This window comes from Cherax quadricarinatus, chromosome 54 (assembly GCF_038502225.1).
Source record: "Cherax quadricarinatus isolate ZL_2023a chromosome 54, ASM3850222v1, whole genome shotgun sequence".
NCBI classification, from domain to species: Eukaryota; Metazoa; Arthropoda; class Malacostraca; order Decapoda; family Parastacidae; genus Cherax; species Cherax quadricarinatus.
Genome location: NC_091345.1, coordinates 25,809,410 through 25,953,588, shown reverse-complemented (window position 1 = coordinate 25,953,588; position 144,179 = coordinate 25,809,410). Strand labels below are relative to the sequence as shown.

The following is a 144,179-nucleotide window of genomic DNA, read 5'->3' as shown; positions in this document are numbered from 1 at the left end:
GTTGCCCTTAGTGCTGCATCAAGTTCATAATTAGTGACAGGAATGTTGCAGTCATCTGCCTTGCTGAGCATAAAGCAAAAAAGTTTCTCCCTTGCATCATATTTGTCCATTAATTTTGCCTGTGTGGTACTGGGAAGATTGTCATAGCTACATGTAGCAGCCCAAGCACAGACTAACTCGTTCGCCCTATGTAAGGGATGAGGGTGCGCGATCTGCCCAGTTCTGTTACCCTTAATTAATTCTATTTATGTCCCTCCATGCCCGGCTAAGTGGAGTGTGAGCATTGAGACCATTGACAAATTGTTCCCAGTCTGTCTGCCGCAGCTCTGTCATACGCTCTCTGGCAGCAGCAAGAGCAGTTTGGAAGATGCTCAGCATTTCAGGGGTACGATGTTTTCTATAGGCTAGGCCAAGTCTGCGACCAGTACGTTTCAATGTTCGAAGTTTAGAATCATTGTAATAGGTATGGTTTTTATAAGACTTATAATTATTATGGAAGTCGGTTGGATTTAGAGTAGTAGGAGGCTTCAGAGGCGGCTCTAAGTAGTACTGAATACTGCTCACAAGGTCATTGTTAAAAGTCTCGACAGAGGTACACTCATAGGAATTATACCAGTCAATCACGTGCAACAAAGTCATCATGCTGATCAGGGGGAACATTAAAACTTTTCCGTTTGTATATCCCACCAGGAAGGATAGTATTACCAATATCTAGAGAGGTTAGCCTTGGGAAATGATCGGACGCTATATCTGTTACAATGGAAGACTCACAGCTGGCAGAAGTAATGTTGAAGCCAAGACACAGATCAAGGACACCTCCATAGATATGTGTGGATTCAAGGTCACCTACAATTTGCACATTATCATGACTGTTTAAGAGTGACAACAGTTTATTACCATTACGATTACCAAACTGAGAGTTTCCAATGCTTTTGTGTCTTGCATTATAATCACCAATAATAAGAGTAGGTTCAGACTGAGCACAAGTTGGGAGCTCCAAGTAATTAAACTTATCAGCAGGAGCGTACAAGTTAAATATGTTGAGAGCAGAGTTCCCAATATAAATCCTAACACCGTGATACTGTAGCCCCTCTGTTTTCTTATGTGCAAGAAGTTGATGGGGAAGTGATATTTTAATATATAGAACACAAGAATTAGTAGATTTGAGGTTATATGCAACAAATGATGGCAATTTAGGGGGTTGGGATTTTTCAAGGACTCTGCACTCTCGTAGACACACAATATCAATATATTCAGTAGTTACTTTATGGTGAAGGTCAGAAAATCTTTTTCTAAGTGATGCAATATTCCAACTTAAAATGGATAGTTTATACGAGTTTGGTTCCATTATAAAAGTCCAAGGATAGAATTCAATTTCTCAGCAAAATGAAAAAACTTATTAAATAGCAAACAAACATAATCAATATCAATATCAATATCATCAGTATTATCCTTATCCATGAGTCTCTTAAGTGCACTTCCATTATGGAAGTCTCGTGGGAGTCTTTGTTTACAGAGGTCACGGCGCTCTTTGTCTGTGAATGTATGGAAGGTGACACTATCCCTCGCACTCTCCTCTCCACTTTTATTACACTCATCACTATCATCACATGTACCACTTCCCTCATCATTATGATTAAAATTATGAACACCAGTGATACATACACCATTATCGACAACCGGGTCATCTCCACACTCAGTATCTATCAATACATTGCACTCATCATTTTGACTTTCGTGATGGTCTTCGCTGCCCTTATCATATTCACTGTGATTGTAAACATCACTATCAGATTTATCATTTTTGTAATTATTAACACCACTGCAATCATCAGTTTGTTCATCATCACCACACGCATTTTCATAATGGCTGACAATCTGTGGGTTACCTGGAGTTTACCTGGAGAGAGTTCCGGGGGTCAACGCCCCCGCGGCCCGGTCTGTGACCAGGCCTCCTTAGGTCAGTGTCCCAGGATGCGACCCACACCAGTCGACTAACACCCAGGTACCCATTTTACTGATGGGGAACATAGACAACAGGTTGAAAGAAACACGTCCAATGTTTCTACTCTGGCTGGGAATCGAACCCGGGCCCTCACCGTGTGAAGCGAGAGCGTTAACCACCAGGCCACCAGAGGTTGATGTACTCATTTGCACCCTCTGTAAGTTTTTCCTCGTGGTGCTCAAGTTGTTGTTTCAAACATCATTGTTGCTTCTCCAGTACTGTTATGCGCAGCTGCATGTTGTGTACCACCCGAGCAAGACTAGTTTCATCTGGAGGTATGAAGTCCCAGTCAGTTGAGCCAGCTGGCTGACTGACAGCTAACTCAGCCAGACAGGTGGTGTCAACACCAGCAGCATTACTAGTGTTGATAGCAGACGTGATCGTGCTATGTTGATGTACTCCCAGGGTGACTCGCTCAACCACATTGTCTGAAATCAGGCATGGGTCAGTATTCAGACATGAAGTATCTGGTAGGCCTACTGCCTCATCATGGGAGGGTGATGGGTAATGTGGAAAATTGCATTTATCTGTATGTAACTCATAATGTACATAACAGTAAATAACAATGATAATTATTATTTATCAATGTTAATAGACGAGTAGGAATTTGGGACACCTAGGTCGCAAAAAATGTCCCCCTTCGATACCTACCACTGTCATATCCACAAGTTTCTCTGGACCTATTAATTAAATAAATTATACATCAGGAATTCTGGTAAATATATAAATTTGTGGACTGTATATTAAAAATAATAAATGGTTATATATATATACACAATTACATAACAGAAGGAAAATATATCTTAATATCACTCACCAATTTCACTGGATATTAAGTTGTGTCATACTCAGAAAAACCTCACTAACTAAATTTATGAAAACACTGGCCAGAATTATACACAAATCTAGAGAGCTTATCTGAGGTTCCTGGAGCTGTCTTGTCCAGTCGTCTGATATCTCAAGTTATGCAGGAATGCATGTCCAACAATTTCGCCTCCTATTTGAGAGGTGTCAGCCCAATTTCAACCTCTAGAGCACGAAAATTCCTTCCAATCACACCAACATTGTATACAATTCAAAACCAAGATGGCGAGTCCCCTCTGCGCAGACACTGGCTTTCCGTTTTCTATGACAAATATTGTTAAATACAGTATGGCCACCTATTTACATATAAATACTGAATTTCTGGAAAATATATACAGTATTTTCCACACTGCGGCCGGCCGAAGTTCGTTGCTAAACGACTCAAATTACTTCTTCCTTTAGGAGACGATTCCAGCCAGTTATGGCTTGAGTGGCTCTTCTCCTAGTAGGTCTTACTACGATTTCATTTTCCGGCATCACTTGGTCAGCGTTATCTTCCATATCACTCGTGTCACTTTTCCTCAGATTTTCATTTACGTTTGATTGAACACCTAATTCCAAGGGAATCAATTTATTAATTGTGCGTAAACTTTCCTGGCCATGACACAACACTTTGACATTCCTGACAACACCTTGTGCATCTGGGTACAATGTCAATACTTTGCCCAGAGGCCACAATGTTCGATGTTATTCAGTGTCAATTAACACAATGTCACCTGGTTGAATGTTCTGTCGATTTACTGCCTCTGTCGCACCATAAAAGTGTTCATGTAGTGTAAGAAGATATTCCTTACGCCACACATTAGAACAATGATCAATTACTTTATATAACATTTTAAATTTATTACACAACACTGCTGCATCATTGTAATCTTCATCACTTTCTTCCGGATTATCTCTATAGACAGGGGCAGCTTCCAATTTCCTTCAACATATTAGGTGAGAAGGTGTTAATACATCTGCATCAGGTGTATCACTCATGTACGAGAGAGGCCGATTATTTATATGATTTTCTGCCTCCACTAACACTGCACGGAATTCTTCCAAATTAATTTTCTTCCAGTGTAGTACTTTACGGAGACACCTCTTCACTGTGCCTATAAGTCTTTCGTACAGCCCCCCCTGCCAAGGGGCTCTAGGAGTAATAAATTTCCAGGTACACCCTCGCTGGGTTAACAGAGATTGAACATCGTTACTATTATTTAACTCTATTAAATGTTGAGCACCTGCTACAAAATTTGTGGCATTATCTGAAATCATCAACCTCGGACAGGATCTCCTAGCTGCAAATTTTCGAAACAGCTGTATAAACTGTTCTGCAGACAAGTCCTGTTCCACTTCTAAATGAACTGCCCTAGTAGCAGTACAGGTGAACAAACAAACATACGCTTTCAGTGGAACACCATCTGAAGTACCTGTTAAAATTATTGGACCACTATAGTCTACACCTGTTACATCAAATGGTTTCGCTAATTGTACACGCTCCTTTGGCAATGGAGGAGGACCTGGGTACATATAGGATCTGGCATCCACACGGCGACATATTACACAAGATTTAATCACCCTTTTTACACTTTGCCTTCCTTGAGGAATCCAGAAAGTTTCCCTAATACAATTTAAGGTATCTTGTACCCCACCATGCATTACATTTTTATGGGTATTTAGAACAATTAAATTTGTTAGATGATGAGTTTTGGACAGTAAGATAGGGTGTTTAGCATAATCACCCAATTCAGCATTTTGTAACCTACCTCTGCACCTAATTACCTTGTTCTCTAAATACAGCCCCAATTTCTCTATTATGGAACCTTTCACAATTTTTCTTTCCATCATCAATTTAATCTCATTTCCGTAGATTTCTTCTTGTACCCTCTTTATCCAATATTCAAGAGGATGTGAAAACTTATATGAAATATTCATCTTGTTTAGAAACTTTAACACCAACTTAATTACATTGATTAGTTTGGGTAAAGAAGAATACCTATTTATATCAATGGCTAAGGAAGGACAAACTATTGGAGCGGAGGTCACAGTAATTTCAACAGGAGCAATATATGCCTTTTGTACAGGCCAATTAGCTTTATTTACCAACCAGCTCGGTTCTTTAAACCATGATACAGCATTTACAAATTTAGCATAAGGTAAACCTCGAGACAAGAAATCAGCTGGATTCTCCTCACCAGGTATATGATTAAATGTTAACATATGCTGACCCAAACTATTATACTTCTCTTGCATCTGATTAATTTCAGTGACTCTATTTTGTACGTACACAATTTTACTGTTTCCATTACGAATCCATTGTAAGGATACCTCATTATCAGACCAAATTACAGTGTCGCTAATATTTATCTCCTGCAACTTATTTCTTATATAATTAGCTAATTTGACACCTACATAAATGGCTGTTAATTCCAATTGAGGCAAGGTATGTGATTTAATTGGAGACGCTTTAGCCTTAGACATAACAAGAGAAATAACACTATTACATTGAATATAAGCAACTGCTCCATATGCCAATTTTGAGCATCACAAAAAATGTGGAGTACATTTTTCCTATTTGGATTGGCCACCTGGCATGGGAACTCCAACATTGGAATTTTCTCATAATCACCAATTAATTCATCCCACCTGTTAATGAATTCCTCAGGTAGAATTTCATCCCAAGCACATTTAAGTTTCCATGCTTCCTGAATTAATAATTTCCCTCTTATAGAAAGGGGTGACACTAGCCCTAGTGGATCAAAACATTTGGAAACTTCAGCAAGCAAGACTCTCTTAGTTAATTTATTGGGCATACTGTAATTATTAGGTTTTAACATTAACAAATCTCTCTCAGTATCCCAAGTTAATCCCAATACATTACTACATTTTGGTACTTCATCTCCAGGGTAATCTTTACTCATTTTGTCCTTTAATTTGGACGAATTACTATTCCATTCCCTCAGAGGCATATTTGCACTTTGCATTATTTTATTAGCCTCTCCATAAGTCACTAACAGTTCCTCTTCAGTTGACGTCACACCCAGGAAATTGTCCACATAAAATTGTTTGCTCATTACCTTACTCAATGGACTTTCCATATGTTTAAGGTGTGCATTTATCGTCGCTTGAAGTAGGAACAGACTGGATGTAGCACCAAATAATACGCTCCTAAAGCGAAAGGTTTTCAGAGGGCTAAGTGGGTCACTAGGATTCTCAGGCCATAAGAAGCGGGTACAATCCCGGTCAGCCTCTTGTAAACCCACTCTTAGGAAAGCTTTACTTGTCAGCCATAAAGGCATAATTCTTCACTCTGAAATTTAATAAGATATCTCCTAATTTTTCCGTCAACAACGGACCTGTCATCAAACGGTCAATTAAACTAGGTACATTTTTGTTACTCCTGGCACTACAATTAAACACAATCCTCAAAGGAGTGGTCTTAGAATCCTTCTTCACTCCGTGATGTGGCAAATAGTGACCATAAATTTTGGCTTGCTCAGGAGGTACCTCTTCTATAAATTTATTAATTAATTGTTCAGCAATTATATCATTATAGGCAGTTAACAATTCTGGTGTCTTACTCAGTTCGCGGAGTTGAGCCTTTAACTGTCCATATGCCATTCTGTAATTAGTGGGCAATTCTGGATGGTTCAGTCTCCACGGAAGTCGTACCCAGTATTGTCCAGATTCAAATTTTACATCTCTCAGGTATTGCTCCTGAGTATAAGAATCGTCTGGACTCTCTTCATTTACATTTATTCCAGTGCTATCTAATCCCACAATTTATGCACTGGCTCAACACCATCCTCTATGGAAGAATTATACTGGGGTACGATTTCATGAGTAAGACACACAGTTATGGTATTTGTAGTTTCCTCTAGTCATGAATTATTATTACGAGGAATCCTACCATACATTACATGGCCTCCTGCAGTCTTCAAAAGGGTGACACCACATTTCTTTACCATACCCTTTACAAATGAGGCATAATAGTCACTACCTATCAAAATATTTATTGGGCCTACAGAATCATCATTTACCCCAGAAGGTGCTAAATTTACATTATGTGAGAGTCTTTCTGTAGCTTTACTAAGCCCTACTGTAGATATTTTCTCTGGAAGTCTATCTACAATTACTGCATTAACACGTTTTTTCTCATTGCCCAACCTGACAGTTACATAAACAGTGTCATACAATTGAGACCTTTTATCCGAGAGAAAACCAGATAATTTTAAAGTTGTGGGATCTCCCATCTGTACTTTCATACCATCAAGACATTTACGTTTAATGAAAGTACGCTGGGATCCCTGGTCCAATAATGCATTTACATTTTTTTATTTATGCCTTTTATCATCAATTTTTACCTGTAACACAGGTAAGGCTACTTCAGCAAAACCATCATTATTAACATTAGCAGCAATTTTTACATTAGCCACTGTTGTGTCAGGACACCCGAATCTGCATGACAGTGTCTTCCATTGCAGACACTGCAAGGCTCCAGGCGGACATCAACCAAATCTTTCAGTGGGCTGCAGAAAACAATATGAAGTTCAACGATGAGAAATTTCAATTACTCAGATATGGTAAACACGAGGAAATTAAATCTTCATCAGAGTACAAAACAAATTCTGGCCACAAAATAGAGCGAAACACCAACGTCAAAGACCTGGGAGTGATCATGTCGGAGGATCTCACCTTCAAGGACCATAACATTGTATCGATCGCATCTGCTAGAAAAATGACAGGATGGATAATGAGAACCTTCAAAACGAGGGATGCCAAGCCCGTGATGACACTCTTCAGGTCACTTGTTCTATCTAGTCTGGAATATTGCTGCACACTAACAACACCTTTCAAGGCAGGTGAAATTGCTGACCTAGAAAATGTACAGAGAACCTTCATGGCATGCATAACGGAGATAAAACACCTCAATTACTGGGAGCGCTTGAGGTTCCTGAGCCTGTATTCCCTGGAACGCAGGCGGGAGAGATACATGATTATATACGCCTGGAAAATCCTAGAGGGACTAGTACCGAACTTGCACACGAAAATCACTCACTACGAAAGCAAAAGACTTGGCAGACGATGCAACATCCCCCCAATGAAAAGCAGGGGTGTCACTAGCACGTTAAGAGACCATACAATAAGTGTCAGGGGCTCGAGACTGTTCAACTGCCTCCCAGCATACATAAGGGGGATTACCAACAGCCCCCTGGCAGTCTTCAAGCTGGCACTGGACAAGCACCTAAAGTCGGTTCCTGATCAGCCGGGCTGTGGCTCGTACGTTGGTTTGCGTGCAGCCAGCAGTAACAGCCTGGTTGATCAGACTCTGATCCACCAGGAGGCCTGGTCACAGACCGGGCCGCGGGGGCGTTGACCCCCGGAACTCTCTCCAGGTAAACTCCAGGTATTATCATTATTATCAACATTGTCATATAGACCTTTACACATGACTATATGGTGTCTTCCTTTGTGACATTGATAACAGTTGTTTAATTTGTCATGACAATCTTTTACATTGTGATTACCTAAACACCTGATACATCTGTCAAGTTCCTCCAATCTTTCAACTTTATCATTCCATGAATTGTATGCATTGCAATTCTTAGAAAAATGAGTACCCTTGCAGAAAAGACAATCTCTCTTTTCTCTGACTGGTTTCTTATTAACTGGGCTACTCTTAGGAGGGTACTTATTCTTCTTACCTTGTGGAGAATCATTATTTCTGATCCTTGCTACTTGATATGCACCTATGCAACTATTTTTAGGAAATGAATTTTGATTATTACTATTGGGATAATTTTTCCCTTTATGAAACTTGACAGATACCTCAGAGTTATTATGTGTTGCATCTTTAAAATTAATTGGTTAGCTGGTCTGCAACTGCACAATTAATTCTTGTAGACCTAGTCTTATTTCCTCCAGACCAAAATAACCTTTGTGATATTTGTTTGAGAGTCATTCAAGTGTTTTACTGCTTAATTTATTCTATACTATGGCACTCAATAACCAGTCTGATTCCTTCAGATTATATTTATTACTTAAAGTTTTGAGAGTGCTCTCCAGTTTAACTCTAAACTGCTGTAAACCTTTGTAAGTGTGATCTGGAGATTTTAAATTAACGATGATATTCACTAGATCCAACCTACTTTGTTCTATATTACCATAAGTGACCTTCAACAAGTCAACTGCTTCCTTGTAAGAGTCATCTACATTGTGAAAGGCTTGTATGAGTATGTGAGCATCTCCTCTTACCTGTCCTTTGAGGTAAAATAATTTAGCTACACAGGCTAGGTCACTCCTGTCATGCACAGCTGCTTTAAAAATTTACCAAAATTCCTCCCAATTTTTAGCAGGATTAAATACAGGTAAACATAATTCTGGGAGTTTTGGCAAAGACATATTATTTGTTGGAGCAGACTGATTAACTGCCTGGTTTACACATTTTAATTTATTCAAGGCCTGACTTTTACAAGAAAGAATCTTTTCCTCTAATTCATAATACTGATTAATTATGAGATCTACTTCAGTCTCATCTACACAGTTTACTAATAAATCTCCTTCATATTTGTTGTAATATAATTTGTATGAATCATATCTATTACCTAAAGCATCTAAATACAATTTTAAATCATCAGTATTCACAGTTTTTTGATTCATTAATTCCAAACATTTATTGTATGCTTTTGTTACATGCCTCTTTCTAGCTTGCAGTGATGCTTTCTTTACTCTATATTCCATATGTTTGTCTTCTACATTAATTTCCTCATTTTCAGCCATGGTGCAATGTATTAAATTCAACTTAATAACACTGATTATGTACTAAATTATGCACTTTATAAAGGTAAATAGTACAACTTACCTTTAAATAAATTCTAGCTACTTGAGCTTAGCAATTACATGTAAAAAATTGTAATATAAATTTTAAATACACATTAATAATGTTAGCTACACTTGCGCTTAGCAATTACACATGTAAGAAATTTATATATAAATTTTAAATATAAATGCCGGAAAAAAAATCCCCCCCCAGTACCAACAATACCACCAGTCCGATAACATTCTTCTTTGCAAATATACAGGGTCTAAAGCCAGCAACAAACAACAAAATACCTTTCATCCGTGGACTGCTTGCAGAGGCAAAGGCAATGTTCGCGGCTTTCACTGAGACCCACATAAAGGATCACTTGGACAATGAAATATGGATCCCAGGTTACAACCTATACAGATGTGACAGAGTGAACAGGCAAAAGGGGGGGGTTGGCCTGTACATTGCAGAGTCACTTGTTTGCACAGAACTGCTTAATGCCTCAAATGACGTAGTGGAAGTTTTAGCAGTAAAGGTCGAGAACCAAAACCTAGTCATTGTGGTAGTCTACAAGCCTCCGGATGCAACATCCCAGCAATTCCAGGAACAGCTGTTAAAAATTGAGCACTGTCTGGAAAATCTTCCAGCTCCTGCACCCAACATCTTGTTCCTGGGGGATTTCAACTTAAGGCACCTAAAATGGAGGAATATAGCAAATAATATTGTTGCAGTAATAACACCAGGAGGCAGCTCTGATGAAAACTCACACTCACACGAGCTTTTAAATCTCTGCACAAAATTCAATTTAAACCAGCAAATAATAGAGCCTACTAGACTGGAGAATACACTAGACCTCATATTCACTAACAATGATGATCTGATAAGAAATGTCACCATATCAAAAACAATATACTCAGATCACAACATAATTGAGGTTCAGACATGTATGCGAGGAGCCCCAGACCGACAAAATGAGACTAGTCACGAGGGAGCATTCACCAAATTCAACTTCAATAACAAAAACATAAAGTGGGACCAAGTAAACCAAGTCCTAACCGATATAAGCTGGGAAGATATACTAAGCAACACAGACCCAAACTTATGCCTAGAACAGATTAACTCGGTGGCACTCGATGTATGCACAAGGCTTATTCCTCTAAGAAAAAGGAGGAGTAGATGTAAAATAGAAAGAGACAGGCGACGGAAAAGAATAACAGAGCGGCTAAAAGAGGTCAATATATCTGAAATGCGCAGGGAGACACTGGTCAGAGAAATAGCAAGCATCGAACTTAAGCTAAAAGAATCCTTTAGGAGTCAGGAATCGCGGGAAGAACTAAAAGCTATAAATGAAATCGAAAGAAACCCAAAGTATTTCTTCTCCTATGCCAAATCAAAATCGAGAACAACGCCCAGTATTGGGCCCCTACTTAAACAAGATGGGTCCTACACAGATGACAGCAAGGAAATGAGTGAGCTACTCAAGTCCCAATATGACTCAGTTTTTAGCAAGCCGCTAACCAGACTGAGAGTCGAAGATCAAAATGAATTTTTTATGAGAGAGCCACAAAATTTGATTAACACAAGCCTATCCGATGTTATCCTGACGCCAAATGACTTCGAACAGGCGATAAATGACATGCCCATGCACTCTGCCCCAGGGCCAGACTCATGGAACTCTGTGTTCATCAAGAACTGCAAGAAGCCCCTATCACGAGCCTTTTCCATCCTATGGAGAGGGAGCATGGACACGGGGGTCGTCCCTCAGTTACTAAAAACAACAGACATAGCCCCACTCCACAAAGGGGGCAGTAAAGCAACAGCAAAGAACTACAGACCAATAGCACTAACATCCCATATCATAAAAATCTTTGAAAGGGTCCTAAGAAGCAAGATCACCACCCATCTAGAAACCCATCAGTTACACAACCCAGGGCAACATGGGTTTAGAACAGGTCGCTCCTGTCTGTCTCAACTACTGGATCACTATGACAAGGTCCTAAATGCACTAGAAGACAAAAAGAATGCAGATGTAATATATACAGACTTTGCAAAAGCCTTCGACAAGTGTGACCATGGCGTAATAGCGCACAAAATGCGCGCTAAAGGAATAACAGGAAAAGTCGGTCGATGGATCTATAATTTCCTCACTAACAGAACACAGAGAGTAGTCGTCAACAGAGTAAAGTCCGAGGCAGCTACGGTGAAAAGCTCTGTTCCACAAGGCACAGTACTAGCTCCCATCTTGTTCCTCATCCTCATATCCGACATAGACAAGGATGTCAGCCACAGCACCGTGTCTTCCTTTGCAGATGACACCCGAATCTGCATGACAGTGTCTTCCATTGCAGACACTGCAAGGCTCCAGGCGGACATCAACCAAATCTTTCAGTGGGCTGCAGAAAACAATATGAAGTTCAACGATGAGAAATTTCAATTACTCAGATATGGTAAACATGAGGAAATTAAATCTTCATCAGAGTACAAAACAAATTCTGGCCACAAAATAGAGCGAAACACCAACGTCAAAGACCTGGGAGTGATTATGTCGGAGGATCTCACCTTCAAGGACCATAACATTGTATCAATCGCATCTGCTAGAAAAATGACAGGATGGATAATGAGAACCTTCAAAACTAGGGAGGCCAAGCCCATGATGACACTCTTCAGGTCACTTGTTCTATCTAGGCTGGAATATTGCTGCACTCTAACAGCACCTTTCAAGGCAGGTGAAATTGCCGACCTAGAAAATGTACAGAGAACTTTCACGGCACGCATAACGGAGATAAAACACCTCAATTACTGGGAGCGCTTGAGGTTTCTAAACCTGTATTCCCTGGAACGCAGGAGGGAGAGATACATGATTATATACACCTGGAAAATCCTAGAGGGACTAGTACCGAACTTGCACACGAAAATCACTCACTACGAAAGCAAAAGACTTGGCAGACGATGCACCATCCCCCCAATGAAAAGCAGGGGTGTCACTAGCACGTTAAGAGACCATACAATAAGTGTCAGGGGCCCGAGACTGTTCAACTGCCTCCCAGCACACATAAGGGGGATTACCAACAGACCCCTGGCAGTCTTCAAGCTGGCACTGGACAAGCACCTAAAGTCAGTTCCTGATCAGCCGGGCTGTGGCTCGTACGTTGGTTTGCGTGCAGCCAGCAGCAACAGCCTGGTTGATCAGGCGCTGATCCACCAGGAGGCCTGGTCACAGACCGGGCCGCGGGGGCATTGACCCCCGAAACTCTCTCCAGGTAAACTCCAGGTAATTAATACAAACCTTTAGCCAGCCTTCTCTTATCAGAATTATTATACAAATTAATATAAATCCTTGCCAGAATTTGGCATAGCAAAATTAATATTATACACATTAATATAATTAGCAACACTTGCCTTATCAATTACACATACATTGATATAAATCTTGGCCAGAATTGTCTTATCAAATTAATATTGTAATAATTATAATCCACTACACATTAAGTAAAATTAATATTATACACATTAATATAATTAACAACACCTGGCTTATCAATTACACATACACTGATATAAATCTTGGCCAGAATTGTCTTATCAAATTAATATTATACAAATTAATATAAACTTAGCCAGACTTGACTTATCAAAATTAATATTGTAATAATTATAATCCACTACACATTAAATAAATTTGTGAACTTAACATCCACCTCCTGTCATTTCACATATAATTATTAAGTAATTAACCAATTAATGACTTCACTAATTACCTCCGGTTCAAGAAGGACCAACGGGCACATTAAATGTGGAAAATTGCATTTATCTGTATGTAACTCCTTATGTACATAACAGTAAATAACAAAGATAATTATTAATTATCAATGTTAATAGACGAGTAGGAATTTGGGACACCTAGGTCGCAAAAAATGTCCCCCTTCGATGCCTACCACTGTCATATCCACAAGTTGCTCTGGATCTATTAATTAAATGAATTATACATCAGGAATTCTGGTAAATATATAAATTTGTGGACTGTATATTAAAAATAATAAATGGTTATATATATACATAATTACATAACAGAAGGAAAATATATCTTAATATCACTCACCAATTTGACTGGATATTAAGTTGTATCATACTCAGAAAAACCTCACTAACTAAATTTATGAAAACACTGGCCAGAATTATACACAAATCTAGAGAGCTTATCTGAGGTTCCTGGAGCTGTCTTGTCCAGTCATCTGATATCTCAAGTTATGCAGGAATGCATGTCCAACAATTTCGCCTCCTATTTGAGAGGTGTCAGCCCAATTTCAACCTCTAGAGCACGAAAATTCCTTCCCATCACACCAACGTTGTACACAATTCAAAACCAAGATGGCGAGTCCCCTCTGCGCAGACGCAGGCTTTCCGTTTTCTATGACAAATATTATTAAATACAGTATGGCCATCTATTTACATATAAATACTGAATTTCTGGAAAATATATACAGTATTTTCCACAGGTAAGGCGGGAGCCCTGCGGCTGGCGATGTGAGCAGCTTTCACTCTACAGTCAGCATGAGCAGCTGTGACTCCTGGAGTCTTACAATTGATACATTGTAATGCAACGGTCTGGTGTTTCTTGATCATATCATAGCACTGGTGAGAAGGATGGGCCTTGGCACACACTGCACACCAGTGTGACTTAGCTGGGCATTTCCAAGCAATGTGACCCCAGCGCTGACACTTGTAGCATCTACGGTGAGGTGGTTTGTACAAAGCTATTTTGTAACTCCTGTTAAGCGCTGCACGAGAGTAGATATATGATGGTGGAGTCCCTTGGCCAATCCCCTCAGCCAATATCAAATCATTTGGAAGTCGACGAGGGTTTGCAACTTGATCTGACAACAGGAATTTAGGATCCAAGTGCTTATTGACATTGTGGATAACAATAAGCACTTTAGGTGATCTTGGTGGGGCAGCTTGGAGTTGAATGTCAGCATATTTATGAGTAAGAAGTTTTTCTATAAATGCTGGGTCGTTAGTAACAAAAACGTAATTATCCTCGTCATGACGAAATCGAATCCGAAGGTTTTCTTCTGGGTTGTCTAGTGTAGCTTCGTAAAACCATCTAAACTTGACCTCAAACTCAGTGTTAGCAGGGAAATCAAGCCTAACCGTTCTGCGATGGTTGTTGTTGCTCTCGTTGTTTCTTGCAGCCTCCTTTGAAATCCTTTTTCTTTTTTCAAAGCTTCCTTACTTCTATAACGTTCGAATTCGCCTTCACCATCATTTACTTCGTTCACATCCATAGGTCACTTCTAGTTCAGCTGCTTGAGGTGGAAGAGTTAGTCTGTTACTCTTGGGTCAGCGAAACCGCCTTTATTCCATAAGAGAGAAGGGACAAGGAAGGGATATTCACCTCACTAGACACAGGCAATATGGGTGTAGTGGCCTGCGGGTCGCAGTGCCATTTTCAAGGTCATTCAATGGGCCCACAGTCGTCTCGAGAGTTACCAATACTGTATTACTCGTTAATTACTCCAAACCAGCAGCACTTAACACATCTAGAACACGTGTCTTGGAATGACAGACAAATTTTCACTCTGTGAACAAACAAATCAGCACAAACTTACTCTGTTTATACATGAACCTTTGGCAAGTTACAGTTAAAAAGCTGTTTCCGAAAGGAGTTACCAGGTACTGCAATGCTCGTTAAATTGTTCTTAACCACTCTTGTTTTGTTCCAACTATGAAGCATTCATTCCAGAAACACTCAGTGCATAGAAGAATTCATTCAGACACACCTGTCCTAATTCATTCAGACACCTGACCTAATTCATTCAGACATACCTGACCTAGTTCATTCAGACACACCTGACATAATTCATTCAGACACCTGACCTAATTCATTCAGACACAGTTGTCCTCATTCCATTTATTTCTGGCTGAGAATCTGACCTTCCTTCGACTTCATGGAATAGAAGAAATTGTTTCTTGGATAGAGTCGTGGTTGACAAACAGGCATCAGAGAGTTTATATAAACGGGGAGAAATCAGAGTGGGGATGCGTCACAAGTGGTGTTAATCGGGGGTCACTGCTGGGCCCTTTGTTGTTCACAGTTTACATAAATGACATTGTTGAGGGAATAAATTGCGACATAAGCTTGCCACCAGGCCTGTGACCTGGTAGCAAGAGCTCTCACTTCACACACTGAGTGTCCGGGTTTAATTCCCGGCAAGCGTATCAATTACACATACACTGATATAAATCTTGGCTAGAATTGTCTTATCAAATTAATATTATACAAATATAAATCCTTGCCAGAATTTGGCATAGCAAAATTAATATTATACACAATATAATCTTTAGCCACACTTGACTTGGCTTTTCCAAATTAATATTGTAATAATTATAATCCACTACACATTAAGTAAATTTGTGAACTTAACATCCACCTCCTTTTGTCATTTCACATATAATTATTAAGTAATTAACTAATTAATGACTTCACTAATTACCTCCGGTTCAAGAAGGACCAACGGGCAAATTAAATTTGGAAAATTACATTTATCTGAATGTATCATTATGTACATAACAATAAATGATAACAAAGATAATTATTTATCAGAGTTACATAGACAAGTAGGAATTTGGTACACCTAGGTCGCAAAAAATGTCCCCCTTCGATACCTACCAGGAATGCTGGTAAATATATAAATTTGTGGACTGTATATTAAAATTAAAAAAGGATTATATATATACACACATATACATAACAGAAGGAGAATATCTTAAATCACTCACCAATTTGACTGGAAATCAAGGTGTATCATACTCAGAAAATAACACTGGCCAGAGTTACATCACAGACTTATCTGAGGTTCCTGGAGTTGTCTTGTCCAGTCGCCTGATATCTCAAATTATGCAGGAGTTTACCTGGAGTTTACCTGGAGAGAGTTCCGGGGGTCAACGCCCCTGCGGCCCGGTCTGTGACCAGGCCTCCTGGTGGATCAGAGCCTGATCAACCAGGCTGTTGCTGCTGGCTGTACGCAAACCAACGTAGCCCGGCTGATCAGGAACTGACTTTAGGTGCTTGTCCAGTGCCAGCTTGAAGACTGCCAAGGGTCTGTTGGTAATCCCCCTTATGTGTGCTGGGAGGCAGTTGAACAGTCTCGGGCCCCTGACACTTATTGTATGGTCTCTTAACGTGCTAGTGACACCCCTGCTTTTCATTGGGGGGATGGTGCATCGTCTGCCAAGTCTTTTGCATTCGTAGTGAGTGATTTTCGTGTGCAAGTTCGGTACTAGTCCCTCTAGGATTTTCCTGGTGTATATAATCATGTATCTCTCCCTCCTGCGTTCCAGGGAATACAGGTTTAGGAACCTCAAGCGCTCCCAGTAATTGAGGTGTTTTATCTCCGTTATGCGCGCCGTGAAAGTTCTCTGTACATTCTCTAGGTCGGCAATTTCACCTGCCTTGAAAGGTGCTGTTAGTGTTCAGCAATACTCCAGCCTAGATAGAACAAGTGACCTGAAGAGTGTCATCATGGGCTTGGCCTCCCTAGTTTTGAAGGTTCTCATTATCCATTCTGTCATTTTTTTAGCAGATGCGATTGATACAATGTTATGGTCCTTGAAGGTGAGATCCTCCGACATGATCACTCCCAGGTCTTTGACGTTGGTGTTTCGCTCTATTTTGTGGCCAGAATTTGTTTTGTACTCTGATGAAGATTTAATTTCCTCATGTTTACCATATCTGAGTAATTGAAATTTCTCATCATTGAACTTCATATTGTTTTCTGCAGCCCACTGAAAGATTTGGTTGATGTCCGCCTTGAGCCTTGCAGTGTCTGCAATGGAAGACACTGTCATGCAGATTCGGGTGTCATCTGCAAAGGAAGACACGGTGCTGTGGCTGACATCCTTGTCTATGTCGGATATGAGAATGAGGAACAAGATGGGAGCGAGTACTGTGCCTTGTGGAACAGAGCTTTTCACCGTAGCTGCCTCGGACTTTACTCTGTTGACGACTACTCTCTGTGTTCTGTTAGTGAGGAAATTATAGATCCATCGACCGACTTTTCCTGTTATTCCTTTAGCACGCATTTTGTGCGCTATTACGCCATGGTCACACTTGTCGAAGGCTTTTGCAAAGTCTGTATATATTACATCTGCATTCTTTTTGTCTTCTAGTGCATTTAAGGCCTTGTCGTAGTGATCCAATAGTTGAGACAGACAGGAGCGACCTGTTCTAAACCCATGTTGCCCTGGGTTGTGTAACTGATAGGGGCTTCTTGCAGTTCTTGATGAACACGGAGTTCCATGAGTCTGGCCCTGGGGCAGAGTGCATGGGCATGTCATTTATCGCCTGTTCGAAGTCATTTGGCGTCAGGATAACATCGGATAGGCTTGTGTTAATCAAATTTTGTGGCTCTCTCATAAAAAATTCATTTTGATCTTCGACTCTCAGTCTGGTTAGCGGCTTGCTAGAAACTGAGTCATATTGGGACTTGAGTAGCTCACTCATTTCCTTGCTGTCATCTGTGTAGGACCCATCTTGTTTAAGTAGGGGCCCAATACTGGACGTTGTTCTCGATTTTGATTTGGCATAGGAGAAGAAATACTTTGGGTTTCTTTCGATTTCATTTATGGCTTTTAGTTCTTCCCACGATTCCTGACTCCTAAAGGATTCTTTTAGCTTAAGTTCGATGCTTGCTATTTCTCTGACCAGTGTCTCCCTACGCATTTCAGATATATTGACCTCTTTTAGCCGCTCTGTTATTCTTTTCCGTCGCCTGTAAAGGGAGCGCCTGTCTCTTTCTATTTTACATCTACTCCTCCTTTTTCTTAGAGGAATAAGCCTTGTGCATACATCGAGTGCCACCGAGTTAATCTGTTCTAGGCATAAGTTGGGGTCTGTGTTGCTTAGTATATCTTCCCAGCTTATATCGGTTAGGACTTGGTTTACTTGGTCCCACTTTATGTTTTTGTTATTGAAGTTGAATTTGGTGAATGCTCCCTCGTGACTAGTCTCATTATGTCTGAACCTCGATTATGTTGTGATCTGAGTATATTGTTTTTGATATGGTGACATTTCTTATCAGATCATCATTGTTAGTGAAGATGAGGTCTAGTGTATTCTCCAGTCTAGTAGGCTCTATTATTTGCTGGTTTAAATTGAATTTTGTGCAGAGATTTAAAAGCTCGTGTGAGTGTGAGTTTTCATCAGAGCTGCCTCCTGGTGTTATTACTGCAACAATATTATTTGCTATATTCCTCCATTTTAGGTGCCTTAAGTTGAAATCCCCCAGGAGCAAGATGTTGGGTGCAGGAGCTGGAAGATTTTCCAGACAGTGGTCAATTTTTAACAGCTGTTCCTGGAATTGCTGGGAATGCACATCCAACAATTTCGTCTCCTGTTTGAAAGGTGTCAGCCCAATTTTAACCTCTAGAGCACGAAAATTTCTTCCCATTACACTAACATTCTGTTCAATTCAAACAGCAACTGTCCTGCGCAGGCGCAGGTACAGAAAATTTCCCATTTTTTATGACATAAATATTATTAAATACAGTATGGCCATCTGCTACATATAACTACTGTATTTCTGGAAAATATATACAGTATTTTCCACAGGTTTGTTTGCAATCGTGTCATTACAAATTCGTGAGTCTTGAGGTATAGTAGCCTCTATGTCACTGTATTATTTATAACGCCTGCCAAACTACCCGAAATGCTTAGGCATGATGGGGCTTTCTTTGCACCAATCAAATTATAAAATGTAAACACACATTGTAACCTTAGCAAAGAAATAACGGCATGACAAAGCTCCTGGAGAGCGAAACGTTGCCACAGTAAAATATCACATTAGTTGCGCTTGTGTCTTTTTACCTAACATACTGTCGGTAATTCTACCAATATTAATACAGAAATAAAGATATTATTATCATGTTTCCGACGACACCATAACAGGCCGTCGAACAAATTCTGACAGTGACACTAGAGCGCTGCAGGACGATCTGAATTCACTCCCAGGTCTTTGACGTTAGTTTTTCGCTCTATTTTGTGGCTGGAATTTGTTTTATACTCCAATGAAATTTTAATTTCCTCACGTTTACCATATCGGAATAATTGAAATTTATCATCATTTGAACGTCATATTGCTTTCTGCAGACCATTTAAAGATTTGTTTGATGTCCGCCTGGAGCCTTGCAGTGTCTTCATTGAAGGACACTGTCGTGCAGATTCGGGTGTCATCTGCAAAAGAAGACACTGCACTGTGGCTTATATCCCTGTCTATGTCCGATATGAAGATGAGGAACAAGATGGGGGAGAGTACTGTGCCTTGCAGAACAGAACTTTTCACCGTAGCCGCCTCAGACTTTACTCTGTTGACTACTGCTCTTTGTGTTCTATTTGTAAGGAAATTATAGATCCAACTACCAGCTTTTCCTGTTATTCCTTTATCACGCATTTTGTGCGCTATTACACCATGGTCACACTTGTCGAAGGCTTTTGCAAAGTCTGTGTATACTACTGTGGAAAATTTTATAGGAGTGATTACTTGTACATACCTCAACATTACATGCATACGAGTAATCTCCTTGGGAGACAACAACGATATTGTTTACCATAGTCACCCATGTAGACATGTGAGAAAACTTAACCACCTCTGATCACTGCAGGTGGCCCCTCGACCCTCACAATCTTATCCATATCTATCCGAGACCAGTATAAATTGGGTAGCACCCTCAAGTACGGCGCTACTAATTAATTGTGGACTGTATAGATTATATTAGTGTAACTGAATGAAGGGGAGAGGGGTAGGCTACACATGGATATATCCATCAAGGAAAAACACTTGTACATAATCTCACCACTTACCAGATATTCTCTGGTGGTCATTTGATGTAGCTGGATCCGTGCCAGCGTGTCAGCGTGCCTCGTTGTGCTCCGGGTTTTCTCGTGTTTTCACGGTCGCTCTTACGTGCTAGAACTTTATTTTGTGTCATCAATCCTATACGATACATCCCTCTAGCGCCTGGAACCAATCTTGGGCGGAAAACATTATATACTGAGTCAAAAAAGGAGAATTAGTGTGCACTTCCTAGCAGAGTTTACTGCCAGAGGGGAATCAGGCCTGTGTCCCGTGTGAAAAAAAATAATAATAATTGAACTTTTCATGTCAGAGGAAAGAAAGTCTCCCTGATAACATTGAGTATACATAGTGTATACCCTGATAACATTGAGTATACATAGTGTATAGTGTATACTACAGTGGCTCCCTAGTATATTGATGATAAAGGCTAAAGTGTCATTTGAAAACAGGTGAATTTGTAAATGAAGTGATAAGCCTATAGAGGAAGGTGCCAGAAGTCGCCAGAAACTTACCACAGGTCAGCTGTTTTTAATAATCTTACTGGCCTGCTAGTGTACTCGCATATAATCTAGTGATACCAGTGAATAGCAGAATACAGTGTTGTAGTAGCAACTAACCAGTATTATAATGGTACTTAGTGGAGTGGAGTGACTTTCATTAGTTTCTTTTCTTGAAATACGAGACGTTACTGTGAATTTCATATAACCTGTAGTTACCAGCTGTCGCAATATACACAACGAGAAGCAATTATTACTACAGAAAAAGCGTCCTTCCTCCAAAATTTGCACCAGTCAACTATAGTGATAATATAGCATTTATTGTGGTGGAGACGGGAAAAAAAAAAAAAATAGAAAAGCCAGATACAGCGATTGATAAACAAGGAGGTGACCGTTCGTCATTGTAGGAGCTGCCAGATATCACCGGCTCTTCAACACGCAAGTTATACTTTTGTATCAGTCAAATCACATATTACTCGGGTAGATAATTTCCAGTAGATCCTTCATGTGTTAGCTCAAATCACCGACCAGTATGTTTTAAATAAGTGACCCACTGATCAGAGCAGATCGACTGGTCCGGACCCTTGACTGGTCCGAACCCTTGACTGGTCCGAACCCTGGACTGGTTTCAAACAGTTTCGTTGGACAATAAAGCAGACTGTAAACGGATGGGGTTGTAGGCGCCCTTATAAACACAAACATTAAAAATCAGGAACGTGACGGTAAGCTGTCCAATATACAAAAAGAGTTAGAAACAGAAATACAAATAGCTAGAGCTTCATTTAAGGTTATTAATATAATATTCAAGAGGTTGCTAGTAGAATTGCAGTAAATCAACCATTCAAATCATTATGAAGCTGTGTGTAGTCTGTGGTCAGTCAAACAAACGGGCTTCCACATGGATAAATTGTCATTTTTGTGGAAATTGGTGTCACGCCCCTTGTGCAGATATCCCAGAACTAGCTACAAGCAGTATTAAAACAGAGAAGTGTTTCTGGGTATGCCCAAATGAGGAAAATCTGTGGACTAAAATCACAAGGGTATTAAAAGAGGACAACATCAAAGCTGCTTTCATAGAAAACCTGGAAGCTTTCTACAACAGATGGGAACATAAAAAGTCTGGGCTGAATGGTACTGCCCTTGATACTGGCCATGTAGTCACAAACTGTAAGGCTGGAGATGATGTCCTGGTAGTCAGTAAATGTGGGGCTGATAGTGCTGTCCTGGGAGACAGTAATGGTGAAGCTGGAGGTGCTGTCCTGGGAGACAGAAATGGTGAAGCTGGAGATACTGTCCTGGGAGACAGTAATGGTGAAGCTGGAGATTTTGTCCAGGTAGTCGGGAATTATACGCAGGAAGGAATACATATAAATGACCTCATAGGGGACAGGAGCCATAGTAGGGAAACAAGTGTAGTCAAAGATAAGATAAAACCAATATTGCAAACTAGAAATACCGCAGGAAATAGCAAACAAGAGGACTCCAATAGCAATAGTGAGGATAAATTACCAAAAACAACTGGTGGGAGCTCCATTGTTGGTGCTAGGGAGGATAGAAGTAAGACAGGGAAACATGCACCAACAGGGAATACAGTCACAGAAACCCAAGGCAAGCGGAAACCAAGCCTGTGCACATACTATGCACTTGGTATCTGCTGGCATGGGAAATCTGGAAAAACAGATGGGACGTGCAACTATGACCACCCTAGAAAATGCCATGCCCATATGACAACAGGAAAATGCAAACTCCCTTCCTGTAAGCTTTTTCACCCTGAAATGTGTACCTCTTCAGTACAGGAAAGACTGTGCTATAACTTAAATTGCCAGGCATACCATCTAAAGGGGACAAAAAGATACAAAACATCCAGGCCATGGGAAAACCTGGGTAGCCACAGCCACTCAAGAGGGAGAGGTTTTTTAGTGCCAGGAAGGAAAAAAAACTGGCAGGAAATGGCAGAAATCGTACACCAAATCCAGTCATTCCTGGAGTGGAACCACAGTCGATGGCCTCCACTCCAAACCAACAGATACAGATACTAATGCCGGAAAAAAAATCCCCCCCCAGTACCAACAATACCACCAGTCCGATAACATTCTTCTTTGCAAATATACAGGGTCTAAAGCCAGCAACAAACAACAAAATACCTTTCATCCGTGGACTGCTTGCAGAGGCAAAGGCAATGTTCGCGGCTTTCACTGAGACCCACATAAAGGATCACTTGGACAATGAAATATGGATCCCAGGTTACAACCTATACAGATGTGACAGAGTGAACAGGCAAAAGGGGGGGGTTGGCCTGTACATTGCAGAGTCACTTGTTTGCACAGAACTGCTTAATGCCTCAAATGACGTAGTGGAAGTTTTAGCAGTAAAGGTCGAGAACCAAAACCTAGTCATTGTGGTAGTCTACAAGCCTCCGGATGCAACATCCCAGCAATTCCAGGAACAGCTGTTAAAAATTGACCACTGTCTGGAAAATCTTCCAGCTCCTGCACCCAACATCTTGCTCCTGGGGGATTTCAACTTAAGGCACCTAAAATGGAGGAATATAGCAAATAATATTGTTGCAGTAATAACACCAGGAGGCAGCTCTGATGAAAACTCACACTCACACGAGCTTTTAAATCTCTGCACAAAATTCAATTTAAACCAGCAAATAATAGAGCCTACTAGACTGGAGAATACACTAGACCTCATATTCACTAACAATGATGATCTGATAAGAAATGTCACCATATCAAAAACAATATACTCAGATCACAACATAATTGAGGTTCAGACATGTATGCGAGGAGCCCCAGACCGACAAAATGAGACTAGTCACGAGGGAGCATTCACCAAATTCAACTTCAATAACAAAAACATAAAGTGGGACCAAGTAAACCAAGTCCTAACCGATATAAGCTGGGAAGATATACTAAGCAACACAGACCCAAACTTATGCCTAGAACAGATTAACTCGGTGGCACTCGATGTATGCACAAGGCTTATTCCTCTAAGAAAAAGGAGGAGTAGATGTAAAATAGAAAGAGACAGGCGCTCCCTTTACAGGCGACGGAAAAGAATAACAGAGCGGCTAAAAGAGGTCAATATATCTGAAATGCGCAGGGAGACACTGGTCAGAGAAATTGCAAGCATCGAACTTAAGCTAAAAGAATCCTTTAGGAGTCAGGAATCGCGGGAAGAACTAAAACCTATAAATGAAATCGAAACAAACCGAAAGTATTTCTTCTCCTATGCCAAATCAAAATCGAGAACAACGCCCAGTATTGGGCCCCTACTTAAACAAGATGGGTCCTACACAGATGACAGCAAGGAAATGAGTGAGCTACTCAAGTCCCAATATGACTCAGTTTTTAGCAAGCCGCTAACCAGACTGAGAGTCGAAGATCAAAATGAATTTTTTATGAGAGAGCCACAAAATTTGATTAACACAAGCCTATCCGATGTTATCCTGACGCCAAATGACTTCGAACAGGCGATAAATGACATGCCCATGCACTCTGCCCCAGGGCCAGACTCATGGAACTCTGTGTTCATCAAGAACTGCAAGAAGGGGCCCCTATCACGAGCCTTTACCATCCTATGGAGAGGGAGCATGGACACGGGGGTCGTCCCTCAGTTACTAAAAACAACAGACATAGCCCCACTCCACAAAGGGGGCAGTAAAGCAACAGCAAAGAACTACAGACCAATAGCACTAACATCCCATATCATAAAAATCTTTGAAAGGGTCCTAAGAAGCAAGATCACCACCCATCTAGAAACCCATCAGTTACACAACCCAGGGCAACATGGGTTTAGAACAGGTCGCTCCTGTCTGTCTCAACTACTGGATCACTACGACAAGGTCCTAAATGCACTAGAAGACAAAAAGAATGCAGATGTAATATATACAGACTTTGCAAAAGCCTTCGACAAGTGTGACCATGGCGTAATAGCGCACAAAATGCGCGCTAAAGGAATAACAGGAAAAGTCGGTCGATGGATCTATAATTTCCTCACTAACAGAACACAGAGAGTAGTCGTCAACAGAGTAAAGTCCGAGGCAGCTACGGTGAAAAGCTCTGTTCCACAAGGCACAGTACTAGCTCCCATCTTGTTCCTCATCCTCATATCCGACATAGACAAGGATGTCAGCCACAGCACCGTGTCTTCCTTTGCAGATGACACCCGAATCTGCATGACAGTGTCTTCCATTGCAGACACTGCAAGGCTCCAGGCGGACATCAACCAAATCTTTCAGTGGGCTGCAGAAAACAATATGAAGTTCAACGATGAGAAATTTCAATTACTCAGATATGGTAAACATGAGGAAATTAAATCTTCATCAGAGTACAAAACAAATTCTGGCCACAAAATAGAGCGAAACACCAACGTCAAAGACCTGGGAGTGATTATGTCGGAGGATCTCACCTTCAAGGACCATAACATTGTATCAATCGCATCTGCTAGAAAAATGACAGGATGGATAATGAGAACCTTCAAAACTAGGGAGGCCAAGCCCATGATGACACTCTTCAGGTCACTTGTTCTATCTAGGCTGGAATATTGCTGCACTCTAACAGCACCTTTCAAGGCAGGTGAAATTGCCGACCTAGAAAATGTACAGAGAACTTTCACGGCGCGCATAACGGAGATAAAACACCTCAATTACTGGGAGCGCTTGAGGTTTCTAAACCTGTATTCCCTGGAACGCAGGAGGGAGAGATACATGATTATATACACCTGGAAAATCCTAGAGGGACTAGTACCGAACTTGCACACGAAAATCACTCACTACGAAAGCAAAAGACTTGGCAGACGATGCACCATCCCCCCAATGAAAAGCAGGGGTGTCACTAGCACGTTAAGAGACCATACAATAAGTGTCAGGGGCCCGAGACTGTTCAACTGCCTCCCAGCACACATAAGGGGGATTACCAACAGACCCCTGGCAGTCTTCAAGCTGGCACTGGACAAGCACCTAAAGTCAGTTCCTGATCAGCCGGGCTGTGGCTCGTACGTTGGTTTGCGTGCAGCCAGCAGCAACAGCCTGGTTGATCAGGCGCTGATCCACCAGGAGGCCTGGTCACAGACCGGGCCGCGGGGGCATTGACCCCCGAAACTCTCTCCAGGTAAACTCCAGGTAATTTGTTGGGCATACTGGAATTTTGAGACTTTAACAATAACAAGTCTCTCTCAGTATCCCAAGTCAACCCCAGCACATTACTGCATATAGGCACTTCAACTCCATGGCCATCCATATTTATTGATCCCTCAAAATGGACTAATTACTGTTCCATTCTCTCAGGGGCATAAGCCTATGCTCCCTGGGTTAATTTATTGGGCATACTGGAATTATGAGACGTTAACAATAACAAGTCTTTCTCAGTGTCCCAAGTCAGCATCAGCACCTTACTGCATTATTTCATTAACCCCTTCACATATCCTCATTAGTTCCTCTTCAGTTGACGTCACACCCGGAAATTGTCCACATAAGATTATTTACCCAATTACAACATAACTGAGGTTCAGTCATGTATGCGCGGAGCCCCAGACCGACATAAGGAGATTAGTCACGAGGGAGCATTCACCAAATTCAACTTCAATAACAAAAACATAAAGTGGGACCAAGTAAACCAAGTCCTAACCGATATAAGCTGGGAAGATATACTAAGCAACACAGACCCCAACTTATGCCTAGAACAGATTAACTCGGTAGCACTCGATGTATGCACAAGGCTTATTCCTCTAAGAAAAAGGAGGAGTAGATGTAAAACAGAAAGAGACAGGCGCTCCCTTTACAGGCGACGGAAAAGAATAACAGAGCGGCTAAAAGAGGTCAATATATCTGAAATGCGTAGGGAGACACTGGTCAGAGAAATAGCAAGCATCGAACTTAAGCTAAAAGAATCCTTTAGGAGTCAGGAATCGCGGGAAGAACTAAAAGCCATAAATGAAATCGAAAGAAACCCAAAGTATTTCTTCTCCTATGCCAAATCAAAATCGAGAACTACGTCCAGTATTGGGCCCCTACTTAAACAAGATGGGTCCTACACAGATGACAACAAGGAAATGAGTGAGCTACTCAAGTCCCAATATGACTCAGTTTTTAGCAAGCCGCTAACCAGACTGAGAGTCGAAGATCAAAATGAATTTTTTATGAGAGAGCCACAAAATTTGATTAACACAAGCCTATCCGATGTTATCCTGACGCCAAATGACTTCGAACAGGCGATAAATGACATGCCCATGCACTCTGCCCCAGGGCCAGACTCATGGAACTCTGTGTTCATCAAGAACTGCAAGAAGCCCCTATCACGAGCCTTTTCCATCCAATGGAGAGGGAGCATGGACACGGGGGTCGTCCCACAGTTACTAAAAACAACAGACATAGCCCCACTCCACAAAGGGGGCAGTAAAGCAACAGCAAAGAACTACAGACCAATAGCACTAACATCCCATATCATAAAAATCTTTGAAAGGGTCCTAAGAAGCAAGATCACCACGCATCTAGAAACCCATCAGTTACACAACCCAGGGCAACATGGGTTTAGAACAGGTCGCTCCTGTCTGTCTCAACTATTGGACCACTACGACAAGGTCCTAAATGCACTAGAAGACAAAAGGAATGCAGATGTAATATATACAGACTTTGCAAAAGCCTTCGACAAGTGTGACCATGGCGTAATAGCGCACAAAATGCGTGCTAAAGGAATAACAGGAAAAGTCGGTCGATGGATCTATAATTTCCTCACTAACAGAACACAGAGAGTAGTCGTCAACAGAGTAAAGTCCGAGGCAGCTACGGTGAAAAGCTCTGTTCCACAAGGCACAGTACTCGCTCCCATCTTGTTCCTCATCCTTATATCCGACATAGACAAGGATGTCAGCCACAGCACCGTGTCTTCCTTTGCAGATGACACCCGAATCTGCATGACAGTGTCTTCCATTGCAGACACTGCAAAGCTCCAGGCAGACATCAACCAAATCTTTCAGTGGGCTGCAGAAAACAATATCAAGTTCAACGATGAGAAATTTCAATTACTCAGATATGGTAAACATGAGGAAATTAAATCTTCATCAGAGTACAAAACAAATTCTGGCCACAAAATAGAGCGAAACACCAACGTCAAAGACCTGGAAGTGATCATGTCGGAGGATCTCACCTTCAAGGACCATAACATTGTATCAATCGCATCTGCTAGAAAAATGACAGGATGGATAATGAGAACCTTCAAAACTAGGGAGGCCAAGCCCATGATGACACTCTTCAGGTCACTTGTTCTATCTAGGCTGGAATATTGCTGCACACTAACAGCACCTTTCAAGGCAGGTGAAATTGCCGACCTAGAAAATGTACAGAGAACTTTCACGGCGCGCATAACAGAGATAAAACACCTCAATTATTGGGAGCGCTTGAGGTTCCTAAACCTGTATTCCCTGGAATGCAGGAGGGAGAGATACATGATTATATACACCTGGAAAATCCTAGAGGGACTAGTACCGAACTTGCACACGAAAATCACCCACTACGAAAGCAAAAGACTTGGCAGACGATGCACCATCCCCCCAATGAAAAGCAGGGGTGTCACTAGCACGTTAAGAGACCATACAATAAGTGTCAGGGGCCCGAGACTGTTCAACTGCCTCCCAGCACACATAAGGGGGATTACCAACAGACCCCTGGCAGTCTTCAAGCTGGCACTGGACAAGCACCTAAAGTCAGTTCCGGATCAGCCGGGCTGTGGCTCGTATGTTGGTTTGCGTGCAGCCAGCAGCAACAGCCTGGTTGATCAGGCTCTGATCCACCAGGAGGCCTGGTCTCAGACCGGGCCGCGGGGGCGTTGACCCCCGGAACTCTCTCCAGGTAAACTCCAGGTAAACTTCGCTCAGTGGACCACCTGTGCACTTAAGGTGTGCATTTATCGTCGCCTGAAGTAAGAACAATTTATTATTTAACTGTTTATTAATTATATCATTATAAGCAGTCAACAATTTTGGTGTCTTGCTCAGTTCGCAGAGCTGGGCCCTTTAACTGTCCATACGCCATCCTATAATTAGTAGGTAATTCTGGACGGTCGAGCTTCCACGGAAGTCGCACCCAGTAATGTCCAGATTCAAATTTAACATCCTTCAGGTATTGTTCCTGAGTAAAGGAATCATTTGGACTTTCCTCATTTATATTAATCCCTATGCTGTCCAGCTCCCACAAATTAGACTGGTTCAACATCATTCTCGATAGAGGAATACTTGTACTGGGTTGACCTTTTATGAGTAAGACACCGTGACTGTATTCACTACTTCTAGTCATTATTACTAGGCGGTAGTCTGCCATATATTACATGGCCCGTACCAGGGTTGAGGAGAGTGACGCCGCATGGTTTTGGATTTATGCCCTTTATCCTGAATTATTACATCCAACACCGGCAAGGCTACCTCAGCTAGGCCATCATTATTGCCATTAGCTGCAGCCTTTACATCAGTCACGGTAGTGTCAGGGTTATTAACATTATCATTATTGTCACCATTATTATAAGAATCACATACAACCCTGCAACCGGTGAAGAGGTGGGACCAGGAGCTAGGACTCGACCCCTGCAACCACAAATAGGTGAGTACATAACTGTATGGTGCCTTCTCTTGTTGCATTGATAGCAAATGTTCAATTTGGTATGACAATCCCTTACATTATGATTGTCTAGACATCTGATAAATCTGTCAAGTTCTTTCATCCTCTCCACTTTAATATCCCATGAATTATAGGCAGTACAATTTTTAGTGAAATGAGTACCCTGGCAGAAGAGGCAGTCTCTCTTTTCCTTGCCTGACCTCTTATTAACTGGGTTACCCTTACTGAGGTACTTATTCCTCTTACCTTGATGTTAGGAACCACTATTACTGATTCCTGACTTGATATGTGCCTATTTAACTCTTAACTATGATTATTACCACTGGGATTATTTTTCCCTTTTGAGACTTGACAGATACTTCAGAGTCATTATGTGTTATATCCTTAGAACTGTTTGGCTGATTGGTCTGCAATTGAACAATTAATTCCTGCCGACCTAGTCTGATTTCCTCCAGACCGTACTCTGGAGGTTTTGGCAAACCCACCCTTTGCATTAATAGGTTGACCAACTGCCTGGCTTACACCCTTTAATTTATTCAAAGCCTTACTTTTACAAGACAGTTTTTCTTCCAATTCGTAATGTTGATTAATTAAAACATTCATTTCCATTCCATCTGCACAATTCTCCAGCAGATCTCTTTCACAGTCTTTAAACCACAATTTGTACCAATCAAATCTACTCTCTAAAACATCTAAATATAACTTTAATTCATTAGGGTTCATGATTCTTTGATTCATTAAATCAAATGCCTTCGTCACATGGCCTTTAATAGCCTGTAATGATGCTTTCATTACTCTAAAATTCACGGACTTGTCAGCCACATTAACTCCATCAGATCCAGTCATGGTTAGAGAATTATTAATCACTGATTATACAACTTAAGTAGGCGCCTTATAAGAGTAATTCTTGCACTTTACTCTTGTATAAATCCTAGCCACACATGTGCTAGCAATTAATTGGGTTAATTATCATCCACCACACGATCGATTAAACTTGTGTACCCTACACCCACTTCCTTCAATCAGTCACTTAATTATTAAGTAATTAATTCAATTAATTTTTTCACTGATTGCATCCGGTTCAGGAAGGACCAGCGGTCAGATGTGGAAAATTTTATATGAGTGATTACTTGTACATACCTCAACATTACATGCATAAGAACATAAGAACATAAGAAAGGAGGAACACTGCAGGAGGCCCGCTGGCCCATACTAGGCAGGTCCTTTACAATTCATCCCACTAACAAAACATTTGCCCAACCCAGTTTTCAATGCCACCCAAGAAATAAGCTCTGATGTGAAAGTCCCACTCAAATCCAACCCCTCCCACTCATGTACTTATCCAACCTAGATTTGAAACTACCCAAAGTCCCAGCCTCAATAACCCAACTAGGTAGACTGTTCCACTCATCAACTACCCTATTTCCAAACCAATACTTTCCTATGTCCTTTCTAAATCTAAACTTATCTAATTTAAATCCATTACTGCGGGTTCTCTCTTGGAGAGACATCCTCAAGACCTTATTAATATCCCCTTTATTAATACCTATCTTCCACTTATACACTTCGATCAGGTCTCCCCTCATTCTTCGTCTAACAAGTGAATGTAACTTAAGAGTCTTCAATCTTTCTTCATAAGGAAGATTTCTAATGCTATGTATTAATTTAGTCATCCTACGCTGAATGTTTTCTAACGAATTTATGTCCATTTTGTAATACGGAGACCAGAAATGAGCTGCATAATCTAGGTGAGGCCTTACTAATGATGTATAAAGCTGCAGTATGACCTCTGGACCTCTGTTGCTTACACTTCTTGATATAAATCCCAGTAATCTATTTGCCTTATTACGTACGCTTAGGCATTGCTGTCTTGGTTTAAGGTTGCTGCTCACCATAACCCCCAAGTCCTTTTCGCAATCTGTATGGCTAAGTTCTACATCATTTAACTTATAAGTACTAGGGTTATGGGCACTTCCAAGCTTCAGAACCTTGCATTTATCTACATTGAACTGCATCTGCCACTTTTCTGACCAAGAATAGAGTTTGTTTAAATCCTCCTGAAGTTCCATAACATCTACGTTTGAATCAATTATCCTACCTATCTTTGTGTCATCGGCGAATTTGCTCATATCACTAGTAATTCCCTCATCAAGATCATTGATATATATTATAAACAACAACGGGCCCAAGACTGATCCCTGTGGAACGCCACTTGTTACAGATCCCCACTCGGATTTAACCCCATTTATGGACACTCTCTGCTTCCTGTCAGTGAGCCATGACTCGATCCACGAGAGCACTTTTCCCCCAATGCCATGAGCTGCCACTTTCTTTAACAGTCTATGGTGCAGAACTCTATCAAAAGCCTTACTAAAATCTAAGTAAATAATATCAAATTCTTTATTGTGGTCAACAGCCTCAAAAGCTTTACTGAAGAAAGTTAATAAATTAGTTAGACAAGACCGGCCTCTTGTGAATCCATGCTGAGTATCATTAATCAAGCTATGCTTATCGAGATGGCTTCTTATAATCTCAGCTATAATTGACTCAAGTAATTTGCCTACAATTGAGGTCAGGCTTATTGGGCGGTAATTTGACGGTAACGACTTGTCCCCTGTTTTAAAAATAGGAGTTACATTAGCCATCCGAGTAATCTCCTTGGAAGACAACAACGATATTGTTTACCATAGTCACCCATGTAGACATGTGAGAAAACTTAACCACCTCTGATCACTGCAGGTGGCCCCTTGTGAAAATTTGTGTGGACTGCCTCCAAGTGAGTCGCCTACCCTGGCAAACTCTGTTGACACCAAGCTCTGAGGTGGGTACCTCAGCCTCACAAGTGGCTTATAGAACAGATTTTCACAAATGATTGTTATTGCAAGAAACCTCGCCTGCATGCACATATAAAGGACTAACTTACTTGGTGTTGCAGCATATATCCTGATCTTCAACTTACTAAGCCTAGCTTTAGCCCCTTTGGACTTCCCCTTGGAAACCACGTGCAACCGGGAGCATTAATTCCTGCAATATTCAATCGTAATTAGTGTCCTGCCTGCACCTCAGAAATTCCTATATCCAAGAGGGTATGTTTCCCCTAGTATAACTATGCAGACTCAGACACTAGCTTCAGACGGCTCTGAGACACTGGTACTTACTGGGCATGCTCTCTCTGTAGCATGCCGAGCCCTCAGTTAACTCAACCCACAATCTCCTAAGACACTGGCCAGAACCTGCGGGAAAAGGTGAATATCTCATCTTACTGTATGGGCTGATGGAGGAGATCATCTACGGTACATCGAGGTGTCTCTACCAGATTTCCCCAGGTCTCAGATGTGAAGACACGTGGGGGCGCCATCTGCTGTTCACGGCACGTCTTGTCCAGTCGGTGTCTATCGTAAGAAGGACGCTATTCTGTCTTTGTGACCTGCGCCCCGCCATTCAAGCTAGGGCTGCCAGTTCTCCCTAGCTAACTTATCCTAGTGTTTGCCTATATTATCGGCCTATTACTACCTATGTTAAGGTCTTAGGTCTACTTTATCATTATCTACAGATGCCTTAGTAAATCTAATATTAGTGTACTACCAGTAAAACTACCTACTCCTTCCCTGAAGAGTAAATCTATAAATTAAATAAGCTTACCAACAACCGCCAACCAGAGAATGCCTTGTTTGGGAGGGTTTTAAGGGCCGCTCGGCTCAGCCGACCAGACGGCCATGCTGGATCTGAGCTGTGGAACTATTTGGACCAAATAAATTTCCACATCCTCCCGCCGGCGAAGGTAGGCGCTAAGTCTAGATCAAGTCTGCCTCCCGCAGGCCCCCCCAGTGGGCCCTGGACTTGAGCACCGTTCGACGGGTCGTCCGGCCGCTCAGCTCTCTCAACCTCTGGTCTGATTTCTCATGTCCCATTCCCACCGTGTGGACCTCGAGAGGCAAAAGCCTGTTGATGGGTCTTATAGTCTCGACACCGTTCATTCTCACTTTCACCATTCTCAACCGCCCAGCCTTGTCTGGGTGGGTTGACACTACCAGGCCAAGAGGCCAGTATGCCCTGGGCGCCTCGGATTCTACTAGCACCAGGTCCCCTTCACTTAGCATCATCTTATTTGCCTCGGGGTCGGCACCATAGAAATGTTCCCGCAAGGTTGTCAAGTAATCCCTGCGCCACACCTGGTTCCATTTGTCCAGGATGTTCACCAGTCTGTTGTGACTCCTGTGCAGTTCTTCATTGATGGGGGGACCATCTGGCCCATAATAATCCAGCTCCTTGGAAGACTGACTCAAAATTGCGGGGAAGGGCTCAATCCTTCTTCCAAACAGCATGTGATTGGGGGTGAGAGCTTCTTGCTCGTCAATCCCATTTTGTACGTAGGTCAGAGGCCTGTTATTAACTCTTGCCTCTATCTCAACTAACACTGTCCTCAGTTCATCAAAGCTCACCCTCCTGCCGTGCAAGACCTTCCGAATGCACCTTTTGACTGTGCCCACCATGCGTTCATAGAATCCCCCTTGCCAGGGCGCCCTGGGAGCTATGAACCTCCACTCGCACTCTATTCTCTTCAGGTGTTCTCGTACTTCTCCGTTGTCCCTAAGATTCCTGAAAACTTTATCGGCCGCCCTAAAGCTTGTGCCATTGTCCGAGATAATCAATCGCGGGCACGAGAATCTGGCAGTAAACCTCCTGAACAACTTCACGAAAGTCTCTGTTGTCATATCTTCTGCCAACTCCAAATGCACCGCTCGAGTAGTGGCACAAGTAAACAGGCAGACATATACTTTCTGAGGGCCCTCCTTATCGTCTCCTGGGTTCTTCAATGTGATAGCCCCAGTATAGTCTATTCCCACAGTCTCAAAGGGCCTGTCACTATGTACCCGCTCCTGAGGCAGCGGTGGTGGACCTGGGTATGGTAGGGTCCTCCCATCGTACCGCCGGCAGACCGTGCAACTCTTTAGCACCCTTTTGACGGCAGCTCGACCCTTCAATACCCAGTAATTCTGACGTAGGCAGGTGAGGGTATCTCCAAACCCCCCATGTAAGGTCCTCTGATGGGCATCTTGTATCAATAGCTCTGTCGCCCATCCCTCCTTTCCCAGTAGCACGGGATGTTTGGCCCCATAGCTGAGCTCAGAGTTTTGTATTCTTCCCCTGCATCTTATTAGCCCCGCATGATCTAGGAACAATCCCAATGAGTGAACCAATTTGCTGTTCCCTGAGTCGTCATCGTTGGACACGCGTCCTGACGCCATAACCTGCTGCCTGGTCGCAAGTACTTCCAGCACTCCTGGAAACCTCTCCCTTTGGTACTGCCTTATCCAATATTCTCTGGGACCCACGAGAGACAACTGTCGACCTTGGCTTACCTTGTCATGCAGCTTCCTCACAAATCGAAATACCATTTCCGTGACTCCTATAAGTTTTCTCCACGAGGAGTAGCGCCTGGGGTCAAATAATTCAGTGTCGTGTTCCCCCGCAAAGTGTACTATGCTGCTGGTTGTCTCCACGAATTTCTGCTCCGGCCAGCAATCCCTTGCCGGTAACCAGTCTGGGCCTTTGAACCAAATCTCGCTTTTACTCAGCTTTCTGTGTGTCACCCCTCGGCTTATCAGGTCGGCTGGGTTTTGATCTGTAGGCACATACAGAATTGTTGACGTTGACTGTAGTTCCCGTATCTCCTTTACCCGATTCCTGACATAGGGGAGCTTAGACCTGTCATTCTGGACCCACTGTAAGGCCACCTCCGAGTCTGTCCATACATAGGTGTGTGTCACCCTCAGATTACTCAACACCTCCTCTACGTACTTACCCAGTCTTGCTCCCAGCAACATCGCCGTGAGCTCTAGCTTTGGGATCGAGCAATCCTTCAGGGGTGTCACCCGCGCACGACTGGTGACCAGATTGACTTGGTCCCCGGCCACCAAATACGCTACTGCCCCATAGGCCCTGGAGGAGGCATCACAGAAGACGTGCAAGTCATAATCCCGCCCGGTGCACCCGATGGACCTGGGGAATGTGAACTCGTGCAATTCCGCTAGGTCTTTGCTAACCAGATCCCACTCCTGGCAGACTGTTTCTGGCAGTGGGTCGTCCCAACCTAGGTTCAGCTCCCAGGTCTGTTGCACTAGCATCCTCCCTCGAATGGTGATGGGTGTCAACAAACCCAAAGGATCGAAGGCAGTCTGCACTTTGCTCAGCAAAGACCTCCTGGTCAGCTTCCCTTCCCCATCAGGCTTCCTCTTTAGCCTAAGTCTGTCTTCCTTGATTTCCCACTCCAGTCCCAACACCGATGTTACCTCAGGCACTGAGTAGCCAGTATAGTCACGTTCCACCATGCCCCGCAACGTTGGATTGTTTGTCACCCATTCTCTCAATGGCATGTTAGCCGAGAGCATCTCCTGATTAGACTCTCGGTAAATGTCCATCAACAGCCTTTCATCTGAGGTGGTACCCTGCATGTTGTCTACATAAAATAGGGTCTTCAGTAATTCTTTAAGTGGGCTATTACAGTTCACAAGGTGGTAGTGTATGGTAGCTTGTAATAAGAATGGTGAACTAGTGGCACCAAACAACACTGCTCTGAATCTATAGATATCATACCCTTGCTTGGGCACCTCCCTGTTAGCCAACCACAAGAATCTTGTGTAGTCCCTGTCCTGTGGCTGCAACCCAATACGTAGGAAGGCTTTGCTAATGTCTGCCGCATAGGCGTACTGTTCCGTCCTGAATCTCAACAACACATCTGCTAATTTCTGCGTCAGGGAGGGCCCTGTGAGCAGACAGTCGTTCAACGATGGCTCTCGGGGACTCGCCTGCGAGCTGCAGTTGAAGACTACTCTGATGGGAGTGGTTACCGACTCCTTGGTGACTGCCATGTGTGGAAGATAATGGGTGTTTTCCCCAGGGCTGGCATTGGGCACTTTCTCGATGAACCCAAGGGCCAGCTGTTCCTTAATAATATCATCATATTTCCCCACCAGACCCTTCTTGGTCAGGCTGTTCACCAATGAATTCAACTGACCACGTGCCCTCTTGAAATTAGTGGGCAGCGTTGGGTGGCCCGGTTTCCATGGGAGTCGCACCCAATACTGTCCGTCCCTGAACTGCACATGGTTCAAGTAATCTCGATACGTCTCTTCGTGTTCGGGGGGCGGCTGGTCACCTTTAATCCCTACTACATCCAGGTCCCATAGTTTATGGACCGGCTCACTGTCGGATATGCCAACTTGCGCCTCTGACAGGCCTTCGTGCACACCAATCCGCATCACCAGTACAGCCTCAGTCGCTGTAATACCAGAGCCCTCCTTTCCCGGGGTCGCAGGGAAGTGAGCTGGTACTCTGCCTCCTACGATGTACCCCGCTGGAGTCCTGTACAGGCCCACACCCTCCTTGATAACCCTTCTCGTAGACACGAACTCGTCTAGGTAATCCCCTCCTACCAAGATGCCTACATTACTAACATTGTCTGTAGCAATGTCTGGTTCCGCTAGCTTCACACCCAACTCCCTCAAACGTTTGACTGCTGCAGCCAGTCCCCTAGTGGTAATGATATTGGGCAGCCTCTTCACCATCAAGGCTGAAATTTCCCGTCGATGCCCGGCTAACCTGACCGTCACATTGACTACTGGATAAGACCTGCGTGGGACTTCCCCACCAAACCCTTCCACCTTCATGTCAACTTTACCAACTGTCTCCAGCTTCAACCTAGTTGCTAGACTCTCCGCTATGAAGGATCTCTGTGCCCCACTGTCGAAGAACAAACGGGTTGTTTCAGACTTCTTCCCGTTCGCGACCACCGCCATTATGGTGGGCAAGGCCACCGAGCCTTGAAACTGCTCACCAGAACAAATTCTCGGTGCCGTACTCACCACACTCATCGCTACTTCTGACTTGTTCTTGCTCTCCGCCCTTTCTTGCGGTTTGCTCTCCTTAACTTGTGCTAATCCGGCATCATTAGGACACAGTGCACTGTGGTGCTTTCCCTTCCGGCAGCCCCGACACTCCCTGAGCATGGTGTTACAGTCCCTGGCAAAATGTTCTCCACAACACTTGAAACAAAGTCTCAACTCTCTTAGCCGTTGAACCCTTTGGTTATAGGTGGTGAAGCTTGAACACCCTGAACTAGCGTGTTCTTCATCACAAAACACGCACCGTCTCATACTGGCCGCTTTAGTGGCTTCTCCCTTGGCCCTGTGGGTGGAGGACTCGCCCTGGGCATAATACGTGCCTACTTTAGTGGGAGGTGGTTTAGGTCTATCTCTCGAATGTCTGGGGAAGTCGACCGACTTCTCCTTGGTAGGTAATTTCTCCCCCTGACCTATGCTCAGGTGAGATATGAGATCCCCTACCCCTTCAATAATTTGGTTTATCGTGAACCTATTCGTCCGATATTTTAAGTGTAACTCATGCACTGTCGTGCTAGCCAGTTTCCTCTGAATCACCTGGCTAAGGAACCATTTTGAATCATTCTCATCATGCAAATCTCTGAAACTATTGGTCAAGCTCATAACTCAATACGGAACTTCTCTAGACTTTGACGGTCATGTCGGCAAGCCTCTAGATCCAACAACCGATAAAGTATAGCTACCTTTATCTCCTCAGTGTTGCCAAACATGTCTTCTAATTGGTCTTTGGCATGTTGGTAATTAGTGTCAGTAATCGGGTAGTGCCGGACCAGATCTAAGGCTTTACCCTTGAGCTGCGACCGCAAATACTGCAACTTGACGGCATCTGACAAATCATTTCTGTCATCTATCTGGGCTCTAAACTGATCCCAGAAAGCAATGTACTCTGTTAAGGTTCCGTCAAACGTTGGTAAATTCAACTGGGGCAATCTGGGCAACACATTAACAGGCGTGCTGTTGTTCGTGTTCCTTGAAACATTTGCTGCCCCTGCTGTACCGGCCTTCAAAGTCTTTATTAACTGCCTGCAGAGTCTCATCTCTGCTTTACACTCTGCCCTTCGTTCGTCATAGTCTGTCCGTGCTACTTCGACTGTATATTCAGACTCACCTGTAGTATAGGCCTCTGTCTCATAAAGGATAAATGATCTCTCAAAGGCCTCCAGTCTTTGCTCCAAAGGTTTCAGGCAACTCTCTAGTTCCTCCCAGTCTACGTCCTGATCTTGCCTGACCATACGACACTCCTCACATGCTTTGCTCAGGCGCCCCTTATAGGCTCCCATAGACCGCTTTAATTGACTTAGAGCTGGGACAGCTGGTACTGCATCTTCACCTACCATAGTTGCGGTTTAGTTAAGATCACGGTGCTAATTTGTATTTCAATTAGCCCACCCCACAGCACAAACGGTATTAGGTGAGAATGAACGAGTCTCAAGGCTTCTCAACAAGCTTAACAATTCCCTTTATTATATTGACTCTACTCTGAATCAAAAATGTACACTGTTAGCTCTCAAATCCCAATCAAAAATGTGTATCGATGTGAAAGCTTAATCTAGCACTTAACTGTACAATGCCAGCAAATAATTACAGGACTTAACCTAGTCTCAGGTATAATTCACAAATCCCACATTAACATGAATCAAAGATGATGAAAATCACAATAAAAGTGCAGTATACAAATTAAAATCACTTGGTTAACACAAGTAAATTCAACAATTCAACTTGTGAAACAGTAAATGAATAATGTATGTAACCAGCTTGGCCTGTGCCCAGCTTACTCTGTCTAGCGTGGATGGTTGGATAAGGTAAATCCTAACCTAGCTAGTGTGCTATAACTAAAACCTGGCTTTATAACTCCCTGTAAATAATAACTAGGTTAAATCTGTCCTAGCTACTATAACCTTTTGTAAATATTGCACAAGCCTAGCCTAACTGTGGCTACCTTGCAAATCCACTGTAAGTAATTAACACACAAGTCTCCTACTCTGGATTACTTGTAATCACTGTAAATAATTAAATTCACAAGCTTCTCTAGCCTACCTGGCCTGCCTGTAAATTACTGCAAATAACAACTTCTGTGTATAGTCAGCTTGGCCTAGCCTCTGTGTAACTTTGACCTAGGTGTGCTAACTTAACCTAACTTTTTTAAACTGGTTCCTAACTGTGGCCTAGCTATGATAGCTTAACCTAACCTGTAAAACTGGTTCTTAACTGTGGCCTAGCTATGATAGCTTAACCTAACTCTGTAAAACTGGTTCCTAACTGTGGCCTAGCTATGATAGCTTAACCTAGCTATTCCACATCCGGTTTTCGAAGGACCACTTTTGTGAAAATTTGTGTGGACTGCCTCCAAGTGAGTCGCCTACCCTGGCAAACTCTGTTGACACCGAGCTCTGAGGTGGGTACCTCAGCCTCACAAGTGGCTTATAGAACAGATTTTCACAAATGATTGTTATTGCAAGAAACCTCGCCTGCATGCACGTATAAAGGACTAACTTACTTGGTGTTGCAGCATATATCCTGATCTTCAACTTACTAAGCCTAGCTTTAGCCCCTTTGGACTTCCCCTTGGAAACCACGTGCAACCGGGAGCATTAATTCCTGCAATATTCAATCGTAATTAGTGTCCTGCCTGCACCTCAGAAATTCCTATATCCCAGAGGGTATGTATCCCCTAGTATAACTATGCAGACTTAGACACTAGCTTCAGACGGCTCTGAGACACTGGTACTTACTGGGCATGCTCTCTCTGTAGCACGCCGAGCCCTCAGTTAACTCAACCCACAATCTCCTAAGACACTGGCCAGAACCTACGGGAAAAGGTGAATATCTCGTCTTACTGTATGGGCTGATGGAGGAGATCATCTACGGTACATCGAGGTGCCTCTACCAGATTTCCCCAGGTCTCAGATGTGAAGACACATGGGGGCGCCGTCTGCTGTTCACGGCACGTCTTGTCCAGTCGGTGTCTATCGTAAGAAGGACGCTATTCTGTCTTTGTGACCTGCGCCCCGCCATTCAACCTAGGGCTGCCAGTTCTCCCTAGCTAACTTATCCTAGTGTTTGCCTACATTATCGGCCTATTACTACCTATGTTAAGGTCTTAGGTCTACTTTATCATTATCTACAGATGCCTTAGTAAACCTAATATTAGTGTACTACCAGTAAAACTACCTACTCCTTCCCTGAAGAGTAAATCTATAAATTAAATAAGCTTACCAACAACCGCCAACCAGAGAATGCCTTGTTTGGGAGGGTTTAAGGGCCGCTCGGCTCAGACGACCAGACGGCCATGCTGGATCTGAGCTGTGGAACTATTTGGACCAAATAAATTTCCACACCCCTCGACCCTCACAATCTTATCCATATCTATCCGAGACCAGTATAAATTGGGTAGCACCCTCAAGTACGGCGCTACTAATTAATTGTGGACTGTATAGATTATATGGTTGATCAGGCTCTGATCCACCAGGAGGCCTGGTCTCAGACCGGGCCGCGGGGGCGTTGACCCCCGGAACTCTCTCCAGGTAAACTCCAGGTAAACTGAATGAAGGGGAGAGGGGTAGGCTACACATGTATATATCCATCAAGGAAAAACACTTGTACATAATCTCACCACTTACCAGATATTCTCTGGTGGTCACTTGATGTAGCTGGATCACTCATAACCTATCCAATTATAACATACCTAACTGGCCAGTATCAGTCTGCTATAACTAGAAGAGTTACTTAACTGTGGGTGATTGATACTCCTTATTTCCTCCATTCACCATCTCATTTCGATGTCCTGCTACACCGACACGGTTCTTATCCCAGCAGGACGAGGTATCCGTTGGTTTGTCCTGGTTTAGAAGTCGTGACTCAATGAACTTCACTTTCCTCGTGACGGGAACAACGTGGTCTAGCGTGTTCACTCGGAGCAAGGCGACTTATTTCACTTCACGCATTCTCTTAACTTAGCGTTATTATCATTAATTACATTACAATTTACAAGACGATTTAATGTCTCATAATTATTATACACATTAGAGATCACTCCATTAAGATCTGAGACTGATGAGTGATGATTAAACCAAGGGTAATTTTCCCCAGGACACAGTCCATGGCGACACGCCAGTCACCCGGTCCTACCCTTATTCACTCATTTTACCACTCTATTACGGTGGTCCTGTAAATCACGTTCCCTCACTCTCCACCAGGAACAGTTACGACACTTCCTATTATGAAATGAGGCCTATATTAATCCTTAGGCCGCCGTTAACGCCAATTTCCTGGTTCCATGCTTTCCCAGCCTCCTCACTACATTCAAAACACTCCCGCCTATCGCTACATTCAAAACACACCCGCCTCTCATGCCCCAGTTCGACCTATACCCCTGCACATCCGCGCATGCGCAAAGGGAACTCTTGGTTCTATCCTATTGTCAAATACATTTTTGACTCATATCGACACATTAAACACCTATTAGGCACTATAGCTTCGGAAAATTAAAATATTTTCCACAACTACATCTGTATTCTGTTTGTCTTCTAGAGCATCCAGGACCTTATCATAATGGTCCAGTAGTTTGGACAGACAAAAGCGACCTGCTCTAAACCCATGTTGCCCTGGGTTGTGTAACTGATGGATATCTAGATGGGGGGCGATCTTGCTTCTTAGAACCCTTTCAAAGATTTTTATGATATGGGACGTTAGCACTCTCGGTCTGTAGTTCTCTGCTATTGCTTAACTGTCCGCTTTGTGGAGTGGGGCTATGTCTGTTGTTTTTAGTAACTGTGGGACGATCCCAGTGTCCATGCTCCCTCTCCACAGGATGTTAAAAGCACATGACAGGGGCTTCTTGCAGTTCTTGATGAACACGGAGTTCCATGAGTCTGGGCCTGGGGCAGAGTGCATGGGCATGTCATTTATTGCCTTTTTGAAGTTATTTGGCATCATGATAATATCAAATAGGTTTGTGTCTACCAAATTCTGTGTCACTCTCATAAAAAATCATTTAGGTCTTCGACTCTCAGTCTGGTTAGTGGGACTTAAGTAGCTCACTCATTTCCTTGCTGTCATCTGTGTAGGACCCATCTTGTTTAAGTAGAGGCCCAATACTGGATGTTTTTCTCGACTTTGATTTGGCATAAGAGAATAAATACTTTGGGTTTCTTTCGATTTCAGTTATGACTTTCAGTTGTTCCCTCGATTCTTGACTCCTGTAGGATTCCTTTAGCTTCAGTTCGATGTTTACTATTTCTCTGACCAGTGCCTCCTTACGTATTGCAGATATATTTGCCTCTTTTAGCCGCTCTGTTATTCTTTGCCTTCGCCTATAAAGGGAGCGCCTTTCTCTTTCTAGTTTACATGTTCCCCTCCTTTTTCTTAAAGGAATAAGCTTTGAGTATACATCGAGTGCCACAGAGTTAATCTGTTCTAGGCATAGTTTGGAGTCCATGTTGCTTAGTCTATCTTCGCAGCTTATATCATTTAGGACTTGATTTACTTGGTCCCACTTTATGTTCTTGTTATTGAAGTTCAGTTTGGTGAAGGCTCCCTTGTGACTGATCACATTTTGTGGGTCTGGGGCTCCGCGCATACATGTCTGAACCTCTTTTAAAATTCTTTGAACTTCATTGTTTTAATTTGTGCTAAATTGTAATAGGAGGCCCCGTGGCCTGGCTGGCAAAGCTCTTGCTTCACACATGGAGGGCCCGGGTTCGATTCCCAGTGGGGTGAAAACATTTCGATACGTTTCCTTACACCTGTTGTCCTGTTCACGTATCAGCTAGTAGGTACCTGGGTGTGCTAGTCGACTGGTGTGGGTCGCATCCTGGGGGACAAGATTGAGGACCCTAATACCTGGAGAGGGTTTTGGGGGTCAAGGCCCCCGCGGCCCGGTCTGTGATGAGGCCTCATGATGGATCAAGTCCTGGTCAACCAGGCTGTTACTGAAGAATTGAGACACTTATGCAACACATGGGAATCTTTATTGAAGAAACGTTTCGCCATGCAGTGGCTTCATCAGTCCAATACAAAGTAGAAATGGGTAAGGAGAGTAGAAGTTTGAGGCAATCAGTCCCTCAACCTGGAATCGATGTGTTCAGTCCATCACTCTTGTAGGAAGTGCAGCATAGGGCCAGAGAGGTGGCTTATATACTGCGGTGAGATGAGTTGAAGCAGGAGGAGGCGGAATCACAGTGGGACCTGCCACTAGTGTAAGTAGGTCGTCGTCCAAAGGTTGGGCAAGCGACCTACTTACACTAGTGGCAGGTCCCACTGTGATCCCGCCTCCTCCTGCTTCAACTCATCTCACCGCAGTATAAGCCACCTCTCTGGCCCTATGCTGCACTTTCTACAAGAGTGATGGACTGAACACATCGATTCCAGGTTGAGGGACTGATTACCTCAAACTTCTACTCTCCTTACCCATTTCTACTTTGTATTGGACTGATGAAGCCACTGCGTGCCGAAACGTTTCTTCAGTAAAGATTCCCATGTGTTGCATAAGTGTCTCAATTCTTCAACTTGTCGGTTTTCAAAACTATTCATCACACAGGCTGTTACTGTTGTCTGCACGCAACCCGACAGACAGTCCTCGATGACGCACTGCCTTAGGTTATCTTGGGTGGCTAACCCTCCAGGGTCATTCCTCGCCCAGCTGCCGGTGAGGGTGGACGTTTGCTACTCCTTTCTGACAGGCGTAAGTGCTAGCCAGGCTGTCACAATGGTGGTTGGGGTGCGATGCAGAATTAACACTGTCGGCATAGAATTACTGAGAGGTACAATTAATCAAGATTCGGCGTTGACGTTGTTTACCTGGAGAGAGTTCCGGGGGTCAACGCCCCCGCGGCCCGGTCTGTGACCAGGCCTTCTTAGGTCAGTGTCCCAGGATGCGACCCACACCAGTCGACTAACACCCAGGTACCCATTTTACTGATGGGGAACATAGACAACAGGTGGAAAGAAACACGTCCAATGTTTCTACTCTGGCTGGGAATCGAACCCAGGCCCTCACCGTGTGAAGCGAGAGCGTTAACCACCAGGCCACCAGAGGTGGCCTCTGATTATTCGAGAGACATATGGGATTGAGGATTGCGACCTTTACGGTGTAGCCTTAAATGGAAACTACCGAATGTTCGTGAAACTGCTGTCATCACAGGTGTATGAGGATCTACTTGCTCATTATCAGGATGTTGCTATCGAGGTTAACGAGGACATCCTGGTAAAGATGGTCGATGTTTCGAGTCAATTTACTTATGTAAAGTTACGTAATGTGCCTTTCGAGGCAAATGAAGCTGACCTACGTAGTGTGTTCGGGAAGTTTGGAACTGTACACGTAGCTCAACAAGGCAAGTGGACGGCAGGGGCTTATGTGGGTTATCCAGAAGGTAGTTTTAGCCTAAAGATGACTCTGAGGCAACCTATACCTTCGTATGTGTTCTTAGAGGAATTTAAGACACAAATACTTGTAACTTACGCTGGCCAACGTAGAACTTGTAGACTGTGTGATGGTTATGATCACATAGCGGCTGAATGTGTGCGGCGGAGGACTGGCCAGGGAATACCAAGGAGTGACATTTCGAGGCGAGGACCTACAGTGACTGATCAGAACCGCCAGGATGGACGTAGGCGTGATCGGTTGTGGAGTGAGGAAGTGGAGGAAATGCAACATGAGGTGGAGCATGAGGGTGCAGTTCAGCAATTGAGTGATGCACGAAGCGGACAAGGACGTACCGAATGACGTAGAAATTGACGTAGTGCTTGAGACAGTTTTGCAGGAGATGTTCCCTAAATCGGAGGAAGCCTTGACAGAGGTAACGACGGGAGACCAGGTACCGGGACAAGGGGAAGCATGCGGGTCTGGAGAAAGGAATATAATGTCGGCTTGGCCAAGTAGTGAGAAGGGGAATGAGGTGATAGAGGTGGAGGTGCACAATGAGGAAGGTCAGGAGACAAGCATGGCGGAAGAGGAAGTGTCGAGGAAGCGGGCAGCTGTCACGTCTGACTCGGATGACGTCCTCACTCCAGCACAAAGACCAGGGAAAAAGGCGGGGATTGAAGGTGTGTGTAGAGGCACAGAGAAAAAGAAACGCCAGCAAGGGGTTAGGAGTGGAGAGGGTGGGGTGAGTGCCAAGGACGGTGTGTATGAGGCTACTGGACAGCAGAAAAATGTGGTGGGGAAAAGTGGGTGGAAAACGTAAGCAGGCCTAAGGTGTATGACAATTAATGTTAATGGTTTATGTAAGAGTGGTAAGTGTGTATGGATGCGAGGACTGCTGTATCGTTACAAGGTAGATGTTGCCTTTATACAAGAGCATAACTTGAAAGCAGGAAAATTGCTGGAGGTGGATGGATATAGGGCTTTTGTAATGCCAACGACACGTTTAAAAGGCGGAGTAGGTGTTTTAATTCGTGAGGCAAACCCGTTTGTTTTGCAAAGGTTTGGGGGGGGGTGAGGGAAGAATAATGAGAGTGGACGGGTGGTGGATGCGTGAACGTGTGTCCCTTGTTGGAGTGTATGCTCCGGCGGAGAACGATGTGAGGGTATAATCGGCATTTGTAAGGGATGATCTAGTGTATTTCTTGAGAGCGCTGCCCAGGGTTGCATTGATTGGGGGAGACTGGAATTGTATAATACGGAGATTTGATGTGACGCCAGCAGGGGCGGGATATTTTTCAAACGTGTTGCGAGATCTGTGTAGAGATATTGGGGTACGAGATGCATTTTGGGGTGGAATAGGTGAAGTGCAACATACGTATGTAAGGAGGGAATACACAGCTAGACTGGATAGGATCTATATAACGCAAGGGGTTTCAGTAGAGTCTTTTAACACTATAGAAGCAATTTATTCAGTTCACAGGGCAGTGGTGGTGGGGGTGGCATGGGATTCGTTAGTGAAACGGTTTGAAAGCTACTGGAAATTAAACACACGACTCCTTGAGGATGAGGAAGTGGAGGTGGGGTTTGCTTCGTTGTGGAGGAAGCTAGGTGAGGAGGCAAAAAGGGTTTATAATGTTGTACGTTGGTGGGACAGTGTGGCCAAGGAGAGGATTCGTAGGTTTTACGTGGGTGAGGGGAAGCGTATAAATCGACTGAAGTATGGATTAACAAATTATTTGGAAAGTAGAATAGGATACTATCATGAGCAAGGAGTGGTGGGAGGGGTATTCCAAACAGAGGCAATAGATGATCTGAAGAGCAGGTTAAGAGAGGTGCAGGAGGAGAGATTTCATGTGGTGCGGGTGCAGGCGGGTGTGGAGGAAGTGCTTTGGGGGGACAAGCCATTGGCATGTGTGTTGAGGAGACAACAGCAGAGGAGGACAGCGACCACAATAGCAGATTTGGAAGTGCACACTGAGGTGAAAGGTTTTAGGGAGGGGCATGTGTTAAAAACAACGGAGGGGATGAGTATGTTCGCGGATGCGTGGTATGGGCATTATTGGAAAAGTAAAGGAGTTAATAGGGAGGATCTTGATGGGGTGTGTGCTGTAGAGCCTGTAGCTCTGGGGAGAAAGGACAGGGAAGCTTTGGGTGGTGAGATTGAAGTGGGGGAGATATGGAGAGTGCTTGTAGACATGTGCAGAGGCAAAGCACCAGGTATTGATGGACTACCAAGTGAATTTTACTTAAAACATTGGGATCTGTTAAGGGTTTTTTTTAGTAATGCTGTTCAATAGAATGAAAGATGGGGGAGAACTGGGAGAGACGCAAAGTACAGGGGTCGTTGTGCTTGTGTCTAAGGGTAAGGGGCAGAGTACACTTAAGGATTACAGGGCGATTACTCTCATGTGTGCGGACTATAAATTGTTCGCGAAGATTTTGGGGAATAGGTTAAAATGTGTAGTGGGACGTGTAGTTTCAAAAGGTCAACTAGGGTTGCCAGGACGGTCGATGGTCATGGGGCACGGAATTCTAAAGGGGTTTGTTGAGAGTTTTGAGGGGACGCGGGAAGGAGGGGGTATGGTGGCGATTGATTGGCAGGGTGCTTATGATCAGGTGGAAAGGGAGGGTTTAAGACAGATCCTTAGCAAACAAGGTTTTGGGGATGAGATTGTGGGGTGGGTTGAAACGTTGTGTAAAGGGGCAAAAGCAAGAATTCAGATCAATGGATGTGTGGGAGGTGTGGTGAACATGGATAGGGGCTTGAGGCAGGGTTGCCCGCTATCACAGTTATTATTTGCATGTGTGCAAGATCCATTTTATAGGTTGGTTGAGATCAGAGTGTGTGCGGGGGAGGGGTCGAGGGAGGGCTTGATTAGGCATCATGTGGTAGGTTACGTGGATGACACGACACTCCTAGTCCAGAAGGGAACAAGATTGAGAGAGCTGGGAGGGGTGGTTGGCATGTTTGGAGGGGCGACAGGCATGACGGTAAACATTGAGAAAACAAAGATCATGGGGCTAGGGGAGTGGAGAGACAGAGTTGACTGGGACTGTGATGTGGTGAGAAGGCAGGAAGGGCAGTTATTAATATGTGGCATTTTGTATGGAGCGACCATACGGGAGGCTAGGGAGGCGAATTCGTTGAGAATGGTGGAACGTGTGGAACATCGGTTGGGGATGTTACGGCCTTATCACTTGACATTATTGCAACGGGCGATTGTTATTAATGTATTGCTGTACAGTAAGGTATGGTATGTAGCAGCAGTTTTTCCATTGCTGAGGGCTGAGATTACTCGTATCCTTAGAAGTGTTTTTAGGTTCTTATGGGGCTCAGGATGTGAATGGATGAAGAGGGAGGTGGTGACTTTGCCGGTGAGGAAGGGAGGTTTAGGTTTGTTGGACCTGGGAAGGAGGGTGAAATGCATTTTCGTCAGGTGGGAGTGGAAAAGATTAGGGGGACAGAGGGGGACATGCATGCAAAGGTTGCATGATATTTTGAGGGGAATGTATGTGGGTGGGGAATGGAGGGAGTGTGAGATTTTGTTGAGGGCACTTTTGTGGGTGCGCGAGCCAGACAAATTATATCGAATATTGAGGGTAGAGGAGACGGCCCCAGTTGAGGGGCTGTTCCCGATGTATGCATGGGGCGCTATATGGAGTCTGTTCGGTAAACTAAAGCTAGGTCCCAGGGTGCGAGAGATCATGTTTAAATTTTTACACGGGATTTTGCCTACTGGATCAGTCCTCAAAAATAGACGTGTCGTAGAGGAGGGTTGGTGTGGGTTATGTGAGGAGTTGGAGACAGCCTATCACGTGGTATACTTTTGCGATTATTTGGGGAGTGTGAGGGAATGGCTTGGGAAAGTGGTCAGGAGGATAGGAGGAACTGGGGTGTCAGTGTTGAGAGCGCTGAGTCTTGATATAGGGGGGTGGGGGAGAATGTGGCACGGGGAATAGCTTATATCATGGTGGATTTCGTGTACATATCGTGGGGAATGAGAGGGGTGGATAATGGGGAGACGAGGAAACGAGTTTTAGCGAGTTTTTTTTGTAGGACAATGAATAGGAATCGGGAAATTTATGGGAGGAGATGGGAGGGAGATTTCACTGAGGGTTACAGGTCCATCACTGTTGGGGAGTTGCTAGAGTTGTGAGGGGGGGGGGAAGTGGGTTTAGATTGTTGTGTAAAGCATTCGATAAAAAAGGGGGGTACCAAACGGGCTTGCCAAACGAAAGATGTTGGTTTGGTGTGCATGTGCGTGGGTGAGTGATAAGTGCAACAGAGAACGATTGTGTGTAATTGGGATGTGCATGGGAGTGCTGAGTTCATGCGTTCTTAGTGTTATTTAATATTTGTTAATTAATGCCTTCTGCTGAAGGCTATCGTAGTAGCGTATAATAGTAGAAGTCTGAGAATGCTGCATGGGACAGCAATAAAGATAGGATTTGACTCCCATTGTAAACTAATTCAGTTTATAATGTATATATATACATATGTATATATAAATAATGTTAGGACAGCAGCTGGCATTTTCACTACTGTAGAGTTGTTATTGTTTTCAATATAATATGTTCTTAAGTTTAATTTAGTATGGTTAGTTTATAAGTTAAATAAACAACGGTGAAATGCTGTACATTTTGATGAGCTGGGGTAAAATGGGAGGGGGGTTATACTGCTTGCATTTTTTGCGGCATGTAATTATTGTGTGTATATTGAAATTAGCAATCGGGAAGGAGTAAGAGGATTCTTTATTTTGTATTACTTGAATAGTTATATTTTGTAGTAATGAATTATGTATATGGCAGTATTTACCTATCAGCTGCATGAAGTGTATATATTTGACATATTACTGCATATTGCAGTGTATAGAAACTGATGAATTTATATTGTCTGTCGATGCTCTCATACTGTATGCTTTTGTTAATGTATTGTATGTTATAAATAAAATAAAAAAAAAAAAACTCCAGGGTTAAAACTCCGAGCGAAATCTTATCTTACTGTATTGCTTATAAACTATATCAAAGCTGTAGTTATTCTCTACTGAACTTACTAAAGCCATATTGCATGAACTAGTTGAATATTATGTTATTTGTACTGATTGTAAGTCAGCTAATTACCATACGTAAAATTACTGCACTGTTATTGCCTTATTAATGGGCCAGTAGGCCTTCCGCAGTGTTCCTCCATCCTTATGTTCTTATGATGAAAATTAGACACATGCAACATCTGCGTATCTTTATTATAGACGTTTCGCCCACCAGTGTCTTCATCAATACAAATTCTAGGACATAACTGGAAGACAGTAGAAGTATATAATAATACTAATAATACCAGGCCCGGTGGCCTGGTGGCTAAAGCTCCCGCTTCACACACGGAGGGCCCGGGTTCGATTCCCGGCGGGTGGAAGCATTTCGACACGTTTCCTTACACCTGTTGTCCTGTTCACCTAGCAGCAAATAGGTACCTGGGTGTTAGTCGACTGGTGTGGGTCGCATCCTGGGGGACAAGATTAAGGACCCCAATGGAAATAAGTTAGACAGTCCTCGATGACGCACTGACTTTCTTGGGTTATCCTGGGTGGCTAATCCTCCGGGGTTAAAAATCCGAACGAAAATCTTATCTTACCAGTATGATTCATAACCTTTGTCAATATACAGTAAGAAATAGTATTAGTCTGTCCGAAATGCCTAGGCCTACCTAGGCCTACTAGTGGCATTCTTTGTAATAAATATTTTATTTTATAATTATTTTATAATATGTAAACCACACATCGTAATCAATACAGAGAAATAGACATTTGAATTTAAATTTGATGAGGTAATGTCTTAAGTATGTGTGAATTGCGCTGTATATAAAGGGGCTTATGGCATATTTACCAGATTGTAACACTCTTGTACAAACATGTATCATGCTAAAGTAAGCTTGTCATTGTCATTGTCATACCTAAGTGATGCATATGTTTCTTGGTTCAGAAAAAATACCTTACAACATATCGGTATTTTATACTATTTTAAAATTCACTGTTATTATTATTATTATTATTATTATTATTATTATTATTATTATTATTATTATTATTATTATTATTATTATTATTATTATCATTATTATCATTATTATATGATTATTATTATTATCAAGTCAAACTGGAATTAAACAATACACCAGGAGTCTATTGTTCGATTCGGAAACTTTTATTATTAAAAAGCGTCTTTGGGTGAAAAATAAATAATTAATATTGAAATAATATTATAATATTTTTCTTGTTGTAGTAATATTAAAATAAATTTTTAAAATTTTTAAAATAATATTAAATGTGATAGTTTTTGAGTTGACTTCATTGTTATGGTGAAGTTTAAAAGCTGAGCGGCAGAGGTGTGACTTAGTCTCTCGTTATTATTATCCAGGTAAGGTGTATACCTCTCATTATGTCGGTATATATCTTTGGTTAGGCATCATTTACATTATACTGCACAGTTTTAGTCACCATATTACACAATAGATATAAATGAACTGGAAAACGTACAAATGACAATGGCAGATCCCATGTATCAGAAATCTTCCCTATGAGTGTAGACAATCTCGATTATTATTATAATCAAGGGGGAAGCGCTAAACCCGGAGGATTATACAGCGCCTGGGGGGGGGGATGTGGAAGGCATTCAGGCTTAATTCGGGGAACTGGAGCACAGATCCAATTCCTTAAATCAAGAGCCCCTCACCAACATCAAGGAACCTTCCTTGAGGGGACCTAGACAATCTCGAGAAAGACGTATTAAGAGTGGAACAAACTCCCGAGTACAGTTATTCAGGTTAAAAAGTTGTGTAGTTTTAAATAATAAGTTAGATAAATACATGAGTAGATGTGGGTGGGTGTGAGTTGGACCTGACTAGCTTGTGCTAATAGATGTGGTGCTGCGTAAGTGGGTGTGACCTGACCTGACTAGGTGGGTAATTGGTTTAAGCCGGGAGGTGACTTGGACCTGCCTTGCATGGGCCAGTAGGCCTGTTGCAGTGTTCCTTCTTATGTTCTTGCGAGGATTGATGAATGTGATAAATGGCTTGAAAACCGACAAGTTGAAGATTGATAGATGTTCTTAATGTTAATGAAGACCTTGGAGAAAGTGATCAAAAACCATTTAGTTTTTACATGTTGGTTGTTAGCGTCCTCAGCTTACACAATGATGGTCCAGGATCAATCCCTGGCATGGGTAAAACATTGCGTGTCATCTTACACCTGCTGTCACTGTTCACCTAGCAGTAAGTAGGTAACTGGGTGCTAGCAGACTATGGGTGGCATCCTGGGGGACAAGATTAACTTAGAACATAAGAATTTAAGAATGGAGGAGCACTGCAGCAGGCCTACTGGCCCATGCGAGGCAGGTCCTTATCAAAACGACCTCTACCTAAAGTTACCCAAGAATTAACTCCCGTACCCAATGACACTAATCAAACCCAGCCTCTCCCGCTCATATATTTGTCCAGTCTCTTCTTAAAGTTACCCAAGGTCCTAGCCTCTATCACCCTACTGGGAAGACTGTTCCACGCATCTACAACTCTGTTAGAAAACCAGTACTTACCTATGTTCTTTCTAAATCTAAATTTATCCAACTTAAATCCATTATTTCTGGTTCTTACCTGGTTCGACACCCTCAGTACTTTATTAATGTCTCCCTTGTTTATGCCCGTCATCCACTTATACACTTCAATGATATCTCCCCTCATTCTACGCCTCTCCAGAGAGTGGAGATTTAAGGCTTTAAGTCTATCTTCATACGGGAGGTTCCTTACACAGTAAATCATTTTGGTCATTCTTTTCTGTATGTTCTCTAATGAGTCTATATCCATCCTGTAGTAAGGGGACCAAAACTGAGCAGCATAATCTAAATGAGGCCTCACTAGTGATGTATAGAGCTGTAAAATAACTTTTGGACTTCTGTTACTTATACTTCTTGAGATAAATCCAAGTAATCTGTTGGCCTTGTTGCGCACACTAAGGCACTGTTGTCTTGGCTTTAGATTTCTGCTTACCATGACTCCCAAGTCTTTTTCAGATTCTGTAAAGCTCTACTTCACCTAGATTATAGCTTTGAGGGTTATTTTCATTACCAAGGACTAGTACCTTACACTTATCCACATTGAACATAATCTGCCATTTTTCAGATCAAGACATTAATTTGTCCAAATCCTCCTGGAGTTTGTTGCTATCCTCCTCAGAATGAATTATACGGCCAATCTTTGTATCATCAGCTATTTTGCTCATGTGACTCATAATCCCTTCAAGGTCATTGATGTAAATTATGAACAAGAGAGGGCCTAAAACTGATCCTTGTGGAACACCACTAGTGACTAATCCCCATTCAGATTTCACTCCATTAATGGAAACTCTCTGCTTTCTATTGGTAAGCCATGCCTCTATCCATGCTAGAACTTTACCTCCTATACCATGAGCTGCCACTTTTCTTAAGAGTCTCTTGTGAGGTACTCTATCAAAGGCTTTACTAAAATCCAAATAAACAATATCATATTCTTTATCACTGTCAACTGCCTCAAATGTTCTATTGAAGAACGTCAGTAAATTTGTCATGCAGGAACGACCTCTCGTGAACCCATGCTGAAATTCGCTAATCAAATTATGCTCTTCAAGGTGACTTCAAATGATGCCAGCTATAATTGATTCTTGTAACTTGCCCACTATAGATGTCAGGCTTATTGGACGGTAATTTGAAGGAACGGGCTTATTCCCTGATTTGAATATAGGAACCACATTTAGCCATCTTCCACAACTCTGGCACAAAACCAGTAAAGATGGATGCATTAAACATGCTCGTTAATGCTGACTAAGTTCCATCGTGCATTCCTTAAGTACCCTGGAAAAGAACTTGTCGGACCCCGGGGACTTATTTTGCTTCAGTTTGTCTGTTTGGTAACCATGGCCCTCGTGACAGTAATATTAGTTAATTTGAATTCATCAGGAACTGAAAAATTTTTAATTTCTGGAATCTCATTTGTCTTCCTGTGTAAAAACTGACAAAAAATAGTCATTAAATAAGGAACACATTTCCAGTTTGTTATCCGTTATTGGTCAGTAAGGTTAACCTCTCCTCTTTTGATGCACATGTAAATTCCCCCTTTCTTCCCTAATAGATACTTTAGCCTCCTGTTAACCCATTTGGGATTGTTGATATTAGACCTAATTTCTCTGGGGAATGTATATACTCTGAGCACGGTGTACATTATTATGAAAGAAATCATAAACGCGGATCCCTTCATAATTGTAAGTATGATCATCGTTGATAAAATCATTAGCTAGACAACCCCAGTCGAGATTAGACAGGTGTTCCATAATTCCACTGTAATCGGCAGAACGAAAATCAGGGACAAGATAAGATTTCGTTTGGATTTTTAGCCTCGGAGGGTTAGCCACCCAGGATAACCCAAGAAAGTCAGTGCGTCATCGAGGACTGTAACTTATTTCCATTGGGGTCCTTAATCTTGTCCCCCAGGATGCGACCCACACCAGTTGACTAACACCCAGGTACCTATTTGCTGCTAGGTGAACAGGACAATAGGTGTAAGGAAACGTGTCGAAATGTTTCCACCCGCCGGGAATCGAACCCGGGCCCTCCGTGTGTGAAGCGGGAGCTTTAGCCACCAGGCCACCAGAACTTTTACCATATCGTCATTATTCTTGTATTCCCAGTTAATGCTAAAAGTGATGGATTTGTGATCACTTGCACCAAGCTCTTCAGTGATCTCCAGATTATTTATGAGTTTCCTTACACAAATAACCCGCACATAAAAGACAGAAGCTTACGACGACGTTTCGGTCCGACTTGGACCATTGACGAAGTCACACTAACAGAGGAGGAGCAGAACGGCTATATATAGGCAGGAAGAGGTAGAGGTAGTAGTAGTGGTAGTAGTAGTAGTAGTAGTAGTACAAGAATTGTATATAATACCGACAGGATGAAATGACACATGCACAACACCCGGGCATCCCCACCGTAGACGTTTCGCCATCCAGCCAGCCACTGGATGGCACCTCGGTGCGCTTGCTCTCCCTCTGTGGGTTTCTAGCTCTCTTGCAGTGCTCCCCTTCCTTTGTATTTGACTGGCTCGTCTTCCTTATTTCCCACTTCTACCACTACCACTACTACTACCTCTTCTTCTTCTACTACATCTACTGATGAAATTAGACACATGTGCGGCGTCTGGTTGTCTTTGTTGTGGACGTTTCGCCATCCAGTGGCTGGCTGGATGGCGAAACGTCTACGGTGGGGATGCCCGGGTGTTGTGCATGTGTCATTTCATCCTGTCGGTATTATATACAATTCTTGTACTACTACTACTACTACTACTACCACTACTACTACCTCTACCTCTTCCTGCCTATATATAGCCGTTCTGCTCCTCCTCTGTTAGTGTGACTTTGTCAATGGTCCAAGTCGGACCGAAACGTCGTCGTAAGCTTCTGTCTTTTATGTGCGGGTTATTTGTGTATCGTTCCAGTCACGGTATTGTGCCTTTTTGTTATTAATGAGTTTCCTTATTTGACAAGACTAGGTTGAGCAAATTATTACCCCTGGTAGGCTCTGTTACACACTGCTTCAGGAAACAGTCCTGAACTGTTTCCATAAAGTCACTGGACTCCAGATTACCGATCAAAGAAGTCCAGTCAATTTGACAAGAACATTTTCTCTGGAGGCAAAAAGGGCAATGTGTGAGAGTTTAGAGGTACCAACACTTACATGGGTGTGAAGCATGGGTTCTGAATGTTATAACAAGGAGGCTGGAGGTAGTGGAAATGTTGTGTCTGAGGCAGTGCACAGTGTGAATATTATACAGAGAATTTGTAGTTTGAAGATCTGTAGTTGTAAGGATACTAAAGTGTTATCCAAAGAACTGAGGGGTTGTTTAAGAGTTGTTAGAGGATGCAGCAAAATAGGACAACTTGGAGGGTGAATAAATCTAAAGAAGGAAGTCATGACAGGAGTCACCCTAGCACAGGTTGGAGAAGGTAAAGGAGGCTTTGAACAAGAGGAGCTTTAACCCTTTGACTGTTTCGGTCGTATATATACGTCTTGCGAGCCACCGTGTTTGACATATATATACTCAAAAATTCTAGCGGCTTCAAATCAAGCAGGAGAAAGCTGGTAGGCCCACATGTGAGAGAATGGGTCTGTGTGGTCAGTGTGCACCACATAAAAAAAATCCTGCAGCACACAGTGCATAATGAGAAAAAAAACTGACTTTTTTTTTTTTTCTTAAAACGCCGACTTTGAGGTGTATTTTTGTATAGTATTTATCGTTGCATTCTCGTTTTCATGGTCTCAAGTGATAAAATGGAAAACATGACAGAAATAGAGATGATTTTGATTAGTTTCATGATGAAAACCACCTTGAAATTGAGCTCACAGTAGCGGAAATGTTCGATTTTTACCAATGTTCAGGAGTAAGTAAATCACACCACACATCCAATACATGTCAGCTGGGCAGTCTAATATTCTTTCACTAGTGCACTGATATTATTTTTACCATTTTTACAATATTGCATTAATTAGTCTGCATAACAGTAAATTTTGTATTTTTTGTATGAATAAAAAATCAAAATAGAAAGCAATAGTAATATAAGAGGGGCCTAGAGACGTGACTAATGAACAGAGCATATGTTATTTTAGTGCCAAGAATGTCTACATTGTTTATTCTGGACCCTATTTTGAAATTGGATATTTTTTAATTTGCATGAAATTGGCCAAATTGCCAATTTCTGACCACTTTATTGGGTAGTTCAAATCGGTAAATGGGCATTTTCTTGTACTCAACTGATAGAAAAAATGTGGTTCTAAAGAAATAGCTATGAGTTTGGTCAACTGGAACAAGGGAATTGGCCAAAAACAGGGCTGAAATTCGGCGAAATCGCCAATGCATGTCTGTCTGTCGCTCTCTCTCACGCTCTCTCTCATGCTCTCATGCTCTCTCACACTCACTCTCACTCACTCTCACTCACTCTCTCACTCTCTCTCATGCTCTCTCACACTCTCTCACACTCTCTCACACTCTCTCACACTCACACTCTCTCACACTCACACTCTCTCACACTCACTCTCTCACACTCTCTCACACTCTCTCACACTCTCTCACACTCACACACTCACACTCTCTCTCACACTCTCTCACACTCTCACACTCTCACACTCACTCTCACACTCTCACACTCACACACTCTCACACTCTCACACTCACACACTCTCACTCTCTCACACTCTCACGCTCTCTCACACTCACACTCTCTCACACTCACACTCTCTCACACTCACACCCTTTCACACTCTCTCTCACTCTCTCACACACTCTCACACTCACACTCTCTCACACTCTCTCACACTCTCTCACACTCTCACACTCTCTCTCACACTCTCACTCTCTCACACTCTCACTCTCTCACACTCTCACACTCTCTCTCACACTCACACTCTCTCTCACACTCTCACACACTCTCTCACACTCTCACACACACACTCTCTCACACACACACTCACACACTTTCTCTCTCACTCTATTGTTGACCCTCTATCACCCTATGTATTTTCACTTTTCATTTGTTTCCTCCCATCTGTTTAATCTGCATTGCAATTTATGGATCACTGAAACAGCCTGAATGTTAGATTTTTGCCTATTGTATAGGAAAGATACACAATCTGTCATGTGCTGATAATTGACCCAGAGTTTTCAAACCTGAGGATTGTAGCCTTGTTGAAGAAACAAATTTCATGCTCCATCTATTTGACTGATGTGAAATGTAAGAAATTCATTTAATATCTTCACAAATTGCTAATGAAGTTCTTTTGACTTGTAGAACGAATTGCAAGGACACAGGAGCACTATGGAATATATATCAGATGAGCACCTTGCTAGCATTTTTGCTCAGCTAGTTGACCCAAATATTTCTGTCAGTGACATCAGACAAAGTAAACCTGACTTCGTGCAGAAGATTTATTTTCACTTCATCCGTGATTTTGGAGCTAACTTGGAGCAGATCAATCAGGTGAGTTCCATCACTTGTTTAACTTCTCAGATATACATTATTTACTATTCTGCATATGTAAACTGTACACTGCTATTGGAAGTCGGTGACTTATCATCTCCCACATGATCATGATCCACTAGGAGTGTTACTCCTAGTTTGTCTGCCCAATATGCTTTGCTCAACTTTGTGATTCTTAGTGTATGAAATCTGTGTAATACACACACACACTGTATCTTAAAATTAATGTTTATGATTATTATGAATTTTTTTTCAGGTAATTTTTTTTATTCAATTTGTGAGTTGTGAATTATTTCAGTCATGGTATTGACTTATTCCTAGTTGTTTCAATGTCTGTTACAGAGCTCGCTTGATGCATGTAAATCAATACAGCAACATCCGGAGATGCTCCAGAGTTCGATGAGGATTATGGCTCTTGCTAAGGTCATCAGAATGTTTCTCAGCAATATATATGATGGTGATACCTTTGAGTTTTCCGATCTTGTTAATCCCAGTAAGTATGCTGCACATCTTTTGGGTATTTTATAACAGGATTTGTGTTTCAAGAGTCTTGTATGTGTAGATGCTTTTTAATTTGAAACTTTTTATTCCCTTAATGTTGTTTTTCTTGTTTGTAAATTTGCTGGCATTAGTGCTGCAACACCCACTCCTTCAGAGTGCAGGAATTGTACTTCCCACCTCCAGGGCTCGGGTCCAGCTAACTGGTTTCCCTGAATCCGTTCATGTATGTTAACCTTGCTCACACTCCAACAGCACATCAAATCGTGCAAACCATTTGTCTCCACTCCTGTCAAACATGCTCTCACATGCCTGTTGAATGTTAGCCCCTTGACTGTTGAAACCCCAAATCCTGAGGTGTCTCCTGGTGTCGAAAAATTTTTGAAAAAAAAAAAAAATCTTGTGAAATTATAGAGAATCTTTTCCCAATGGTAATGACACCAAAAGAACGAAATTTGATGGAAAACTTGCAGAATTACGCTCTTGCAAAGTTAGCGACCTCGGTGATATTTCGGCTATTTTGCGCACTTTGAGCCCTATTTTCAGCTAATTCCATTGTTTCAGTCGACTGAACTCATAGCTATTTCTTTAGAACTCCATTTGTTCTATCGATTGACTACAAGAAACTGCCCATTTACCAATTTCAACTACCCAATAACGTGGTCAGAAATTTGCAATTTGGGCAATTTCACGTAAATTAAAAAATATGCCAATTTCAAAATAGGGTCCAGAATGAACAATGCAGACAGGCCCCTCTGATATTACTCTGGCTTTCTATTTTGAATTTTTATTCAAACAAAGAATAGAAGGTTTACTGTTATGCAGACTACTGCAATATTGTAATAATTGTATAAATAATATCAACCCATTCGTGAGTGCATAGTATTAGAATGGCTAGTTGGACATTTATTGGACAACGACATCATTTGTTTACTTTTGAACATTGGCAAAAATCAAACATTTTCCCTACTCTGAGCTCCATTTCAAGGTTATTTTCATATTAAAACCAGTTAAAATCACCTCTATTTCTATAATATGTTTTCCATTCTATCGAATGAGACCAAGAAAATGAGAATACATCCATAAATACTATACGAAAATACACCACAAAGTCTGCATTTTAATCCAAAAAAACGGTCGGAGTTTTTTCTCTCGTGTACTGCATGCTGCAGGATTTTTTTATATGGTGCACACTGGCCACACAGACCCATTCTCTCACATGTGGGCCTACCAGCTTTCTCCTGCTCGATTTGAAGCCGCTAGAATTTTTGAGTATATATACAGTGGACCCCCGGTATTCGATATTAATCCGTTCCTGAGAACTCATCGAATACCGATAATATCGAAAACCGAATTAATTTTCCTCATAAGAAATAATGAATATCAAATTAATCCGTGCAAGACAACCAAAAGTATGAAAAAAAAAATTTTACTACATGAAATATTAAGTTTAATGCAATAGAATAATTACAATAACAATAAAATAATTGACACTTACCTTTAATGAAGATCTGGTGATGATTGATGGGATGGAAGGAGGGGAGAGGTGTTAGTGTTTAGAAGGGGAATCCCCTTCCATTAGGACTTAAGGTAGCAAGTCCTTTTCCAGGGTTACTTCCCTTCTTCTTTTAATGCCACTAGGACCAGCTTCAGAGTCACTGGACCTCTGTCGCACAACAAATCTGTCCATAGAGTTCTGTACTTCCCGTTCCTTTACGATCTGTCTAAAATGGGCCACAACATTGTCATTGTAATAGCTGTGTTAGGGTGATTTTCATCCATAAAGGTTTGCACTTCAACCCACTGTGCACACATTTCCTTAATTTTTGAAGTAGGCACAATGTATTCCACAACTGGTATAGGCTTCTCAGGGTTAGCCCCAAACCCTTCAAAATCTTTCTTAATTTCCATGCTAATTCTCACCCTTTCTACCACAGGGTTGGCACTAGAAGCTTTCTTGGGGCCCATGGTGACTTATTTTGCAGAAACAAGCACCAAACACAGTGATAATATGGATAATATGGAATGTACCGAATGTATCCTTAGATGCACGCACACTGCCTGGCTTGTAAACACTGGCACACAAGGGGCAGTTCAGGCCACATGTGGACAGGTCTCGTACGAATTGTATTGAATACCGAGGATTTTTTTTTGCGATATAATGCATCGAATACCAGATTTATCGAATACCGATGCCATCGAATACCGGGGGTCCACTGTACCACTGTACGTCAAACACGGTGGCTCGTAAGACGTATATATACAACCGAAACAGTCAAAGGGTTAAAGCTCCTCTCGTTCGAAATCTCCTTTGCCTTCTTCAACCTGTGCTAGAGTAACTCTTGTCATAACTTCCTTCTTTAGATTTATTCATCCTCCAAGTTGTCCTATTTTGCTGCATCCTCTAACAACTCTTAAACAACCCCTCAGTTCTTTGGATAACACTTTAGTATCCTTGCAACTACAGATCTTCAAACTACAAATTCTCTATAATATTCACATTGCGCATTGCCTCAGACACTACATTTCCACTACCTCCAGCCTCCTTGTAACATTCAGAACCCATGCTTCACACCCATGTAAGTGTTGGTACCTCTAAACTCTCATACATTGCCCTTTTTGCCTCCAGAGATAATGTTCTTTGTATCCACAGATGCCTTAATGCATCACTCACCTTCCCCCCCTCCCCTCATTAGTGCTGTGGTTCACCTCATCTTTTATATACCTGTTGGCCAACAAGTCCACTCCCAAATATCTGAACATTGACTTCCTCCATTCTCCCTCCTTCCAATCTGATATCCACTCTTTCTTTGAACAAGTCTTTTAGTTTCCTTTTAATTATCCTCCTAACTTCATCCACAACCATTTGCAGCTCTTCACAATCTCCCAAAAGCAGTGTCATCAGTGAAAAGCAACTGTAATAACTCCCAGTTTGTATTAGATTCTATATATTTTAATCCCACACCTCTCGCCCAACACCCCAGCATTCACTTCTTTGACAACCCGTTCTATAAATGTTAAAAATAACTATGGCGGCATCATGCATCATTGTCTAAGACTTATTCTTACTGGAAAATAATCTTGCTCTCTTCCACATAACCTGAGCCTCATTGTCCTTATAAAAACTCTTTGACTGCTTTGTTGATTACCACTCATTCCCCCTCCATCCAACGTTTTCGGGAATGACCCCTACCCCGCCTTCCTTCCCCAACAGATTTATATACTCTAGTCATTCTACTTTGTTCCATTCTCTTTAAATGACCAAACCACCTCAACAGCCCCTCTTCAGCTCTAATGCTTTTATTAACTCCACACCTAATTTCCACATTACAAATTCTTTGCATAATATTTATACCACACATTGCCCTTAGACACAACATTTTCACTGCCTCCCCGCTGCAGCATTTACAACCCATGCTTCACACCTATGTAAGAGTGTTGGTACCACTAAACTCTTGTACATTCCCCTCTCTGCCTCCCTGGATAACTGTCTCCACAGATACCTCAATGCACCACCCACCTTTTTCCTTCGTCAGTTCTATGGTTGACCTTGTCCTTCATAAACCCATCCACTGACAAGTTAGCTCCCAAATATCTGAAAACATACACTTCTTCCATACTTCCTCCCTCCGGTGTGATAACCAATTTTTCTTTATCTAAATAGTTTGATACCCTAAGCACCTTACTCTTATGTATGTTCACTTTAAACCTTTACACACCCTCCCAAACTCGTCCACTATGCAACTTTTCTTTACTCCCCCAAGCAAAACGTAACTCCCATTTTGTATTTGATTCCCCATAATTTAATCCCACCCCTCTTAACAACACCCCAGCATTTACTTTTTAAAACCCCACCTGCAAATGTTAAACAACCATGGTGGAAGATTGAGAAACTTGTGCAACATATGGGAATTTTTGTTCAGGAACCATTTTGCCACAGTGGCTTTATCAGTCCCGTATAAAGCAGAAAGGTGTAAGGAGAGGAGTTTGAGGTAATCAGTCCCTCAGCCTAGAGTGGATGTGGTCAGTCCATCAGTCTTGTAGAATGTAAAGATTCCCATATGTTGCATAAGTGTCGGGTTATTAAACCATTCATCACAGCTGTCAAACTGCAGCATCATGGGATCTTGCTAAAAATTCTTCAACACTTGTCCAACCTTTGGACGAAGACCTCCCTAGACTAGTGGATGCTTCCACTATGACCCCGCCTACTACTGCTTCGCCTCGCCTGACTACAGTATATAAGCCACGTCTATGGCCCAATGCTGTACATACGAGATTGATGGATTGAACATGACGACTCTAGGCTGAGGGACTGATTACCTCAAACTCCTCCTCTCCTTACACCTTTCTGCTTTATACTGGACTGATAAAGCCACTGTGGCAAAATGTTTCCTGAATAAAGATTCCCGTATGTTGCATAAGTGTCTCAGTCTTCAACTTGTCGGTTATTTAAATCATTCATCACAAACAACCATGGTGATATTACACACCCCTGTCTAAGACCTACTTTTACTTGGAAATAATCTCTCTCTCTCCTACACACCCTAACCTGAGCTGCACTATCTTCATAAAGACTTCACAGAATTTAGTAACTTACACTTGCATCATTTGCCACATTGCTCCCCTATCCACTCTCTTCTAAATACATAAATGCAATGAAAACTTCTCTACCTTTATCTAAATACTGTTCACATAGATGGTTCAATGTAAATGCCTGATCTACACATCCTCTACCCTTTCTAAAGCATCCTTGCTCATCTGAGATCCTGCTCTTACCTCTAATTCTTTAAATAATGCTACCATACACTTTACCTGGTATACTCAGTAAACTTAATCCCCTATAATTTTTACAATATCTTTTGTCCCCTTTCCCTTTATATAAAGGAATTATACACACTGCAAATCCCTAGGTACCTTCCCTGCTTTCGTACTTTTTTTTTTTTAACCAAGTTGGCCATCTCCCACAGAAGCAGGGTGACCCAAAAAGAAAGAAAATCCCCAAAAAGAAAATGCTTTCATCATTCAATATACAGTGGACCCCCGGTATTCGATATTAATCCGTTCCTGAGAGCTCATCGAATACCGATAATATCGAAAACCGAATCAATTTTCCTCATAAGAAATAATGAAAATCAAATTAATCTGTGCAAACACCCAAAAGTATGAAAAAAAAAAATTTTACTACATGAAATATTAAGTTTAATGCAATAGAATAATTACAATAACAATAAAATAATTGACACTTACCTTTAATGAAGATCTGGTGATGATTGATGGGATGGAAGGAGGGGAGAGGTGTTAGTGTTTAGAAGGGGAATCCCCTTCCATTAGGACTTGAGGCAGCAAGTCCTTTTCCAGGGTTACTTCCCTTCTTTTAATGCCACTAGGACCAGCTTGAGAGTCACTGGACCTCTGTCGCACAACAAATCTGTCCATAGAGCTCTGTACTTCCCATTCCTTTATGATTTGTCTAAAATTGGCCACAACATTGTCATTGTAATAGCTGTGTTAGGGTGATTTTCATCCATAAAGGTTTGCACTTCAACCCACTGTGCACACATTTCCTTAATTTTTGAAGTAGGCACAATGTATTCCACAACTGGTATAGGCTTCTCAGGGTTAGCCCCAAACCCTTCAAAATCTTTCTTAATTTCCATACTAATTCTCACCCTTTCTACCACAGGGTTGGCACTAGAAGCTTTCTTGGGGCCCATGGTGACTTACTTTGCAGAAACAAGCACCAAACACAGTGATAATATGGATAATATGGAATGTACCGAATGTATCCTTAGATGTGCGCACACTGTAAACACTGGCACACAAGGGGCAGTTCAGGCCACATGTGGACAGATCTCGTACGAATCCTATCGAATACCGGGTTTTCAATCGAATACCGAGGAAATTTTTTTGCGATATAATGCATCGAATACCGGATTTATCGAATTCCGATGCCAATGAATACCGGGGGTCCACTGTAATCACTGTTTTTGCAGAGGTGCTCAGAATACAACAGTTTAGAAGCATATACGTATAAAGATACACAACATATCCCTCCAAACTGCCAATATCCCAAACCCCTCCTTTAAAGTGCAGGCATTGTACGTACTTCCCATTTCCAGGACTCAAGTCTGGCTATATGAAAATAACCGGTTTCCCTGAATCCCTTCAATAAATATTACCCTGCTCACACTTCAACAGCTCTTAAGGTCCCAAATAGCATACTTCTCCATTGACTCTTATCTAACATGCTCATGCACGCTTGCTGGAAGTCCAAGCCCCCCTCACCCACAAAACCTCCTTTACCCCCTCCCTCCAACCTTTTCGAGGACGACCCCTACTCCGCCTTCCTTCCCCTACAGATTTATACGCTCTCCATGTCATTCTACTTTGATCCATTCTCTCTAAATGACCAAACCACCTCAACAACCCCTCTTCAGCCCTCTGACTAATACTTTTATTAACTCCACACCTTCTCCTAATTTCCACACTCCGAATTTTCTGCATAATATTTACACCACACATTGCCCTTAGACAGGACATCTCCACTGCCTTCAACTGCCTCTTTGCTGCAGCATTTACAACCCAAGCTTCACACCCATTTAAGAGTGTTGGCACCACTATGCTTTCATACATTCCCTTCTTTGCCTCCATAGATAATGTTTTTTGTCTCCACATATACCTCAATGCACCACTTGTCTTTTTTCCTTCATCATTTCTGTGCTTAACCTCATCCTTCATAAATCCATCCGCTGACACGTCAACTCCCAAATATCTGTAAACATTCACTTCTTCCATACTCCTCCTCCCCAGTTTGATATCCAATTTTTCTTTATCTAAATCATTTAATACCCTCATCACCTTACTCTTTTCTATGTTCACTTTCAATTTTCTACCTTTACACATTTATTAAACAAAAATACACCTACCATCCGACTTACGACCGAGTTTGGTTCCGAGAAACCGGTCGTAAGTCGAAATGGTCGTAAGTCGAACTTTACTACTGAATATCAACAAAACATTTTTGTAATGACTTTATTTTATTGTTTTATTTTGGTATTTCATGTTTTACTTTACTTTTTATGCTGTAAGTACTGTATTTTATACTGTAAGGTTTAGGATAAACACTGTGTACAACACAAATAGTTGTTTATTTCCCAGAAATTTGGCATAAAAAACACGGTCGTAAGTCGAGTGGTCGTAAGTCAAGCAGGTCGTAAGTTGGATGGTAAGTGTACCAGCCACAGATGTTGCAGGTGTATGGTGTAGGAGGTAGATTACTGAAAGCAGTGAAGAGTTTTTACGAGGATAGTGAGGCTCAAGTTAGAGTATGTAGGAAAGAGGGAGATTATTTCCCAGTAAAAGTAGGCCTTAGACAAGGATGTGTGATGTCACCGTGGTTGTTTAATATATTTATAGATGGGGTTGTAAGAGAAGTAAATGCGAGGGTCTTGGCAAGAGGCGTGGAATTAAAAGATAAAGAATCACACATAAAGTGGGAGTTGTCACAGTTGCTCTTTGCTGATGACACTGTGCTCTTGGGAGATTCTGAAGATAAGTTGCAGAGGTTGGTGGATGAATTTGGTAGGGTATGCAAAAGAAGAAAATTAAAAGTGAATACAGGAAAGAGTAAGGTTATGAGGATAACAAAAAGATTAGGTGATGAAAGATTGGATATCAGATTGGAGGGAGAGAGTATGGAGGAGGTGAATGTATTCAGATATTTGGGAGTGGATGTGTCAGTGGATGGGTCTATGAAAGATGAGGTGAATCATAGAAATGATGAGGGGAAAAGGGTGAGCGGTGCACTTAGGAGTCTGTGGAGACAAAGAACTTTGTCCTTGGAGGCAAAGAGGGGAATGTATGAGAGTATAGTTTTACCAATGCTCTTATATGGGTGTGAAGCATGGGTGATAAATGTTGCAGCGAGGAGAAGGCTGGAGGCAGTGGAGATGTCATGTCTGAGGGCAATGTGTGGTGTGAATATAATGCAGAGAATTCGTAGTTTGGAAGTTAGGAGGAGGTGCGGGATTACCAAAACTATTGTCCAGAGGGCTGAGGAAGGGTTGTTGAGGTGGTTCGGACATGTAGAGAGAATGGAGCAAAACAGAATGACTTCAAGAGTGTATCAGTCTGTAGTGGAAGGAAGACAGGGTAGGGGTCAGCCTAGGAAAGGTTGGAGGGAGGGGGTAAAAGAGGTTTTGTGTGCGAGGGGCTTGGACTTCCAGCGGGCATGTGTGAGCGTGTTTGATAGGAGTGAATGGAGACAAATGGTTTTTAATACTTGACGTGCTGTTGGAGTTTGAGCAAAGTAATATTTATGAAGGGATTCAGGGAAACTGGCAGGCCGGACTTGAGTCCTGGAGATGGGAAGTACAGTGCCTTCACTCTGAAGGAGGGGTGTTAATGTTGCAGTTTAAAAACTGTAGTGTAAATCACCCTTCTGGCAAGACAGTAATGGAGTGAATGATGGTGAAAGGTTTTCTTTTTCAGGCCACCCTGCCTTGGTGGGAATCGGCCGGTGTGTTAATAATAATAATAAAAAACCAGCCACTCCAGCACTATCTCTTCTGCTTTTAACATTTGTCATTATCCTGTCAGTTCCAGCTGCTTTACCTCCTTTTATTCAACGTAATGCCTCGGTAATATTGTCGTAATATTGTTTATATAACTTGTTTACACAACCAGGCAGGTAAAAATGTTCTTTATTACTAATGTTCTATCATATATATTCAAAAAATATAATCACTGGACATGTTCCTAGACCTGCTGCAGTTTGCGGAACTCTTTGAAATATGGTGTCATGCACAGTGGTGTTTTAAAATCCTCGCACACAAAACAAGTGTGTGTTTTTTGGGCATTGTTTGTATGTGCAGACAGAACAACTCTTCTGAGCCCATTTCTTCTGACGACTTGTTAGTGTATGGATGACAGGTGGAGGGGGGAGGGAGGAAGTTGCTATTGTTTGGAAGGAGAATCCCCTCCCATTAAGACTTTAGGTAACAAGTTTTTATCTGGGGTTACTTCCCTTCTTTAACCCTTTGACTGTGACAACCCCAAATCCTGAGGTCTCCTGGTGTTGCAAAATATTTGAAAAAAAAATTATTTTTTCTTATGAAATGATAGAGAAGCTTTTCCCGATGGTAATGACACAGAAAGTATGAAATTTTATGGAAAACTTGCGGACTTATGCTCTCGCGAAGTTAGCAACCTCAGCGACATTTACGCATTGGCTATTTCGCCCAATTTGAGCCTTATTTTCGATCAATTCCATTGTTCCAGTCCGCCAAACTTGTAGCTATTTCTTTAGAACTTCATTTGTTCTGTCGATCGAGTGCAAGAAACCGCCCATTTACCGATTTCAGCTACCCAATAAAGTGGTCAGAAATTGGCAATTTGGCCAATTTCATGCAAATTAGAAAATGTCAGTTTCAAAATAGGGTCCAGAATGAACAATACAGACATTCCTGGCACTAAAATAAATTTTCTGTTCATCAGTCGCATCTCCAGGCCCCTGTTATAATCCTCTTGCTTTCTATTTTGAATTTTTATTCACAAAAAATAGAAGATTTACTGTTATGCAGACTACTGCAATATTGTAATAATTGTATAAATAATGTCAACCCATTTGTGACTGCATATTAGAATGGCTAGTTGGACATTTATTGGACAATGATGTCATTTGTTTACTCTTGAACATTGGCAAAAATTGAACATTTCTGCCACTTTCAGCTCCATTTCAAGATCCTTTTCATAGTAAAACCAATCAAAATCATTTCTATTTCTATAGTAAGTTTTCCATTCTATCAAATGAGACCAAGAATAAAACCATAAATACTATACGAAAATACACCTCAAAATCTGTGTTTAAATCCAAAAACTCGGTTGGAGCTTTTTTTTCTTGTTACGCACTGCGTGCTGCAGGATTTTTTTTTTTATACTGTGCACACAGACCCATTCTCTCACATGTGGGCCCACCAACTTTCTCCTGCTTGATTTGAAGCCGCTAGAATTTGAGTACAGTGGAACTTCAAATATCGAACTGCTCCCAACTCGACCAGTTATGTAAGTGTGTTTTTGTAAGTGCTTTTATAAGTGTATTTTTGAGGGTCTGAAATGAACTAATCTAATTTACATTATTCCTTATGGGAATAAATTTGTTCGGTAACGGCACTCGAACAGCCATCTGGAACGAAGAAAGTTCGATATTTGAAGTTCCACTGTATATGTATATCAAATACAGTGGACCCCCGACATTCGATGGCATTGACATTTGATAAATCCGACATTCAATGCATTTTAACGCAAAAATTTCGCCTCGACATTCGATGGAAAACACGACGTTGGATACGATTCGCACGAGACGTGTCCACGTGTGGCCTGAACTGCACCGTGTGTCCCAGTGTTTACAACCCAGCCAGTGTGTGCGCATCTAAGGATACATTTGGTACATTCCATATTATCCATATTATCACTGTTTTTGGTGCTTGTTTCTGCAAAACAATTAAGCATGGGCCCCAAGAAAGCTTCTAGTGCCAACCCTTCGAGAAAAAAGGTACTAATGACTATTGAAATGAAGAAAGAGATAATTGCAGAGTACGAAAGTGGAGTGAGTGTGTCGGAGTGCATGATTTGGCAAAGAAATTGCCTGCAACTAGTGGTGATGTGAGTGAATTTAAGGCCAGCAAAGGTTGGTTTGAAAGATTTAAGAATTGTAGTGGCATACACAGTGTGGTAAGGCATGGTGAGGCTGCCAGTTCAAGTCGTAATGGAAGGGGATTCCCCTTCTAAACACTAACACCATCCACACACTCCCCTCTTCCCATCCCATCAATCATCACCAGATCTTCATTAAAGGTAAGTGTCAATTATTCTATTGTTATTAATCTATTGTTATTGTTGTTATTGTAATTATTCTATTGCATTAATATTTCATGTGGTAACTTTTTTTTTCATACTTTTGGGTGTCTTGCATGGATTAATTTGATTTCCATTATTTCTTATGGGGAAAATTAATTTGACTCGATATTTTCGACATTCAATGGCTCTCAGGAATGGATGAATATCGAATGTCGGGGGTCCACTGTACATTGGCTTGTAAGACATGTATATACGACCAAAACTGTCAAAGGGTTAAGATTTCCCTAAAATGGGACATGGTTCTGTCACTGAACTTGTTGCAAAGATGGCTTGTTTCAGCTTGCTCAGGGTGATATTTTTCAGCAAATGCCAGCACCCTATTCCACATTGCACAAATCTCCTTAATCTCTGAAGGTGCCATCCACCATCATTCACCATCACCACCATGGTAGCTTATTTCACAGTCGCACTTAATAAACTAGCTCCAAACAGTGAATTAATTGTGAAATGTTTAAATGAGCAAGCAGGTTAGTGTTCACTCAAGCATCAACAAAGCCAGACTGGCTCACGATGTTTGCGCGGGGGCATGGACAGAGTGGGCAGGCAGACAGGTCCAGTACCCAGCGGTTCAAAAGATGGGGTGTGTTCGATAGTCGGGACTGGTTTGAAAAAAGTGGTAGAAACGCGAATCGTTTGATAGTCAACACATTCGAAACTCGGGGTTTCACTGTGCTAAATATGCTGGTTTTTCCCAGAGGTAAGGTATCCACAGTGCACTGGGGGGGGGCTGATTTTTTGTATACTGTGCACATTGATTGCACAGACCTGTCCTATTTTCTTATAAGTAGGCCTACCAGGCCTCTTGTGCTAAATTTAAAGATGCTTGAATTTATGCATAGATTTACATACATAGATAATGTAGATCTACGTGGCAGCCACTGAAAGAGATGACTTGTGAAACAAAATGTTCCCTAACCTGAAACCAAATTTCTTACATTGACTAAATTTGGTGGTATTCATGAATTATGATTTTGCAGGGACCACTAAGAACCTAACTTGCGAATTTGGAGATTAAAGTCTGTTTCTAGGCAACTGTTGAAGCCCACTGCTCCAGGTGAAGCATGAATGACATGCATGTTACAGTACTCCTTCGGAGCTCTGCTTTATCCTGTCCGAATTTCTGTCGTGTATATTAGCTCATCTTAGGTTGGTGTTTATAGGGCTCAAACCCATCATTTAAAAATGCTGCTCTGTGCTATTCAATAAATCCTCCATGCAATAGACTGAACATAATTTGCTGGGACACTTGATTTGGAAACAATGGGCAAATTCTGTTAGTTACTTTATAGTTTATTATTGTTACAATCATTACCTAATCTCTTCTCTAGCCACCTCCCAATTAGTCCATTATATGGAGGGTTTACTCTACTTAACTTCCATAACTTGAATATTTTAATGTATGTTTCATTTTCTTTTTCTTTCTCTTAGACCCAAAGAAAACGAAAAGGTTTTTTCGAGCAATTGTAGAATTTTACTATAAAACGGGTGACTACCATGAAAAAATTGCCAGTATTGAAGAAGAGGTAAGATCTTTGTGTACTATATTGTTCATGTGTATTGTACCGTTAATGTTGTGTATTGTACTGTACATTTTTATTTTTAAAAGTAGTTGAACAACATAGTTTGCACTCTTTTCTTTTTATTCATATCTTTATAGCATCAAATATCATTTTGTAATGCCTGCCTAACTCTAATGCATCATTCAGTGTGAGGATCTGCATTAATTACTCACAAGAATCTTCTATTTTTGCAGTTAATGTTGATAGTTCATCCGATGTGAATTCCATTTGAATTTCATTTTCTTGATTTTCCTGTTTCTTTGTATAAATGTTGCTGATCTATTTCCACAAGTGTTGCATCAAGATCATCAGAATGCGAGTCAGTGCATTGACATGTATTTTTACGTTCCAAAGCTTCTGAGCTGAGATGGTGTTTTCCAAGCTTCACAATGTTTTCACAATTTGAATATGGGATTCAGAACTTGCAGAATCATTGGAACAGTGTGGTACAAGAAGTTTCCAAACAGCTCTCATGTTACTTGCAGCCACTTCAAGCCACGAGTCACTTATGTTTTCAGTTGCATTTTGGATGTTGTAACCTTTCCAAAATTAGTTTAAACTTGTGGTCTTTTCTCCCTTTGTTACTTTTATGGCTTGCATAAATGTACGTCTTAATGACACCCTGATCCATTGGCTGCAATAATGTCATGTTCGGTGGCAGGAAAATTAGACATTTTCATTCAAGTCAGAAAGAGAAGTAGGATGACCTGGTGCATTGTCCAGTAACCATTAAAAATCCATGCTATTATCTTGTTCAACTGCAGGGCAAAAATAATTTGCAAACCAGTCTTCAAACAATTCTCGTTACCTAAGCTTTCTTTCTCGACCACCATATAACAGGAAGATATTTTTTCTTAAGAGCCCTTGGCTTTTCCACTCTGTAGATTAATATAGGCTTTAATTTGAAGTCACCAGATGCACTCCCACCTAATAAAAGCATTAAACGGTCTTTGGAGACTTTATATCCTGGTTGTGACGATTCTTTTTCAGCCAAATAAGTGTATGATGGCATCTTCCAAAACAAACTTGTTTCATATAAGTTAAAAATTTGCTAGTCTCTGTAGCCATTTTCTTCAATCAGTTTTTTTAGATAATTTGGAAATCTTGCCAATGCCTCATTATCTGCACTGGCACTTTGACCAGTAATTTAAATATTATAGTACATACACTTCTTAAAGTTGTAAAACCAGCCACGACTTGCCAAAAAACTTTCCCCTTCAATGCCATTTTCTTTTAACATTGAATAGATTTGTTGCTTTAGCTTGAATCTTCATCTGCCTTAATGGAATCATTTCTGGCTGCAGTCTTTAATACATAACATTAAGACATTCCACATACCCATTTCTGAACTGATTTTTAACCATCACTTTTGACATAAGATGCTGTAGCCATTCCATGCCATTTTATTTTATCTTTATTCCTTATGTGTGCACGTACCAATGCTTCATTCATTTTCTTGTCACGTACTATTTTAACATGCACCATATTCATGTTTTATAATTTCTAGTTTTTCCTGTGTTAACCATTGCATTCTTTCCGTACATGTTTGTGTTATGTAATAAAGAAAAAAATTGTGTATACATTCGTACTTTGAGACTACACAACTTAACTACTTAGAGTATGGAGCAATACTGATGTTTGCATCGGGCTAGTGTGGTACGTAGTCCAATATTGGTGCATAATGCTGTTAAATAAAATTTATATTTAATCTATTACATTTATAAGCTGTGTTATATCGAAACCTGTACTGTTCAAAACTGTACTATGCAAGGTATTGCTGTACTGTGCATGTTGCTTACTGTGCATAATGCTTACTGTACTGTATAGTCACTTAAGAACATAAGAATGGAGGAACACTGCAGAAGGCCTACTGGCCCATACAAGGCAGGTCCTTAACAAAATGACCTCTACCCAAAGCTACCCAAGAATTTACTCCTGTACCCAAGGACACAAATCAAACCCAGCCCCTCCCATTCATGGAAATAAATGGTATAAAATACTGACACAATGGAAATATAAACACATATGCAGTATAATGTGATCCTTTATTGACAATGTTTCACCCACACAGTGGGCTTTTTCAAGTCACAAACAGATCTACCTGGAGTGGAAGGTACGCAAGTATTTATAGTCAGGTTCAGAATGCTGGGTCAGGTGGAGAATGCTGCATCTGATGATTTGCCAAGTGGGATTATAGTCTTAAAATCTTGGGTAGCTTGGAAGGGAGATAATGACCCAGATACCTACAAACCTCTCACAACTAACCAAGTGGACAACCTTACTAAAACATTTCTTCAAAGGACTCGCCACATTCTGAGGGACTCAGAACAAGGAAAGAAGCTAATGCACACCATACCCAGCAACCCCAGACCTGCCAGAATGTATGGCCTGCCAAAAACTCACAAACCTGGTATCCCATTGAGGGCCATATCTTCGGGAATAGGCAGTGGTCCCCACCAACTCTCAGGAATTCTCGCAAAACACCTCTAAACTCTTGGGCACTATCAGTCCAGCACATCTCAAACACTCGGGTGATCTTGTCAATCGCATTCACAACATCAACATCAGGAACAAGAAACTTTCCAGCCTTGACGTAACTTCCCTATTTACCAAAGTACCTACCACACAAGCCATTGATCTCTTGCACAGGAAAATTGATGATTCACTTGATCTTCCTATTCCAGCCAACGAACACATCGCATAACGTTAAATCCGCCTAGTGATACATTTTAACGCAAAATTTTGCCTCGGCTAGCGCTAAAAAGCTCGCTCAACGCAATTCGTTCGAGACGCGTCCACGTGCGGCCTGAGCCCGCCTCACTTGTTCCGTGGGTGCCAGTGTTTACAAGCCAGCCACCGTGGTCGCTTCCAAGCATACAATCGGAACATTTCATGTTATCACAGCCTTTTTAGTGATTGCACCTGCAAAATAAGTCACCATGGGCCCAAAGAAAGCTTCTAGTGCCAACCCTACAGAAAAAAGGGTGGGAATTACTATGGATATGAAGAAAGAGATCATTGCTAAGTATGAAAGTGGAGTGCGTGTCTCCGAGCTGGCCAGGTTGTACACAAAACCCTAATCAACCATCGCTACTATTGTGGCCAAGAAAACGGCAATCAAGGAAGCTGTTCTTGCCAAAGGTGCAACTTTGTTTTCGAAACAGAGATCGCATGTGATAGAAAATGTTGAGAGACTGTTATTGGTGTGGATAAATGAAAAACAGATAGCAGGAGATAGCATCTCTCAAGCGATCATATGTGAAAAGGCTAGGAAGTTGCATGAGGATTTAATTAGAAAAATGCCTGCAACTAGTGGTGATGTGAGTGAATTTAAGGCCAGCAAAGGTTGGTTTGAGAGATGTGAGAATCGTAGTGGCATACATAGTGTGATAAGGCATGGTGAGGCTGCCAGTTTGGACCACAAAGCGGCTGAAAAATATGTGAAGGAATTCAAGGAGTACATAGACAGTAAAGGACTGAAACCTGAAAAAGTGTTTAATTGTGACGAAACAGGCCTGTTTTGGAAGAAACTGCCAAGCAGACCTGTATTACTCATGAAGAAAAGGCACTCCCAGGACATAAGCCTATGAAAGACAGGCTTACTCTGTTGATGTGTGCTAATGCTAGTGGTGATTGCACAGTGAAGCTTTATTGGTGTATCACTCTGAAATTCCCAGTGTGTTCAGGAAAAACAATGTCCTCAAGGCTAATTTGTGTGTGCTGTGGAGGGCAAACAGTAAGGCATGGGTTACTAGGGACATTTTCTATGACTGGTTACACCATGCATTTGCCCCCACTGAAAAATTACCTCCTGGAAAATAAATTGGAACTTAAGTGCCTCCTGGTATTAGACAACGCTCCTGGTCATCCTTCAGACATGGCAGAGCGACTTTCTGTGGAAATGAGCTTCATTAAGGTCAAGTTTTTGCCTCCTAATACCACTCCTCTCCTGCAGCCCATGGACCAGCAGGTCATTGCAAACTTCAAAAAACATTTTCCCCAAAGGTAAGTTTGAAAAGTGCTTTGTAGTGACCTCAGAAACTCAATTGACTCTAAGAGATTCTTGGAGAGATCACTTTAGCATCCTCAATTGTGTAAACATTATAGGTAAGGCTTGGGAGGAAGTGACTAAGAGGACCTTGAACTCTGCTTGGAAGAAACTGTGGCCAGAATGTGTAGACAAAAGGGATTTTGAAGGGTTTGAGGCTAACCCTGGGAATCCTATGCCGGTTGAGGAATCCATTGTTGCATTGGGGAAGTCCTTGGAGTTGGAGGTTAGTGGGGAGGATGTGGAAGAGTTGGTGGAGGAGGACAATGACAAACTAACAACTGATGAGCTGCTAGATCATCTTCAACAGCAAGAGGCCAGACCTGAGGAAACTGCTCCGGAGGAGGGGATAGAGAAATTGAGGAAGTTACCTACTTCAAAGATTAAGGAAATGTGTGCAATATGGCTTAAAGTGCAAACCTTTTTTGATGAAAATCACCCTCACACAGCTATTGCAAGCCGTGCTGGTGACTATTACACTGACAATGTTGTGAAACACTTCAGGAATGTCATAAAGGAACGGGAGGTACAGGCCTCTATGGACAGATATGTTGTGCGACAGAGATCCAGTGACTCAAGCTGGTCCTAGTGGCATTAAAAGAAGAAGGGAAGTAACCCCGGAAAAGGACTTGCCACCTCAATTCCTAATGGAAGGAGATTCTCCTTCTAAACATTAACACCATTCACACTCTCCCCTCCTCCCATCCCATCAATCATCACCAGATCTTCAATAAAGGTAAGTGTTATGTAATTGTGCATGTCTTCTTCAGTTTGTGTGTATTAAAATTAATATTTCATGTGGTAATTTTTTTTTTTTCATACTTTGGGGTGTCAGGAATGGATTAATTTGATTTTCATTATTTCTTATGGAGAAAATTAATTCGGCTAGCGATAATTTCGCCTAACGTCGAGCTCTTAGGAACGGATTAATATCGTTAGGCGAGGGTCCATTGTACTCTACTAAGAATAGAATACATGACACTTGCCTTTATTGAAGATCTGGTGATGATTGATGGGATGGGAGGAGGGGAGAGTGTGGAAGTTATTGTTTAGAAGGGGAATCCCCTTCAATTAGGACTTGAGGTAGCAAGTCCTTTTCCGGGGTTACTTCCCTTCTTTTAATGCCACTAGGACTAGCTTGAGTCACTGGACCTCTGTCGCACAACAAATCTGTCCATAGAGCTCTGTACCTCCCGTTCCTTTAAGACTTTCCTAAAATGGGCCGTAACATTGTCATTGTACAGGTTGCCAACATGGCTTGCAGTAGCTGTGTCAGTGATTTTCATCCGTAAAGGTTTGCAGTTCAACCCACTTTGCAGACATTTCCTTAACCCTTTCAGGGTCCCCAGGCCCTCTCCCAGACTTGTTCTCAGGGTCACCCAAATTTAACCCTTTGAGGGTCGACAGGCCCTCTCCGAAACTCGTTCTCAGGGTCGGCCAAATTTAAAAAAAAAAAAAAAATTATTTTCTCTTATGAAAAGATAGAGAATCTTTTCCCGATCATAAAGACACCAAAAGTTTGAAATTTGATAGAAAACTTACGGAATTATGCTCTCGCAAAGTTAGCGGTCTCGGCGATGTTTACGCATCGGCGATTTTGCCCACTTTGAGCCCCATTTTCGGCCAATTTCACTGTACTAGTCGACAAAAAACATGAATATTTCGCTAGAACTCCATTTTTTCTATCGAATGGGTGCAAGAAACCACCCATTTATAAATTCAACTATCCAGTACAGTGGTCAGAATTTTGCAATTTTGCCAATTTCACACAAATTTCAAAAGATGCCAATTTCCGAATAGGGTCCAGAATAAACAAGAAATACATTCCTGGCACTAAAATGACATTTCCTCTAGTCATTAGTCACGTCTCAAGGCCCCTCTTATATTCTTTTGCTTTCCACTTTGAATTTTTATTCTCACAAAAAATATAAGATTTACTGTTATGCAGACTACTGCATTAGTGTAAAAAATGGTATAAATATTATTGGTGCACTTGTAAAAGAATATTAGACTCACCAGTTGACGTGTATTGCACGCTTGGCACGATTTGTTTACTTTTGAAGTTTGGTAAAAATCGAACATTTCTGCTACTTTGAGCTCAATTTCAAGGCACCTTTCATTGTAAAACCAGTCAAAATCATCTCAATTTCTGTAATATGTCTTCCATTCTATAAAATGAGACCAAGAAATCTAGAATACAACAATAAATACCATACGAAAATACACTGCAAAGTCGCTGATTTATTAAAAAAAATGGTCAAAGTTTTTTTTTTCTCATTATGCACTGTGTGCTGCAGGATTTTTTTTAGACTGTGCACACTGACCACATAGACCCATTCTTTCATATGAAGGCCTACCAGCTTTCTCCCACTAGATTTGAGGCCGCTAGAATTTATGAGTACTAGTACGTCAAAAACCCCTACGCGTAAAATGTACTAGTACGACCAAAACCCTCAAAGGGTTAAAAAAAAAAAAAAAAAAAAAAATTTTTTTCTTATGAAAAGATAGAGAATCTCTTCCTGATCATAATGGCACCAAAAGTATGATATTTGATGGAAAAACTTACGGAATTATGCTCTCGTGAAGTTAGCAGTCTCGACGATGTTTACGCATCAGCGATTTTGCCCACTTTGAGCCCTATTTTCGGCCAATTCCAGTGTACTAGTCGACAAAAATCGTAACTATTTCGCTAGAACTCCATTTTTTCTATCGAATGAGTACAGGAAACCAACCATTTACTGATTTCAACTATCCAATACAGTGGTCAGAATTTAGCAATTTTGCCAATTTCACACAAATTTCAAAGGATGTCAATTTCCAAATAGGGCCCAGAATAAACAAGACATTCCTGGCACAAAATTAACATTTCCTCTATTCATTAGTCACGTCCCCACGCCCCTCTTACATTCTTTTGCTTTCCACTTTGAGTTTTTTCTCGCAAAAAATAGAAGATTTACTGTTATGCAGACTACTGCATTAGTGTAGAAATGGTATAAATAATATCAGCGCACTTGTGAAAGAATATTAGACTCGCCAGTTGACGTGTATTGGACGTATAGCATGATTTGTTTACTTTTGAACTTTGGTAAAAATCAAATATTTCTGCTACTTTAAGCTCAATTTCAAGGTACTTTTCATTGTAAAACCAGTCAAAATCATCTCAGTTTCTGTAATATGTCTTCCATTCTATAAAATGAGACGAGGAAAACTAGAATACAACAATAAGTACCATATGAAACTACAGTGCAAAGTCACTGTTTTAATCCAAAAACATGGTCAGTTTTTTTTTCTCATTATGCACTGTGTGCTCCAGGATTTTTTTTATACTGCGCACACTGACCACATAGACCCATTCTTTCATATGTAGGCCTACCATCTTTCTCTCACTAGATTTGAGGGCGCTAGAGTTTAGGCATACAGTGGACCCCCGCATACCGTACGCATCACATAACGTTCAATCCGCATACCGCTCGCTTTTATCGCAAAAATTTTGCCTCGCATACCGCTCAAAAACCCGCTCACCGCTCTTCGTCCGAGACGCGTCCAATGTGCGCCCTTAGCCAGCCTCACATGTGCCGCCGGTGGCATTGTTTACCAGCCAGCCTCCGCGGTAACATCCAAGCATACAATCGGAACATTTCGTATTATTACAGTGTTTTTGGTGATTTTATCTGCAAAATAAGTGACCATGGGCCCCAAGAAAGCTTCTAGTGCCAACCCTACAGCAATAAGGGTGAGAATTACTATAGAGATGAAGAAAAAGATAATTGATAAGTATGAAAGTGGAGTGCGTGTCTCCGAGCTGGCCAGGTTGTATAATAAACCCCAATCAACCATCGCTACTATTGGTGGTACAGCTGCTGCTGCTGCTGTACCACCATCAGCAGCTGCTGCTGCTGCTGCTGCTGCACTGTCAGCTGCTGCTGCACCACCGTCAGCTGCTGCTGTAGTACCGTCTGCTGCTGCTGTAGCACTGTCAGCTGCTGCTGCACTGTCAGCTGCTGCTGCACTGTCAGCTGCTGCTGCTGCTGTACCACCGTCAGCTGCTGCTGTAGTACCGTCTGCTGCTGCTGTAGCATCGTCTGCTGCTGCTGTAGCACTGTCAGCTGCTGCTGCTGCTGCTGTAGCACCGTTGTTGGTGTTGCTTATTGAGAATACCAAGAAACAATTAACCCCAGAGGATTTGCCACCCAGGATAACCCAAAAAAGTCAGTGTCATCGAAGACTGTCTAACTTATTTCCATTGGGGTCCTTAATCTTGTCTCCCAGGATGCAACCCACACCAGTCGACTAACACCCAGGTGAACAGGGAAAAATGCCTGGAACTAGTGCTCATATTGGTGAATTTAAAGCCAGCAAAGGTTGGTTTGAGAGATTTAAGAATCGTAGTGGCATACACAGTGTGATAAGGCCTGTTCTGGAAGAAAATGCCAAACAGGACCTACAGTACTCAGGAGGAAAAGGCACTCCCAGGACACAGTGTCTCATCAGTCATTGCTGCATCTTCAATAAAGGTAAGTGTCATTTATTCTTCATTTAGTAGAGTAGTACATGCACAATATATATTGTGCATGTACTACTCTACTATTGTGCATGTATCCTTCTCTTTGTGTGTAGGAAAATGTATATTTCATGTGGTAAAATTTTTTTTTCATACTTTTGGGTGTCTTGCACGGATTAATTTGATTTCCATTATTTCTTATGGGGAAAATTCATTCGCATACCGATCATTTCGCATAACAATGAGCCCTATTGCACGGATTATAGTCGCTATGCGGGGGTCCACTATACTAGTACGTCGAAAACCCTGGTGCGTGAGCTGTACTAGTACGTCCGAAACCCTGAAAGGGTTAATCTTTTTTTCAATTCCATATTAATTCTCGCCCTTTTTACCACAGGGATGGCACTAGAAGCTTTCTTGGGGTCCATGGTGACTTATTTTGCAGTTACAAGCAGTAAAAACACTGGGATAATATGAAATGTACTGAATGTATGCGTAGATGCGACCGCACTGGCTGGCTTGTAAACACTGGCGCTGAGGCCACAAGTGGGATGCGTCCTGGACGAATCACGCAAGGCGAGGCAAAATTTTTGTGTTCAAATGCTTCGTATGGCGGATTTAACGTAACGCGATGCGTTCGTAAGGCGGGGGTCCACTGTATTTGTCCAATCTCTCTTTAACCCTTTGACTGTTTTGGTCGTATATATACATCTTACGAGCCACCGTTTTTGACGTACATGTATATATACTCATAAATTCTAGCTGCTTCAAATCAAGCAGGAGAAAGCTGGTAGACAGCAACCACCCAGGGAAGTACTACCGTCCTGCCAGATGACTGTGAAACAAAAACCTGTAATTGTTTTGCATGATGGTAGGATTGCTGGTTTCTTTTTCTGTCTCATAAACACGCTAGATAACAGGGATATCTTGCTACTCATACTTACACTTTGGTCACACTTCACAGACACGCACATGCATATATATATATACATACATCTAGGTTTTTCTCCTTTTTCTAAATAGCTCTTGTCCTTTTTTATTTCTTCTATTGTCCATGGGGAAGTGGAAAAGAATCTTTCCTCCGTAAGCCATGCGTGTCGTATGAGGCGACTAAAATGCCGGGAGCAATGGGCTAGTAACCCCTTCTCCTGTATACATTTACTAAAAAAGAGAAGAAGAAAAACTTTATAAAACTGGGTTGCTTAAATGTGCGTGGATGTAGTGCGGATGACAAGAAACAGATGATTGCTGATGTTATGAATGAAAAGAAGTTGGATGTCCTGGCTCTAAGCGAAACAAAGCTGAAGGGGGTAGGAGAGTTTCAGTGGGGGGAAATAAATGGGATTAAATCTGGAGTATCTGAGAGAGTTAGAGCAAAGGAAGGGGTAGCAGTAATGTTAAATGATCAGTTATGGAAGGAGAAAAGAGAATATGAATGTGTAAATTCAAGAATTATGTGGATTAAAGTAAAGGTTGGATGCGAGAAGTGGGTCATAATAAGCGTGTATGCACCTGGAGAAGAGAGGAATGCAGAGGAGAGAGAGAGATTTTGGGAGATGTTAAGTGAATGTATAGGAGCCTTTGAACCAAGTGAGAGAGTAATTGTGGTAGGGGACCTGAATGCTAAAGTAGGAGAAACTTTTAGAGAGGGTGTGGTAGGTAAGTTTGGGGTGCCAGGTGTAAATGATAATGGGAGCCCTTTGATTGAACTTTGTATAGAAAGGGGTTTAGTTTTAGGTAATACATATTTTAAGAAAAAGAGGATAAATAAGTATACAAGATATGATGTAGGGCGAAATGACAGTAGTTTGTTGGATTATGTATTGGTAGATAAAAGACTGCTGAGTAGACTTCAGGATGTACATGTTTATAGAGGGGCCACAGATATATCAGATCACTTTCTAGTTGTAGCTACACTGAGAGTAAAAGGTAGATGGGATACAAGGAGAATAGAAGCATCAGGGAAGAGAGAGGTGAAGGTTTATAAACTAAAAGAGGAGGCAGTTAGGGTAAGATATAAACAGCTATTGGAGGATAGATGGGCAAATGAGAGCATAGGCAATGGGGTCGAAGAGGTATGGGGTAGGATTAAAAATGTAGTGTTAGAGTGTTCAGCAGAAGTTTGTGGTTACAGGAAAGTGGGTGCAGGAGGGAAGAGGAGCGATTGGTGGAATGATGATGTAAAGAGAGTAGTAAGGGAGAAAAAGTTAGCATATGAGAAGTTTTTACAAAGTAGAAGTGATGCAAGGAGGGAAGAGTATATGGAGAAAAAGAGAAAGGTTAAGAGAGTGGTGAAGCAATGTAAAAAGAGAGCAAATGAGAGAGTGGGTGAGATGTTATCAACAAATTTTGTTGAAAATAAGAAAAAGTTTTGGAGTGAGATTAACAAGTTAAGAAAGCCTAGAGAACAAATGGATTTGTCAGTTAAAAATAGGAGAGGAGAGTTATTAAATGGAGAGTTAGAGGTATTGGGAAGATGGAGGGAATATTTTGAGGAATTGTTAAATGTTGATGAAGATAGGGAAGCTGTGATTTCGTGTATAGGGCAAGGAGGAATAACATCTTGTAGGAGTGAGGAAGAGCCAGTTGTGAGTGTGGGGGAAGTTCGTGAGGCAGTAGGTAAAATGAAAGGGGGTAAGGCAGCCGGGATTGATGGGATAAAGATAGAAATGTTAAAAGCAGGTGGGGATATAGTTTTGGAGTGGTTGGTGCAATTATTTAATAAATGTATGGAAGAGGGTAAGGTACCTAGGGATTGGCAGAGAGCATGCATAGTTCCTTTGTATAAAGGCAAAGGGGATAAAAGAGAGTGCAAAAATTATAGGGGGATAAGTCTGTTGAGTGTACCTGGTAAAGTGTATGGTAGAGTTATAATTGAAAGAATTAAGAGTAAGACGGAGAATAGGATAGCAGATGAACAAGGAGGCTTTAGGAAAGGTAGGGGGTGTGTGGACCAGGTGTTTACAGTGAAACATATAAGTGAACAGTATTTAGATAAGGCTAAAGAGGTCTTTGTGGCATTTATGGATTTGGAAAAGGCGTATGACAGGGTGGATAGGGGGGCAATGTGGCAGATGTTGCAAGTGTATGGTGTAGGAGGTAGGTTACTGAAAGCAGTGAAGAGTTTTTACGAGGATAGTGAGGCTCAAGTTAGAGTATGTAGGAAAGAGGGAAATTTTTTCCCAGTAAAAGTAGGCCTTAGACAAGGATGTGTGATGTCACCGTGGTTGTTTAATATATTTATAGATGGGGTTGTAAGAGAAGTAAATGCGAGGGTCTTGGCAAGAGGCGTGGAGTTAAAAGATAAAGAATCACACACAAAGTGGGAGTTGTCACAGCTGCTCTTTGCTGATGACACTGTGCTCTTGGGAGATTCTGAAGAGAAGTTGCAGAGATTGGTGGATGAATTTGGTAGGGTGTGCAAAAGAAGAAAATTAAAGGTGAATACAGGAAAGAGTAAGGTTATGAGGATAACAAAAAGATTAGGTGATGAAAGATTGAATATCAGATTGGAGGGAGAGAGTATGGAGGAGGTGAACGTATTCAGATATTTGGGAGTGGACGTGTCAGCGGATGGGTCTATGAAAGATGAGGTGAATCATATAATTGATGAGGGAAAAAGAGTGAGTGGTGCACTTAGGAGTCTGTGGAGACAAAGAACTTTGTCCTTGGAGGCAAAGAGGGGAATGTATGAGAGTATAGTTTTACCAACGCTCTTATATGGGTGTGAAGCGTGGGTGATGAACGTTGCAGCGAGGAGAAGGCTGGAGGCAGTGGAGATGTCATGTCTGAGGGCAATGTGTGGTGTGAATATAATGCAGAGAATTTGTAGTTTGGAAGTTAGGAGGAGGTGCGGGATTACCAAAACTGTTGTCCAGAGGGCTGAGGAAGGGTTGTTGAGGTGGTTCGGACATGTAGAGAGAATGGAGCGAAACAGAATGACTTCAAGAGTGTATCAGTCTGTAGTGGAAGGAAGGCGGGGTAGGGGTCGGCCTAGGAAAGGTTGGAGGGAGGGGGTAAAGGAGGTTTTGTGTGCGAGGGGCTTGGACTTCCAGGAGGCATGCATGAGCGTGTTTGATAGGAGTGAATGGAGACAAATGGTTTTTAATACTTGACGTGCTGTTGGAGTGTGAGCAAAGTAACATTTATGAAGGGATTCAGGGAAACCGGCAGGCCGGACTTGAGTCCTGGAGATGGGAAGTACAGTGCCTGCACTCTGAAGGAGGGGTGTTAATGTTGCAGTTTAAAAACTGTAGTGTAAAGCACCCTTCTGGCAAGACAGTGATGGAGTGAATGATGGTGAAAGTTTTTCTTTTTCGGGCCACCCTGCCTTGGTGGGAATCGGCCAGTGTGATAATAAAAAAAAAAAAAAAATTCTAGCTGCTTCAAATCAAGCAGGAGAAAGCTGGTAGGCCCACATGTGAGAGAATGGGTCTGTGTGGTCAGTGTGCACCATATAAAAAAAATCCTGCAGCACGCAGTACATAATGAGAAAAAAAAGCTCCATTTTTTTAATTAAAATGCCGACTTTGTGGTCTATTTTCGTATAGTATTTATGGATGTATTCTCGTTCTCTTGGTCTCATTTGATAGAATGGAAAGCATATTATAGAAATAGAGGTGATTTTTATTGGTTTTACTAAGAAAAGAACCTTGAAATGGAGCTCAAAGTAGGGGAACTATTTGATTTTTGCCGATGTTCAAAAGTAAACAAATGACATCATTTTCCAATAAATGTCCAAGTAGCCATTCTAATATGCAATCATGAATGGGTTGACATTATTTATACAATTATTACAATATTGTAGTAGTCTGCATAACAGTAAATCTTCTATTTTTTTGTTTGAATAAAAATTCAAAATAGAAAGCAAGAGTAATATCAGAGGGGCCTGGAGATGTGACTGATGAACAATGTACTTTAGAGCCAGGAGTGTCTGCATTGTTCATTCTGGACCCTATTTTGAAATTGGCATATTTTTTTAATTTGCATGAAATAGGCCAAATTGCAAATTTCTGACCATGTTATTAGGTAGTTGAAATCGGTAAATGGGCAGTTTCTTGTACTCAATCGATAGAAAAAATGGAGTTCTAAAGAAATAGCTATAAGTTAGGTCGACTGGAACAATGGAATTAGCCAAAAATAGGGCTCAAAGTAGGTTAAATCGCTGATTTGTAAATATCGCCGAGGTCGTTAACTTGGCAAGAGCGTAATTCCATCAGTTTTCCATCAAATTTCATTCTTTTGGTGTCATTACAATCGGGAAAAGATTCTCTATGATTTTACAAGAAAATTTTTTTTTTCTTGGAAATTTTGCGACACCAGGAGACACCTCAGGATTTGGGGTTGCGACAGTCAAGGGGTTAAAGCTGCCCGAAGTCCTAGCCTTGATCACCCTACTGAGAAAATTGTTCCACGTATCCACAACTGTTAGAAAACCAGTACTTACCTGTGTCCTTTCTAAATCTAAATTTATCCAACTTAAATCCATTGTTACTGGTTCTTACCTGGTTCGACACCCTCAGTACTTCATTAATATCTCCTTTGTTTATGCCCGTCATCCAATTATACACTTCAATATCATGTCCCCTCATTCTATGTCTCTCCAGAGAGTGGAGATTTAGCCCAATTTGGTTTAATATTTGTGTGTTTGTACTCAATATTTCAATAATTTGTCTTCAGTTCACTGACATAATCCTTTTAAGGAAAATTTTAGGCTAATTTCTGTTGGAAATTATTTTGTTCATTAAAGGTTTATTAATAATTGTATTACAATAAATTGTTTTTAGATTGAAAATAAGGAGGTTGGACACCTGGAGATGTTGACCAAAATCCAGAAAGCTAAAGAGAAACTTCATCGTCTGAAACTGGCTAGTGCTGAAAATCAGATCTGCGAAGAGCAAGTTAGTACTGACATTAATAACTGTTGTTAACTCGGGCATGTGTGGGTGTGGGGCACACTCGGGCGTGCAACCACTTGTTCACAAGCATATTATCACCTATGTGTAATGTAGCTAGGTATCCCCTCCTCTTACCTGTGTACTATAAGGTTAGGTATCCCCATCTCTTTCTCCTTTCTTTGCTCTTTCTCCCATCTGTTTCTCTTTTCTCATTTCCTTTCTCTCTGGCTTTTCATTCAGTCAATTCTTTCTTCTCTACTACTCATGCTATGGTAATTTTTTCTTTAAGATAATGGATAATTTTTTTTACTTAACATAATGGATATAATAAAAGAGTAAACTAATATTTTAGATATCAAATGCATATTAAAAGTTACTTGGTCAGTGCAAAATTTTTTTTTTAGGAACTGGAACAAATAATGGAGATGAAGCCTCAGCTGAAAAAGACCCAAGAAACAAAGATCGGCCTGAAGAGTAAGCTGGAGAGCCTGAAGATGGAGAGCTCTACCCTAATGAAACACATAAAGGATGTTGAGCTCAAGATTTTTGAGGTGGGTTTGTATTTATCACAGCCATCTACCACCACCAAGGCAGGAAGCATTAAGAGTGGTAAGGATAATAGCGTGAGTGGAACAATACATTGATAAGTCGCACATAGGAGAGAGAAACTTGGGATGTTTTGGTCCCACTGGGATCATTTACATGTCACACCTGAAGATGAACATTACTAGTCTGTCATTCAGTGTGTCATAAGTGCACATCCTCCAGACTACCCCCTCCCTACCCCTCTTAGTCTCTATCCAAGTTGCAACCCCTTACCTCTAATACAGGAAGCAACATTACACATCCCACTTACACAACTAAAGTCTGACTAATATAGTTTTTAATAGTGACAGAGCACATAAATTTAAGATAAACTAATTTTTTTATTAACACATCGGTAGTTTTTCTGAGAAAGATGACTTTCTTCATCTTGCCAGAGGCACACCTACACTACAGTTAAAAAACTGCAACATTAATGCCCCTCCTTCAGAATGCAGGCACTGTACTTCCCATATCCAGGACTTGAAGTCTGATCTGCTAGTTTCCTTGAGTCCCTTCATGAATGTTACTTTGCCCACACTCCAACAGCATGTAAAGTCGTAAAAACTATTCCTCTCGCTTGCTCCTATCTAACATGCTCAAACACGTGCTGAAAATCCAAGCCCCTCACACAAACCTTCTCCCTCCAACCTTTCCTAGGCTGACCCCTACCCTACCTTCCTTCCACTACAGATTTATATGCTCTCCAAGTCATTTATTTCATTCCAATCCCTCTAAATTTCCAAATCACAACTCCTCCTCAGTCCTCTGGATGATATTTTTAGTAACCCCACTTCTAATTTCCAAACTACAGATTATCTGCATTATTCACACCGCAAATTGCAATTAAACGTTATATCTCCACTCCCTGCGGCATTCTTGCTGCAACATTTACCACCCATGCTTCACACCCATATAAGTGTTGGTATAACTATACTCTCATACATTCCCCTCTGTTTCCATGGATAACGTTCTTTGTCTCAGGATGCCTCAATGTACCACTCGTTTCCCCTCATTATTTCTGATTTGTCCATGTCTTTCATAGACCCATCTGCTGACAAGTTCACTCCCAAATATCTGAATACATTCACTTCCTTGATACTCCATCCCTCCAGTCAGATATCCAATCTTTCATTACCTAATTTTTTTATCCTCATCACCTTATTCTTTACTATGTTCACTTTTAATTTCTTTTACATTCCCTACCAATCTCATCCACTAACCCCTGCAACTTCTCTTCAGAATCTTCCAAAAGCAGTGTCATCAGCAAAGAGGAACTTTACAAATCCCACTTTGTTTGATTCTTTCTTTTAATCCCACACCACTTGCTAATACCCAAGCATTCACTTCTCTTACAACCCCATCTATAAATACGTATATTGAACAACTGTGGTGACATCGTATATCCCTGTTTATGGCCTATTTTTCTATAAATGTAACAAAACTCTCTTCATCCTTGTGTAAATATTGTTCACCTATGTTTCACTGTAAACACTTGGTCTATACACCCCATACCCTTCATAAAGCTGCCTTGTTCATCTGTGATCCTGCTCTCCATTTTCCTCTTAATTCTTTCAATAACAACCCTACCGTATACTTTACCAGGTATACTCAACAGGCTTCTTTCCCTATAATTTTTGTTGTTTTGTCCCCTTCAGCTTTATACAAAGGAAGTATGCATACTTCCTGCCAGTCCCTAGGTACCTTACCTTCTTACCTACATTTATCATAATAAAAGCACCAACCACTCCAAAACTATATCCCCACTCCTTTTTAACATTTCTGTCTTTATTCTGTCAATCTCGGCTGCTTTACCCCTTTTCATTCTACCCACTGCCTCGTGCAACTCCCCCACTCACAAGATGTTATACCCCCCCAGTCCATTGCACTAAAGCACTCCTATATAAACTATAAACAATATGTACTGTTTGTATGCCTGGTAAATTGATTTCCAATTTTTTCTTCAAGGGAAGACCCTTGATAATGGTGAGGGGCTCTTGATCTAAGGAATTAGAGCCCCCTTCCTCTTGGATCAAATGTGATTACCTCTATGCTCCAGGCACTGTATGACTTATGAGCTTAATCTAAGCTGTTCATTGAAGAATTTTGTAAAGATAACATTGAATAATCAAAGCAAGACAACTAGGAAGCTCCTGACTGAGTGTATAGGCATCTATACATTTGATGTAAAACAGTTAATAATAGAAAAGGGGGAATGATATAATGCTATTGTAGTATTATGCTCTGTTATTTATTGAACTTTCAGACCAGATTCTTGATTTATATTATTATTTTTATTATCACACTGGCCGATTCCCACCAAGGCAAGGTGGCCCGAAAAAGAAAAAATTTCACCACCATTCACTCTATCACTGTCTTGCCAGAAGGGTGCTTTACACTACAGTTTTTAAACTGCAACATTAACAGCCCTCCTTCAGATTCTTGATACTTAGATTTATTTCAGGTTGATGAAAAAATAGATAAGCTTGGCAGTCGGGTAGTGGAGGCCAGTGAACGTCAAGAAATTGAGGAACGCGAGGCAAAGTTAGGTTCTCTCAGAAATGAGGTAAAGGAGAAGAGTGAGTGTGTAGTGAAATTGAAAACCGCTTCACAAGTCTACTCCACAGCACAAGATCTACTGAATGATCAGCTTCTTGAAGTTTTACAAGAGGTACAAGAAGAAGATGCAAAAAAGAAGTAGGTTGTCATTATAATGTGTGTATAATTAGTTATTTGTAACTACAGGAGCAGAGCTACACTAGTGGTATCTGGTCATTACTGTACTTGTAGGAACAGTTTTGTTGGTGGTGTCCTGTCTTGCAGGAGTGGTCAGATAAGTGGTTGCTTGAGTTCAACCCCAGTAAATACATGACTGTGGAAGGAGCAAGAAGGCTGGAAATGGGGTGTGTACTAGGTGGACAGAGGCAGCAGACCTAGCTCAGCGTAATGCATAATGTACAGTATAATGCCAGTCTGGTATCAAATAACCTCGGGCAAATCTAAGAAGTCTTTGGGAATCTAGCATAGTCATTCTTGGGCTCTTGATACAGCATATCCTAGTCCAGGGGTGGGCAATCTTTTTAAGTGTGTGCCAAATTTGTCCAAATATTTAATACAAAATCTTCTCACGTGCCAACTAAAATTTATGGGAACATATTATTTGGTGTCTTAAGTATTGTGACAATTTTCAAATAAAAAATCACACCGTATCGGTAAAATCGGGTAATGCAATTGAACCCAGAGTTTCGTCCGTCCTGAGTATCGTACGCTTAGTTTAGAACCATTTTTCGGCTCAATTTTTTCTAGTTTTGCATTGTGCCCCGTGTTTCGTCCCCAGTACCAGACATGTCTGCCTGCCTGCGCCTGCACGCCTACCTGTGCAAGAGTCGTAAGTCAGCATGGCTTTTTCTCCTCAGGTGAATATAGACATTTTCATTAATCCATCTATGATATTTTCTTTAAAATCATAAAAGAAACACGTTGCATAGCATATAAACATGCAGTGTTTATATGTTATCGAGTGGTGAGTACTGACGAATCAAGGAGGGAGGAGGGTGGAAGATAAGCATTACGTTTTCTCTTACGCAGCGTTAGAGAACTGAATCTGGCGTCTGGTGCAGTAACCGCCCTCCATATGCGTTTTAAAATTCTTGGAATGAATTATTCATTACTTCTCCCTTTGTTTATGAAGGCATCTATAGGTAGTTGTTAGAAACGATTAAAATGTGTGAATGTGGTATGTCGATGTAATATGGCTATGTAGTGTATCCCATGGGGGGGGGGCTACATACGTGTACCTACATCAACAGGCTATCTACATTGAATTCCTACAAATAAATACTACTTGCCTTTTGCCCTGCATTAAGACTACAGGGTAATATTTAGTGAAAGGATTCAGGGAAACCGGTTATTTTATATAACCGGACTTGAGTCCTGGAAATGGGAAGTACAATGTCTGCACTCTGAAGGAGGGGTTTGGGATATTGGCAGTTTGGAGGGATATGTTGTGTATTTTTATACGTATATGCTTCGAAACTGTTGTATTCTGGGCACCTCTGCAAAAACAGTGATTGTGTGAGTGAGGTGAAAGTGTTGAATGATGATGAAAGTATTTTCTTTTTTGGGATTTTCTTTCTTTTTGGGTCACCCTGCCTTGCTGGGAGACGGCCAACTTGTTGAAGAAAAAAAAAGTAATGAATGTACTGTAGCAGTAAAAGACAAAGAAAAGAATTATCACTAGAGGGCTTTGACACCTGAAATCCTTATGGAGGGGGATTCCTAACTCCCTGGAATGGATTAATTTTTTTTTTATTTCTTCAACAAGTCGGCTGTCTCCCACCGAGGCAGGGTGACCCAAAAAGAAAGAAAATCCCCAAAATAAAATACTTTCATCATCATTCAACACTTTCACCTCACTCACACATAATCACTGTTTTTGCAGAGGTGCCCAGAATACAACAGTTTAGAAGTGTATATGTATAAAAATACACTATATATCCCTCCAAACTGCCAATATCCCAAACCCCACCTTTAGAGTGCAGACATTGTACTTCCCATTTCCAGGACTCAAGTCCGGTTCCATAGAACAACCGGTTTCCCTGAATCCCTTCACTAAATATTACCCTGCTCACACTCCAACAGCTCGTCAGGTCCCAAATATCATTTGTCTACATTCACTCCTATCTAACACGCTCACGCACGCTTGCTGGAAGTCCAAAACCCTCGCCCACGACACCACCTTTACCCCCTCCCTCCAACCTTTTTGAGTACGACCCCACCCCGCCTTCCTTCTCCTACAGATTTATACACTCTCCATTTTATTCTACTTTGATCCATTCTCTCTAAATGACCTAACCACCACAACAAACCCTCTTCAGCCCTCTGACTAATACTTTTATTAAGTCCACACCTCCTAATTTCCACACTCTGAATTTTCTGCATAATATTTACACTACACATTGCGCTTAGACAGAACATGTCCACTGCCTCCAACCACCTCCTCGCTGCAGTATTTACAACCCAAGCTTCACACCCATATAAGAGTGTTGGTACTACTATACTTTCATACATTTCCTTCTTTGTCTCCATAGATAACATTTTTGCCTCCACATATACCTCAATGCACCACTCACCTTTTTTCCTTCATCAGTTCTATGATTAACCTCATCCTTCATAAATCCATCCGCTGACACGTCAACTCCCAAATATCTGAAAACATTCATTTCTTCCATACTCCTTCCCAATTTGATATCTAATTTTTCTTTATCTAAATCGTTTGATACTCTCGTCACCTTACTCTTTTCTATGTTCACTTTCAACTTTCTACCTTTACACACACTCCCAAATTCGTCCACTGACCTTTGCAATTTTTCTTTAGAATCTCCCATAAGCACAGTATCATCAGCAAAAAGTAACTGTGTCAATTTCCATTTTGTATTTGATTCCCCATAATTTAATCCCACCCCTCTCCCAAACACCCTAGAATTTACTTCTTTTACAACCCCATCTATAAATATATTACACAACCATGGTGACATTACACATCCCTGTCTAAGACCTACTTTTACCGGGAAGTAGTCTCCCTCTCTTCTACACACCCTAACCTGAGCCTCACTTTTTTTTTTTTTTTTCAACAAGTCGGCCGTCTCCCACCGAGGCAGGGTGACCCAAAAAAGAACGAAAATCCCCTAAAAGAAAATACTTTCATCATTCAACACTTTCACCCCACTCACAAATTATCACTGATTTTTGCAGAGGTGCTCAGAATACAACAGTTTAGAAGCATATACGTATAAAGATACACAACATATCTCACTATCCTCATGAAAACTCTTAACAGCATTTAGTAACTTTCCACCTGTTCCATATACTTGCAACATCTGCCACATTGCTTCGTTATCCACTCTATCATTTTTTTTTTTTTAACAAGTCGGCCGTCTCCCACCGAGGCAGGGTGACCCAAAAAAGAAAGAAAATCCCCAAAAAGAAAATACTTTCATCATCATTCAACACTTGCACATTATCACTGTTTTTGCAGAGGTGCTCAGAATACACAGTTTAGAAGCATACACATATAAAGATACACAACATATCCCTCCAAACTGCCAATATCCCAAACCCCTCCTTTAAAGTGCAGGCATTGTACTTCCCATTTCCAGGACTCAAGTCTGACTATATGAAAATAACCGGTTTCCCTGAATCCCTTCACTAAATATTACCCTGCTCACACTCCAACAGATCGTCAGGTCCCAAGTACCATTCGTCTCCATTCACTCCTATCTAACACGCTCACGCACGCTTGCTGGAAGTCCAAGCCCCTTGCCCACAAAACCTCCTTTACCCCCTCTCTCCAACCCTTTCGAGGACGACCCCTACCCCGCCTTCCTTCCCCTATAGATTTATATGCTTTCCATGTCATTCTACTTTGATCCATTCTCTCTAAATGACCAAACCACCTCAACAACCCCTCTCTGACTAATGCTTGTATTAACTCCACACCTTCTCCTAATTTCCACACTCCGAATTTTCTGCATAATATTTACACCACTCTGTTTTTAACTGACAAATCCATATTTTCTCTAGGCTTTCTTAACTTGTTTAACTCACTCCAAAATTTTTTCTTATTTTCATTAAAATTTCTTGACAGTGCCTCTCCCACTCTTTCATCTGCTCTCCTTTTGCACTCTCTCACCACTCTCTTTACCTTTCTTTTACTCTCCATATACTCTGCTCTTCTTATAACTCTGATAATTATACTTATGTATACCTGTACTTAAATAAACTTACATACTGTGCTGGCATGCAGGTACACATTAAAATCAGTAAGAGTGTCTTATGTCTCCAGACGTCATATTAGTAATTATAATAATAATCATCGAGTCTCATTTAAATGTCGTATATTACGTTAAATACACATTTTCATTAATCCATCTATGATATTTTTTCAAAATTATATAATAAACACGATACATAACATAAAAAGATGATAAATACACCCCACAATAGAATAAATAAACATAAATATGAGATGTGGTAGCAGACGACTTGCACAAGTGACGCCATATTAGAAATGCTAATAATAATAATAATCACCGAGTCTCATTAAATGTTGTATATTACGTTAATATACACATTTTCATTAATCCATCCATAATATTTTTTTCAAAATTATATAATAAACACGATACATAACATAAAAAGATGATAAATACACCCTACAATAGAATAAATAAACATAAATATGAGATGTGGTAGCCAGATAACTTGTACAAGTGATGCCAAGAATAACATTTTCTCTAATCTAACATAAGAGAAAATGTGTTACTGGGGGTAACTGTAGAAAATTATTCCTTTCGTATGTAAGTAAGTAAGTTTATTCAGGTATACACAAATACAGTTACGTAGATTATCATACATAACAGCATATGTGTAGAGAGCCTAGGATAACCCAAAAAAGTCAGAGTGACTTATTTCCATTGCCTTCACTCAGAGCATCATTTCTTCTCAAAATGATGTTACATGAGAATGGGAGTGTTCTTCTTTATTTATTCTACCGTATCAATGTAGAGACAACCTGTACACAATGTAACTTGTACACAAACCAGACGTGTACACTTTGTTTACAAAACTTACCTTCGCCTGGTTTGTTTACATAACTCTGTGCCTGTCCTCTCTCATGCACTCATTCTTTCTCTCTCTCATTTATTCGTTTTATCTCATTTACTTACTCCTGACCCTACATTAAGACTAAATATTTTAATGTAAGTAATGAGTGAACTGTATATACATTTTATCGCTCTGGGATGCTTAAATGTAATAGAATATTATGTGTAGGTGGGTTGGCCTGGTATGGTAGCCCGGCTGACTACCATACATACCACACTTGATTTTTTACAATAAATACTACTCCTCTCACCCTATATTTTGAGGTAAGTAATGAGTGAACTGTATATACATTTTATCGCTCTGGGATGCTTAAATATCATAGAATTGTATGTGTGGGTGGGGTGGCCTGGTATGGTAGCCTGGCTGACTACCATACATACCACACTTGATTTCTTACAATAAATACCACTTGTCTCACCCTAGATTAAGACTATAAATATTTTAAGGTAAGTAATGAGTGCACTATGTGTGTATTGTACTTTTTTATTGTTTTTTGATGCCTGGTTCTATTGCTAACTTAATATATGTTAGTGTAAACTTGTTATCTAGTGTTTGTATGCATTTGTAAGTGGAAAAAAAGGGTGTTCCACTTTACGGCGGTTTCCGCTTTACGGCGGTAGCCTGGAACCTAACCAGCCATATAAGTGGGGCCTTCCTGTATACTCAAAAATTCTAGCGGCTTCAGATTAAGTGGGAGAAAGCTGTTAGGTCCACATGTGAGAGAAGGGGTCTGTGTGGTCATTGTGCGCAGTATAAAAAAATTTTGCAGCAAGCAGTGCATAATGAGAAAAAAAAAAACTCCGTGTTTTTGGATTAAAACAGACTGAGGTGTATTTTCGTATAGTTTTTATGGTTATATTTTCGTTTTCGTAGTCACATTTGATAGAATGAAAAAAATCTTATAGAAATGGAGGTGATTTTGATTGGTTTTATTATGAAAACGACCTTGAAATGGAACTCAAAGTAGGGGAAATGTTTGATTTTTGCTGATGTTAAAGAGTAAACAAATGTCATTGTCCAATAAATGTCCAATAGCCATTCTAATATGCAGTCATGAATGGGTTGACATTTATACAATTATTACAGTATTGCAGTAGTCTGCATAACAGTAAATCTTCTGTTTCTTGTTTGAATTAAAATTCAAAATTGAAAGCATGATTATCAAAGGGGCCTGGAGACATGACTAATGAACAAAGATGTTATTTTAGAGCCAGGATTGTCTGCATTGTTCATTCTGGAACCTATTTTGAAATTGGCATGTTTTTTAATTTGTATGAAATTGGCCAAATTGCCAATTTGACCACTTTATTGGGTAGTTGCAATCAGTAAATGGGCAGTTTCTTGTACTTAATCGATAGAACAAGTGGATTTCTAAAGAAATAGCTAAGTTTGGTCGACTGGAACAATGGAATTAGCTGAAAATAGGTCTCGAAGTGGGCAAAATCGCCAATTCGTTAATATCGCCGAGGTCGCTAACTTCGTGAGAGTGTAATTCCACAAATTTTCAGTCAAATTTTGTACTTCTGGTGTCATTACCATCGGGAAAAGATTCATTTCATAAGGAATTTTTTTTTTTTTTTTTTCAAATATTTTGCGACACCAGGAGATACCTCAGGATTTGGGGGTTGCAACAGTCGAAGGGGTAAAATATGTATTAGCTGTTACCAAACCTCTTTCTATGCTTATTTTTTAGTAACACATCAGCTGCTTTCCACCAAGGCAGGGTGGCCAGAAAATGAACTTACATAATTCGCTCCATCACTGTCTTGCCAGAGGTATGCGTGCACTGTTTATAAAACTGCAACATTAACACCCCTCCTTCAGAGTGCTGGCAATGTACTTCCCATCTCCAGGAATAAAGTCCAGCCTGCTGGTTTCCCTGAATCCTTTCATAAATGTTTACTTTCTTACCCTCCAACTGCATGTCAAGTCCTAAAAACCATTTGTCTCCATTCTCTCCTATCTAACATGCTCACGTAAGCTTGCTGGAAGTCCAAGCCCCTTGCACATGAAACCTCCTTGACTCCTCCTCCCTCCAACCTTTCTTAGGCAGACCCCTACACTGCCTTCCCTCCTACAGATTTATACACCTGAAGTCATTCTTTCATTCCAGCCTCTCTACATGTCCAAACCATCTCAATAACCTCTCCTCAGCCCTCTGGATAATAGTTTTGGTAATCCCACACCTCCTCCTAATCTCCAAACTACAGATTCTCTGCATTATATTCACAGCACAACAGCACACATTGCCCTCAGACATGACATCTCCACTGCCTCCAGCCTTCTTGTTGTTACATAGACAGCCCATGCCTCACACCCATATAATTGCATTGGTATAACTATACTTTCTTACATTCCCCTCGTTGCATTCATTGATAAAATTCTTTGTCTCCACAGACTCCTCGGTGAACCACTTGCCTTTTTCCCATTGTAAATTCTATGATTCGCCTCATCCTTCATAGACCCATCTGCTGACATGTCCACTCCCAAATATCTGAAAACATTCACCTCCTCCATACTCTCTCCTTCCTATCTGATATCCAATCTTCCGTTACCTAATTTTTTTTTATCCTCATCACCTTGCTTTCCTATGTTCATTCTTAATTTCCTTCTTTTACATTCCCTACCAAACTTGTCAACCAACCTCTGCAACTTCTCTTCAGAATCTCCCAAAAGCAGTGTCATCAGCAAGGAGCAACTGACAACTCCCACTTTGTGTTAGTTTCTTTATCATTTAACCCCATATCTTTCTCTATACAAAGTACAGTTAAATGCCCCCCATTACCATTTACCCTTGGCACCCCAAACTTGACTATGCCCTCTACAACAGTTTCTCCCACTTTAGCATTTAGGCCCCTCACCACAGTTACTTGTTTATACATTTATATTCCCTCTTTTCCTGCCATAACTGATTCTTCAACATTACTCATTCCTTAGCTCTAATTCTATTGGAAAATCCTAACCTAATCCTATTTATTTCTCCTCACTGAAACTCTCCTAACTCCTTTAGCTTTGTTTTCCTTAGAGCTAGGACATTCAACTTTCCATATTTTTTCCCCAACATACCAGCTGTCTCCCTCCAAGGTAGGGTGACCCGAAAAAGAAGGAAACTAAAGTTTGTTTTACTTTTAGTAATTTATACAGAAGGGGTTACTAGCCTCTTGCTCCTGACATTTTAATTTTTAGTAGAAGAAAACTCAGATGAGTATATATACAAGTGTACATGTATATATACTCATCTGAGTGTAGGTAGAAGTACATGTTATCTTGCACATTTGAGAAAAAAAAATTTTTGTTGGGTAAAACTATTTCAAGTTTTTTTCACTCTAGCAGGATGGTAGTGCCTCACTGAGTGGTTGCTGTTTACCAACCTACTACCTACAACATTAAAGGTTAGGTAGATTGACACGTGCAATTAATGTGACATTTTATTTTGGCCACATTTCACTCTCCAGGAGCTGTCAGAAAGAACAGAAAGGCACAATACTGTGACTGGAACAATCCACATATAACCCGCATGTAGGAGAGAGGAGCTTACCACGACGATTTGGTCTGGCTTGGACCATTTACAAAGTCACACTTACAGAAAAGAGTTGGAGCCAGTATATATGGGCGAGCTGGCAGGGACAGGACAAGGGAGGTGGAAGGAGTAGTAGTAGTGGTAAGGCAGGTAGTGGAAGTAGTAGCGATAGTGTAAAGTAGGGAGAATAATTGGTGGGACAAGAATAGGAGTGAAGGGAGGCAAAAGTGAAGGTTGGGGGGCTAAAAGTAGCAGGGAAGGTAGTAGTACTGGGGTCAATCAAAGGCCAAGAAAGAGGAGCACTGCAGGAGAGCTAAGGGTCCACAAGGGGTGAGACCAAAAATACAAGGAGGAAAGGATGGGGAGGGGGGGGAAGTGAAGGACAGAACACCCAAGGCAGAAGAAAGAAAACCCAAAACAAGAAAAAGGAAAAATAGGAAAGGAGTTGAGAAATAGAGAGAGAGAAATAGAAAGACAAGTGACAAGACAAATGACAAAGTTTTTTGACTACCACTCGCTACTTTGTGACCGTCAATATGGCTTCAGGAAAGGTTACTCTGCTGCTGATCTGTTGTTAAACCTCTCCACTAAGTGGCACCAGTCACTGGATGAATCCAAAGTCAGCTGTGTGGTAGCACTGGACATTGCTGGTGCTTTCGACCAGGTGTGGCACCAGGGCCTCTTAGCAAAACTTTAAGCACTGGGAATTGCAGGCTCTATGCTATGTCTCCTCAGTGATTACCTTCATGGTAGATCTCTAAAGGTAGTTCTCAATGGAACGGAATCAGCAAGACATCCTATTGGGGCAAGTGTTCCACAAGGTAGTGTGCTGGGACCATTGTTATGGAATGTCTACTTAAATGACCTTCATCTCATCCCAGAATCCCATGCATATGCAGACGACTGTACACTGACATTCACTTATCCAAGAGAAGAAATGCCAGCTGCTCTAAGCTACATCAATCACCAGCTAAGAGCTATATCAGCTTGGGGAAATAATGGCAAGTAACATTTGCACCTGTGACAAATGCAAATGGTGATGGTCTCGAGGCACCATGATGGTAATGCTGGTGCAGTAGTAAGGATGAATGGGAGGATGTTGGCACCTGGAGAAGAAGTTGATATCTTTGGGGTGAAATTTGACTCCAAACTGACCATGAAGAACCATATTGTAAATATTGCAATCAAGGCAGCCAGGAAGCTTACAGCACTTCGCCGTATCTCGCATCTGCTTGACAGTAGGGGTTGCAAGATTCTGGATGAGGCACAAGTACGCTCACACCTTGAGTATGCTCCACTTTCTTGGTTTGCCTGCCCCCCCTCTCATCTGTGACTGCTTGACAGAGTAGAGAACAGAGCAAGATGTCTCATCTATCGCCTGGACCCATTCTGGATAGATCTGTCATTTCAGCAGAGCCTTCAACACAGGAGGGATGTGGGTGGCCTTACTGTTATGTACAAGGCCAATATTGTCAAAGTACCACACTTTGATCCACTTCGAGGACAGCGTTAAACTAGCTTTTATGCCACAAGATGGGCAGAAAGCAGCAACTTCACTCTGGCTGTACCCTTCTCCAGAACATCACTTCATCCGAGATCATATATACCCAGGATGACTCGAGTATGGAGCCCATTCGTACAGCATAATGTCAACGAGATAGTTGATCAAATGAAAATGCTGGCCCACAGATGGCTCCAACTTTATCCTGTTCCCTACTTGTGTGTCTCATAACAATAAAAATGCTTTCAAATGAGCTGTTGTAGGTAAGATCTTAGCTTGCCAATAAAGTTAGGAATCCTTAACCTGTAAATAGCTTGTCAATAAAGCTAGGAATCCTTAACCTTGTCAAACCCTGTGTAAAAAAAAAAAAAAAAATTAGAGAAATAGAGAGCGAGAGAGAAATAGCGAGAGAGAGAGAGAGAGAAATAGCGAGAGAGAGAGAGAGAGAGAGAAATAGCGAGAGAGAGAGAGAGAGAAATAGAGAGAGAGAGAGAAATAGCGAGAGAGAGAAATAGCAAGAGAGAGAGAGAGAAATAGAGAAATATTAGTTGCATGTGTTCTGAAGTTTGGAACATTTGAGATTAGAAAGACTGGAAATATAAGAAAGGCAGAGAACAGGAGATTTCACAAGAGTAAAAAGTTTGGGAGAGAAGAAAGTCCGTTTAATGTGTGAGAAGATAGTTTGTGAAATTTCTGTTCTTCATATAATCTCTGCCTTCTCTTATGATAAACTGACTGTCTTCTCCTAAACTCTACTCCTGTGGAATCTCCTGTGGGCCCTTAGCTCTCTTGCAGTGCTGCTTTTTTTTTTTTTTTTTTTTGGGTTTTGACTGACCCCGATGATGATGCCGCCGCCGCCACTTCTTTTTTTTTTCTCTGTCCATCTACTTAACATTTTTAGTAATTCTACCATTATTACTAATATTAATTAAATATGATATGATCGTTTGTTTTACAGAGAGCAGCTGACTAAGTTGTCTCGGCTACATCGCTTGAAAGCATCATTACTTGAGGAAGTTGAAGGGAAAACCATGAAGGCACAGCAGCTGATGGTGCAGTCAGCATCCCAAGATGAAAAGAAAGCCCAGATAATGCGTGCTTTTAGTCTCAAAAAGGAAAGCCTTCTTGAAGAAATTGGTCAATCCAAGTTGTGAGTACTGCAGTTGCTGTACCTACTTGATTTTGTGGGGAGTGAGCTTTTGTTCTCGTCTTCTTTTACGAACTAGTGTGACTGAATCGTGTCATCTATTTTGGAATACCTAAAGCCTTCAGGTTATTTACCAATATATTTCAGTGAAACTTGTTATATAGCTCGTATCCCATATTTATCAAGGTTTAAAACTTATACCTGTGCTCTGCTCTTTTCACATTAGCCTTTCTTGTATTCTTTTCTTTACCATTACTGAACATCCATTAAGAAACGTTTGAGAGAACACAACTTTCCTTGGTGCTAGCCATTTTGATTAATGTACTCATTTCTAGTCTCATTCCACTACCACATCTACTAGTCAAATATTGTCTGACTAGCTCAGTCTTTCATCAATAACAACAACTTTCAGATCATGTGAAGGCATTTGATAATCAAATGCCTTCACATGATCAATAAAAACAAATCTAAAAAATATCGCAAGTCCTCCCTGGGTGTTAGTAGAAGCATCATTATTCAATAATGTGTGCAAAAATCATGACACTGCTATTAACCCTTTCAGGGTTTTCGACATAATATTACGCTGTACGCATCGGGGTTATTGACCTACTAGTAAGCATAAATTCTAGTGCCTTCAAATCAAGTGGGAAAAGGCTGGTAGGCTTAGATGTGTCTGCATGGTCAGTGTGTGCAGTAGGAAAAAAAATTCAGAGACCCAGTGGTGCATTGTGGGAACACCATGCCTCGCGGTAAGAAACACCTCACTCCTCGGCAAATTGGGACACTTTTGTTCCCCAGTGACAGTTCTAATGCAGTTGGAAGTGTCAGTGAAGATGAGGTTCAAGGTTTTGATGAGATTGTGACCAAAACTAATGACCATAATACGAGTAATAAAATAAAATCAAGATGACCCTCAACCTTCAACCTCTGGTGCTGGGCCGTCTTGTTCACATTCAGTTGTACCAGAACGAAAGAGGAAACTTGTGTTTTCCCATATCCAGGACTGATGCGAGCAATGGTGATGATAGCGATAGTGAATGTGGACTCCAAGCCCTTGAAAACAGTTCCAGCAGCAAGAGTAAAGTGGAATATTCTCCAGTGAAGAAGCAGTATATGCGCCGCTATATGGACTCTGGTAGTGTGCCACATGCTATTCCAAAGGGAAGGCGTACTTCTGAGTACATCCCATGGCTGTACAACAGGAACGGATAGTGAAAATGAAGACTGTTGTTGCAGTTGGGATGGAAAATGTGCATGCATCTGGTGGTGGTAGTGGTGGTGCCAGCCATGAGGCACCAGCAGTGGGCCATGCTGCTACCCACGCTGCTGACTAAGCTGAACTACAACAAAGGCCACCATCCCCTACCCACCCACAACCACAACCACCTGTCAGTATCCAGTACCCACCAGCAGACTGCACCTGGGATTGGCAGGAAGCTGACAATTTTGTTCCCAATCCCCATCCCCATCAGTTTGATGAAAGTCAGTGGAATACGGCCATCTCGTACACTTGGGAACAATGCCACTGAACTAGAATGTTTAGTTATTCTTTGACAAATCCCTGATGGAAATTGTCAGGGAAAGCAACAGATACTTCGATTACACCATGGCAAACTCAGTACTTTCACCAAAACCACGCCTACACCAGTGGAAGGAGACAACTGGGGCTGAGATGTATCTTTTCTTTGCCACAATAATGCTTATGCCAAGTGTATAAGCAGTGTCAAATCATACTGGTCAACAGACTGCCCGATTAACCCCAGGTTTCAGTGATATAATAAGAGTGAATCAATTTGTGTTACTATTGCATATGCTACACTTCTCAGACAAAACCATACCTGACAGAAATGACAGGTTATATAAGACTAGGAATGTTTGTGTATCTGAAACAAATTCAATATGTATTTTTATCCCTTCAGGAAGCTTGTTATTGATGAGTCTTTGATTCTGTTCAAAGGTAGACTGTCATTCAAGTAGTATATACCCAGCAAGAGGAAACACTTTGGTATCAAGTTTTGTGCTTTGTGATTGCTACACTGGTCTTGTATTGGATATTGTATACACTAGAAGTAATACATTGCAAGATACCAGGAAGTTATTGGGCTTCTCTGATGTGGTTAGAACAATGATGGAACCATATCTTGGTTAGGGGCACATATTATATACTGGTAACTGGTACACAAGCCCCTTACTCGGTGATTTTTTGCAAGTGAACATGATAGATGTGTGCGGTACATTGCTTGCAAATCGTAAGAATATGCCTAGGTTCAACGCTGGCACTCGTAGAGGTCAGGTGCAGGCGTTTGCTGCCAATGACATCATGGCATTTCGGTGGCATGACAAACAAGATGTCGCACTGTTGTCATCAGTTCACCCTAATGAAATGACACACTGGCAGGCAGAATAGACACCAATGAAACTATTCTAAAACCTGCAGCTGTGATGGACTACACCCTCTATGCATTCATTGGACAAATATGATGTGCAGATTGGGTTTGCTGATTGTGTTCGCAAGAGTTACAAGTGGTGCATAAAATGCTTTTTCCACCTTCTGGACATTTCCATGCTCAGCGCTTATAATATGTACAAGATGTGGGCCAGAAACAAACCACCATATGGCGAATTTTGTGTCGGCCATTAGACAAACATTAAAGTACCAAGTAATAACACTTGCAATAGAAAACCACCCACCAAATTATCAACTACCTTCTCGTCTGAGGCCTAGTGATCACTTCCTAATAAAAGTGCCTGCTACTGCTTAAAAGAAAAAAGGCTCAGAAGAGGTGTTTTGTCTGTGCATACAAAAAAAGCTCAGCACAACTCAGACACTAGTTTTATGTGTGATGAGTGTAAAACACCACTGTGCATGACACTGTTTCAATGACTTCCACAGGGTGCAGCACTTCTAGGAACATGTCAAGAGATTCTGTGTGTGTATATATATTTTTATTTTTTATTAACACATCGGCCGATTCCCACCAAGGCAGGGTGGCTCGAAAAAGAAAAACTCATCATCATTCACTCCATCACTGTCTTGCCAGAGGGGTGCTTTGCACTCCACTTATAAAACTGCAACATTAACACCCCTCCTTCAGAGTGCAGACACTGTACTTCCCATCTCCAGGACTCAAGTCCGGCTTGCCGGTTTCCCTGAATCCCTTCATAAATGTTACTTTGCTCATACTCCACCAGCACGTCAAGTAGTAAAAACCATTTGTCTCCATTCACTCCTATCAAATACGCACATGCACGCTTGCTGGAAGTCCAAGCCCCTCGCACACAAAACCTCCTTTACCCCCTCTCTCCAACCCTTCCTAGGCCGACTCCTACCCCGCCTTCCCTCCACTTCAGATTTATACACACTTGAAGTCATTCTGTTTTGTTCCTTTCTCTCTACATGTCCGAACCACCTCAACAACCCCTTCTCAGCCCTCTGGATAATAGCTTTCGTAATCCCACACCTCCTAATTTTCGAACTACAAATTCTCTGCATTATATTCACACCACACATTGTCCTCAGACATGACATCTCCACTGCCTCCAGCCTTTTTCTCATTGCAACATTCATCACCCATGCTTCACACCCATACAAGAGTGTTGGTACCACTATACTCTCATACATTCCCCTTTTTGCTTCCACGGACAAAGTTCTTTGTCTCCACAGACTCCTAAGTGCACCACTCACCCTTTTCCCTTCATCAGTTCTGTGATTCACCTCACCCTTCATAGACCCATCTGATGACACGTCCACTCCTAAATATCTGAATACATTCACCTCCTCCATGCTCTCTCCCTCCAATCTGATATCCAGTCTTATGTCACCTAATCTTTTTGTTATCCTCATAACCTTACTCTTTCCTGTATTCACTTTCAATTTTCTTCTTTTACATACCCTACCAAATTCATCCACCAACCTCTGCAACTTCTCTTTAATCTTCCAAAAGCACCGTGTCATCAGCAGAGAGCAACTGTGACAACTCACACTTTGTGTTTGATTCTTTATCTTTTAACTCCACACCTCTTGCCAAGACCCTAACATTCACTTCTCTTACAACCCCATCTATAAATGTTGAACAACCACAGTGACATCCTTGTCTAAGGCCTACTTTTACTGGGAAATAATCTCCCTCTCTCCTACATAATCTAATCTGAGCCTCACTATCCTCGTAAAAACTCTTCACTGCTTTCAGTAACCTACCTCCTATACCATACACCTGCAAAATCTGCCACATTGCTTCCCTATCCACCCTGTCATATGCCTTTTCTAAATCCAGAAATGCCACTAAAACCTCTTTACCCTTATCTAAATACTGTTCACCTATGTTTCACTGTAAACCACTTTGTCTTCACACCCCCCACCTTTCCTAAAGCCTCCTTGCTCATATGCTATCCTACTCTCTTACTCTTTATTCTTTCAATAATAACTACCATACACCTTACCAGGTATACTCAACAGACTTATTCCCCTATAATTTTTGTACTCTTTTTATCCCCTTTGCCTTTATACTGAGGAACTATGCATGCTCTCTGCCAATCCCTAGGTACCTTACCCTCTTCCATACATTTATTAAATAATAGCACCAACCACTCCAAAACTATATCCCCTCCTGCTTTTAACATTTCTATCTTTATCCCATCAATCCCTGCTGCTTTACCCCCTTTCATTCTACCTACTGCCTCACGAGCTTCCCCCACACTCACAACTGGCTCTTCCTCACTCCTACAAGTTATTCCTCATTGCCCTATACTCGAAATCACAGTTTCCCTATCTTCATCACCATTTAAGTTACTCAGAATTTTCCTATCATATATATATGGTAGGGCCCCACTTGTACGGCGGGTTAGGTTCCAGGCTGTTGCTGGAAAGTAGACATTGCCGGAAGGCAGAACGCCATTTTTTCCATTTATAAATGCATATAAATGCCAGACAACAAGTTTACACTAAATTATATTAATCCTTTGACTGTCGCAGGCCCCTTTCTGAAACTGTCATTCTATGAAAAAATAAAAAAAAAATTCTTATGAAATGATAGAGAATCTTTTCCCGATGGTAATGACACCAAAAGTACGAAATTTTATCAAAAACTCACTTAATTATGCTCCCGCGAAGTTAGTGGTCTTGGCGACATACGTTTACGCATCGGCGATTTCGCCGACTTTGAGCCCTGGTTTTGGCCAATTCCGTTGTTCCAGTTGACCAAACTCATAGCTATTTCTTTAGAACTCCATTTTTCTATCATTTGAGTATCAGAAACTGCCCATTTACCAATGTGAACTACCCAATAAAGTGGTCAGAAATTGGCAATTTGGCCAATTTCACTCAAATTAAAAAAGATGCCAATTTCAAAATAGGGTCCAGAATAAACAATGTAGACATTCTTGGCACTAAAATAACATATCCTCTGTTCATTAGTCACGTCTCCAGGCCCCTCTTATATTACTATTGCTTTCTTTTTTTATTTTTTATTCATACAAAAAAATACAAAATTTACTGTTATGCAGACTAATGCATTATTGTAAAAATGGTATAAATAATATCAGTGCACTAGTGAAAGAATATTAGACTCCCCAGTTGAAGTGTATTGGACGTGTGGTGTGATTTGCTTACTCCTGAACATTGGTAAAAATCGAACATTTCCGCTACTTTGAGCTCATTTTCAAGGTCGTTTTCATCGTGAAAGTAATCAAAATCATCTCTATTTCTGTAATATGTTTTCCATTTTATCACCTGAGACCATGAAAACGAGAATACAACGATAAATACTATACAAAAATACACCTCAGAGTCTGCGTTTTAATCCAAAGAAACGGTCAGATTTTTTATTTCTCATTACGCACTGCTTGCTGCAGGATTGTTTTTTATGTGGTGCACACTGACTACACAGACCCATTCTTTCACATGTGGGCCTACCAGCTTTCTCTCGCTTGATTTGAAGCTGCTAGAATTTACGCGTATAAATATGTCGGAAACAGTGGCGCGTAAGACATATATATACGACCGAAACAGTCAAAGGGTTAAGTTAGTAATAGAACTAGGAATTAAAAACACACAAAGCAAATTACATTCACAGTACATTCATTACTTATCTTAAAGTATTTGTAATCTTAATGTAGGGAGAGAGGTGAGTAGTACTTATTTGTAGGAAGTCAGGTGTAGGTAGCCCTGGCTCCCCATCTCATACTTAATATACAATATTTAAAACATCCCAGAGAGTTAAAATGCACATACAGTACACTCACTATTTACCTTAAAATGTGTAGTCTTAATATAGGAAGAGAGGCGAGGAGTATTTATTTGTAGGAAGTCAGTGTAGGTAGTCGGTAGGTGTAGCCCGCCTGGGCTACACCTACTGGCTACCTACACTGTGGTCCAGAGCCATATTATTAGCATCGACTTACCTTGTTCACTGAATTTAATCCTTTGACTGTTTATGCCGTATAAATACGTCTTACACGCCACTGTTTCTGACGTATATATACTCATCAATTCTAGCGGCTTCAAATCAAGCAGGAGAAAGCTGGTAGGCCCACATGTGAGAGAATGAGTCTGTGTGGTCAGTGTGCACCACATAAAAAAAATCCTACAGCACACAGTGCGTAATGAGAAAAAAAAATGACCGTTTTTTTGGATTAAAACGCCAACTTTGAGGTGTATTTTCGTATAGTATTTATCCTTGTATTCTCGTTTTCATGGTCTTAGGTGATAAAATGGAAAACATATTACAGAAATAGACGATTTTCATTGCTTTCACGATGAAAATGGCCTTGAAACTGAGCTCAAAGTAGCGGAAATGTTCGAATTTTACCAATGTTCAGGAGTAAGCAAATCACACCACACGTCCAATACACATCAACTGGGGAGTATAATATTCTTTCACTAGTGCACTGATATTATTTATACTATTTTTAAAATAATGCAGTAGTCTGCATACCAGTAATTTTTTTATTTTTTGTATGAATAAAAAATAAAAAAAGAAAGCAATAGTAATATAAGAGGGGCCTAGAGATGTGACTAATGAAGAGAGGATATGTTATTTTAGTGCCAAGAATGTCTACCTTGTTTATTCTGGATCCTATTTTGAAATTGGCATATTTTTTGATTTGCGTGAAATTGGCCAAATTGCCAATTTCTGACCACTTTATTGGGTAGTTCAAATCGGTAAATGGGCAGTTTCTTGTACTCAACTGATAGATAAAATGGAGTTCTAAAGAAATAGCTATGAGTTTAGTCAACTGGAACAACGGAATTGGCTAAAAACAGGGCTCAAAGTCGGCGAAATCGCCGATACGTATATGTCGCCGAGACCACTAACTTCGCGGGAGCGTAATTCCATGAGTTTCTGACCAAATTTCGAACTTTTGGTGTCATTACCATCGGGAAAAGATTCTCTATCATTTCACAAGAAAAAAATAATTTTTTTTTCTCAAAAATTTTGCGACAGAATGACAATTTCAGAAAGGGGCCTGCGACAGTCAAAGGGTTAATCGTTTCTAGCAACTACCTTTAGATGCCATCATAAACGAAGGGAGAAGTAATTAATAATTCATACTGAAAATTGTAAACAAAAGTAGAGTGGGGGAGTGGCTGGGCCAAATGCAGATTCATACATGTTTTCTCTGGTGGCTGAGCAGAGAAAACGTAATGTTGTCCCTCCGCCCGGCTACCACACAGCTCCACAAGTATTATCAGAGCACATATAAAATATGCAATAAATGCCAGACAACAAGTTTACACTAACTTATATTAAGTTAGCAATAGAAATAGGCATTAAAAACACAATAAAAGGTAAGATACACACAGAGTACACTTATTACTTATTAAAAATATTTGTGTGAGAGGTGAGTGGCAGGGTGTTTATTGAATAAAATCAGAATGGCACACCATCATCCTCTAACTTGGCACGTAAAGCAAGAGGCTTACGACTCCTCTTTTTATCACAGCTAAGCTTAGACGCCATCGTCAATGAGAGCCAACTAGTTAACAAAAGAGTAAACGAGAGAGAGAACGAGATAGTTCAGACAATGTAAGAATACAAACTGAACAGGTAGTGGGCGATCACTTGGTCAGGCGAAATAAATGCGTATTAATGTGTCTACTTTTAGTTCATTCACGTACATTTGTAAAACATATACCTTAATATTTTTTTATTATAATATGTAATAATTACCTCACAATACAAATACTCTTACATTGTGCACAAATTAGTACAGAATAAACAAACAGCAACACACCAGTTTTAGAGTGAATGAAATTATTATTATTATTATTTTTTTTTTTTTCAACAAGTCGGTCGTCTCCCACCGAGGCAGGGTGACCCAAAAAAGAAAGAAAATCCCCAAAAAGAAAATACTTTCATTATCATTCAACACTTTCACCACACTCGCACATTATCACTGCTTTTGCAGAGGTGCTCAGAATACAACAGTTTAGAAGCATATACATATAAAGATACACAATATATCCCTCCAAACTGCCAATATCCCAAACCCCTCCTTTAAAGTGCAGGCATTGTACTTCCCATTTCCAGGACTCAAGTCCGACTATATGAAAATAACCGGTTTCCCTGAATCCCTTCACTAAATATTACCCTGCTCACACTCCAACAGATCGTCAGGTCCCAAGTACCATTCGTCTCCATTCACTCCTATCTAACACGCTCACGCACGCTTGCTGGAAGTCCAAGCCCCTCGCCCACAAAACCTCCTTTACCCCCTCTTTCCAACCCTTTCGAGGACAACCCCTACCCCTCTTTCCTTCCCCTATAGATTTATATGCTTTCCATGTCATTCTACTTTGATCCATTCTCTCTAAATGACCAAACCACCTCAACAACCCCTCTTCTGCCCTCTGACTAATACTTTTATTAACTCCACACCTTCTCCTAATTTCCACACTCCGAATTTTCTGCATAATATTTACACCACACACTGCCCTTAGACAGGACATCTCCACTGCTTCCAACCGTCTCCTCGCTGCTGCATTTACCACCCAAGCTTCACATCCATATAAGAGTGTTGGTACTACTATACTTTCATACATTCCCTTCTTTGTCTCCATAGATAACGTTTTTTGACTCCACATATACCTCAACGCACCACTCACCTTTTTTCCCTCATCAATTCTATGATTAACCTCATCCTTCATAAATCCATCCGCCGACACGTCATCTCCCAAGTATCTGAAAACATTCACTTCTTCCATACTCCTCCTCCCCAATTTGATATCCAATTTTTCTTTATCTAAATCATTTGATACCCTCATCACCTTACTCTTTTCTATGTTCACTTTCAACTTTCTACCTTTACACACATTCTCAAACTCATCCACTAACCTTTGCAATTTTTCTTTAGAATCTCCCATAAGCACAGTATCATCAGCAAAAAGTAACTGTGTCAATTCCCATTTTGAATTTGATTCCCCATAATTTAATCCCACCCCTCTCCCGAACACCCTAGCATTTACTTCTTTTACAACCCCATCTATAAATATATTAAACAACCATGGTGACATTACACATCCCTGTCTAAGACCTACTTTTACCGGGAAGTATTCTCCTTCTCTTCTACACGCCCTAACCTGAGCCTCACTATCCTCATAAAAGCTCTTTACAGCATTTAGTAACTTACCACCTATTCCATAAACTTGCAACATCTGCCACATTGCTCCTCTATCCACTCTATCATATGCCTTCTCTAAATCCATAAATGCAATAAAAACTTCCCTACCTTTATCTAAATACTGTTCACATATATGCTTCAATGTAAACACTTGATCTACACATCCCCTACCCACTCTGAAGCCTCCTTGCTCATCCGCAATTCTACATTCTGTCTTACCTCTAATTCTTTCAATTATAACTCTACCGTATACTTTTCCTGGTATACTCAGTAAACTTATTCCTCTATAATTTTTACAATCTCTCTTGTCCCCTTTCCCTTTATATAAAGGGACTATAGTACTTGCTCTCCGCCAATCCCTAGGTACCTTCCCCTCTTTCATACATTTATTAAACAAAAGTACCAACCACTCCAACACTATATCCCCCCCTGCTTTTAACATTTCTGTCATGATCCCATCAGTTGCAGCTGCTTTACCCCCTTTCATTCTACGTAATGCCTCACGTACCTCCACCACACTTACATTCTGCTCTTCTTCACTCCTAAAAGATGGTATACCTTTCTGGCCAGTGCATGAAATTACCGCCTCCCTTTCTTCCTCAACATTTAAAAGTTCCTCAAAATATTCTCACCATCTACCTAATACCTCCTTCTCCCCATCTACTAACTCCCCTACTCTGTTTTTAACAGACAAATCCATACTTTCCCTAGGCTTTCTTAACTTGTTTAACTCACTCCAAAAATTGTTCTTATTTTCATTAAAATTTCTTTACAGTGCCTCTCCCACTCTTTCATCTGCTCTCCTTTTGCACTCTCTCACCACTCTCTTCACCTTTCTTTTACTCTCCATATACTCTGCTCTTCTTATAACACTTCTGCTTTGTAAAAACCTCTCGTAAGCTACCTTTTTCTCTTTTATCACACCCTTTACTTCATCATTCCACCAATCACTCCTCTTTCCTCCTACCCCCACCCTCCTATAACCACAAACTTCTGCCCCACTTTCTAATACTGCATTTTTAAAACTATTCCAACCCTCTTCAACCCCCCCCACTACTCATCTTTGCACTAGCCCACCTTTCTGCCAATAGTCGCTTATATCTCGCCCGAACTTCCTCCTCCCTTAGTTTATACACTTTCACCTCCCTCTTACTTGTTGTTGCCACCTTCCTCTTTTCCCATCTACCTCTTACTCTAACTGTAGCTACAACTAAATAATGATCTGATATATCAGTTGCCCCTCTATAAACATATACATCCTGGAGCCTACCCATCAACCTTTTATCCACCAATACATAATCTAACAAACTACTTTCATTACGTGCTACATCATACCTTGTATATTTATTTATCCTCTTTTTCATAAAATATGTATTACTATTATTATTATTATTATTATTATTATTATTATTATTATCATAAACACTAAACCCACAAGGGTTGTGAATTGCTATATATAGAGTGAAGGCATACAAAAAGAAAATTTTTCTACAGTTATCCCCCAGTTTGATTAGAGAAAACGTAAGTCTTCCGACACTACCTACACAGCTGCTTTGTAAACAAATCTCATATTTACGTCAATTTTTATTCTGTGAGTGTATCATGTTTATATGCTATGTAATGGGTTTCATATATAATTTTGAGGAAAATATCATAGAAGGATTAATGAAATTGCCTGTATTAATGTAAAATAAGGCATATAGTGTGCCCAAGAGTGATTATTATTATGTAGTATTGGCGTCATGAGTAGAGACTCTTAGCGATTTTAATGTGTACCTGCACACCAGCACAGTGTGTAAGTATATTTAGGTACAGGTACACATAAGTATAATTATCAGAGTACATATAAAATATGCAGTAACTTTAAAACACTTGAAATTTTGGAAAGTTTCCTGACATAATAGATGTGGTCATGGAGAATGTAAACAAACCGGGTGGGGCACGCTGTATTTGAAAGACCGCTTGCCTTATAGCAAATTTTGGTTATAATTTAACATTGCCATATTAGCGGAACGCCGTAAAGCAGGGCCCTACTGTATATGATAGAAAAATAGTAATAAACATTTTATATTGTTAGTTTGCATAAACATGTTTTGTAAACAATATATTAACAATGTGAGTTATTGTGTGGTATAGAGAGAGTGAATATTTAAAAATCAGGCCTTATATTGATTTCACAGGTCATGAGAATAATAATTTGAAAAAAAAAAATAAATAAACTGTTACCGGGTGACCGGCAGTCAGCAATGTTGCCATAAGCGGTTCATTTTGTCAATTTCACGACTCCATGTGTCGGTAAGTATTGATTGCAAAAATTTATTTTTTAGCCCATAATATTTACAAAAAAATACCATTTCATAAGAATTTTTTTTTTTCAGCCCTGGGTGGGACTTCAGATTTGAGGGTCTCAACCCTGAAAGGGTTAATACTTTTTGCAAAAAAAAAATGAACACAATGTCGATAACTTATTTCTGAGTTATGTTTTCTGTAATGTCCACTGGTTACGGCTTGCCAAATCTTAGCATGTTGCACACGTCAACACTTAAGAAGACCCCACAGGCGACTGATCCATCAAGAGTCCCTGCACTTGAATGGAGGCCTCAGATGTTGCTATTTAGTGCATTTTGAATGAAACATTCATAAAAATTGTAATTTTTTGAGAGAAAAAAAATTGACAACATGTATTTTTTGAGAGCAAGAACAAAAAAATTACATTTAAGGAAACACTTAAAAATATGTTAGGAACAAACTGATTACATCAATGTTGCCAGAATTGTGCACTATCTTTTGGTAACAAAAAATTTTTTTCCATATTTTTTCAATATTCCTTTCCTAATCACTCCAAAAAATGTCTCCCCTCCCTTAAGAATGCATATAAATGCCATATAACAAATTTACACTAACATATATGAAGTTAGCAATAGAAGTAGACCTTAAAAACAAAAGTGTAATACAGTGGAACCTCGACTTACGATATTAATCTGTTCCAGAGAACTCGCCATTTGACGAAATTATCGTAAGTTGAATTAATTTTCCCCATAAGAAATAATGGAAATCCAATTAATCCGTTCCAGGCACCCAAAAGTATGAAAATTTTTATTTTGCCACATGAAATATACATTTTCCTACACACAAAAAGGATACATGCACAATATATATTGTGCATGTACTACTGTACTTAATGAAGAATAAATGACACCTTTTTTTACCTGTTCACTTGTGTTAGTCAACTGGTGTGGGTCGCATCCTGGGGGACAAGATTAAGGACCCCAATGGAAATAAGTTAGTCCTCGATGACACACTGACTTTCTTGGGTTATCCTGGGTGGCTAACCCTTTGGGGTTAATTTTCCTCAGTATATTGTTAATAAGCCACACCAACAACAGTCTCTCCACATCTTCGAGTAGTACAGCTGACCGTGGAGCAGCAGCAGCTGCTGACAGTTGTGCAGCAGCAGCTGACCGTGGTGCAGCAGCAACTGACCGTGGTACGATAGTATTTTGATAGTATTTCTTGCCCTTTCTACCACAGGGTTGGCACTAGAAGCTTTCTTTGGGCTTATTTAGCAGTTATAAACACTAAAAACACTGGAATAATACAAAATTTATCAGATGTATGCATGCAACCGGCCGCCTTGACTTGTAAACAATGTCGCAATAGCTCAACTGAGGCGCTCTGGCCAGACGGACCAGACAGCCGCGTTCAGGACGAATGATGCAAGTAGTTTTTCATTGTAGGCCTTTGTAAGTCGGGGATTCACTGTACACACACGGTACACCCATTACTTGCCTTAAAATATTTGTAGTCTTCATGTAGGGTGAGAGGTGAGTTTTATTTGTAGGAAGTCAGGTTTGGGAAGTATGGTACCCAGCCAAGGCTGCCCTCCCTGCCCCACCCCACCCACACGTTATGTAAACAGACCATTCAAACATGTCTGGTGTTCGTTCATACATGTTTGTATTATACCATAATTCAAGTACATGTATACTATACATTGTGTACAAGTTGTCTCCATGTTGATACAGTAGAATAAATAAAGACCAACACTTCCATTCTCATGTAATTTTTAGAAGGAATGATGCTCTGACAAATTATTACAAATTATTATTGCAAGTTATCATGAAAAAGCTCTAAATCCACAAGGGTCGTGAATAGCAATAGTGAAGGCATACAAAAGGAATAAATTTCTAGTTAAGTTACTGGTGTTTGACTAGAAAAAATGTAATTCTTTGACTCTCCTACCAGTCGCTTGGTAAACAAATCTCGTATGTCAATTTTTATGCTGTGGGTGTATGTATCGTGTTTATGTTGCATAGCATGTTTATTATATAATTTTGAAAAAATGTCATATATGGATTAATGGAAATTTCTATATTAACGTAATATAAGACATTTAATGCACCCAGGAGATTATGTGGCGTTGAGTAGAGACTTAGCGACTTTAACTTGTACCTGCACGCCAGCACAGCGTGTAAGTATACGTATTTAGATGCAGGTACATGAAAGTAAAGTGGACCCCCGGTTCCCGATGCTATCAGTATCCGATAAATCCGGTAGCCAATGCATTTGATTGAAAAAAATTTGCCTCGCTTCCTGATACAAAACCCGGTATGCGATACGATTCGTACGAGACGTGTCCAGTGTTTACAAGCCAGCCAGTGTGCGCGCATCTAAGCATACATTCGGTACATTCTATATTATCCATATTATCACTGTTTTTGGTGCTTGTTTCTGCAAAATAAGTCACCATGGGCCCCAAGAAAGCTTCTAGTGCCAACCCTTCGAGACCAAGAAATGAAGAAAGATAATTGCAAAGTATGAAAGTGGAGTGCGTGTATTGGAGCTGGTCAGGTTGTATAGTAAACCCCAATCAACCATCTCTACTATAGTGAGCAGGAAAACGGCAATCAAGGAAGCTGTTCTTGCAAAAGGTGCAACTGTGGTTACGAAACAGCGACCACAAGTGTTAGAAAATGTTGAGAGATTGTTATTGGTGTGGATAAATGAAAAACAGATAGGAGGAGATTGCATCTCTCAAGCAATCATTTGTGAAAAGGCTAGGCAGTTGCATGACGATTTGGTAAAGAAATTGCCTGCAACTAGTGGTGATGTGAGTGAATTTAAGGCTAGCAAAGGTTGGTTTGAAAGATTTAAGAATCGTAGTGGCATACATAGTGTGATTAGGCATGGTGAGGCTGCCAGTTCAGACCACAAAGCAGCTGAAAAATATGTGCATGAATTCAAGGAGTACATAGAGGCTGAAGGATTGAAACCTGAACAAGTGTTTAATTGTGACAAAACAGGCCTGTTTTGGAAGAAATTGCCAAGCAGGACCTAGATTACTCAGGAGGAAAAGCTACCTCAAGTCCTAATGGAGGGGGAAAACCCTTCTAAACAATAGGTTCAACACTCCCCTCCTCCCATCCCATCAATCATCACCAGATCTTCATTAACCCTTTGAGGGTCGACAGGCCCTCTCCGAAACTCGTTCTCAGGGTCGGCCAAATTTAAAAAAAAAAAAAAATTATTTTCTCTTATGAAAAGATAGAGAATCTTTTCCCGATCATAAAGACACCAAAAGTTTGAAATTTGATAGAAAACTTACGGAATTATGCTCTCGCAAAGTTAGCGGTCTCGGCGATATTTACGCATCGGCGATTTTGCCCACTTTGAGCCCCATTTTCGGCCAATTTCACTGTACTAGTCGACAAAAAACATGAATATTTCGCTAGAACTCCATTTTTTCTATCGAATGGGTGCAAGAAACCACCCATTTATAAATTCAACTATCCAGTACAGTGGTCAGAATTTAGCAATTTTGCCAATTTCACACAAATTTCAAAAGATGCCAATTTCCGAATAGGGTCCAGAATAAACAAGAAATACATTCCTGGCACTAAAATGACATTTCCTCTAGTCATTAGTCACGTCTCAAGGGCCCTCTTATATCCTTTTGCTTTCCACTTTGAATTTTTATTCTCACAAAAAATATAAGATTTACTGTTATGCAGACTACTGCATTAGTGTAAAAAATGGTATAAATATTATTGGTGCACTTGTAAAAGAATATTAGACTCACCAGTTGACGTGTATTGCACGCTTGGCACGATTTGTTTACTTTTGAAGTTTGGTAAAAATCGAACATTTCTGCTACTTTGAGCTCAATTTCAGGGCACCTTTCATTGTAAAACCAGTCAAAATCATCTCAATTTCTGTAATATGTCTTCCATTCTATAAAATGAGACCAAGAAAACTAGAATACAATAATAAATACCATACGAAAATACACTGCAAAGTCGCTGATTTATTAAAAAAAAATGGTCAAAGTTTTTTTTTTCTCATTATGCACTGTGTGCTGCAGGATTTTTTTTAGACTGTGCACACTGACCACATAGACCCATTCTTTCACATGAAGGCCTACCAGCTTTCTCCCACTAGATTTGAGGCCGCTAGAATTTATGAGTACTAGTACGTCAAAAGCCCCTACGCGTAAAACGTACTAGTACGACCAAAACCCTCAAAGGGTTAAAGGTAAGTGTCAATTATTCTATTGTTATTATTCTATTGTTATTGTTGTTATTGTAATTATTCTATTGCATTAAACTTAATGTTTCATGTGGTAAAAGTTTTTTTTTTTTTTTCATGCTTTTGGGTGTCTTGCACGGATTAATTTGATTTCCAGGTGTAAATGATAATGGGAGCCCTTTGATTGAACTTTGTATAGAAAGGGGTTTAGTTATAGGTAATACATATTTTAAGAAAAAGAGGATAAATAAGTATACACGATATGATGTAGGGCGAAATGACAGTAGTTTGTTGGATTATGTATTGGTAGATAAAAGACTGTTGAGTAGACTTCAGGATGTACATGTTTATAGAGGGGCCACAGATATATCAGATCACTTTCTAGTTGTAGCTACACTGAGAGTAAAAGGTAGATGGGATACAAGGAGAATAGAAGCATCAGGGAAGAGAGAGGTGAAGGTTTATAAACTAAAAGAGGAGGCAGTTAGGGTAAGATATAAACAGCTATTGGAGGATAGATGGGCTAATGAGAGCATAGGCAATGGGGTCGAAGAGGTATGGGGTAGGTTTAAAAATGTAGTGTTAGAGTGTTCAGCAGAAGTTTGTGGTTACAGGAAAGTGGGTGCAGGAGGGAAGAGGAGCGATTGGTGGAATGATGATGTAAAGAGAGTAGTAAGGGAGAAAAAGTTAGCATATGAGAAGTTTTTACAAAGTAGAAGTGATGCAAGGAGGGAAGAGTATATGGAGAAAAAGAGAGAAGTTAAGAGAGTGGTGAAGCAATGTAAAAAGAGAGCAAATGAGAGAGTGGGTGAGATGTTATCAACAAATTTTGTTGAAAATAAGAAAAAGTTTTGGAGTGAGATTAACAAGTTAAGAAAGCCTAGAGAACAAATGGATTTGTCAGTTAAAAATAGGAGAGGAGAGTTATTAAATGGAGAGTTAGAGGTATTGGGAAGATGGAAGGAATATTTTGAGGAATTGTTAAATGTTGATGAAGATAGGGAAGCTGTGATTTCGTGTATAGGGCAAGGAGGAATAACATCTTGTAGGAGTGAGGAAGAGCCAGTTGTGAGTGTGGGGGAAGTTCGTGAGGCAGTAGGTAAAATGAAAGGGGGTAAGGCAGCCGGGATTGATGGGATAAAGATAGAAATGTTAAAAGCAGGTGGGGATATAGTTTTGGAGTGATTGGTGCAATTATTTAATAAATGTATGGAAGAGGGTAAGGTACCTAGGGATTGGCAGAGAGCATGCATAGTTCCTTTGTATAAAGGCAAAGGGGATAAAAGAGAGTGCAAAAATTATAGGGGGATAAGTCTGTTGAGTGTACCTGGTAAAGTGTATGGTAGAGTTATAATTGAAAGAATTAAGAGTAAGACGGAGAATAGGATAGCAGATGAACAAGGAGGCTTTAGGAAAGGTAGGGGGTGTGTGGACCAGGTGTTTACAGTGAAACATATAAGTGAACAGTATTTAGATAAGGCTAAAGAGGTCTTTGTGGCATTTATGGATTTGGAAAAGGCGTATGACAGGGTGGATAGGGGGGCATTGTGGCAGATGTTGCAAGTGTATGGTGTAGGAGGTAGGTTACTGAAAGCAGTGAAGAGTTTTTACGAGGATAGTGAGGCTCAAGTTAGAGTATGTAGGAAAGAGGGAAATTTTTTCCCAGTAAAAGTAGGCCTTAGACAAGGATGTGTGATGTCACCGTGGTTGTTTAATATATTTATAGATGGGGTTGTAAGAGAAGTAAATGCGAGGGTCTTGGCAAGAGGCGTGGAGTTAAAAGATAAAGAATCACACACAAAGTGGGAGTTGTCACAGCTGCTCTTTGCTGATGACACTGTGCTCTTGGGAGATTCTGAAGAGAAGTTGCAGAGATTGGTGGATGAATTTGGTAGGGTGTGCAAAAGAAGAAAATTAAAGGTGAATACAGGAAAGAGTAAGGTTATGAGGATAACAAAAAGATTAGGTGATGAAAGATTGAATATCAGATTGGAGGGAGAGAGTATGGAGGAGGTGAACGTATTCAGATATTTGGGAGTGGACGTGTCAGCGGATGGGTCTATGAAAGATGAGGTGAATCATAGAATTGATGAGGGAAAAAGAGTGAGTGGTGCACTTAGGAGTCTGTGGAGACAAAGAACTTTGTCCTTGGAGGCAAAGAGGGGAATGTATGAGAGTATAGTTTTACCAACGCTCTTATATGGGTGTGAAGCGTGGGTGATGAATGTTGCAGCGAGGAGAAGGCTGGAGGCAGTGGAGATGTCATGTCTGAGGGCAATGTGTGGTGTGAATATAATGCAGAGAATTCGTAGTTTGGAAGTTAGGAGGAGGTGCGGGATTACCAAAACTGTTGTCCAGAGGGCTGAGGAAGGGTTGTTGAGGTGGTTCGGACATGTAGAGAGAATGGAGCGAAACAGAATGACTTCAAGAGTGTATCAGTCTGTAGTGGAAGGAAGGCGGGGTAGGGGTCGGCCTAGGAAGGGTTGGAGGGAGGGGGTAAAGGAGGTTTTGTGTGCGAGGGGCTTGGACTTCCAGCAGGCATGCGTGAGCGTGTTTGATAGGAGTGAATGGAGACAAATGGTTTTTAATACTTGACGTGCTGTTGGAGTGTGAGCAAAGTAACATTTATGAAGGGATTCAGGGAAACCGGCAGGCCGGACTTGAGTCCTGGAGATGGGAAGTACAGTGCCTGCACTCTGAAGGAGGGGTGTTAATGTTGCAGTTTAAAAACTGTAGTGTAAAGCACCCTTCTGGCAAGACAGTGATGGAGTGAATGATGGTGAAAGTTTTTCTTTTTCGGGCCACCCTGCCTTGGTGGGAATCGGCCGGTGTGATAATAAAAAAAATAAATAAATATTTCTTATGGGGAAAATTGATTCGCTTTCCGATAATTTTGGTTTACGATGAGCTCTCAGGAACGGAATAATATTGCGAACTGGGGGTCCACTGCATAATTATCGGAGTACATGTAAAATGTGCACTAACTTTAGAACACTCGAAATTTTGGAAAATTTCCAGACATGGTTGTGCTCGTGGAGAATGTAAACAAGCTGGGTGGGGCGCGCCGTACAGTGGACCCCCGCATAACGATTACCTCCGAATGCGACCAATTATGTTAGTGTATTTATGTAAGTGCGTTTGTACGTGTATGTTTGGGGGTCTGAAATGGACTAATCTACTTCACAATATTTCTTATGGGAATAAATTCGGTCAGTACTGGCACCTGAACATACTTATGGAGTGAAAAAATATCGTTAACCGGGGGTCCACTGTATTTGAAAGTTGGTCATACTTTGAAATCACTGTGTTAGCGGAATGCCGTAAGGTGAAATGCCATAAAGCGAGGCCCTACTCTATACATAAATCACCATTTTTTAAATGGCACCAGACCATATTTATATTAATGGTACCAGTACATTAAAATGAACACTACAGTAGCCTAATAGAGGGCCCATGCTAAGTTGGTCTTCAAATCCAGTCCTTCTCATTTATGCATTTTTTTTTTTCAACAAGTCGGCCGTCTCCCACCGAGGCAGGGCGACCCAAAAAAGAAAGAAAATCCCCAAAAAGAAAATACTTTCATCATCATTCAACACTTTCACCACACTCACACATTATCACTGTTTTTGCAGAGGTGCTCAGAATACAACAGTTTAGAAGCATACACATATAAAGATACGCAACATATCCCTCCAAACTGCCAATAATTTATGCATTTATCCAACCTAATTTGAGTTTCCAAAAGATTCAGCTTTCATAACTGTCTGGGTAGCCAGACTTGGGTTCTAAAGGGGTGGTTTGGAATATTTGCGGTTTGGAGGAACATCTAACCTGTCATATCTGTGCACTTCTGGCAATACAGTGATAGTGTCAATGATGGTAAGTTTCTTTTTTGGGTCACCCTGCCTTGGTGGAAGACTACCATAGTGTTAAAAAAAATCAATTTTATTTTTAGTGATAATATATAAATTGACAGTATATAAATTGAGAGGTACCCTGAGTTACTTTGAGAATTGATTGGACAGATACAGTGGATCCTCAGTTTTCGTGAATTTCGGTTATCTGCAACATTTTACGTCAAAATATACCCTCTTCGTGATTTCGGCGGTTGTACGGAACATGTCCCAGTGCCCGCGTGCACACAGCCTCCCACACACGCATTCAGAGTCAGTGTGGCATTATTTCTCGGTGAGCGAACATCACCCCTCCCGTTCATACGAAACACTTCATAATCCATTGTTTTTTGTGCTTGCAACTGCTAAATAAACCACCATGGGCCCAAAGAAAGTTAGTGCCAGCCCTTTGGTAAAGGTGAGAAACATTCAAGAAAGAAATCAGAAAAAATATGGAAGTGGCGTACTTGTGGTTGAGTTTGCCAGGATGTACGGGAAGCCCCATTCAACAGTGCAAACATTTATGGAGGAGCATCACCCTTACAAAGCTGTTGCAGGCCGTGTCTGTGACATGTTGAATGACAATGCTTTGTCCTGTTTTAGGCAAATCTTGGACTCCAGAAACAGAGCTCTCTGAGCAACAGGGGTCCAGTGACTCAAGCTGGTCCTAGTGCCATTAAAAAACAAAGAAGGGAAGTAACCCCAGATAAGGGCTTGGTACCTAAAGTCTATGGAAGGGGATTCCCCTTCCAATCAATAGTAACTACTCCTGTCTTCCATACACCAACAAGTCTCTTCAATAAAGGTAAGTGTGATGTTAAATGTTCATTTATACATTTTATTGCTTTATATTGATTAGTAATTCTTTTCTGTGTGTAAATCTATAATCTTAAACAAAAAAAATAGTTTTTTTATACTGTTAGGCATCTGGAATGGATTAATTGGATTTACATGATTTTGGTTATCGTGAATTTCAGCTTTCCTCACTCTCTGGAACGGATTAATCGCGAAAACAGAGGGTCCACTGCATTTGAGTGAGAAGGGTTGAATTTGAGAGACCTGTCAAGCATGGGCCAGTAGGCCCACTGGTTTAGGAAGACAGAAAAGCAAAGACTAGGACATATTTATTAGAAAAAGTTTCTGTCCTGGGACAGATTCTGAAGATAAGCTTGAGGTTAGTGGATGAGTTTGGTAGAGTATGTAAAAGAAGAAAATTAGAGGTGAATATAGGAAAGCGTTATCTGATAAGATACCCAATCTTTCGTTATTTTATTTTGTTATCAGATTGGAGAGAGTATGGAGGAGGTGCATGTATTCAGATATTTAGTAGTGGATGTGTCAGCAGATGGGTCTATGAAAGATTAGGTGAATCATAGAATTGACGAGGGAAAAAATGAGTGGTGCACTGAGGAATCTGTGGAGATGAACTTTGTCCATGAAAGCAAAGAGGAGAATGTATAAGTATAGTTATACCAACGCTCTTATATGGGTGCGAAGCATGGGTAGTGAATGTTGCAATAAGAAGGCTGGAGGCAGTGGGGATGTCATGTCTGAGGTGTGAATATAATGCAGAGAATTCGTAGTTCGGAAATTAGGAGGAGGTGCATGATTACCAAAACTATTGTTTAGAGGGCTGAAGAAGGGTTGAGGTGGTTGGACACGTAGAGAAGATGGAACAAAATAGAATGACAGTGTATAAATCTGTATTGGAGGGAAGGCTGGGTAGGGGTTGGCCTAGGAAAGGTTGGAGGGAGCGGGTTTTGTGTGTGAGGAGCGTGGACTTGCTGCAAGCATGTGTGAGTGTGTTAGTAGTGAATGGGGACAAATGGTTTTTAGGACTTGATGTGCTGTTGGAGTGTGAGCAGGGTAATATTTATGAAGGGATTCAGGGAAACCAGCAGGACGGACTTGAGTCCTGGAGATGGGAAGTATAGTGCCTGCACTCTGAAGAAAGGGTGTTAAGGGAGGGGCGAGCAGAATCGCCAACTTTTTTTTTTTATCAGATTTCAATGGGATTGTGACAATGGATTAAGCAGCTTAAAAAAACATAGGCTGTGTTTGTTTTGACTGTTAGCCTTCAAGTTAGATAGAAAAAAATTATTTTTGCACAATTTTATGGGTCCTAGGACTTTCCAGTTTCTACTAAATTGGGAAGATGTGCAATGCTCTAGTTGACATCAGATGAAAGATAATAAGATTAATAATGACCCAGAACACTTTAGCGATAATGTCAGTAGATTCCATAAAAAAAAAGTTGAAGTTAGTAATTTTGTTTTTATTGTTTTTTGTGTACAAAAAAATAATTAAAAACAAAGCTGTGAACAGTATCACAAATCCACTGTGGGTGTTTGTAGAACCATCATTCCTCAATAACGTCTGCAAAAATCATAACAATCCTATTAATATTAATTGCAGGAGATGGATTAGTGTCAATAACTTATTTCTGATTTATTACTGATTTTGTTTGGTGTGAAACTCTATGGTTACTGCACGCCAAATCTGAGCGTGTTACACCCCTCCTTGCTTGTTAACATAAGAAAGAAGGAACACTGCAACAGGCCTACTGACCCATGTGGAGCAGGTCCATGTCCCCCCCCTCCCCCCAGATAAGCCCAATGACCCACCCAGTCTGGTCACCTCCACTCAAGGATGGAGCACTGCACCAGACCCAGTAGCACAAGCTAGTCAGGTCCAACTCACACCCACCCACACCCACTCGTGTATTTATCTCACCTATTTTTAAAACTACACAACGTTTTAGCCTGAATAACTGTGCTCGGGAGTTTGTTCCACTCATCCACAACTCTATTACCAAACCAGTGCTTTCTTATATCCTTCCTGAATCTGAATTTTTCCAGCTTGAAACCATTGCTGCAAGTCCTGTCTTGGCTGGAAATTTTCAGCACGCTATTTACATCCCCTTTATTTATTCCTGTTTTCCATTTATGCACTTCGATCATATTCCTCCTAATTCTGCGCTTTTCGAGAGAGTGCAGATTCAGGGCCCTCAGTTTTGTACTACAGTGGTTCCTCGTTGTTCGTAATTAATCCGTTCCTGGAGCCGTTACTATAAAGGAAATTTACGATTTACGAATCAATTTTCCCCATAAGAAATAATGTAAATACAATTAATCCGTTCCTGACACCCAAAAGTATTAAAACAAAAAATTTTTTAACATGAAATTTACATGTAGTACATAAACAATACAATGGGAAATGATGAATGAAACATTAACAGCATAACACTTACCTTTATTGGAGATTCTTCTTAGTGTATGGGAGACTGGAGGAGGAGAGAGAGTGGATTGTTTATAGTTTGGAATGGGAATCCCCTTCCATCAACACCTCAGGTACCATTTGCTTTTCTGGGGTTGCTTCTCCTCTCTGTTTCTTAATGCCACTAGGACCACCTTGAGAGTCACTGGAGTCCTGTCTCACAAAATAACTGTGGAGAGAGCTCTGTTTCTGGCGTCTCTTTAACACTTCCCTAAAATGGCCCAAGACTTTGTCACTGTACATGTTGCCAACCTGGCTTGCAACAACCTTGTTAGGGTGATGTTTCTCCTTAAAGCTTTCCATCTTACCCCACATAGTAAAAATCTCTTTAATTTCTGAAGAAGGCACCTTCTTCCATCTCTCTTCCTCCTCCTCTGCAGCAAGATTCTGAGCTGCGATGTGTTGCTCTTCCTGCTGAAGCTCTTGCAGCTCCTCAGTGGTGAGCTCTTCATTGTGGTCTTCCACCAATTCTTCCACATCCTCCAAACTCACATCCAACCCCATGGAACTCCCCAGTGCCACAATTGATTTTACAACAGACATAGGCTCATTAGGATCAGTCCCAAATCCTTCAAAATCCCTCTTGTCGACACAATCTGGCCACAATTTTCTCCAGGCAGAGTTCAAAGTCCTGGTAGTCACTCCCTCCCAAGCCATACCTATAAGGGTTATGCAGTGGAGGATCAAGTGAGGGTCAAGTGAGTGTCTGTGGTCACAGTCAAGCACCTGTGAAACATTGCTTTTGTGTAGAGTTTTTTAAAGTTTGCAATAACCTGCTAGTCCCTGGGTTGGAGGAGAGGAGTGGTATTCGGGGGCAAGAACTTTACTGTGATGAACCCAAACTCCTCGAAAATTAGGTCATCCAAGTTTGGAGGATGAGCAGGTGCATTGTCCATTACTAGCACGCACTTGAGATCCAATTTCTTTTCCAGGAGATACTCCTTCACACTAGGGCCAAACACTTCATTGAACCACTCGACGAAAATTTCCCTCGTGACCCATGCCTTATTATTAGATTTCCAAAACACACACAATTTACTCTTCATAACATTGTTTTTCTTCTTGTGTAATGAAGGTCCTCTTTGGCATTTTCTTCCAAAAGAGGCCTGTTTCGTCACAATTGAACACTTGTTCAGGTTTCAGTCCTTCAGCCTCTATGCACTCCTGGAATTCATGCACATATTTTTCAGCCACCTTGTGGTCCGAACTGGCAGCCTCACCATGCCTTACCACACTGTGTATGCCAGTACGGTTCTTAAATCTCTCAAACAAGCCTTTGCTGGCCTTAAATTCACTCACTTCACCACTATTTGCAGGCAATTTCTTTACCAAATCTTCATGCAACTGCCTAGCCTTTTCACAAATAAACGAAGTCATAAGAGTATCTCCTGCTAATTGTTTCTCATTTATCCACACCAATAATAACTTCTCAACCTCTTCCAGTACTGGTGATCTCATTTTTGTCAGCATAGTTACTCCCTTTGCAACAACAGCATCCTTTATTTCATTTTTCTTGGCAACATAAGGTTGTGTAGGGTTTCTTATACATCCTGGACAGTTCGGCCACACTTGTACTACTTTCTTATAGTTCAATGATGGTTTTATTAAATTCAATCGTATTTCTCACCTTCTTTACCACAGGCTTGGCACTAGGAGCTTTCTTTGGAGCCATGGTAGCTTATTTAGTACTTGCAAGCACTAAAATAAATGGAATATTATGAAATATTTCGCTGGAGCACGCGAGGGGACCTTCGCTCACTGGTAAACAATGCCAGACTGGCTGCCGCCCTGGCCCACGCCGTGCGTACGCGTCCCGGACGAACTACGACTCAGGAGTCAACCTATGAAAAGCGAGTCCATGTTTATATGAAAATACCCCTATGATTGGCGAATTTTACGATTGCCGGGAACTACGAAAAGCGGGGGACCACTGTACTTTTCAGTAAGAAAAATTTTTTTCCATAATTTTTCAATTTTAATTTCCTGAAACTGGAAAAAGGCTCGCCCCTCCCTTAATGTTGGTTTTATAAATGTAATGTAAGCGCACCTCTGAGTGAATGATGGTGACAATTTTTCTTTTTCGGGCCACCCTGCCTTGGTGGGAAATGTCCGTTGTGTTAATGAAAATTAATAAAAAGAAAAAAAAATCATTAAGGTCCCAGGACTAAAATGTTTTCTAATAAATTTGTAGTGTTGGCTTGTCTTTCTAAACCAGTTTGTGGGTATGTTACCAAGGTTTATACAAGCAAGTCTGCTGCAGCCCTCCTCATTTCTTATGTTCTTGTGATGGTGGAACAATCTGCCACTAAGGGTCATTGGAGCTAAAACATTAGGGAGCTTTAGAAATAGGTTAGACATGTATGTGGTATTAGGTTTGAGGTAATCCTTGTGTAGCTTCACGAATAGGTTGGACAAATATTTGAGTGACATGGGTTAGACTTGACGTACCACGTATGGGCCAATAAGCCTGTTGCAGTGTTCCTGCAACAGTAATATGGCCAGTAATATATGGTATTCATGATGTTTCTAAATGTATTAAAAGCTTTGTACATTTCAGGTTATTGGAAGAAATCAATCGTAACATAATGGAAGATAATGTTCTGTATCAAGAAAAGGAAGCTATTTTCTTGAAGAAAAAACATGATATTCAGCAGCTCGAAGAAAAGGAGGTTGATGTAAATAATTACATTGTTATAAACTACAGAAGTGTTGTTGATGCGGTAAGTTCATGTAATTGTATAAATAATTTTTATATCATAATGTACCCTTTTCTGGCTGGAAGAACTGATTGCAAGAGTGCCATTCCTGTCTTTTAATTAGTAGATGGACAGTCAAGCTTCCACCACTTTAACTTTGATCCAAAGTATCTGAGCTATCCTGTCTCCTCACCCTGATTTATTATGCTTACACAGTCCTGATGAATATTAACCCTTTGAGGGTCGACAGGCCCTCTCCGAAACTCGTTCTCAGGGTCGGCCAAATTTAAAAAAAAAAAAAATTATTTTCTCTTATGAAAAGATAGAGAATCTTTTCCCGATCATAAAGACACCAAAAGTTTGAAATTTGATAGAAAACTTAGGGAATTATGCTCTCGCAAAGTTAGCGGTCTCGGCGATGTTAACGCATCGGCGATTTTGCCCACTTTGAGCCCCATTTTCGGCCAATTTCACTGTACTAGTCGACAAAAAACATGAATATTTCGCTAGAACTCCATTTTTTCTATCGAATGGGTGCAAGAAACCACCCATTTATAAATTCAACTATCCAGTACAGTGGTCAGAATTTAGCAATTTTGCCAATTTCACACAAATTTCAAAAGATGCCAATTTCCGAATAGGGTCCAGAATAAACAAGAAAGACATTCCTGGCACTAAAATGACATTTCCTCTAGTCATTAGTCACGTCTCAAGGGCCCTCTTATATTCTTTTGCTTTCCACTTTGAATTTTTATTCTCACAAAAAATATAAGATTTACTGTTATGCAGACTACTGCATTAGTGTAAAAAATGGTATAAATATTATTGGTGCACTTGTGAAAGAATATTAGACTCACCAGTTGACGTGTATTGCACGCTTGGCACGATTTGTTTACTTTTGAAGTTTGGTAAAAATCGAACATTTCTGCTACTTTGAGCTCAATTTCAAGGCACCTTTCATTGTAAAACCAGTCAAAATCATCTCAATTTCTGTAATATGTCTTCCATTCTATAAAATGAGACCAAGAAAACTAGAATACAAAAATAAATACCATACGAAAATACACTGCAAAGTTGCTGATTTATTAAAAAAAAATGGTCAAAGTTTTTTTTTTCTCATTATGCACTGTGTGCTGCAGGATTTTTTTTAGACTGTGCACAATGACCACATAGACCCATTCTTTCATATGAAGGCCTACCAGCTTTCTCCCACTAGATTTGAGGCCGCTAGAATTTATGAGTACTAGTACGTCAAAAACCCCTACGCGTAAAACGTACTAGTACGACCAAAATCCTCAAAGGGTTAAAGCCCCTAGCACTCAAAACCTTTATCCCCTTCCTGAGATGACTCCTACCCTTCCTTTTTTACCCCATATTTATCTAGGCTCTTAGTTATCCTATTGTTCCATCCTTTACCAAAACCACTTCAACAACCCTTCCTCAGCCACCTGAATTATACATAGATGACCCTTCATCTAATATCCACCCTCTTCATAATACTTCCATTACATTTTACCCTCAAGCATGACATAACCACTGGGTCTAGCCTCCTCGCTGTAATGTTTAAAGCTCATTCTTCACACTCGTGCAAGTGTTGGTATCACTGTACTCTTTACATTGCCCATCTTTCCTCCATGGATAAAATTCTCCATAGATGCCTAGGTGTACCATCCATTTTTCTTTTTCCTCGTCTTTTCCATAGCTTGTCCTGTCTTTCGTAGACCCACTTGCCAAGAAATCCACTCCTAAATATCTGAACACATTTACTTCCTTTATACTCCCTTCTTTCAGTCTGATATCCAATCTTTTTTTTTCCACACCTTGATCTGTCCTGTGTTCCTTTTAATTTCCTTATACATACCCTGCTAAATTCATACACCAACCTTTGCAAGGTCTCTTCATTCTCTCAAAAGAATTGTTATCTACAGAGCTACTTTGACAACTCTGGCTTTATATTGAATTTCTTTCAATATCGCACCTCTTCCCAATCACCTAGCATTCACTTATTTTACAACCCCATCTATAAATGTTAACCCCTTGCAGGGTCCGTGCCAAAGACCTACGGCTTTACGTTGAGGGTCCAAACCGTAGATCTACACCATGAGCTCAGCTCTCACTGATAAGCTGTGAGAATTAAATTTGGGCCTAGATATGAGAGAATACATCTACATGGTATGTGTGCACCACATAAAACAAATCCTGCAGCACACAGTGCAAAATGAGGGAAGATAAACTTGGACCATAATTTTCGATTAAAACAGCGACTTTGCAGTGTTTTTTTGTATGTTTTTTATGGTTGTATTTGCGATTTCTTGGTCTCATTTGATAGATTGGAAGATATATTACAGAAATAGAGATGATTTTGATTGGTTTTAGTATTGGAAATAGCTTGAAATTGAGCTCAAAGTAGTGAAAATGTTAAATTTTTGTCGATGTTCAAGAGTAAACAAATGACCTCACACGTCTAATACACGCCAGCTGGTGGGTCTAATATACATTCACAAATGTGTTGATATTATTTATACAATTATTACAATATTGTGTAACAGTAAATCTTCTATTTTTTGGTTTGAATAAAAATTCATTATGCAAATAAAAAATAAAAATGGAATTCATTTGTAAAGCCTGAAAACATAACTAATGAACAGAGGAAATGTTAGTTTAGTGCCAGGAATGCCTGCATTGTTTATTCTGGACCCTATTTTGAAATTGGAATATTTTGAACTTTGCACTACATTGGCCAAATTACCAATTTCCAATCACATTATTTTGTAGTTGAAACAGTTGATTTGGCAATTTCTTGTGCTCAGTCGATAGAATAGGAGTAATACTACTGAAATAACTAAGAATTTGGTCGACTGGAATAATGTAATTGGCCTAAAATGGGAGTCAGTCTGCAAAATCGCTGACACATCAAAATTCGCGATAGCATAATTTCATCAGCTTTCCACCAGATTTCGTACTTTTTGTTTTATTACCTTCAGAAAAAGATTCTCTAACATTTCATAAGAAAAAATAAGAAAATTATTTTTTGAAAATTCTTGGACACTGGTGCACACTTTGAAATTTGGCCTCTTGACCCTGAAAGGGTTAAATAACAATGGTGACATCACACATCCATCCAGAGTCCTACTTTTGCTGGAAAATAGCCTTCTTTCCTACATACCCTATCTGCACAAAAGATCTCTAGAGCTGTTAGTATCCTACCACTTATTCCTTGCATTTGCCATATTGCTTCCCAAATCACCCTATGTCATTTCTAAATCCATAAATGCAACAACAAAAAAGCACCTTACTTTTATCTAAGTATTAGTCACTTGAAAGCTTCAGTGTAAACACTTGGTTTGCACATCCCCTACCTTTCCTCAGTCTTCCTTGTTCTTCAGTCCTGCTTGCCTTAATTCTTTCAATATGCATAGAATTGATTTATTCCCCTAACATCTGTCCTAAAAGAAAGTGACCGACAATTCTATAAGAGTGAAAAATGATAGGTTTGTTTTGTACTTTTGGCAGGACAGTAGTACCTCCCAGGGTGGTTGGTGGTTGTCAACCAACTTGCTACCTAATCTGCTAACCTATTACCTGTAATAATTAGTAAGAATAATATAAAAAAAAATTCCTGCACCAAATTGACCAAACATTTAGCACTTCATACAAATATAATAATAATCTATCCTTTACATGTTCCTGCTTACTTTTCCCATTTTTAATCATGTATCCTCTCACTTTCCCATACCCCCTTGGGAAGTTCAAGCTGTTTGTGTCTGTTCTTTCTCACTGCCATGCGCAAAAGCCCAACTGCCTACGGTAGCTTCTCGCTCTTTTTCTTAACCACTTCTGCTCTCATTCTCATGCCATCGCAGTGTACACAGGTACACAAGACTTCTGAGGGCGTCGGATTCACAGCAGTGTTTCCGGACAGTGTCGTGTGAGGACATTTACTATCCTCGGCTAGCATTTTTACAGCTGAATTGTATGTCATTCTTGCAGCATTTATCTGTATTGAATCTATGCTTGTGTCACCATGTGTGGTTGTTTCAGACTCCCTTAGTGCTTTACAGGCTATAGGAAAATTTGATACACCTCGCCCCCTAATTCTCCATATCCCACTTTGGTTATGCCGTATCTCTACCAAGCACAAAGATATTTTTTGTTGGGTTCCTGGTTGTGTTCATGTACAGGGCAATGAACAGGCAGACACTGATGCACGGTCAACTGTACACGACCTCCTAGTTTCTTATAGGTGTTCCATTCATGGACTATTTTGCTGTAATTGCTACCCACCTTTGCACCTGTTGGCAACAACTTTGATCTGATATGCTCTGTAACAAACTTCATTCTATTAAACCAGGTATGGGTTTCTTGCCGTCTTGTCATCAATGTCGAGGTTGGGAGACTACTCTCTCCCGTCTTTGCATCAGCCACACTAGTCTTACTCATGGGTATCTCATGGAGAGGCGCCATGTTCCTCTGTGAGAATTGTCAGGCTCCAGTATCTGTTAGCCACATTCTGTTGGACTGCCCACTCTATCAAAGAGCACGCAGAATTTACCTCTAACGTCGTCTCCACTCTGCTGCCCTTTCTTTACCTTCCCTTCTTGCTGATGGACGCTCCTTTAATCCTGACTCTCTCATTGCCTTTTGGACAGCAACTGATTTACTCCACAAACTGATACCTTTAGCACTCCCCTCAGCCCTTTCTACCTCGATCTCTTGCTACCCTCTACCCCTGCACTATTCACTGCCCTGCTGTACTCCATAATGTACTAATCATCCCTCTCCCTCTTGCTACCCTTACATCCTTCCCTGCCCTGCAGGGATACTAATACTCTCCAAGGTAGGGTTACCCAGAGAGAGAGAGAGATACACAGAGAGAGAGAGAGAGATACACAGAGAGAGAGAGATACACAAAGAGAGATACACACACAGAGAGACAGAGAGACACACACACACACACACACACACACACACACACACACACACACACACACACACACACACACACACACACACACACACACACACACACACACAGACACACACACACACACACACACACACACACACACACACACACACACACACACACACACACACACACACACACACACACACACACACACAGACACACACAGACACACACACACACAGACACACAGACACACACACAGACACACACACACACACACACACACACACACACACACACACACACAGACAGAGAGAGACACAGACACACGCACACACATATACACACACGGGGAGGGGGGAAGATACATGGAGGGCTAAGATGATGGAGGTGGTACTGAAAAACTTCATGTACCAACACATAAGGGACACTACAAGAGAGAGAGGAGAGGATGAACCAGCAAGACTGGACTTAGTATTCACCTTGAGTAGTGCAGATATTGAGGACATCACATATGAAAGACCCCTTGGGGCCAGCGATCATGTGGTTTTGAGCTTCGAATACAGAGTTGAGCTACAAGTGGAGGGGGAAGCAGGAAGGCCAGGACAAATAAAACCAAACTACAAGAAAGGGGACTACACGGGAATGAGGAACTTCCTGAACGAGGTTCAGTGGGACAGAGAACTGGCAGGGAAGCCAGTTAATGAGATGATGGAATGTGTAGCTACAATGTGCAAGGAGGCTGAGGAGAGGTTTGTACCCAAAGGAAACAGGAATAATGAAAAAGCCAGGATGAGCCCATGGTTCACCCAAAGGTGCAAGGAGGCAAAAACCAAGTGTGCTAGGGAATGGAAGAAATATAGAAGGCAAAGGACCCAGGAGAATAAGGAGAGCAGTCAAAGAGCCAGAAACGAATATGCACAGATAAGAAGGGAGGCCCAACGACAATATGAAAACGACATAGCAGCGAAAGCCAAATCTGACCCAAAGCTGTTATACAGCCACATCAGGAGGAAAACAACAGTCAAGGACCAGGTAATCAGGCTAAGGATGGAAGGAGGAGAGACAACAAGAAATGACCGTGAAGTATGTGAGGAACTCAAGAGATTCAAAGAAGTGTTCACAGAGGAGACAGAAGGGGCTCCAGAAAGACGGAGAGGTGGGGCACACCAAAAGGTGCTGGACACAGTACACACAACCGAGGAAGAAGTGAAGAGGCTTCTGAGTGAGCTAGATATCTCAAAGGCAATGGGGCCAGATAACATCTCTCCATGGGTCCTGAGAGAGGGAGCAGAGGCACTGTGTGTACCCCTAACAACAATATTCAATACATCTATCGAAACAGGGAGATTGCCTGAGGCATGGAAGACAGCAAATGTAGTCCCAATCTTTAAAAAAGGAGACAGACATGAAGCACTAAACTACAGACCAGTGTCACTGACTTGTATAGTATGCAAAGTCATGGAGAAGATTGTCAGAAGAGTGGTGGAACACCTAGAAAGGAATGATCTCATCAACAGCAGCCAACATGGTTTCAGGGACGGGAATTCCTGTGTCACAAACCTACTGGGGTTCTATGGCATGGTGACAGCAGTAAGACAAGAGAGAGAGGGGTGGGTGGATTGCATTTTCTTGTACTGCAAGAAGGCGTTTGACACAGTTCCACACAAGAGATTAGTGCAAAAACTGGAGGACCAAGCAGGGATAACAGGGAAGGCACTACAATGGATCAGGGAGTACTTGTCAGGAAGACAGCAGCGAGTAATGGTACGTGGCGAGGTGTCAGAGTGGGCACCTGTGACCAGCGGGGTCCCACAGGGGTCAGTCCTAGGACCAGTGCTGTTTCTGGTATTTGTGAACGACATGACGGAAGGAATAGACTCTGAGGTGTCCCTGTTTGCAGATGACGTGAAGTTGATGAGAAGAATTCACTCGATCGAAGACCAGGCAGAACTACAAAGGGATCTGGATAGGCTGCAGACCTGGTCCAGCAATTGGCTCCTGGAGTTCAATCCCACCAAGTGCAAAGTCACGAAGATTGGGGAAGGGCAAAGAAGAACGCAGACGGAGTACAGTCTAGGGGGCCAGAGACTACAAACCTCACTCAAGGAAAAAGATCTTGGGGTGAGTATAACACCAGGCACATCTCCTGAAGCACACATCAACCAAATAACTGCTGCAGCATATGGGCGCCTAGCAAACCTCAGAACAGCATTCCGACATCTTAATAAGGAATCGTTCAGGACCCTGTACACCGTGTACGTTAGGCCCATATTGGAGTATGCGGCACCAGTTTGGAACCCACACCTAGCCAAGCACGTAAAGAAACTAGAGAAAGTGCAAAGGTTTGCAACAAGACTAGTCCCAGAGCTAAGAGGTATGTCCTACTAGGAGAGGTTAAGGGATATCAACCTGACGACACTGGAGGACAGGAGAGATAGGGGGGACATGATAACGACATACAAAATACTGAGAGGAATTGACAAGGTGGACAAAGACAGGATGTTCCAGAGATTGGACACAGTAACAAGGGGACACAGTTGGAAGTTGAAGACACAGATGAATCACAGGGATGTTAGGAAGTATTTCTTCAGCCACAGAGTAGTCAGTAAGTGGAATATTTTGGGAAGCGATGTAGTGGAGGCAGGATCCATACATAGCTTTAAGCAGAGGTATGATAAAGCTCACAGTTCAGGGAGAGTGACCTAGTAGCAATCAGTGAAGAGGCGGGGGCCAGGAGCTCGGACTCGACCCCTGTAACCTCAACTAGGTGAGTACGTAGACACACACACACACACACACACACACACACACACACACACACACACACACACACACACACACACATACATACATATATTATTACTGCTTCAGTTTGTCTGTGGTCTTCTGACAAAACGTCACAGTTCAGCTGATCCTGAACGGAATCATAAGAATGGAGGAACACTGCAGAAGGCCTACTGACCCATACAAGGCAGGTTCTTATCAGAACCACCCCTACCCAAGAATTTACTTCCGTACCTTCCAGAGTGCAGACACTATACTGCCCTCCTCCAGGACTGCATTTTCCCTACAACTTCAGAGTGCAGGCACTGCAACATCCTGACTCCTACGGAGTTCAGGTCCTGTAGCTTCCTTCTTCAAGGCTGGTACATCTCCACTTCTTCAGGGTGCAGGCTCTATACATATCTACAGGACTGCAGTATCCCCACTGCTACAGAATGCAGGCACTGTACATCTTGCCTACAGAACTGCAACATCATCCACCTCTTCTTCAAAGGACAGGCACTCTACTTCTCATCTCCAGGACAAGTCTGGCTACTGGTTTCTCAAAATTCCTTCATAAATGTTTCTTCACTCACATTCCAACTGCACATCACAAAGGTAACATATATGAAGGTATTCAGAAAATCTGGTAAGCTGGACTTTGAGTCTTGGAGGTGGGAAGTACACTGCCTTCACTCTAGGAGAGGGATCAGAATGTTCCAGTGAAGAGGGTCATTTGAAATGTGATGTCTGTGCACTTATAGCAAGACTGCTTAAAATTTTGTTTTAGTATAATTTTTTCTTTCCCACCAAGGCAGGGTGACCAAAAAAAAAAAAAAAAAAAAAAAAACTTTCACCGTCACTCACACTGTCTTCCTGAAGACTTACCGATACTATAGTGTATATGCTCCAGACTGCAAATATTTTCACCCCTCAAATGTATTGTTTTTAAAATCTCGCTTTGGGTTTCTTTCCACAGAGAGAGAACCACCACCAGAGACTGCGGAAGAAAATGTGTGAATTGCAACAGACTGTCGGGGAACTCAAACTGTGAAGATGCCAACGTGGTGTGTAGCTGAGATTAAATTTTTTTTTCTTTTATGAGAAAATTAAGCATGGAACTATACTGGTGACAGTCTTGCAAGATCCGAGTTTACAAGAGTATGTTACTAGAAACTTTATCCATTGGTGCACGACATTTTATATAAGTGATAAAGAACTCTTCGGTGTTCTAGTAAGTTATGGTTTCATTGGGCAGTCAAATGCATTAAATCAGGTTTCTTTAATCTGAAGTTATCACTTTTTTATTACAACAGCTATCTCCCATCAAGGCAGGATTGGCATGCAAAAAGAATATATAAAATTTATTTGGGATGTGTGTACACACCTATGTAGGCTGCCTCCCAACCAGTGAACTGGGTGCTAAGGGTTTAATGATAATTAGGGTACCCATCGTTAAATCAGTTCCTTGGTTCATTGTCTGGTCACAGGCGTGCCTGCCAAGTGCTGAGGCAATGTGGTTCACTCATGGTCAGCATTTTCCAGACTTGCCTACCAGCTGGTTGAGTACAGTGCTCTCTCTGGCTTTTGCTTTTGCCATTGTCACAATCGTTTGGTACACTTACTATTCAGTCTCTGTACATGAGTGTACATGTACATATCTGGTGAAGGAAATACAAGTTAGTCTATCTGCTGAGTTTTTGCTACAAAACCCATTATGACCAGGTCACAAGTCATTCTTACCTGTTTGTAATAGCAAGTGACCTGAAAAAGAAATACTTCTTTATTTTTACTTGTAATAATTTGTACAGGAGAAGGGGTTACCAGCCCCTTGCTCCCGGCATTTTATTCACCTCTTATGACATGCATAGCTTACGGAGAAAGGATTCTTCTCCAATTGCCCATGTAGTATTTCACTTATATTTTAATTATCAGTACACATCACAATACTATTGATGTAACATCTCAAAAGTAATTTATCATTCCAAGTAGAAACTTAACGTGATTGGTTTCTACTTGACCATCACTCTTAAAAGTTTATCACCTTAAGGGAGGCTCTTCGATGCCTGTAGAGATCTTGCTCAAAGGAATTGGGCCTGACCACCTCTTTCTTGGATCAAACCTTTGATACCTTTATAGGGTTTGGAAATGTTTCCTGCTGCCACAACCTGGCCCTGGGCCAGGTTTGTCTGGCATGTCTTATTGCTTCCCAGTCCTCTTAGTGCTACATGATTTTACAGTTCTATTGCTTGCCCCATAAATGTAATAATAGTAATTGTCATTTCATTCTATGGTATATATATTCTTTAACTCCCTGTATTTAAAATTTCAACATAATTTGTTTCACTGTAATATGTTGAGGGATAAGTTCATGTTTCTCATGTTATTCTGGGTTTGTGCAAAGATTTTTTTTTTTCTGAATAACTTTTCTTGGGATGTTCTCGTGTATGGTTGTATTTAATTTTTATTGCCAAGAACATTAAGTGATCTTGTTGGTACCTTTGATATACCTTTGAAGAGTTTCGAGAGTTAATCTACTCTGAGCTCGGCCATGGGTCAGGCTCGTGTGGTGCATGCCTAAAAAAAAACTTACTGATGTGTAATAGAGAAATATGGTGGTTGCAAGATAGTTGTATGTTGTGGTTGTATGATAATGTAGCTGTAGGATAGAAGTGTAGTTAGTCGGAAGATGTACCTGAATGACACGAGATGCACCATACTCAGTAGTGTAGACCACACTGAGCTTGATTGTGAAACACCACATTTGTGAATCTTCTGCCAGGAATGTTGTAATTGGCTTGTTTACCATTTTTTTTTTATCAAACCGGCCATATTCCACTGAGGCAGGGTGACCTAAAAGAAAATTTCTTTACAAATTTAGTATTGTATACAGGAATAGTACTTACTAGCCCTTTGCTCCCATCATTTTAGTCTCTTACAACACTCATGGCTTATGGAGGTAGAATTCTGTTCTACTTCCCCATGGAGAAAGTGTTAATTATCTGATTGCATTGATTGCACATTTGTATCCTCTTCAAGGGGGGCTCCTTGGCGTGGTGAAGAGGCTCTTGGTCTGAGGAATTAGACCTGTCGGTCTACTTCCTCAGACCGAACCTAATTACCCCCCAATCCCCCGTTCCCTATCCCATCCTCCCCTTTTTCCTTTCCTCCTCCTCCTCCCCACCCCTCCCTTTTGCCCTTCCTTTTTTTTTTTTTTTCCACAGGCACGCTAGTTCCTAGGTAGGGGAAATGGTACCGGGGTCCATCCCATTCCGTTGAGGTTCTTGGTGGTGGCGTAGTTTGCCTTGGAATCTGGATTGCCTGGGGATGTCCTGATCCCTCTCCGGTATCCCGGAGGGTGGCTTTGGGTGTCTCTCGGGCGACGGGTGTATCTCTGGAAGCCACCTTTCGGATTCCGGGGGTGGTGGCCGAAGGAGGTATGCTTTGTGGCGGATTTCCGGCCGCCCTCTCTTTTGTCCACCGAGGTAGCTCGGCAGATGTGAGGTTGCTATCCCGGATTGCCGGTTTACTGGCATGATGGGTAGGGTATGGCACGGGTTCCATGCTGCATCTGCGCTACTTGCGGTGCTGAGGTCCTCTTGGGCGCGGAGGGAGATTTCTGGCCCTTTCATTCCTCCTAGGAACTATCCCTCCCCGGTCCCCCCTTTTTTTCTTTTTTTCTTTTTATTTTTATTTTCTTCTTTCTTTTTTTTTTCTTAAAAACAAAAAGAAAGAAGTAACCTAACCATGGCAGCCCTAGTCCACGAACCTTCTACCCCCAGGCCCCTTCTTGATACCGCACCCCGTTCTGACCCCGCCTCGTCTTTGGACCACTCTTCGGACACTCCTCATGCCTCTGTACCTCTTGCCGGTGCTGTTTCCTCACCCGCTTCAGGTACTGAGGCCTCGACTGACTCCTTCGATTTATCTGACCTTTGCTCTCCTCTGACTATGCTTCCAGCCTCTCCCTCTACGGTGCGGCAATTTTTGAATTGCCGGCCCGTTCCACGTCGGACCAACTCTGGTTCAACGCCAACGACAGTTACCTGCTGATGATACTTCTCCACCTTCTCGTTCTTCTCAGAAAAGATCGACACATCCTTCACTACCTTTCCACGCTCAGTTTCAGACTGCACAATGGACTAAATTCTTCACTTTACGACCGACTTCCTCTACTGCCTATCTTTCTGACCACAGTATTGACAAGGCACTCTACGCCATGTTGGTAAAGATATTTCTTTTCATGCTCTTAAGAGCGGTACGCGCATTGTCACCGTACAGAATGCTACCCAGGCTCATGAGCTTTCTCGTCTTTCCCATATCGATACTGTTCCTGTAACTATTGAAAAGCATCATTCCCTCAATTCTTGTAGTGGTACCGTCATTCTGCCCCATACCATAGTTCAACAAAATTTCCAGACATGTGGCACTGACATTCTTGAACAGCTGGAACTCCAAGATCTCCCAATCCTCAAGGTAGACACTTACGTTCTTCCTGCCCTCGGGCGGAGACGATACCCTAGCAATGTGGCTCGTTTAACTTTTGACAGCCGTGAACTCCCATCCTCAGTTTATGTAGCAGGACATCGGTTACAAGTTCGAAAGGTGATCCCTACACCGCAACAGTGTAGAAATTGCTGGCGATTTGGCCATCCAGCAAAATATTGCAGATCTATCGCCGAATGCCCAGTCTGTGGTGCCGATGAGCATTCTAATACGTCTTGCAATCGACCTCCCTCTTACCTTAATTGTCATGAGGCTCACCCTTCGTACTCTTGCCGTTGTCAAGTCTACTTAAACGAGCGGGAAATCTGTTACCTCAAAGAGGCAGAAGGTCTCCCTTATGCCATGGCAGTTTCTCATCTCTGCCTCCAAGGGAGACTACCTCGTGTTTCTTATTCCCGTGTTTCAAAACGTCCCCTCACTTCTGGTATCCCATCTTCTGCACCCACCTCTGTGGTTACCTCTTCCATAGTCACTCCTGTAGCTAATTCTTTTGCTCCTCGGCTCAGACATCCCTACTTCAATGCCTCAGTCTGATCTCGCTTCTTCGTGTTCTCTCTCACAAGCCTCAGTAGCGACGAGATCTCGTATGACACCTCCTCCCAATCGTCCCTCTACTTCTCAAAAGTAAAAAAAAGGTCCGTTAACACCTCCTACCCATTTTCCACCTCCTCATTTTCCCTTCCCTGTCTCTGTACCTGGTTCTCCCCCTCTCACTGGCTCTGTTACAAGTGTAGAGGTTCACCCTCCTCCTCGTACTGTACCTTCCTCCCCTGTTCCCTCCCAAGTTTCTTCCTCTTCTGCCACCTCCCAGGTTTCTGCCTCTTCTGTCCCCTTCCACGCTTCTCCAGTTCCCTCCACCCTTTCGCCCCCCCCCCCTACCTTGGTACAGTCCAATACAGTTCCAATCTTTACTCATCTTCCCCCTACCATTTCCAATATTGTCTCCCATACGACGTCTCTGAATTCTGAAACACTTGAAGTAATCTCTGAATATATTGCAGAGACCAAACCATCAATGGACACTGATCCACCCTCCGCTCCTTCTCTCTCCTCTACTCCATCTGTGCAACTCCTTTCTTCACAGCGCACCGTTCCTTCGCTGCTTGAATGTTTTCCACTGCCTCCGCATGTGGACTTTTCTAACCCCTCTAGTCCGTAGGAACCCTTACCTGCGGATTTCAGGTATCTTTATCATTGCCAATCATGGCCTATTTACAGTGGAATATACGCTGCCTCAGGGGTAATCGGGGTGAGCTTCAGATGTTACTCTCCCAGTTTTCCCCTGTTGGTGTTTGCTTACAGGAACCAAAATTACACTCTGCTGTTATCTCTCCCATCTCAGGCTATAATTTATTGTATTCTTCAGATCCTTTTCCTGATGGGACCTTTAATGAAAGTGCCCTTCTTCTATGCACTGATATTCTGTACCATCAGCTATTACACAGCAGCCCGTATCCACTTGCATAGGTGGTATATGCTCTGTTCTTTATATCTCTCTCCTTCTCGGGCATTATCTATTCCGGATATTGCCTTTCTTGTTTCGTCATTACCACCACCGATTCTGTTACTTGGTGATTTTAATGCCCACCATTTCCTCTGGGGGGGGGGGGGGTCTCACTGTGATTCCAGTGGCATTCAGTTAGAGGCTTTTCTTGCCACCCACCCCCTGCATGTTTTAAATACAGGTACTCGCATCCATTTTGATCCTCGGACTCACACTCTCTCTTGCATCGATCTCTCAGTCTGCTCTTCCTCCGCCGCATTAGACTTCACTTGGTCTGTTCTTCCGGACTTACATGACAGCGATCATTTCCCAATCATTCTTACTTCCCCTTCATATTCACCACCTCTTCGCATCCCACGCTGGCAATTTGATCAGGCAAATTGGAACCTTTACTCACACCTAACTGTTTTTAGAGAGGTTCCTTCTTCGTCCTCCATCGATGAGCTTTTACACCTCTTCTCGTCCTCCGTTTTAACGGCAGCTTCTCATTCTATACCCCAAACTTCGGGCAGGCATTCTCAGAAATGCGTGCCTTGGTGGTCTCCTGCATGTGCAGTACGTTTGAAACGCTGCATGGGGCAGGTACCGGTACAATAGAACCACAGAGAGACTTCTTGATTTTAAGCAGAGCGTGCGATCGCTCGCCGTGTTATCCGTGACGCTAAACGCACTTGCTGGCGAGATTATGTCTCCACCATCACTTCTGCTTCCTCTATGAGCGCAGTCTGGAAAAAAGTATGAAAACTGAGTGGTAAATATTCTCCTGACCCGGCTCCTGTTCTGCGGGTTGCCGGTGTTGATATAGCAAACCCACTAGATGTTGCCAATGAAATTGGCAATCATCTGGTCCGTATTTCTCAGGGACTCCATCTATGCCCCTCATTTCTTTCCTCAAAGTCTGCCAGAGAGTTAGCACCCTTGGACTTTTCTTCTCTCGGAGAAGAACAGTATAATGTGCCTTTTACTCTTCAAGAACTGGAGGCAACACTCTCAGCTTGCCGATCATCGGCAGCCTGGCCTGACGACATTCATATTCGTATGCTACAACATTTACATCAGTCAGCCCTTGCAGTCCTATTACGCCTTTACAATCTTATTTGGTCACAAGGAGTTCTTCCACAGCTGTGGAAATCCGCCATTGTTCTCCCTTTCCGCAAACCAGGCACTACGGGACATGAAACCTCCCACTATCGTCCCATTGCTCTTACCAGTGCAGTTTGCAAAGTGATGGAACGCCTAGTAAATAGACGTTTAGTGTGGTATTTAGAGAGACACAACAGTCTCTCCACTCGTCAATATGGCTTTCGTAAGGGACGTTCTACCATAGACCCCTTACTACGCTTGGATACGTATGTTCGTAATGCCTTTGCGAATAACCACTCAGTTATTGCCATATTTTTTGACCTTGAGAAGGCATATGACACTACTTGGAGGTATAATATTTTAGCCCAAGCCCACTCCTTAGGCCTTCGAGGCAATCTACCATCCTTCCTTAAGAACTTTTTAACTGACATGCATTTCCATGTTCGGGTTAATAATGTGCTCTCCCCGGACTTTATCCAAGCTGAAGGTGTCCCCCAGGGATGTGTTCTGAGCACAACACTTTTTCTCCTTGCTATTAATGATTTGGCCTCTAGTCTTCCATCAAATATTTGGTCATCACTCTATGTTGATGACTTCGCTATTGCCTGTGCAGGCGCTGACTGTCACCTTATTACAGTTTCTCTCCAGCATGCAGTCGACCGTGTTTCCAGTTGGGCCGTGGGTTTAAATTTTCCAGCACTAAAACCCACCAAATTACTTTCACTAGACGCTCTGTCATCTCCGATCATCCTTTGTACCTCTATGGCTCCTGTATCCCTGAACGTGATACAGTTAAGTTTCTGGGCCTCCTCTTTGATCATAGGTTATCCTGGAAACCTCACATTACCTCTCTGAAGGCAACTTGTCACAGCCGGCTGAACCTTCTTAAAACCCTTGCTCATCTTTCATGGGGAGCTGATCGTCGAACCCTCCTTCGCCTACATTCCACCCTTATTTTATCGAAACTTGATTATGGTGACCAGATCTATTCAGCGGCATCTCCTGCTACTCTCTCTAGCCTTAACCCCATTCATCACCAAGGATTACGTTTATGCCTTGGTGCTTTTCACTCTTCCCCTGTCGAGAGCCTCTATGCTGAAGCGAACGTTCCATCCTTATCCGATCGCCGTGATGCCCATTGCCTTCGCTACTATGTACGCTCTCATGATCTCCGCAATCCTTCCATTTCTAGAATCGTCACTGATATTAGTAGACATTCTTTATTTGTTCGCCGCCCCTGTTTACTCCGTCCCTTCTCTCTTCGCCTTCATTCCCTCTTGTCTTCTCTTCAATTACCACCTTTCTATGTACATGTAGCATCTCACTTTTCCCTACACCCCTGGGAAGTTCCAGCTGTTCGAGTCTGTTCTTTCTCTCTCCCTTGCTCGAAAGCCCAACTGTCTACGGTCGCTTCCCGCTCTCTTTTTCTTGACCACTTTCACTCTCATTCTCATGCCATTGCTGTGTACACAGATGGCTCTAAGTCTTCTGACGGCGTAGGATTCGCAGCAGTGTTTCCAGACAGCATCGTACATGGGCATTTACTTTCGGCTAGTATTTTTACTGCTGAATTGTATGCCATCCTTACAGCACTTATCCGTATTGCATCTATGCCTGTGTCATCATTTGTGGTTGTCTCAGACTCCCTTAGTGCTTTACAGGCTATACAGAAATTTGATACACCTCACCCCTTAGTCCTCCGTATCCAACTTTGGCTACGCCGCATCTTTACCAAGCATAAAGATATTGTTTTTTGTTGGTCCCTGGTCATGTTGACGTACAGGACAATGAACAGGCAGACACTGCTGCGCGGTCAGCAGTACATGACCTACCAGTTTCATGTAGAGGTATTCCATTTACGGACTATTTTGCTGCAATATCTTCCCAACTTCACACCCGTTGGCAACAACGTTGGTCTACTATGCTCGGCAACAAACTTCAATCTATTAAACCGAGTATAGGTTACTGGCCGTCTTCTTATCACCAGTGTCGAGGTTGGGAGACTACTCTCTCCCGTCTTCGCATTGGCCATACTCGTCTTACTCATGGATATCTCATGGAGAGCCGCCCTGCTCCTCTCTGTGAGAATTGCCAAGTTCCATTATCAGTCAGCCACATTCTGTTGGACTGCCCACTTTATCAACGAGCACGCAGAATTTACCTCCGTCGTCGTCTTCGCTCTGCTGCTCTCTCTTTACCTTCCCTTCTCGCTGATGGACCCACCTTTCATCCAGACTCTCTCATTGACTTTTTGACAACTGACTTACTTCACAAATTCTGATACCTTCAGCCCTTTCTACTTCAATCTCTTGCTACCCTCTACCCCCGTACTATCCCCTGCCCCGCTGTTTTCTGTAACCTACTGATCATCCCTACTCCCTTCTGCCATCCAATACCCTCGCTTCCTTCCCTACCCTGCAGCGCTGTATAGCCCTTGTGGCTTAGCGCTTCTTTTTGATTATAATGATAATGCACATTTGTAATTAAGAGTGGAGCTGTTTATATATTGACATACCATCATGTTGTATATTTACTGTGTTTGTGACACTACATCTTGGAATGCTTTCAAGTCATTTAATGCCGAACCTAAAATGAAATTTTATACTTTAGTGTTTGCATTTAAACTGTATTGTAATACAATATTTGATTTAGAATATTCTTATTCTTATATTTTAAATCTCTCAAAATTTGTGAACAGCAGCAGTGTGTATGCATGTATGTATGTGTACTCAAGAGTATAGATATTCTTGGCTACGCTGGGGTGCAGGTACTCTTGGCTACCCTGGGGTGCAGGCACTTTAGGCTACACTGGGGTGCAGGCACTCTTGGCTATGCTGGGGTGGAAGTACTCTTGGCTATGCTGGGGTGGAGGTACTCTTGGCTATGCTGGGGTGGAGGTACTCTTGGCTATGCTGGGATGGAGGTACTCTTGGCTATGCTGTGGTGCAGTTAATCTTGGCTGTGCTGGGAGCTTCCATGCCCTTCCTCAGATCAAGGAAGGGAAGGTACCTAATTCTTGGAATTAAGAGCCTGGCACTAGCATTGAGACATCCATCCATCCACCCTAAAGGGTATGGCAGAGACAAATTTTTGCTTACAGTAAAATTTTTATATGTAGTGTGAATATAGGAAAGTGAGAGCATTGCCAGAGTGCCTGGCACTACAACACTCCTGAGGAGAATATGTAGTTTTATTGAGGAGTGGCTTATTAAGGGTTTTTTTTTTTATTGTACAATTATATAACCTTTTCTTTGGCTGAACTATTAAAATTACACTTACTTTATCTTTTAAATATATAATAAGCTTTGTTATTTTAATTTCTATTATTGTCCTTAATTTCTGTTATTGTCAAAAAAGCGCTAAACTGACGAGGGTCTATACATGAGAGAAGCAGTTAAACGAGGACAAATGCTGACGATTCTTTGCTGCCGTTGTCTATTTCCACGAGGAAAGTGCTAAACCCACAGGGGTACCCACCTGGGTACTCGCTTGAGGTAGTGACTGTTCAACACAACGCTGGTGCTCCTTAAGGCATTTTAGCTACTGTCTACTTCCCAGGGCCTTTTCAAGGGGGGCTCCTTGGCATCATGAAGAGGCTCTTGGTCTGAGGAATTAGACCTTGT

The 144,179-nt window shown here is 41.4% G+C and overlaps 1 protein-coding gene across 1 annotated transcript; it reads left to right on the top strand.

The window, feature by feature from the left end:
- The first annotated feature begins 51,236 nt into the window (after positions 1-51,236).
- LOC128699095 (kinetochore protein Nuf2-like) lies at positions 51,237-143,861 on the top strand. Its single transcript, XM_053791610.2, has 10 exons — positions 51,237-51,301; positions 57,754-57,942; positions 58,285-58,435; positions 70,789-70,883; positions 85,255-85,368; positions 85,770-85,916; positions 88,412-88,644; positions 99,592-99,783; positions 125,650-125,812; positions 134,443-143,861. Exons 2-10 carry the CDS (start codon positions 57,781-57,783, stop codon positions 134,515-134,517), a joined length of 1,332 nt encoding a protein of 443 aa, XP_053647585.1. The 5' UTR covers positions 51,237-51,301; positions 57,754-57,780; the 3' UTR covers positions 134,518-143,861.
- Positions 143,862-144,179: the final 318 nt, after the last annotated feature.

Bases quoted from the DNA above. Each gene is read 5' to 3' on its own strand.
- LOC128699095 (XM_053791610.2), top strand. From the start codon at position 57,781: ATGGAATATATATCAGATGAGCACCTTGCTAGCATTTTTGCTCAGCTA. The intron at 85,369-85,769 runs GTTAGTACTGAC...TTTTTTTTTTAG, and splicing joins ATCAGATCTGCGAAGAGCAA to GAACTGGAACAAATAATGGA. The intron at 125,813-134,442 runs GTAAGTTCATGT...TTCTTTCCACAG, and splicing joins ACAGAAGTGTTGTTGATGCG to AGAGAGAACCACCACCAGAG.